The following is a 121103-nucleotide window of genomic DNA, read 5'->3' as shown; positions in this document are numbered from 1 at the left end:
AGTTAGAGTTTATAGTTAAATAAGTTTGCTATCCTGTGTTCATGTCAGGAACAGCCCCAATGAGCACATAAACTATAGACTCAATGCTATGGGTGACAACAGAATCTGTGTGACAAAATGTTTGATATCAAGATATTTCCATGCACACAGTCCATAAATCAAATGTATTTGATTCATGTACCTACAGTAGTTATCGAGCATGTTATTAGTGTCACTGCATGATGGAATCATTGATCCATTTTGACAAATTTTGTTTTGATCATAAATATTTCATCTACATTTTACAAGAAGAAAATAAATGAAATAAGAAACATAAAACAAGTAAAACTAACACATCGTGGAATGGTAAATAGGAACCAAGAAATGGAATATGACAGTTGATAGCAAGAAAACGAAGAATGATAATAAAATATAGTAAAAGCGAATTATATCTAATCATAAAGATTATGAGAGTCGTGATCATGACATCAGATTGAGTATCATCGTTGGACATTTTATCATTTAATCATCTATCTAGAGTTTCAAAAGCATATTAGTGTGTCAAGGAGATTCATCTTAAATAATTAGAGTAGCATGTTGTAAGAGTTTAGCTATATCAAACTGCATTGAGATGTTACAGTTACAGTATGAATGAAGTTGAAGATGAATTTCAAAGGCAAGACGAGCAATTTTCCCCCAAGTAAGTTGAGAGCAGCAATACCTAAAAAACTAAGAATGTATCAACTTTGATATGGTCAGGATCTTCATATTATAAAAAGAAAAACATAGATTACCTAAAAATTTGAGTGTCAGTATGCTACACGATCAAAGTGAATGCTCTAGTTTGATGAAGGTTGAGGAGGGAGATGGTATCCAAATGATGCTAAGGTACTTCTACTGTCAATTATTTCAAAATGATGTCACGTAATTTCTCTTTACTATTTTCAATACCAAGTCCAATCACCCAGAGGAGATCAAAGTCTATAATGGATAACATGTAGCCTGGCGAAGAAAGAACCATAATAATGAAGAGATGGTGTAAAGGGAGGTTACCATTGCCGATGACAGTGCTGGTTTGAGGGGGGTACTTTTAATTCATCTACAACATATTCCAAAACAAATGCGAAAGGGGGCAGCTTCTGTGACGCTAAAACTGCAATGAAAATAGAAATAAAAAAAAAATGATGGATTTAAAGATTAGAAAGATGAAAAGGAAAGTGAAAATAAGAGAAATAATAAGAAGAAGGGAAAAGGGGGAGGATGAAAGTAGTTGGGGGATTAGAGAGACGAAGGAGAGGTTACCATTAGTGATGTTGGTGCTGGTTTGAGGGGGTACTTTTAATTCATCTGCAGCCTATTTCAGGGTGCCCGCATCTACAGCCTATTTTAGAGCGGTCGTGAAAGGGGAAACGTATGGAACACCAAATATATGTCGCGCCCCCAACTCGGAAGCACGGAGGTGAAGATTGAGGGAGCCCCATTGGCTCTAGTATCGAAGAAGTCAGCGCCATACCGAGGGGGTAGTCAAAGATCCAAGATCTAGGGGAGGATGGTTGCCTATGAAGCACGGGTGCGGGTGCGGGGTGCGGGTGCGACACGACACGGGTACGTGGGTACGTGATTTTCCAAAAAACTTGGGTGCGGGTGCGTTCGGGTGCGTTGAATATAATAATATTTTTTATTAAATTTTTTTTTTTAAAATAGGAAAGCAATCAAATAACCATAACATCACCATTCACCAAAATGGAAAAAAGGGCTTTTATAATTTAACCCCCCCCCAAAAAAAATGTTATTGGCAGCCCTCCTCTTTTTTTCTTTTTTTTTTGGTTTTAAAACACTTAAAAACGTGTCGGGTGCGTCGGGGTGCGCACCCCAAGCGCACCCGACACGCACCCGACCGTCAAAATTTTTTAAAAAAGGGTTTTTGAATCGGGTGCGCACCCGACACGCACCCGGGACGCACCCGAGCGCACCCGTGTCGGATACGCACCCGATACGGGTACTCGGGCCATTTTGAAGCACCCGTGCTTCATAGATGGTTGCTATGACATGCCAGGATACACAACCCTCTATGGACACAATGTTTTTTTTCCTTCCTAAAGTACTCTAATGTCGTCAATATTAGCAGAAAACAATAACATCTGAAATCTTATTGATCACTTACCTTAACCTAGCTTTTTCAGCAACAACACTTTCTCGGCCCTCTCTCTTCTCCTCGCTCTACAATCTCCTCCACCACGTTTAGGGTTTCTGTAGCTTTGTGAAATAAAGAATATATAACTTAATTAATATTTATACCCCTAGATTAGGTTAAGTTAACCTAATATATAAAACTGACTGAATTACCCCTCGAATTAATAAAATTTACGACAGAGGGCCGAACCAAAATACCCCTATATTTTTTGGGGTATTTCACTAAATCTGCAGTATAAATTTTAAATTAAAAAAGAAATCGATAGTCACAGAGATCAGTCAAAGGAAAATGAACGATGAAATAAGAGAAAGTCCAAGAAAAAAAGAGGAAATATGGAGTCAGAAGAGTAAAACCTAAGGGGGGAAATGAAATAAGAGTTTTGGGGTATTTCACTGAGTCTGCAGTATAAAATTTAAATTAAAAAAAATCGATAGACACCCGAGATCGGTAAAAAGGAAAATGAAAGAGGAGATAAGAGAAACCCTAAAAAAAAGGAAAAAAAGGAGTCGGAAGAGTAAAACCTAAGGGGAAGATGAAACAGGAGAAGACCCCGACAAAAATAGAAGCTTGTGAGAGTCTATTTATGGAGGTGAGTGGGACTAGCCTACGGCGGATTGGTCGTCGGACGGGAGGCGCAAGATCTTGCTCTAGGGTTGTGATGAGGGAGGATACATCATTGTTGGGTTCAAAGGATCAATACAAAACATAAGCAAGACCGTCAATAGAAAGGAGAAGCTCTCTCATGAGCTTCAATCTCATTCTCAATTATTTTTTTTGGGTTTTGGGAATAAAAATTGATTGAAAAGGTAGTAAATAAAGAGATTCTGGGAAGACTATAGAGAGATTTTGGGGAGAAAGAATAATAAAAATGCGTATCATTTCATATTAAGAACGTTTATATTTATGGAAAGAAAATCGTATTGAGACGGGATTTTGTGACAAGAAGAGAGAAAAAAGGGGCAAAAATTAGAGAATTGGTAAATTTGATTTTGTATCGGGCGGCAAACTCAAAATATGAGCGGCAAATTAATTGTGGCAAATTCAATTTTGTAAAGGCGACAAACCCAAATTAGGAGGAAAACTCCCCCCCCCCCCCCCCCCAAAAAAAAAAAAATAAAAAATAATATATATATATATATATATATATATATTTTCCTTTGAAAAAAGATGAACGACAACGAAAATAAATACATTTTTTGTGTTTCTAGTTTTTTTCTATGTATTTTTGCTGACTAGTCCCTACATGGCAAAATAATTGCTTATTAGTCCCTAAGAAAAGCATATTAGCTGAACAATCCTACTTTTAAAAAATATTAGCTAAAAGGTCCCTAAAACTCACGAACTTCAATTTTCTCGGTTAAAAATTTTAAAATGGCAAATTTAACCCCTGACCCATTTAATCAGTTTTAGCGTTTTTTTTAATTTCCCTTCCAATATTTTAGGAAAAAACTACCAAATAAGCAACAATATTATCTCTTCCAATATTCTTGTCAAAAAACCTTCAACAAAAAAATCATTTTAGGAATTAAATAAATTGAAAATCCCTCTATAATAAATTTAACAGGGCCTGTTTGAGTTATCTTATCTTCGTAGATAAATAAAGTAAGAAATTTTAGGAATATTTTTCGTTTCTAGCTTTTCTAAGAAATTCCTATCTTGATTGGACTGCAATAAAATATCTTTGATGGAATATTATTTCTATGGAAATTCTTTTCATTGAGGAATTATGTTTGATTAATTTAGAGGGATAACACCATAAATCGAAGGTCCCTAACTGAAAAATTGAATAGGGTTGTTTTACCTTCTTTTTTTTTAATGTGTAAGATAAAAGAAATTTTAGATTTTTTTCCTTTCCGAACTTTTGTTTTGGGAATAAGAACAAGGGTTTGGCTTGTAATCTTAGGAGAAGAAGAAGGGAGAATGTCAAAGGAAAAGTCAATATTGGAAGAGATAATATTGTTGCTTATTTCCTAGTTTTTTGTCGAACATATTGGAAGGGAAATCAAAGAACGCTAAAACGGATTAAATGGGTTCGGGGTCAATTTGCAATTTTTAATTTTTTAACGGAGAAAAATGAAGTTCGTGAGTTTAGGGACCTTTTAGGAAATATTTTCTAAAAGTAGGATTGTTCAGCTAATATGCTTTTCTTAGGGACTAATTAGCAATTATGTTGCCATGTAGGGAGTAATCAGCACAAATCCCTTTTTTCTACTACATATTTTGAACCAATAATAAGAAGAAGGGAAAAATGGGGAGGGTGAAAGTAGTTGGGGGATTAGAGAGACGAAAGAGAGGTTACCATTGGTGATGTTGGTGCTGGTTTGAGGGGGTACTTTTAATTCATCCGCAGCCTATTTCAGAGCGCCCACAAAAGGGGAAACGTATGGAACACCAAATATATGTCGCGCCCCAACTCGGAAAAACGGAGGTGAAGATTGAGGGAGCCCCATTGGCTCTAGTATCGAAGAAGTCAGCGCCATACCGAGGGGGTAGTCAAAGATCCAGGATCTAGGGAGGATGTTTGCTATGACATGCTAGGACACACAACCCTCTATCGACACATTTTTTTTTCCTTCCTAAAGTACTATATTGTCGTCAATATTAGCAGAAAACAATAAAATCTAAAATCTTATTGATCACTTACATTAACCTAGCTTTTCCAGCAACAGAACTTTCTCGGCTCTCTCTCTTCTCCAGGCTCTACAATCTCCTCGACCACGTTTAGGGTTTTTGTAGCTTTGAGAAATAAAGAATATATAGCTTAATTAATATTTATACCCCTAGATTAGGTCAGGTTAACCTAATATCAAAAACTGACTGAATTACCCCTCAAATTAATAAAATTTACGACAGAGGGCAGGACCAAAATACCCCTATATTTTTTGGGGTATTTCAATAAATCTGCAGTATAAAATTTAAATTAAAAAAGAAATCGATAGTCACGAAGATCAGTCAAAGGAAAATGAAAGATGAAATAAAAGAAAAGTCCAAGAAAAAAGAGAAAAAATGGAGTGAGAAGAGTAAAACCTAAGGGGAAAAATGAAATAAGAGTTTTGGGGTGTTTCACTAAATATGCAGTATAAAATTTAAATTTAAAAAATCGATAGACACGGAGATCAGTTAAAGGAAAATGAAAGAGGAGATAAGAGAAACCCCAAGAAAAAAAGAGGAAAAAAGGAGTCGGAAGAGTAAATACCTAAGGGGAAGATGAAACAGGAGAAAGACCCCAACAAAAATAGAAGCTTGTGAGAGTCTATTTATGGAGGTGAGTGGGACTAGCTGACGGCGGATTGGTCGTCGGACGGGAGGCGCAAGATCTTGCTCTAGGGCTGTGATGAGGGAGGATACATCATCGTTGGGTTCAAAGGATCAACACAAAACATAAGCAAGACCGTCAATAGAAAGGAGAAGCTCTCTCATGAGCTTCAATCTCATTCTCAATTATTATTTTTTGGGTTTTGGGAATAAAAATTGATTGAAAAGGTAGTAAATAAAGAGATTCTGGGAAGACTATAGAGAGATTTTGGGGAGAGAGAATAACAAAAATGCGTATCATTTCATATTAAGAACGTTTATATTTATGGAAAGAAAATCATATTGAGACGGGATTTTGTGACAAGAAGAGAGAAAAAAGGGGCAAAAATCAGAGCATTGGTAAATTTGATTTTGTATCGGGCGGCAAACTCAAAATATGAGCGGCAAATTAATTGTGGCAAATTGAATTTTGTAAAGGCGGCAAACCCAAATTAGGGGAAAAACTTTTCCCAAAAAAAAAAAACATTTTCCTTTGAAAAAAGATGAACGTCAACGAAAAGAAATGCATTTTTGGTGTTTCTGGTTTTTTCTAGGGATTTTTGCTGATAGTCCCTACATGGCAAAATAATTGCTTATTAGTCCCTAAGAAAAGCATATTAGCTGAACAATCCTACTTCTATAAAATATTTGCTACAAGGTCCCTAAAACTCACGAACTTCAATTTTCTCGGTTAAAAATTTTAAAATGGCAAATTTAAACCCCTGACCCATTTAATCAGTTTTAACGTTTTTTTTATTTCCCTTCCAATATTTTTGGAAAAAGACTACGAAATAAGCAACAATATTATCTCTTCCAATATTCTCGTCAAAATACCTTCAACAAAAAAATCATTTTAGGAATTAAATAAATTAAAATCCCTCTATAATAAATTAAATAGGGTCGGTTTGAGTTATCTTTTCTTCATAGGTAAATAAAGTAAAAAATTTTAGGAATATTTTTCGTTTATAGCTTTTCTAAGAAATCCCTATCTTGGTTGGATTGCAAGAAAATATCTCTGATGGAAAATTATTTCTATGGAATTTTTTTTCATTGAGAAATTATGTCTGATTAATTTAGAGGGATAAAATCATAAACCGAAGGTCTCTAACTGAAAAATTGAATAGGGTTTGTTTACCTTATCTTTTTTTAATGTGTAAGAAAAAGTAAATTTTAGATTTTTTTCCTTTCCGAACTTTTATTTTGGGAATAAGAACTAGGGTTTGGCTTGTAATCTTAGAAGAAGAATAATGGAAAAAAAAACCCCTTTAGGGTTTTGTGTAGAGGCCTGAAGCATGCACCATGCACTATTTCAAGTCCCTTTAACATTGTTAAAACCTTAATCTAGGGTTTGTAACCTTGATTTTGTATTTTGATAACCCTAGATGTTGTCTTTATACGGGGGTTATCATAACTGCAAATGAGCAGTTAAAACCTAAAAAATGGGTCATATTTATAGTGTTGTTAACCCCCATTTTACATAGGTTAAAAATGGGTTATTAACCTCAGATGGAGTTGATCAAAATGGGCTGATAACACTAATTGGAGTTGATCACCCCCAATTTATAGTGTTGATAACCCACTTTCAGATAGGTGACCACCCCATGTTCATAGGTGATAACTAACCCTTCTCAGACCCAATAGAGAAGAACTTTCATACTTGGTAACCCCATGTTCATAGGTGATAATCCCATTTACATGGACCTGATAACCCTTTCCATGCCCAACAGAGTAGAAGTGGAAATTTTGCAGATGTGGTAATCCCATTTTCATACTTGGTAACCCCTTTTTTCATATGTGATAATCCCATTTCCATACTTGGTAACTCTATGTTCATAATTGATAACCCTTTTTTAGAGTCAACAACGAGGAAGTGAAAATTTTGCAGCCCAAGTAACCCCATTTTAATATATGATAACCCCATTTGCATATGTGATAAGCCGATTTTCCTTGACCTGATAACCCTTTCCAGAGTGAAGTTAAAATTTTGCAGGGTTGGTAACCACATTTTCATATGTGATATCCCCATTTTCATAAGTGATAACTCCATTTTCCAAATGTGATAACCCCAGATTCATATGTGATAACCCCAATTTCAGTTCCCTCTCTGTTCAGTCTGGAGAGGGTTATCAGATCCGAGAAAATGGGGTTATCACATAAGAAATTGGGGTTATAATGGACTTCCCTTTTGGATAGGATAGTTGGTAACCCCACTTAGAGTGATGATAAACCTTCTAACAGATAATGGAAACCCTCTATAAAGACTTGATAATCCTATATCGAGTTGAGCACCCGAATTTATAGTGTTGATTTTCAGATACAATTAATGCTCCATTATGTTTTCTCACAGTAACAAATATATATATATATATATATATATATATATATATATATATATATATATATAAAGTTAGATTGAGAAAATGGTAAAATTTTCAAAGAAGACGAAGGAAAAAATGACATAGAAGGTTTTAAGGAAGTCGGCAGTTGGTTTAAAGATGGGAAAGAAGGAGAAGGGGAAAAAGAAAGCGAGCAGGAAGCAACATGTAAGTGTATATGTCTTTTTCAAATATGGTAAGTTTATTTTCTACTTTTATAGTTTGATTACGTAATTTGTTTTGTAGGCTCCCTACGTTTCTGCACGATGTTCGTCGTCGTGCTTTACCAAGGCTATGGGTAGTTTGGTATTGCGGGAATGGCATTATGAAGCTCTAAAGAAGACTCCATTTAATAATTTGATCCGCATATACCTAAAGGAGATTGTGATGCACAAGCCTCTCATTAGAGTACTACAAGGGAAGTGAGATCCCGCCACTAAATCTTTCACACTAGGGAGAGTACGAGTTCCTTTTACTCCCAATAATGTTGCTTTAGCGATAAGAATCCCTCCCACAAGAGAGAAAATGAAGGTGGTGAGGGATATGGACAAGAAAAGGCGTCCCCCCAAAGTGGTCGGATGGCCATTTGATAAAGCCTCTGTGATGACACGTGTTCTTGAGGAGGAAATTAGTGGTTTAGTTGTGGAGGAGGACGAGCCAACCATAAAGAAGACTATAAAGTATATTCTTCTGCACCTATTTGGCACCGTCCTATTCACCCAGGTTGCCCATCGGGGCAACCAACTATTCTGGCCGTTTCTCGACAATTTGGAAAATGTTGGCAACTACAACTGGGGATTTGCCGTGTACGAATGGCTGGTAGAATATTTGAATAGATGGAGAAAAGATGGTGGGAAATACCTCGGCGGTTGTGAGATGGTATTGCAGGTATGATGGGCTCATGTGGTTCAATATTTTGGCATTGTTATCTTAGTCTTAACAAACTAATAACAAAGTCTGCCTCTTCCATGCAGGTTTGGTTATATGAGCATACCAAATTATGGACTCCTACTAGCCCAGATGCCCGTCCGCTTGTGCTCAAGTGGGACTGGACAGCGAAGGAGTCGAATAAGTATAAGCTGATTGAGGAGGGAAAGAAAGAGGATTCTAAGGTGAGACATAAAATCGCATATCCTATCATAAGTTATGCAATATCTCATGAACTACCAAACTTCTCAAATCATCAGGTGGTGGTCACATTGACGCCGGTAGGGGAGGAAGTTGAGTACTTCGACAAACATGTATTACAAAAGGGCACATCTATATTATTTAATTAGAATTCCTGATATAATCAAATTCATTATGTTTTCCTTTATCTTATATCAGGAAGAGGAAGAGACAGGAGCAGTTTTGGGGCTCCAGACTGTGTGCCAGACAGCTACAAGCACCCCATTGTCCACCTCTCATGCATTTGTAGAAAGGGACAGTGTAGATGGTGATGGTGGTGAGGAGGGAAGGATGGACAGAGAATGGGAGAAAATAAATGCAGCATAGGAGGGTGTCAGTAGAGAAAGGCTGTGGATTGAAGATGAGAAGGAGAAGTTAAGGAAAGATAAGGAGGGGATAGAAGATTAGAGGCAGAAGTTAAAAGAAGTGGTCTGTGTTAGGAAAAGAGAAGGATGAGAGGAGAAAAGGGAAGGGGGAGGGGGAATAGAAAGAGAAGACGGGGATGACCCTACCTCTACGAGGGAGTTGGAGGGATTTAGGGAAGGGGGGAAGAAAGAATGGATGAGGAGGCTGAGTATAGAGTGGGGAGTGAGTTGGAGGGAGTGAGGGCAGAGGGGGAAGATAGAGGAGATGTGGAGGAAAAAGGAAGAACGAGGAGGAGAGTGATTATAGAATGGGGAGTGAGGGCAGAGGGGGGGAGATAGAGGAGATGAGGAGCAAAAAGGAAGAATGGGGGAGGAGAGTGATTATAGAATGGGGAGTGAGTTGGAGGAAGTGAGGGCAGGTCATGGTTTGAGTAATATGTTTATGTAACTGGATGCTTATGTAACCCAATTTGTTGGATGCTAGGGGATGGTTATTGGATGCTTTATTAACAAGTCATGGTTTGAGTAACATGTTTATGTAACCCAATTTGTTGGATGCTAGGGGATGATTAGTGGATGCTTTATTAACAGGTCATGGTTTGAGTAACAGGTTTATGGTTTGGATGTACCAGGTTTATGGTTTGGGTGTAACAAATTTTGTAGCTTTATGTAACTGGATGCTTTATGTAACTCAATTTGGATGGATATGGTAAACCCATTTTCAGACCTGATAATCCCATTTTGATAGTTGATAACCCTTTCATGGACCTGATAACCCTTTCCCTACTTAACAGTAAAGGACTAGAAATTTCCAGACGTGGTAACCCCATTTTGGTAGTTGATAACCCCATTTCTATGGAATTGATAACCCTTTCCATGACTAACATTAAAGTTACTGAAATTTGCAGATGTGATAACCCCATTTTCATAGATGATAACCCCTTTTTCATAGGTGATACCCCCATTGCCTTCAACTTGGTAGCCCTTTCCAGATCCCAACAGGAAGAATCGAAAATTTTGCAGAGTTGATAACCCCATTTCATTTCTTGGTAACCCCATTTTCATATGTGATATCCCCATTCTCCTTGATCTGGCAACCCCTTTCAGGCCCAATAAAGAATAACAGAACATTTTGCAGGTGTGATAACCCCATTTTCATATGTGATAACCCGGCCCATTCTCCTTGAACTGGTAACCCCTTCCAGGCCCAACACAAAAGAACCGAAAATTTTGCAGATGTGATAACCCCATTTCATCCCTTGGTAAACCCCATTTTCATATGTGATAACCCCATTGCCTTCAACTTGGTAACCCAACAGGAAGAATCGAAAATTTTAAAGAGTTGATAACCCCATTTCATCTCTTAATAACCCCATTTTCATATGTGATAACCCCATTTTCATATGTGATAACCCCATTCTCATTGACCTGGTAACCCCTTCTAGGCCAAACAGATAAGAATCGAAAATTTTGCAGGTGTGATAACCCTAGTTTCAAAACCTTAACTTAATAACCCTTACAGGAGACCAACCAAAGAATAATGAAAGCAGCTGAAACAATAGGGTGACTTCTACTCTAAAAAAATTATAAGTGTATCTGAATATAGCCACTGTTTACAAAATAACAAAAAAAATCGTAAGAGTATCTAAGTACATAAAAAAATCATATACAACTTCTCCTAAAAAAAACCACACCCTTACGCAAAGAAGGGAGCTTGATGAGGTACGCCCGACCTAATGAGTATTGGTGCAGAAGATCCAATAGCAGTTTCGTCGAGGTTCGGTCCGACGGAGGTTCTTTGCAACTTCTTCTATTGTGACCAAGTTGTCGGCATCGGGTGCACTTGTAATGTAATCCACCTTTCAACTCGCGATCCGTTCTTCTCGTACGTGGCCTTCCAAGCGGTAGTAATATTGTCATCAACGGTTCGGGACTTTCATGCCATTGTGTCCGATCTAGTGTTGCGTGTACAACCTCAGCATATGTATCCCGATACCTCTCTGCATCTAAACATTCATCGCAGTAATCGTACGGATCGAATTCTGTGATGTTAATGACTACGATTGCATGTCCGCACAGAAGTCCATATGTTTGAAAGGCATGACAACTACACGTTCGAGTTATCAAATCTACGAAATCTGTAGTTTCAAGGGACCTTACTTTGAATTTATGAGTCTCTACTCGATAAGGTGTATATTGGCAGCTCTCCCTCAGTGATGACTCCATACGTTCTTCTGCGTAATGAGTCAACTTTGTGTGCCAACTACTCCCTAATTTCAGATGCTTCTGAATGAACTGGGTAGTCTGATGTCGAGTGTGCCCTACCAATGATGCAATCGACAATTTTCTGACATCCTTCAAGACAACGTTGAAACATTCCGATCTATTCGTAGTCAATACATCATACCTATCCTCCTTGAAATAAAAACTAGCCCAGTTTTCCTTCGAAATGTTACTTATCCACTTATGTGCGCGTTCATTCTTTGCCTTAATCTTCTCCATTGTTTCTTTGAAAACACTCTCCCTCAATGTCCTTACGGCTCTCCAGAACAATATCTCAAGTAGAAGATCTTTGAAGTCGAACCAGCAGTTGGCAGCGAGGTAACGCATGCAATAACTATGATGACAATTGGGAAATACTGTATGTATTGCCTGCAACAACCCCTTCTGCCGATCGAAGCATATAGTGAATACATTCATCTGCTCTGGCAATACGTGCCTTTTCAACAAGATAAAAATCCACTCCCAACTATCTTCATTCCCCGTCTCCACCACCCCAAATGCTAATGGATATACACTGTTGTTACCATCGACACCGATTGCAATCAATAAGATTCCTAGATATTTCCCTCACAGATGTGTTCCGTCCACCAAAACTATAGGTCTCAATGTTCGAAAAGAACGTAAGCATGGACCAAATGTCCAGAATAAGTAAGCAAATTTATCATCTCCCCTTGGACGTAAATCTCTATGTCAAAAAACATGCATGCAGCTTCCAGGATTTCTGCCCATTATCTCAACTGCAAATGCGGGCAATATGCATTACGAATCCTCGACATTCCCACACTTAATCTCAAGTATGATGTAATCGCATTGTACGCTTTCCAATAGCTAATAGTTATACCCCAATGCATCTTGATATATTATCTTATGATCCTTGTACTGACGTTCTCTGGGCGAGCGAATAAATGTAAACCTGCCTCAGCTCCCAAGCTGCTGTAACGAGAGGGTGATCATTGCCCCTTATTTTAGATGTACACGTATGGTTGGCAACAGACGACTTCACTACCACAAACATCATACGATCCACATCCGTTATATGCCATTTGCAACCATCTTCCTTGCATTGAACATAGTACTTTTTGCGTGATGACTTTGCCTTCTCAAAGATGAATCTCTGTCGAATAACATATTCTAGAACAATCTTCTTGAAGTGTTTCATGTCATAAAACATTGCGTCAACTGTTAACTGGTCAAATTTTAATGTATCAGCTTCTACCTCTTAAGCTCCAACAAACATGCCATCTACTTCCATTGGCCCACTACCGTCACTCCGAACCGATTGAGTACCACCTTTGATAGGAGTACCCCCTCTGATAGGAAAGCCTCCGTTGTAGCCTCTGTTGGTAGGCTGAGCGGTTGGACTAACAATGATGTTTACATGATGATCATCATCGTCCTCCACTTCTTCTTCCTCCTCCTCTTCAACCTCCTCCTCCTCTTAATCATCATCATCATCATTTCTTTCTTCTTCAGAATCTAAACCCCTTAGACAAAATTCATTTTCAAAAATATTATTAACGTCCACTTCATGATCTCCAACATTTTGTAACTCATATATACCTTCGATAACATGGTTAGCATGCAAACCACTTGCCAATGTTTCATTTAAGTCAAATCGAGACATGTATAGTTCGAAAATATATAATCAGCCTCAATCCATATGATTAATTCATAATTTGAATTATGAAAGTCTTGAAAGATTACCAAAGAACTAAAATACCTTACACTGCGTTCTCCTGGACCACCTCCTATACTGGTATCAAGGATCTCTTCACTTACAAATTCACTTTCATAGTCTTTTTGCAAGTCTACTTCAAAACGCGGGCGAAGATTGACATTTTTCCGTTCGCGTGCACGTTCTTGGAGCTGAATCGAAGTAGATGGAATGCTAGGATTAATAGAGGTTCTACTAATACAAACTGTAGACACCCCCATTTTGCTACACTTTAAAAAGTAAAAGATTTGGTAGTTTGTCAAGTTTCGAGTCCGTATTCCACCTAGGATTAAGCATCTATGCATTTTATGGTAGATTTCGCCTCGTTGAGGGAATTCTGAAGTTGATTCGCGATCCTAAAGGTTTTTAGGGTATTCCATTGGTATCTAGAAGATAAAAATTCAAGTTTCCAACCAACTAAAAAAACCTATTATTTTTAGAATTTTTGGGGTTTCCCTCATTTTTGCCCATTTTTACACTACAGGGGTATTTTGGTCATTCCCGATGTGTCTCGTCTGACCCCCTAGTTATATTTGAGAAATCTTGAGTGATTTTATAAATTTTGAAAAAACTGCTATTTTTAGAAATTCATGGGGCTTCCACATTTTCATCATCTTATGGATATTTCAATCATTTCTCATATATCTAAAACCATCTTGAGGGTACGGCTGATGGATTCGGAGTAATTTCGTAAGATTTGGAAAACCTGCTAAATTTAGATCTCTCAAGATTTTCTCTTAGTCTTGCACTTCGGGGGTATTTTAGACATTTCCAACATATCATATTTGGTCCCTAAGTTGTGTCTAAGAAATCTTGAGTTCGTTCATAAATTTTCGGAAATCTGCTATTTTTGGAATTTCTCAGGGTTTTCCCTATTCTCGCCAAATTCTAGCACCTCGGGGTAATTTGGTCTTTCCCTGTGTAATTATTTTGATCCCCGAAATATGTCTGAGAGATTATAAATGATTTCCTGAATTTTGAAAAACCTACTAAATTTAGAATTTCTTAAGGGTTTCGCTTAATTTGGAAATTCTGAGTGTTGATGGCATTTTGGGTATTTTCAGGGGATACCAAATGATCATGTTTAATATTGCTCACCGAAAGGACTCAATTTTAAAAGTTTCTATTTTTGAAGTTTGACCACAAAGACTTTCCATTTTTAATTTTTCCCTTTAGGGGTGAACAAATCTGAGGGTATTTTGGTCACATTTGGATGTCTAACAGTCAATAGGGGCATTTTGGTCCGAAAAGTTATTTTTCAAAAAAGATGGTCCAATCATATGTGAGGGATGCACCATAAATGTCGAATGGGTTGGGTCCATATATAGAATGTTGAATTTAAAAAGATTTTATTCAATTTTTACGGAAAAACCCGAAACCCGTGTGAAATGGCCCATTGGGCTTTAGCCCGCAAAGATGGAGCTCATGTGGGTCACCCATATGGGTCGCCACATGGCTGACCCACATGAGTTGAGCACCCAACCTTGATGATGTCACAATGGTGACATCATATTTGTTAAAAGAAAAAGAAAAAGAATAAAAAAAGAAAAGAATGAAAGAAGAAAAAGGGGAATGGTTGCCTAAAAAGGTTTTCTTCCAAAGAAGCAATGTGGAATGAGAATAGCATGTCTTGATTGACAAGAAATTAGGATTGGAATCAAATTCAATTTGGAAACAAGAAATAAAGAAAGCAAGAGGGAAAAATTGGAAACAAGCCAAAAAATGGGAGCTCTTACATTGGAAACTACTATTTCTCTCTTAACCCTAGCTTTTTTGTACAAAAATCAAAGCAAACAATCCTAGGAAGGAATAAAAAAAATCCAAATTCATGATTTTTCTCTCTCCTCCCAAGCAAAAAAGAAAAGAAAAAAACCTCTTCTCTCTTGAAGTGTGTTCATTTCTCTCTCAAGGGTTCTTCACAAAAGGGATTCTTGAATTTCATTTTCTTCTTCAACAAATCACACATCAAGGATCTTTGGGGTGTTCTTGGGGTCTTCTTCATCATACCAAAGGGTTGGACAAAGTGAATATCTCGGATTACCAACCCAAGACACACGGATAGCGATCGATGGTAAGAATTTCCCTTATTTGCGAATTAGAAAAGCATGCTAAGGTTTTATTTTTTTGAAACATTAAATCTATGAGTTTTTCTTTAAAATTCCAGTTATAACATAGATTATAGGCTTTTAAAATCTAAAATTTCGCCCGAAAATTAATTTTCCTCCACATAAATCTTGAATTTCTTTCTTTTATTTTCAATATGGATTTAAATGGAATTTTCAAAGCAAGTGTTTAAAAAATGATCTTTTTCAAAAAACAAATTTTTTTAGGGTTCTAAAAATTCTAAAACTACTGGAAATCATGATCATTGACCATGGTTTGACTGCCTCGGTTTCCGTTCTATTTTTCGAAAGTTAACCCAACAAAGGGTTATTTCTTGAAGAATAAAATGGAAAATGGGTCCAATCAAGTCCAAAATTCATAAAATTTTGTTTCCAACCCGATTTTTTGATTTCCAGTTTACCATAAAATTTTTGGAATTTTTTTATTTTTTTTAATCCGGTTTTAATTTACTTTAATTTTGGGTTATTTTTAATAAATATCAAACGATTTTAAAAATTGATGAAAATTTTCAGAACTCATGTTTAGTTATAAATTGAAGTTTTCATGGAATACAATTTGAAAAAATGTTTTCTTTACTGTTTTTAAATTAATTTTTCGGTTTACGTGCCGTAATTCTTTTTCGTATTAAATTAGTAAATTTTTGAAAATTTTCTTTACAAACCAGTAACTTAGCTTACTGGAATGTTAGAGACAAAAATTTAATTGGTTTCGCAAAGTTTTAATATGCTTTTGTAATTTATTTTAATAAATGGGTTTCAATTCCTAAGAAACAAATTCCCCTTTTCTATTTAAAATTTTATTTTATGGAGGAGATTTAATTTTTAAGTTTTAAAATTTTAATAAATTTTTTTATAATCTATTATATATCTACTGAAATTTTTTTATTTAATTCTAGGATACCATTAGGTTTACTTTTTAAGTAATTCTTTAGTTTCATTCGATTTTTGTGTGAATTTCAGTTGGCCTCAAATCGTAATAAAAATTCAGGAAAGTCATACAGTGGTCTAATTTCATGATCATCTTTATACTGTAAGAGTTTGAGTCAATTTGAAATTGATATGTTATAGGTTGCTTTGTTAATTTATAATCTGATTTGAATTTGGAAAAATCAAAAATTGATATCAAACCTTAATGATAATTCATGAAAAGTTTCCAGTAAGCTCTAATCATCTATATCTTTATTCTGTGAAAGTTTGGATTAATTAGAAATTGATATGCTATAGGTTACAGTGTTAATCTATAATCTGATTTGAATTTTGAAAAATCAAAAATTGATATCAAATCTTAATGATAATTCACGAAATATTTCCAGTAAACTACAATCATCCATATCTTGTTACTGGAAAAGTTTTAACTAATTTGGAGTTCGATTGTTTAGGGTTTCTGTGTAATCCTAGCAATCTGGTCTTAATGTTAATAAATCATAATTTAATAGCAAAACAACACAAAAGTCAATAAAAACCTCCAACAAATCTTAACTTTACATCATGAATTTAATCCCTAATTTTTTTGAAACAGAAACCTTAGAGTTCATAGATCTCCCATGTAAATTTGCTATACCGCGATAGTCTAACTGCCGAGATCGCAACCACAATCATATACTAATTGCGATTAATCCTGCATAATTGGAGTGCATAAATTATAGTATAATATTAGCTCCGAGGTCCACTATCCACAGAAATCCTGAGAAATATGCCAGGCAATAAGATACTATAACTTACGTGCTAAATTATACAAGGGTTGAGAGCACAATTCTCATCCATGGTTGCGATTCGATGCCGAAATTAGCAAACCATAGAACCTTTGGTATCCTTAGATATTTAGGAATAAAAAATTCTTGAAAATAAAAAATCAGTCAATCTAAAAATCATCAATATCAACAAATTGAATTAACTTAATCAAAGTCTTAGGAGCCGTTGGATTGCGGTCTCCTATCGTAGGAACATTTTAGGGCCCCTTAGGAACACTTACGTCACGTTGTGTCCTAGGTTTTAAGGAGTCTCAGAGTTAGGAGTCCAGCCTTATCACGGCCGTTTGCTATGGATAGCAACCGTGCCATAGATCTAGTTACACTTGTCACCCAATTTTCTCCTAGGACAAACTTAGTTACCTAGGATGTAGGTTAACCTGCATTAGTCTAAGGGACGTCTTGGACTTGGCTAGGATCATATAACATCTTAGATGAAGTCAAAGGATAATAAAATCTTCAACTTGAACTAAATAATTTCTCTTAAAACTGTTGAAACAGTCAATCCAGTCTAGATCGGTATCCTAGATGAGTTAGGCATAAGTAGCTTAGTTTAGGTGCACTGAACTACGATCGACTCTGATTCCAGTGAGGCTGGGATACGTAGGCAACTTGGATACTTGAGTGACATACCAAGCCCGAGTCGGCTCTACACATAAGTGATGGGGTTTTGTATATTAATCCTTAAATTAAAAATAATTAAATCATTTAGGACTTTCCATGAAATTAGAATTTTAGGAGAACTTTCACTTAAATTGAATTCAAACAAATGAAAAAAATCAAGATACACATTTAGGAATTACATTAAAATTAGATTTTAAGATGCATGTCACGTAATTCGCATATTAATATAGAGTTAAGTGAGCCATTTAAAAGAAATTCAAATGAGTTAACTTTTAAAATTGAAGACCGATTACTGGGCAGGAATGGTGCATGTGGTGGTAACTCCCCATACCTTCCATTCTCATAACCAGGTAACGAGTCTAGATTTCTAGTCAATTATGGGTCATAGATCCCTCATCTAGGTGGCGACTCTGTCACTTTCTTTTGCGTGGAATTCGGGTTACCTTAGTGATCCCAAGTTCACGGAAAAAATGAATTAAATCACACCTTGCTAGGCTCGGCGGCTTACCCATGCTCTTATGGGTACTGGGTTGCACTTTTGTTTGCACCCTATGGCTTGGTTGCTGCCTGCTTGGTTGGGTAATTAAAATCAATAATAAAAAGCACACGCCAACCGCATGTGTACAAGAGACCAAGAGAGAGTGTAGCGCCTCGCGCTCTCGCGGGATCGGGTCCTACACAAACATTGTTTGGGGGAAGCATTGACGAATTCAATGAATTAATACCGTTCTCACTTATGATTTTCGTTATGTATATCATCACAGAATTGAACATGTCTCTGTCAAACATCATCAACATTGTTTGAAGGACATCATTATCATCAACGTCGATTAAAGTGATTATACATGCATCAACAACATATCGACATTTTATCAATAGTAAAATATGTCTTTCTGTTATACCAATTCTTCTTTGGATTGCACTTTGAAATTCATCAAAATTAATTCGGCAGAAAACCATTAACAATGTCTTCCTCCCCCTGACATAGTCCCAAGAAACCTCATCCATCAAATGTCCATCATAATGTAAAAGAAGAGAAACCATTGATTCAGGCATTTTTCTATAATTTTACACAGGGGTTCTAAACTCTCTAACATAAACTTTGAGACTCTAAAATGGGCTATAAAGTTGTGGCTTAATGGAGTTTATCTAGGGTGTTTTCAATTTGACAGATTAGAATAAAATAGGGTTATGGACTAAAAGGGGGTTTTCAGTACCTAAATGGGGGGTTTTCTAAGGGATTATTAAAGCCAAAAGATAAGGGATTATTTTTTGGATAATCCCTTAGACAACCCTAATCACGGCAGTTATGAAATACCTGACAAGGGTTCAACTCAATGGTAACAACTCTATTAGCAAGGCCATCAAATATTAATAACACTTATGAACCCTTATAAACCCTTAATACACCCTTATACACCATCATAAAAAAAGCAGGGTTATCAAACACATTAAATGAGATATTAGGGATGACTAGCACAAATCCTAACAAGACAAAAAAATAAAAACTCACATTTTTTTCCTTTTTTTCGTTCCACGCGTTAATAGGGATTGGGTAAGGTAAAGGGCGGTAAATGAGGTTGGTAGAAAAAGCAGGGAGCACTTTTTTATGGCTTACCGTGTATTTTGAGGCTGAAGGGGTACTTCGGTCAAAAACGACAAGTTTGAAATTCAGGGGTGGTCTCACTATTTCAGACATTTTTAGGTACCGTTTGACCAAATTTCCAAAATTTTTTTGCCTTACAGAAATGTTCTTCCTAGGTGGGTCCCACCGGTAGAGCTTCTCTTCGTATCTCTCGACCAGGGGGGGCTTTTGAATTGGAATTCCATTTCACTGGAACCGATCCTTCATCTGAAGAATTTCATTCATGAAATGCATGCTCTCAAATTGTTACAGGGCTCTTGTACTTTTCTTTTTCTTTTTCTTGTATACCCTGTTTGATCTCAGGTCCCCCCATCAGAGAGCAGTTTGTACCAGTAGATCCACATTGAAAAATTCTTCTGGTATGTTTTGGTCATTTTTTTAAGGAGCCCTTTTCTTTTTGTCACTGTTGCAGACTGGGTTCTATCACTTAGTAAGACCTTTTACGTGTTTTTCCATACGAGTTTTGAATTTAACTTCTCAAATGGGAATTGGGTTTGCATTCGTTGATGGGATATTTTGATGAATGATTGCATTTTCATGGGATTGTTGGTGTTAGATAAGTTTTTTTGTTTGTGCAATGACATGCTTATCCTTATCTTTTTATCTTTTCCTGTTTTAGAGTCCATATCAAATTGGTTGCTGTTTTGTAGCGAGTCGTGAGTTGGTCCCTATTTTGTAACAGGTATTTAGATTGGCTTGATCTGTAGGAAAATTTAGCAGTAAATAACGAGACCTGCTGTTCTGTTTTGGCATTATTGAATAAAATCTCTACTTTCAGTGTAATTCACTTGCAGAGGGTTTCCCCCAAGATGTGGGAGTTTACTTTGAATTGGTAGTATTGTCTTCTTCTTCTCAAGAGGTACATATCATACTTACATAGTTCGTTTTTTTAAGTGTTGAGAAAATCTGCTGGGCAATTCCGATTGTGAACTAGTAAACCAGAAAAGTAAAAATAAACAAAAATCACAATATGAACATAGAGATTTTACTTGCTTCAGCCAAGATGCCTACATCCACTGACGAGAACATAATCTTTCACTATGAGAAAGCAAAATCACAAAGATCGCAATGGATTGATCTGAAACCCTCAAACCTGTAACCATTCCCCTTGCTTCTCAACCAAGACCGTACACAAGAGACCCTAAGAGAAACCCAATAGAGAAAACCAAAGAGGAACCTAAGAAAAACGCAAGGGCAAGGGAACTCTCTCTCCTTCTCTTTCTTTCCTCTCACCCATAAGCCTCCTTCTCTTGCTGCCACACCTGTCGTATAAAGAGGAGTCTTTTATATCTAGGTTTTGCAAAAACCTAAAAATTAACTTTCCCATTGTTGCTTCCTACTAAAAGAAACAGACTGGGAAACAAGACAACTTTCCCAATAATATATATTGGCTTGTTTCCCAGTCACCTAAAGATTTTTCGTTAATGTCACCACTGGTCGGTTGTCGCCACAAACCACCGGTCTGTTGTCGCCACAAACCACCATTGGCCTTCTAAAGTACCAATTACACACCATCGAATCATCAATCATCTTGATTCTGACCCCACCTGACTCGATCAACACGGCCAATGTCCATGCATAGCTGCTAATTCGCTGACTCATCCAGTCAACCATAGAGAGGGATCTCGACAAATCCTCTCATTGCAGGAACTATCACCTTCTCACCATCGTCTGCAACTTGGATACACCAACTGCGAAAGAGACCTTATGCGTGCTCTCGCTATTATGTTTCTAACTAGTCATCAAGGCCTTAGGAACACTAGTCACCGTGTCCCCGACCAGACCATATAATTCGCCACACGTATCTTCTTTCATCAGAACCATGTAGCCGCATGTGATTTTGATGGCTCCACTTACAACTGAATACCTGCAACCATTTTTTTGAATTTCTCACAATTTATGATTCAAAACAAATCTCATGGGTTACAGTTTGAATCTCTATGACTAAGTCTTAATTTGGATAAATCTTACGATTTGATCATAAATCATACGATTTAGACAATTAATGCGATTTATCGTAATTAAGTTTTATAGAAAAGAAAATGGGATTTTCTCTCGAAAGACTCACTTCCCTTTTGCATCAGAAGAAACCTTCAAAAACCATCCAATGACAATGAAGAAGATAAAAAAAGAGGAGTTAGAATGAATTGAACCAGTTTGACCTAGTCAAGCACAATGCATGTGCCTGAGGGTATTATATGAGGAGGGAGACGTCGAAAGACTCACTTTCCCTTTTGCATTAGAAGAAACCTTAAAAAACCATCCAATGACAATGAAGAAGATAAAAAAGAGGAGTTAGAATGAATTGAACCAGTTTGAACTAGTCAAACACAATGCATGTGCCTAAGGGTATTATATGAGGAGGGAGACGACTATAGCAAGGACAACAATGGTGACTTACCATTTTTTATGATTGATATTTGTCGTATGATGTTTGAGACTTTGAGAATTAATATGACCTTCTGTCCTTTTTTATTTTTAAGATTATTATCCAATATACATGCGTTTGAATGAGCAAGAGATGATTAGTATGTGACAACTTTGTTAGTAAACAATTCGAACTATGACATTGAATAACTAATTATGGTAGTACTAATTATGGTAGTTTATAATTAAATTAATGGATTTGAATGAAAAATGAATAATTGTCTGTTTTATTATTCTCTGATTTGTTATGATTTTTTAATATCTTTTGATATGTGTGTGTGTGTGTGTGTGAATTTGAATGAATTTTACAATTTACGATACGATTTACGATCCCATATGATTCGACCTGTAATACGATTTACGATTTGATCCAGATTTTCAAAACATTTCTTACAACCCTTGGAGTCACAAGTAGAGCTGTCAACCAAGGACACTACACCTGGCCTAATCTCCTTTAACGTATCAAACTATTCCCTCCTAAAGCATACATGAACAAAGCACCCAGAATCTAGAATCCACTCATCATGAGGAGAAGTTTGATTACCTATGGAGATTATGAGAACATCTATTATCGTTTTGCTATCTCATCCGTTACCCCGCCACCACCGTATTTTTTAGCATCATTGTAAGACTTCTCAGCTCGCTTTGGACAATCTTGCTTGATGTGGTTGTATTCCTTATGATTATAATATTGCACGCCCTTTCTGTTAACCATGGAACTTGATCTGCCTTTTTTTAATCCCTTGTTACATGACTTTCCTCTCTGATTTCCACCATGAACAGCCTGCCCATGCTCTTGATTCCCATAAAAAACAAGTTTCTTTTGTGTATTATTCGATAAGAGTGTCTCCGTGACTTCCTCTAACTTCACCATATCCTTAACATAGAATAAAGTCGTCACCATATTGTCATTCGAATTCAGAAGTGAAGTAAGAAACAACAGGGCATTGTTTTCTTCCTTCAACTTTTCATCAACCTTGTGTAGACGATCCACAAGCTTCTTGATACGCAAAGCTTCTCCAACTTCTTCCATAGTTTAGGCGCTAATACTTCTTCCATAACATTATCTGCCATAAATAGCCAAACTGTGCTGACCATTTTCGACTCAATGTCATCCCACTCAGCAGTTGCTCTCTTCTCTGGCTTCTCATTCCTACCCTTCAATGCGTTATGCATGCCCTATTGAACAAGGGTGTTCTTCATCCTCATCTGCCATAGGGTGTAACTGTTATTTTTATCAAACCTGTTATTGTTGAACTAGGTAGAACTCGACGGTGCATCCATCTTAGGTCACTTTGCACTTCTCGTTGCTGGGTTTCACCTCAAGTGAGAATCTCATGGATAATCCGACAACCACTGTAACTGTAACCGCGATCCAATCACAACACCCACGATCGCTTAACCCGGATCGTTCCAACCACAACTTTGATATCACTTGTTGAGAAAATCTGTCGGGTAAATCCAATCGGATCGTGCACAAGAAAACAAAAAAACAAAAATAAATACAAACCACCAGATGAACACCGAGATTTTACATGGTTCAGCCAAGATGCCTATATCCTTGGGCGAGACCACAATATTTCACTATGAGAAAGCAAAATTACAAGGATTACAATGGATTGATCTGAAACCCACAAACCCTTACTTCTCAACCAAGACCGTACACTAGAGAACCCAAGAGAAAACCCAGACGAGAAAACCCAAGAGGAACCAAAGAACAATCCAAGAGAACTCAAAAATTCAAAAAATAAAAAATAAAAAATCCTAGAAAACTCTCTCTCTCTCTCTCTCTCCCCCTTTCTCTTTTCTCACCCCAAGCCTCCTATTGCCACCACACTCTTGGTCGTGTAAAGAGGAGTCTTTTATATCTAGGTTTTGCAAAAAACCTAAAAAACAACTCTCCCATCTTTGTTTACCACTAAAAGAAACCGATCGTGGGAAACAAGGCAGCTTTTCCAACACCAACATATTATTGTTTTTTTCCCTGGTAGGACAGTGAAAGTAATTCTGTATTGATGTATATTGATGTAACATTCTGGTTAGCCAAACAAAGGCCCTATTTGGATTGCAGATTTTTTTTCCAACAAGTATTTTCTAAAATTTCTTACTTTTTTTACACATGAAAATAGATAACTTGAACCAGTCCTATTCAATTTTTACTTAGTGGGTCCTTCAATTTGTTATAATATCCCTCTAACTTAACCATAACCAATCCAAACAGGACCAAAGAGAACAAAAAATTATTCATTGCTGCCCGGTAGCAACTAGTCATGAGACTCGCAACAAACTTCCATGCATGAAAACGAAGCATATAACCATGTTAGAAAATCACCATTTATGCCTCTCATTGTAATGATAAAAATGTGCTTTGCCTATAATTTAAAGAGTGCATGGTCTTATGGCCTCATCTGATACCTCTAAAAATTCTTTGCCAATCTTATATACTCATGGTTTTGAAGTTTACCATGATTGTTTGTGAATTGTTTAAAATGGTTTTATATTGACATAGTCGCTTTGAAAGAGGCTCTAGTGTCCAATTTACAAATAAGATTAACTTAAAAATAATCTTATAGTGTCCATTTTACAATCATGAAAAGTTTCTAAAGTATTCTTTCAGTGTTTAAAAATGCGGATTTGACACAAACAGCGGCCAAGAAAAATCCTTGTCGACTCGGCATGGACGTGACCAAGAACGCGGTTGACACGGTTGACAAGGTCATAACTCGGGAGAGTTAAAGGAGTTTATTGACTCTGTAGGGCAAAATGCGGAACGCGGATGTGGTGCAACGCGAAACACGGCCGAGGTAAAAAGGAGTCAGCTTGGGCAAGTTCCTTGCCGAGTCAAGGAGTTTTTAAACACTTCATTCATTAGCCGACCCCAACTAGTTTGGGACAAAGGCTTAGTTGAGTTGAGTGTCCATTTTACAAATAAGATTTACTTAAAAATAGTCTTGTTAGCAAATAAGGACCAAACCTGTTTTGGTGGCATCCAAATAGGCTTCTTAGTCTCTAACTGTAGCATGATCGTAGGCAAAAAAATCTGTATACTGTGAACCTAATCCCACTTTAAGACTATTGGCAGTTGGAACAAGGTGCCGTATATGCATATATAGACAGGAAACTTCTGGAGGTTGTGAATTTCGCCACTTGCAAAGGGCAACTTTCAGGCTTATGATATACTCAGTAGTAAGAAAGTTCATGAAGCCCCTCCATATCCCAACTTTAGTACCAGGCTTCCAGCTCTTGTGCATTCACCGCCCATTGGGCATGTGACAAACGACCCCTTCTTGTATGTAGCTGTTATTTGCCCGACAGCTGCCAAAACTAAGGCCATCTCAAAATCAAGGGCCTTTCCTTGTATAAAATGATGTAGCACCTTGTGTGCTTTGTCATTGCCTGTAAAACAGGGTGATTCAATTCTGTTTGACTTTTGCTGTTGTGATAGATCCAATAACTAAGAACTTTCATATTCCACCATAATTCTTGGCTCACACTCAATCGTCCTTGTTGATAAGGCCTCTATAATTGTACTTGCTGCATCAGGAAATACATGCTGTGCCTTGGTTGAATCCATTCCCCAATAGTGAATTTCCATTTAGGTGGATCTCTTTTCAAATCCACATTCTTGTGAACCACGGTTTTTCTTGTGTGGTTCACCCCCCTCCCACATCAAGAAAATGAAAAAGAAAAAAAAGGAAGACTACTTTGAGCAACTTTAATGCAGATCCGTTCTCTTTAGAATGTGTGGGCCCATTTATGTTCTTGGTCGGCAGCATAATTATCTACTTTTTTTTATCATGTTTTATATTTCTACTCAGGTCTCGTAAATTAATCCAAATGGCAGAGTTAAAAAAATGTTAAATGACTGAATGGCTCTTGTCCTTGCGCACTAATGGACATTGTGTTTTTTGCATAATCTGTTCTCTTTCTTTGGAATGTGTTGGTTCCATGTGTGTTCAGGGTTGGCATCATACTTATTGATTTTCTTATTTTGTTTTATAATCCTATTTAGGATGTGTTGGTTCCATGTGTGTTCAGGGTTGGCATCATACTTATTGATTTTCTTATTTTGTTTTATAATCCTATTTAGGTCTCGTGAAGTACCCAAACAGCCAAAATGTTTGTTTCACAATTAAATAAGTAGATTTCATGATTTGTTAAGTGATTGAATGGCCGAATTTTTTAATAATATTTATTCTTACACATAGAGGAACCAATAGATGCTTTTTGTTCTATATTTCATCCCTTGAATTTTAGTGGCATCTTAATGCCCCAGTAGTGGCATAACCTTGACCTTTTTGGGTTTTCCTTACATGTTCCTAGAGATTCGAGTTGTTGCCTTCTTTTGGTAAACTATCTTTGCATTGTTTGTAGGACTTAATAAGGGAGGAACCCACATTATGTACTTGTATTGTGTTTATTTTAGTTATCATGTTCAAACATATCCCTATTTTAATCATCCACAATCATCGGGTAAGATTTTATTTCATTCCCCTTGCCACGTGGAATATTTTGGCCTATCTTACCAATTTGTGTGTCATCATACGTCACATAGTTATGGGGTGTTTTTAGTAATTTATTGCATATTTATGAGCATGAGTTAGTTATTTATTGAATTGCCACAAGCATGGTTCCATCATTTCAGCAGAGTGATACGTGACGACAGTAATGTCAATATGAGCATACTGTTTTCATTCACTAAAGCAAATATGGCTAAACTATCCTTCTGGTATATGTTGATGACATTATCCACACTAGAGATGATATCTCTTTCATTACCTACATGAAGAGCTTGGCCATATTTTGAGGTTAACGATTTGGGTAGATCTTGAGGTTGCTCAATCTAGGAAAGGGATCTCTCTTTCTCAGAGAAAGTATGCCCTTGAGCTCCTGAACGACTCTGTAATCTTGGATCCAAACCCTCTCATTTCACCATGGATTCGAATCGCGGCTTCCATACTAGTGACGGCATTCTTCTTTCTAATCCTCAGGAGTACCAACGTCCTGTGGGCCATCTGATCTAACTGACTATTACTCAACTAGATATCACCTTTGTTGTCAGCATGGTTAGCCACTTTATACATTCCCCTCGTTCTCCAAGTTTAGCTATCATTCATCGCATTCTTTGTGACATCAGGTCCAACCCCGGCTGTGGACTTGTGTATCGTCGACATGGTCACACTAATGCAGACTGGGATGGATCTATTGTAAATCGTCCCTCTGCTTTTGGATATTGTGCCTTCCTAGAGGGAGATCTGGTTTCATGAAAGAGCAAGAAACAATTTATTCTTTCTCTTCAGTGCTAAAGTGGAATATAGGGATGCATCCTTTGGCGCACGAGCTTTTGTGGCTTAGTTCTCTGATCTCTGACTTAGGATTTTCTACTGGTGGGCCTATTACCTGTTAATTGCGATAATAAAGTAGCTACCCTAATTGCCTCTAACTGTGTCATTCATGATAATTTTCTTGAGGAGGGGGGGAGGGCTACAATTAGTCTTTGTGATATTATAGTAGCTATTCTTTTCAAGGATAGAGTCTCTAGCTCAATGGTTAAGGCTTTGTTCTTCAACTGCGAGGTCGGAGGTTCAATCCCAGCTTATCTACCCCAAAAAATTAAAAAGAAACTATCCTATTTGCCTTAGGCTCCGTCCTTCATGAGCAAACAAAACATATTGAGGTTGATGTGCACCTTGTTAAGGAGAAACTCTGTGACGGGTCTCTGTTATTTTTTATGTTCCCTCATCACATCAACTTACTGACATTTTTTCTAAGGTCGTATGGCTTACTCTTCTTCGGGATACTTGTGTCAAGCTGGGGATGCTATTCTTTATTTGGTTCACTCTCATTAAGGGCATTATGGTTATTCAATATGTTGTCTATGTTAATATAAGGGGAATGAGCTCTTTTGTTGCCATTAAAAAAAAATAAAAAAATTTGAGGTATTTCGTCAGTTCATCTCCTTAAGCATTTCACATGTATTTCTCATCCCTTCTTCTTCTCCATGTCGTCTCTTTCTCTCCTTCATTTCTTTCCATCATCATTATTTATCTATCCAAGCATCATTTTATTATATTGTTGTTACGTTTAGTAATACTATATTTATCACTATTCTTGTCTTATCATGATTACCGTAAAGGGATAGATAAGCTATCTGATAGTCTCATAGTGGTCTAATTTAAGGAATTTCAAAATTCTAATGTTCCTCTCTTGTCATTTTAGAATTTTAGAGATATCATTTATTCTCTTTTTAAGCTTTTTTATAGGTTAATTTAATGGATATTCACAAGATAATAATTTTATGCAAGTTTTTGAAAGCAAAAATCCAAAACAAGAATGTAGAGGTAATATATAATCATCAATGGAAAATAACTATATTTATCTATAAAGCCATAGTAGACCAACTATTTAATTATTATTAAATATGAATGCACATCAGTTGCATTTGTTTTGAAAATCAAAAGTGCACATAATACAACATTCTAACATATTGTTGCCAGGTATCGTATATTTTAACATAACAGATGGGCTAAACTAAATGTGACTTGTTGCCAATTTATCAGCTGTTTTAGCTATGTATAGCCAATAAATCAATTTATAGTAATATAATGTGTTGTCGATAAATTTTGTTTCTATGGGTAGAGGTTGTTGTTGGCGTAGATTTTGACAACGATAGCTCAGGTTCAACTTTGCCAAAATGTGAGAGTATAGATGATACGGAGCTAGATCAAGAAAATTCAAACAATGCTTTTATGACAGCTATTAGAACTAGGTTAGTCATAATAGAACAATGAAAATTATTTCTTAGAGGACCTACAATAGCTTCAAAAGTTGAGTCAGATGGGTAGCCCATCTTGAGTCTTCCAGTGGCTAGGCTATCTCGGCTGCTGATGAAACATCAAGTAGTAATCTTTTGTCAAAGATAATCTGCTCATTGTTTCCCAAGCTTTCATGCTCCACTGGTCCAACCCAAAAGCTAGAGGAGACAAAATGAAAAGGAAGAAAATCTGAAAACAATTCTAATAAAGGAGTCCAGAATATTCATTTGCAAAAAGGCAATTGGCATATTTTGCACAGCCCTAGAATACAACGGGGTTAAGCCTCTAGCTCAATTGGTAAGAATTTTTGTTCTTCAACCAAGAGGTCAGGGTCTTCAACCAAGAGGTCAGGGGTTCAATCCCAGCTTACCTACCGAAAGAAATCTCTAGAATACAATAAAATGAATAAAGCTGTCATGACATTAGGGAATCAATTGGTATAATTTGCACAGCTCTCTAGCAATCTGATTTTGGGTTTTGTAAGGAATCTGATTCTATACACAAAGAATATTTAGACTTAATTATTTTAAAAAAGAAAAAGGAAAGATGCCACCAGCTATGCTGACGCTCTCTGACCCTTATTACACCAGCCATTTTAGTATGCCAGTTGCCAACAGAATCAGCACGTTGGGCTACATCCTCAGCAAAATGTTTGGACTTGGTCATAAACTATGAACTAATTCTGTTCATCACTTGAAGGTTCTCTTTTTGAATTTTCCCATGTATGAGTTCTTCTGGTTTCTTATGTTACTTATATCCATAATGTTTCCATTCATCTTTACTCACCCAAAACAACTTCCTTTTTTCTTCTCTGAGGTCAGAAGATACAGCTTGTTACCCTGTTTGGGGAAAAAAGCGTCCCTTGGTTTACGCAACTCGATCATGTTAGGATATGATCCATTTCAGACTTCGATGCCTATATGTCAATGCTATGATATGTATGAACTACATAATATTAGACAAAGAAGAACAATGGTTATCATGTTTGTTGGCGTTCTACTATCTATGTTCTTCATAGTGATTTGAGAACATTGTGAATTTCAAGTATTTTCATTTGGCATTAGCATCTCAACGTTATTAAATTTCCTGTTAGGTTTCTGTGGCACTTCAATTTTAGAAATTTCAGACCAAATGGAATTAAAAGAGTGCCGATAAGCTTGGCATGCTTCTTTACATTCATTACAGTTGGATGATCATTGATTATCTATAATATGGGGGTTATGGGATGCATAAAGTTCTGGATGTGTATCACATTTGGGTAGTTCTTATTTTCTTCTTATCGTGCTTGCTAATCCATCATTAACCATAGTATTTCTAACTGATGTGGGCATTATGTTCAATATGGAACTTTTCTTGCCTTTCTTTAGGTGGTTTTGATATGATCTAGATTTTTCTCCTGGTTGGTTGCATCTTACCTTTCAATTTTTAACTTTTAATTTATCCCTTATCTCAGTTCACCCATATTTTCCCAGATGATTACTTTCACAATGGTCCATCATACAGCTCCTCATATACCTTTCAAATCTTCAGAAGAGTGGAATGCAGCTCAGTCCTAGCTTGGGGGGACAGTTCATTGTAACTGTCCTTGTTGGTAATGAATTTATCCTAATTTGATGCTATTTGTCTTTTTGGCTATTAAAATAGGTGAGAAATTATACTCATCAGTTGCGTTCACGCTCTTGCCTCCCATATTATTATTGGGTATTTTCAAGACAAGCATGTACCTTTATGCACAAGATGCAGTTTTCAAATTTACACCTATGGATAATTTCTTGTTTCCATTAAAAACTTAAATTTGAGAATGTATTCTCAAATTCCTTGAATCCTAGGATATTGAAGGTCCGTGCGTTCTATAGGCTCCTTCCAGTATTATATTGCTGATATAGTGTTCTGCTAAACTTGTTACCTCAATTCAGATTGAAACTGAAGGACTTTATTACACAGGAAACTAGGTCACCTTTTTTTACCTGGCATGGGCTAGAAATAGCAGTAATTTTGCATATGCTTATTGGAGTCCAGGCCTGTGGAGACTTATGTGCATCATCGAAGAGATTAATGATATTTCTTGTGGATTAGACACTTCTTTATGCATGTTGTAAGAGGGACCAGTGGTAAATATACCTGTTTTATGTGTGTAGAAATTTCTGCCCCTGTTGTAGACTCTCTCTCTCTCTCTCTCTCTCTCTCTCCCCTTTACAAAAAATAGAGAAAAAGGCACTTCATGTACTACATTAAAGGTCATGTTTAATTTGATAGCTGTTGATCGGAAATTCACCTTGCTATCTAACCTGGCCTTCTGTTCATCAGCGGGTATCCCTTTGTCCATTTTATGCCTCATTCAGTTCAGTCTCCTGTCATGGATTTCCGAATTTTTTTTTGGTTCAGTTCTTTAGGCATAATGATGTACTGAAATAGCCTTCCGGGAAGTATAGTTCTGGCTGATAACAAAAGGTCAGTGAATTTATTACAAGAACCTCATACTAACTGAACTATGCGGTTCAAGTCTTCTCACAGAACCTATGTCCAATTTTTGCAACATATCTTACAAGTATTGATGCCTCTGGATTTGACCAAAGAACTCCATGTCTTAGGAATGGCAGTCTTCTAATATTATAGAAATAACTTTATAACCTTTATATTAAAATATTGGTCAAAATTTTATTAACTAAAGTTTTACTCTTTTGGGCAGGATAGAGATTCTCTATCGTGGTATCAATATGCACATCCCACACCATGTTTCTCCAAGGATCCCTAGCTACTACCTTGGGGCAGCACACCAATCACTCCAACAGAATTATGCCAAGGTAAATTTTCAGTGGCATAAGATATGAACACATGCACTAAATTCCTTCTGTAAGATTTGATTTTCCTTTGAAGTTGCTTTGGTGAACGAGTAATATTATTCACTTGCAATTATCTATCCTTTTGGACTTCATACTAACAGTATCTCAATGAAGCAACATGGAATTGGTGTTTAATGAAGACGATAATGACAATGCTCCAGAAGAATCCCAACCAATTACATTTTACTCTTCCATTTTTTTTACCAAGTACTGGTAGCTGTCCTATATGTTGGTTTTTCGCCTCGTAGTATGGCAATAAGTTTACTAGAATGGTGGGAAACTACTGGGGAGTTTCTTTAAGTTCATTACTTAACCTTTGCTTATAAACATAGCAGATACTAATTCTGAAAAATGTGCTGAAACCACAGAATTAATATCATGTATTGCTAGCTGATTTATACATGCAGAAAGTAGGCTATAAAGAATTTTTTTTTTCTGCATGCATAATGCAGCTAGCATTACTCTAACGTGTCGGATTCCAATACCTCTATAACATTCAATGCTACACTTATATAGATCTTTAATCTATTTTTTCCTAACTTTACAACAAATTTATAATCATCACGTGTTTTAATTTTATCTATCCTAATAGTAAATTCTTTTATATAAAAATACAATACTATATTACTAAACATACCAAAATTTCTAATATATAACCATATTATCATGTAAAAGTATTAAAATTAGCCGAATCCACATATCTTTTTCTTGAGGTTAGCCGAATCCGACACTCGATACCCTTGTCGGATTTCTACACTCGTATGGATAGGCATATGTGTGTGTGTCTTATGGCTTATAAAATAAGAATTCATAGATTGGGCCATTGCTTGAAGACGATGTGGAGTTAAAAAAAAAGTGGAAAAATTCAATGTACCCAACCACTTTTCATTAGAATAGGAATGATTAAAGTTATTAAGATAATAGTGATGAAAAGAGAAGTACTTTGGGCCAGCCAACTCATGTGACAGCTGCCCCAGATGAAGGTTCATCTCATAGCTAAGTACTATGTTGGGGTCCACACACTGATATGCATTGTTCGACATGGTTTATCAGGAATCTTCTCGAGAAAAATATTAGGGAAATGATAAATGCGCCCCTTTTCATCACATGGGACACCCAACTGCAGTGTACGTGGCAATCAAATCCGTCGAATGCTCCTGACATGAAGTACATCAGCCCCTCTGCAGTCATTGATGCACTGCTGCTGGGTGTCCCAAGTGATGAAAAGGGGCGCATTTATCATTTCCCAAACATTAATGATATTTGTGAAAGTGATAATCTTATTTGCACGGATAAGATTCCTTAATGGATAGGAACAAACTGTTAGCTGGTTGCTTATTTCAATTCTATGGCTTTCAAAATTAATGACAGGAAACAACATAGCTTTGAGTGTGGGTTTCTGCTTGCCCTTGGGTTCTATTGAATGGTTGATTTTTTTCATTAACGAAATAGCTTGGGCTGAACCTCCTACCCTATCCATTTCTTAAAATTCCAACTTCCTAGTGGTGAAAATCGCCGATTTTCTGAAGCGGGGCAGAGTCTCTTTGGCAAGCAGTTCTCCCAGGCTTGGTGATCATAGAGAGCCACATCTTTGATCTCCATGTCGTAGAGGGAGACCCCATCAATGTTATTAGGTGGTTGAAGGGGAGTTATTCATCTCCACCCGTGGAGATTCACGTACTGGTTTGATGAGATTCAGGAGCGAGTGGTGGTTTCGTCTGTTACTTATCAGCATGTTAGAAGATTGGCAAATGGCGAGACGGATAGGTTAGCTAGAGCTCAAGTTGCAGTGGAAGGTTTAGAGATATTTTATTTTCTCCTTCCCTGAGGGGCTTATGGTATGTTTTATTTTTCTCCGTCTTCTCTTCTTTTTCCTTGTATTGATCATCTCGGTCCTGTGTTTCTTCTCACTTTTTTCTTATTATAATTCTTCATCATTAAAAAAAGAAAAGGAAGTGATATATCCGCCCCTTTTGATTACTTAGGACACCCAGCAGCAGTGTACGTGGCAATCAGCCCCATTAAATCCTTCTGAAATGAAGTACATCAGCTCTTGTGCAGTCATTGATACACTGCTACTGGGTGTCCCAAGTAATCAAAGGGGGTGGATATATCACTGCCCTAAAAAAAGCAGTCTCTCTGGGCGATTCTGTTCCACCCGTTTCACCCCGCTTCTCAGAGGATGAGAATGGTTGAAGAAGAAGAACATAACCTTTATGTCTTAAGTTCCAGTCTGATTAGGGGCATGTTCTAATTAGGTAAAAAATATTTGCATTTGCAGGAGCAATATTCTAATGTTACAATTTATTATTTCAAAGCATTAATTAGGGGCATATTCTAATGGACTCAATTGTTTTTAATTATTATTATTATTTTATTTTTTTTGCATTTGCAGGACCATGAAGCCCTGCCTTTTGGTGTACGAATTGAATATCTGTGAACCCAGATGGCCTTTTGAAATTGAATGTGAAGAGTACACATAAAAATGAATGGATGTGGGTACGGTGGGAAGCAGTTTGGCCTCACATGCAAACTGTTTTAAAGCAACTTCACAGAACATTCAAATTACATGACATCATGGTCCATTCGAAAATACCTCAAATTAAAGCCAATCTATCAATTTTGAGGTATAGCTGTTTTGGAATCAAAGAGGAAACATGGTTTCCTAGACAAATGGAAAAGGAACCAGAGAGCAGATTGCATAAGGATTTGAATTCCAAGTTTAAAAGAACTAGGTGAAAAGAGCTTATCAACCCAAAAAAGTACCAGAAAAATGGAAATAGCTGACAACTTTTTTTTTTTTTCGAATGGCAGAAATAGATTACAACTTTCTTTATCAGAATCTTCAAAAACAGATAAAAGCAACTGTCAAAGAGAGTCTCCCAAACTTACATATGTGGTAATCAGTCCATCTTTTTTCACTACAAATATCATAATCCCTATTCAAACCCACTCATTCTACGCTCATGTAAGTTGACTTTGGAAGCTGGGTTCAATGCCTAATAAAAACGGCCGAAAAAAAAGAAAGAATAGAGTTTCGTTTCGAAAGGCAATGAAAAAAGCTATTGAATTAACTGAACAAGCTGATACAAAAGGAATTCAAGTGCAAATTGAAGGGCGTATCGACGGAAAAGAAATTGCACTTGTTGAATGAATTACACCTTTGTTTAAAAGCCAAGCATGATGCTCTTGGTGACCCAAATCATGAGATATTTGCATAAAGAAGAATGTTTGTTCTTGGTCTGAGCAATAAGATATAAGAGATTATAAATTTTAAGAAAATGATTTCAGCACAACTATGTTTTGATACATGCACTCATATATCTTGTCTTTTAGCATTTAATTGTCACAGTAAGTCCTTTTTGGGAACTGGAAAAACCCTTTTACAGCTCTTTAAATATAAAAGACGAGAAACAAGAGCATCATGTATCAAAACATGATTGTGTTGATATCATTTCCCTAAATATAGGGCGATGATAAATTCGCACCCCTAACACCAATTCACATTAAAGGGGTGCGAATGATCCTGGAGGAGCGAATTTATCGTCGCCCTGAATTTATGGAGCACTAATAGGAGAAAGATATACATGTCAAACACATTTGTCTCTCTGTGAAGAACAAATAACAGATAGTGCAATGGAAAAAGGGAAATGTTATCAGCACTACTGTATTTTGATGAGGGCACTCCTCACTTTATTAAAAGTACGGTATGGCTTGCACCATAGAATGATCCAAACCGTCTATTAGATGGGCCACAGCTTAAATAGGTTGTGCCCCAAAAATCATTTCCATAGGTTGATCCTAACCCTCCGATCTATGTGATTAGGATCATTACCATTGTGTTAAAAAATGTTAGGCATATTCCAATTCCCACTCCCCATAATGTCTTATCTCTTTCAAAAACCACTGTGTCAAAAAATATTAGGCATATTCCAATCCCCACACCCCATAATGTATGTCACTTTCAGTAGTTTTTATATGGTGCCTACAAGTAGGTGCACTGGTTTTTCTAATACGGTGGGGCCGCCTTATTAAAAAAAAAACAAAACATTCAATTGTTGGGCCCAACCTAAATAGGTTGGGCCTGAAAATGATCTGCATAGGATGATCCTAGTCATCCGATCTATAGCGCATTCTATGCGGTGCCATCCCCGTAGATATCGGAGGGTTAGGATCATCGTATGGTGATAATTTTCGGTTGGGACCTCACCAAATGAATGGTTCAGATTTTCAAAGATGGTGGGTCCATTGTAATTTTTCTTGTTTTTTTAAATGTTCACCTACATGCGAACACCATATACATCCCCTCCTTCAATGATCCGTGTGTCCAATAGACATATCTTAATTTTGATTTTATTTCTTAACTTTTCTAGCTATGCCTATGGTTCCCACAAGGAAAGGGACGTGTGGGGTGGAACTATCAACTTTGGTAGTGAGGAGGACCAAATTGGGATTCAATCCCAGCTTACCTACCTAAAAAAAAGGGGAAAATCCAATAGAACATGTAGCTGGAGCTAAAAATGTCGGGCATCTTTGCCAGTCATGAAAAATCATCATTTTATGAAAGGAAATGATATATTTGTCCCCTTTTCTTCCCTGGGTCACCCCTTGTTAGGTAAAAAAGTAATCATAAACATGGTTTTAAATTTTGGCCGAAATCCGAAGAGACCGAAACTGAAAATTTTGAAATCCAAAATTTCGGGTTTTACCATATTTCGGTAATTTCGGCTGAAATTTGTAATGAACAAAATATTATTTTTTATTGTGCATCGGATTTTGGCCGAAATTTTGGTTTCGGTGAGGGCCGAAATACATACTGAAACCGAAATTTAAAACCATGATCATTAATACACTAGGATAGTACAGGAAAGAAGAGGAGGCACACATATCACATCGGGCCGAATTTTACAATGGTAGCAGAGCACAATGGGAATGAGCGGGGAGAGCATGGATAGTGTTTGAGAAATCCAACAGTGAACAATAATTCCCTTCGTTAATTATTTTTCCCTATTTTTCATTGGCTTTTCATTCCCCCTCGCTGTCACACTCTCAAGTCTCTGCTTATCTTTGACGACCGGCCCCAAATGATATTCCATGGAATATTTTTACATGGTTGCCAAACATTTGCCTAAGGTATTTAATAGCTACAAAGAATGCAAAATGGCTTATGGGAAGTGATATATCCACAACTTTTGATTACTTGGGACACCCAGGCCCTTTGTACATGACAATCAGGCCCATTGAATCTTTCTGACGTGAAGTACATCAACCCCTCTCCAGTCATTGATAGCCATTGATACACTGCTGTTGGGTGTCCCTAGTAATGTGTCCCAGTATTCAAAAGGCAAAAGGGGTGGAATTATCATTTCCCTAAAGTATTTGATGGTTAAAAGGTAACTTCACATTTATAAGGTTTCAAATGGATGGGCCGCCCATGTTTTGCTACTTGTAAAATGAGGGGAATTTATATGTTGAGTGGGTGGACACGCTTGAGTTGGAGGTACCGCCCTTGATATTTGATCTAATAACTCAATTTTTAAGATGTTGTTTCATGAAAATGGATCACATTTTGGTACTTTTTCGCCGAATAAGATGTCTTCTCATCTTTAGAAGCCTGGCTAACTCGGCAGCCATAGCAGTTTGCCTCTTTCCTTCCTAGTTCATTTGCTTCATTTTCAATCTTGTATCCCTAGATCTTTCTTTAGTTTTTAATTCCGATAGTAAAGTCAGGAACCAAACATTTAAACTAACATAGGCCCCCCCCCCCCCCCCGTCTTTCGGTGATCAAGGCTCACTCAAAACAACCAATAAGCAACAAGCTACAAGAGGCTAGGCTTACCTTAGACAGATTCCCTAATCCCTACAGCGTAGGGTGCAACTAGGGTCGGGTTAGGTCAGGTTGAAACCAGGCCAAACCCGACCCAAGGAACCATTTACTCAACCTAAACCCAACCCTACCTGAGTTACAATCCGATGAGGTTCAACCTGACTTGACCTGAGGAACCATTTTCCCCAACCTGAACCCGACCCGAGTCATAAACAGACAAGAAGGGGCTGAGTCAGGAAGAAGAGGGGGCGAATATATCACTTTCTTTTATTAATGAAAAAAAATCATGCCCACTATTATTAGTCCCAAACTCACACATCCAAGCATCTCATTACACATTGCCATTTACCACACGACTTTCCTAGAAAGAATCCTGACCGTCAATAAAGTGCCAAAGGCATCAACAATCCAAGGGTCAGATATCATCCTAACTAGGGTTAGAACAAAACTCCAATTCTGGAAAGAAACCCTAGAAAACTAGGAGGAATGGTTGTGTAACAGAGTTCACCCCAAATTTCTATAAAACCTTTTAGAACTCAATTTCTAGGGTTTCATCTTCTTTGTATTCTTCTTTTTGTGGTGAGAGAGAGAGAGAGAGAGAGAGAGAGAGAGAGAGAGAGAGAGAGAGAATGTCTGATGAGGAACATCACTTCGAATCAAAGGCTGATGCAGGAGCATCAAAGACATATCCTCAACAGGCAGGGACAATTCGTAAAAATGGTTATATTGTCATAAAGGGTAGGCCTTGCAAGGTAATGATCTCTATTTGTTCTTCTATTCCATGTTTTAATGTGTACGTTTTTTTTTTTTTTTTTTAGGGTTTGGTAACTTTTTGAAATCTAAGAATGAATTGGGTTCTATTGTTTGATTGGTTTTTATGGGTTTGAGTTTTTTTGTTTCTGTTGGTAATTATTTCTATTTGTTCTTCTATTCCATGTTTTAATGTGTTTTTTTTTTTTTTTGGGTTTTTTCTTTTCAGGATTTGGTAGTTTTTTGAAATCTAAGGATGAATTGGGTTCTATTGTTTGATTGGTTTTTATGGGTTTGAGTTTTTTTTTTGTTTCTGTTGGTAATTATTTCTATTTGTTCTTCTATTCCATGTTTTAATGTGTTTTTTTTTTTTTTTTTCTTTTCAGGATTTGGTAGTTTTTTGAAATCTAAGGAAGAATTGGGTTCTATTGTTTGATTGGTTTTTATGGGTTTGAGTTTTTTTTTGTTTCTGTTGGTAATTATTTCTATTTGTTCTTCTATTCCATGTTTTAATGTGTTTTTTTTTTTTTTTTTGGTTTTTTCTTTTCAGGGTTTGGTAGTTTTTTGAAATCTAAGGATGAATTGGGCTCTATTGTTTGATTGGTTTTTATGGGTTTAAGTTTTTTTTTTTTTTTGTTTCTGTTGGTAATTATTTCTATTTGTTCTTCTATTCCATGTTTTAATGTGTTTTTTTTTTTTTTTTTTTTTTTTTTCTTTTTAGGGTTTGGTAGTTTTTTGAAATCTAAGGATGAATTGGGTTCTATTGTTTGATTGGTTTTTATGGGTTTGAGTTTTTTTTTGTTTCTGTTGGTAATTATTTCTATTTGTTCTTCTATTCCATGTGTTAATGTGTTTTGGTTGTGTTTTTTTTTTTGTTCTGTGTTGTTTTGTTTTTTTTCCTTTTAGGGTTTGGTAGTTGTTTGAGATCTAAGGATAGATTGGGTTTTGTTGTTTGTGATTCGTTTTTATGGGCTTGATGTGAACTATATGAGTTTTGTTGTTTCCATTTGGTAATGATTTCTATTTCTTATCCTATTCCATGTTTCTTTTGAGTGTTTTTTTTTTTTTTTGGGCTTCCTCTTTGTGTTTTTTTTTCTTTTTAGGGTTTGGTAGTTGTTTGAGATCTAAGGATGTATTGGGTTCTATCGTGCGTGATTGGTTTTTTATGGGCTTGATGCGAACTCTGAGTTTTGTTGTTTCTTTTCAAGATCTTAATGAATCTATTTATTTATTTTTTAGTATAGAAATCTGTTTTCTGCTATGATGTACTATTTTGGGTTCAGATTATTCTTTAATTAATATTTTTTTATCAACAATTTAGCTTTCTTTCTTGGATTTTTTCTTTTTTGTTGTTTTTCTCGCCTTTAACATACATCCGTTTTAACCATTAAAAAAACATATATCCGTTTTGCGTTGTTCTTTGTATCGTGGTGGAAATTATGTTTTCCAGGTTAATTAGGCCTTTCCTCGAGATTTTCTCTCTATCACTCTTTTTTTGTTTAGATTAGATTGTGTGAGGCTCTGTTTTTCGTTGTTTGATCTTGTTTTTTATTGCAATAGAGTCTTCCCTCTCCCTAAAATCTTCCTACAACCTCATTGTGTGAAGGAACGATTTTCACTAACTTGATTGTTTACATTAGCCATAACCAGTGCTTATATAAAGCACTGTTTAGGGTTAATTGTAATAAACCAAGGCTAGTGATAATCACTTCCTTTACATGGTATCAGAGTGAGTGGATCCCACCCCGTGCTTGCCACAACTATAGAAGCTCCGGCCATCCACCGGGCCTCTTGCTGCAACTCCAACCCCTATTTCCCTGCCTACCTGATCTCTTGTTAGTCGTTACGGCTCTCTCCTTATTGTTCCCTTACCTCATCTCCTAGCCTCCACGCACCACACGCTGCCTCCCATTCCCTCCACAAAGCAACCACTGCTCTCGCACTAACTGCCCGACCACCATTGATCCCGACCACCCCTGCAAAATTAACCCACATCTCCCTAACTTCCTTTGTCAGGCTGTATTTCCATATTTATTCCTTTTTTTCTACCACTCTCTTCTTAGATCCACCCTCTTAGATCCAGCTTTCCCATTCTTTCTTTTTACTTACCCACTCTCTCGACAACAGGATTGCCTTCTAAATCCGATCGCCATATCGTCTTTGACGCCCCTCCTCCCTCAGTAAATCCTGTCTGACGCTATCATCCCTTATCACTCATCCTATCCATGGCCAGTCCCAGTCTCATTTGTTTTTCTCTCCACAATACTCACCAGTCACCACCTACGGCAGCCGTATTGCATCCTCGCTGGTTCTACTTATCCAAGCCTCCACGGACAGATCCGCAGCGATTCTACTTCTAGCCCACATCACCTTCAGCTGCATCGCTGCCTATGGCACTCGTGCATGGCCGTTTGGAGACGCCATATCTGATGGAAACCCTCCAGCTCCATCACAACTCACTTTGACCTGTTGTCCCTATACATCACGGCCGGATCCCTTGATGTCTTGTCACCATCAGCCACCTCAAATTGCCGGCTATACTTCCCACTCATGATTCCCACTATTGTAACCAAAGACAATACTTGTGTTATGTTACTGTTTTCTTGGAGCAGTGTCAAGCTATCACGGCTGAGAAGTGCTTCCAAAACAGCCTTCAACAAGTTTCTTTAATGTCTTACATTGGGTTTTGGGATGCAGAGCGGGAATCAGGAAAGATAAAAGGAGTGCTATGCATCTTTCTATCAAGGAAGATAAAGAAAGCTGCCAAGACCATTAGATGTCATTCTCTGTAAAGCTTTTGTTTTTCTCTTCTCTAATTTGCGTGCCCTTAATTTTATCAAGGCACCCCCATCTTTTTCTTCAAAATAATAATCCGCTATTGAAATATCTCTAATTTGCTTTTCCATGGCCGTGTTCTTGTCCGAGTTTGCCTTTTGCTCTGCAAAGTCATTCAAACGCTACCGACTCTTGAATTATGACTGCGTAAATTGAGTACTCAGTCGTGCCAACCAAGTACTCGACCCCGTCGTGCCGAGCCGCCTAGGATTTGACTCGAGTTTGCGTTTTCAAACACCGATACCAACTATTGGCCAATGCTATATCGATGTATGAATATGCACTATTCTGTGATTTTAATGGATGCTGTTAAATTTTATGCTTTGTTCTATTTATGCCTTCATTCTTTGATAAAGTCTTGAGGATATTTTTGGTCATTTAGTAAAAGAAACGAAGGGTCTAAACGAATGGTATTTAACCATTTAATATGAAGATGAAATGATATTGTAGTCACATCAATTTGTTGTTTAGACTTATTGTCAACGTATAAGGCTTATTCTTTGTTTTTTTTGTGAATGGTAAGGCTTATTCTTTGTTACATATCTACTTCTCAATTTTATTTATAGACCAAAATATTTTGGTCATATAAACATACTATCTTGTAAAGCGAACTCCACCTCCTACTTTTTTGTAATATTCGGCCCCATCTTAGGCCGGTGATGCAGGCACATCTTAGACTATCGGGTGTTAGATGTTCCAATAGTAATTAGAGTGATCAGATCATCTAGATCAATCACTAGGAACTTAAGATTTGTGATGTGATCACTCAGGGCCTTCGGATTCGGATTGTTCAAATCAACGATAAAAAATCTCAGGTCCCTAACCGAACCATTAAAATTACTTAATCAAAGATGAGGACGTTTCAATTTTTTGATTGACGATCAAGACAAGATTATTGCGAAGGATTTTATTAGCTAACTGTTTGTCAAATAATTAATTGGCGATTAGATATTTCATGGTGTCCATCAAGATCGACAACTACGATCATCTTAAGTCCTCACTATCTTTATTCCCGCTGATGTCCTAATGATTTTGCAAGAGGCTATTTTGCTAATATTGAATAAGAGCTCACTAAGAAATTCATTTTCGTTTTGGGCTTCTATTTTGGACGTGAGGTAAGAGTTGTTTTTCTCATGGCTTGCTAAGTTAGCAATTGGTCCAGCACCTTTTGGTTGGAGTCCTAATAGTAGTAGTTGTTAGTTGAGTTGGAATTTTTCCTTTTTAGAAGTCTTTTTTTTTAAAAATAGTCTTTCTATTTTGGAAATTCTCTCTATATCTGGGATAACGAAGGTTGAATTTAATAGGATGAAATCAAGATTTGCTTAGCGAGAGAATTTGTAGTTGGTTTATAAAGAGGGGTTTAGGTTGTTGACTTTGAGGTGGAGTTTTTCTAGGAATTTCCTTGGTTCTGTAAAATTCGACTTGGATTAGATAGAATTTTGGATATATATGTTGAAGATTTGTTGAGTAGGATTCCTAGTCTAATAAGGGAGTTGGTTTTGGATTAGGTTATTTGAACGGTTGGGATTAGGGTCACGTGGTTAAGATTGGTTGTTATTGAGAGTTTTTAGGAGTTAGGTAGAATTCCTAGATTTTCTCTATGGCCATGTTTGGTTTGCAAAAAAACGTGGAAGACGGCTGGGCATTTCCTGGAATATGGAAAGCCGGATGTTGTTTGGTTGCCAAATTTGAGTTCAAATTCCATTTGACTACAAGACATGGAGGGGACATCATTATTAGCTTTTTTCCTAGGTGGCGCCTATGTGGTGGAATTGTCCCCCCTACTAATCTTCCAACCAAAAACAACCTCCATTTTCGTGGATCTTAAAAGGGAGAAGAGTGGAATATGTCTTGTCTTGTGTAATAATTACATTTTTCTCTCTTTCTCTCTCTTCTACTATCTATTTTGGTAATGACACCCCTATATTTTCCACACCTCTTTTAAAGGTTTGGCGCCCAACCAAACACACTACCGCTCTTCCCCTATTCTCCTCTAGACAACTCTACAAATCTCCCATCCTTGTCACCTCCCTATTGACTATTACTTCCACTACTCTCTCAACGAACCAAACAGGGCCTAGGTGTTTGTGTAGTAGAGTGCATTTAGGAATTTTCTTTATTTGTGTGTTTTATGGACTAAGTAGGTAGGCAATCTTTTCTTTTTTTGGTCTTTCCTAATTGCAATAGGAATCACCACCTATGAATATAAGTAAGCCATAGAGGAGAGCTCCTACCCATTGAACGGGAATAATACTCTTTTGGACGTGAAAGGTATTGAAAAGGGAGGATCTCTTGGTTCTAGGAATAAACTAAGAGGGTACTTCCTCTAGAAAGGAGTTAAAAAGGGCTTTTGGGATGATTAAGAGAGGGTTCTCCTTTTCTCTCGAGAGGATGGCCTTTCTTTAAAATCAGTCCCATTCAAAGAAGGAAAGGGGACTTTTGAGAAACATCGAACAAACATAGTGAGGGGTGCTATGACGTTTAGGTTTTCTAGATAAGAAAATACATTTCCCTTGTAAGTCCTTTTACAACCTTTATTGAAATCTTGATCTTAATACTTGTTTTCCTAGCACCATCAAGAGAATACCCATTCTTGAAGCCCAAGAGGATCCCTTTTCTTGTAACCGAATCCCATTTTCTCTTCTTGATTTCTTGAAACCTATCAACAACCTGAAGCAACAACCTAACAACCTTTTAACACATTTTTTTGAGTTCTTGGATTTTCAAGAATTTCAACCAATTCGATTCAACTTATCGTCTCCCTCCCTAGGTCGACGGAAGCCCTAGGGAGGGAGGCGGGTTCCTTTCTCTCTCTCTCTCTCTCGCCCTTTCTTTCTATCTCTCCCTCCCCCTCTCTTTCTCTCAGTTTCTCGAGTATCTCCCTCCCTCCCTCTCGTCTTGCCACTTTTGCTGGAAAAAGTTGAGCCGTGGAGGCCGGATATGAAATTGTGGAGGCCAGATTTGGATTGTGGCTCTTCCGTGGAGGGATCTGGGGCCGTAGAAGCAGTATGGAGCCGTGGAGGCCGTGAAGCCGGATCTGGAGCTGTGGAAAACTGTGGAGGTTGCTGGATCTGGAGCCGTGGAAGGCCGGCTATTGGCGGTGCGAGGCCGTGGAGGGCGTGGGTTATCGGATCTGGAGGCCGTGGAGGGCGTGGGAGGCTGTGGGTTGTCGGATTTAGCAATTGGGTTTCGAGTCTGGTCGTAGGAGGCCGTGGTCTTCGGAATCAAGATCGTGTGTGGTGGCCAGTGACAATGGAGGTTGCTGGATTTTTGATGACGGTGGTGGTGACTGAGATTCCTCCGGCGGAGATGGTTTTTAGTGGAAGAGATGTATGAGGGACTGGACATGGTGACTGTGGAGATGGAGGTGGTCGTCGGCGGGGAGGCTTGCCGGATAAGACCACCGACCCAATCTTTCTCTGTGATACTGCACCAGAAAATAATTGCCTAGCATACAATATTGCTATCATGCACGGTTAGGGGCGTACAATACACCGGCCCAATCTTTCTCTTTGATACTGCACCAGAAAATGATGGTCTACATACGATATGGCTATCGTGCACGGTTAGGGGGCGCACAATAGCTCTATGTCCTCAAGCGGGATTTTTGAAAATCGAATTTGCCAGCTAGAATGTGGTGGAGAAGTCTATATGGCATGGCAGATATGCATCTTGACTTGGTGGGGCCCCACAAATATGGCACTTTTGTTGGATTCGATACAAGTTAGGCTATTGGGTATTGTAATGGTGAATAGAATGGGTAGAGCATACAATAGATATTTCTACTGTATGTAGAGGGTGGTACTGTTCTAGCCTGAGGGGACAACTTGTCCCTTATTTGGCACTCTTTGGAATAATAAATGTCAATTTTCCAATAAAAAAAAAAGAATTTCAACCAATCCCATTATCGACTGCCCATCTTCATTCTCCTTAATGAACTTTGGTTCTTTAGGTGCCCCTTATAAATTCCTCTACAACCAACTTTCCTTCCACCTCATTTTCAAGAAAGGTTTTCCTTATTTCCTACCATCTAAGGCCTTTTCGAAAGAAACCAATTGCCCTTTTAGGAAAATCAAGGTGCCCTTTCCCAATTTCCAAGGCCGTTCCAAGCACCAATCTAGGTGACCTTTTCTAACAACCCTTCTCCGACGCAGCCTCTACATCACTTGAATTTAGCAAAAACAGGTTGGTGATGTTGCCATATTTTTCGATTGTCATTTTCACACGTTCACATATGTAAAATAGAGTGATTTTCAATTTCTTCCTAGATGATGCATGATGTTCTCTGATCTAATTACAGGTTATGTTAATTGTATGTTTTGATTTGATATATGGTTTGTAGAAATTGTGTTTGAGGTTTGAGAAAATTAATGTAATGTGAATAACAGAAAATTTAGAGTTTTTTTTATTGTTGCGTCCTAAAAAACAGAGGTCTTTTGATTAGAGTAATGTTCTGATTTTCTTTGGGTGAGATCTTAAAGGCCTCTTTTCAACGGCGATTATTTTATAATATTTGGAGATTGGATGAATATTTTTCTGCAATGTGTCTATATTCTGTCCGAATTTTGAAATTTAGAAAACCAGGGTTTTTGGGCCCTGTTGTGGCCCAAAAACAGAGGCATTTTGATTTAACTCACGATTTGATCTCCTGGGGTCTTGAAGCCCTCTAAGATACTTTTCAAATTGTTCTGGTTTGGCCCCACAAACAGACGCATCTCTCTCTCTTGGCTAATATTTGGCAGTGTTGGGATTTATGTTCATTGTGAAAACTTAAGTTTTGCAATATAGGAACACTTTTGACAAATTAGGGCCTTGTGGGCATGGTTTCAAATTTCGGTTTCGGAATGCATTTCGCTCCTCACTGAAACCTTTCAGGAAAATATTAAATAATTATTAAAAATTGAGATTTTTTTCTTGACTTTCCTTAAATTTCAGAAAAAGTGAAATTTCAAAATTTCGGTCGAAATAATGTAACGTTTCGGGTACCCCCAATTTCGGTTTCGGGGTTGACCGAAACCCGAAATTTAAAACCATGCTTGTGGGTCCTAATTATGGTACTGCAAGCAATGGATGTGTATCTTAGTAGGGGTTGAAGTTAATGTGCAAGCACTATAAGTAAGAAAGGTGGAATTTGACGTATATTTATATGCACCATTTGTGTAATTTATTGAGGCGCCGCATGTAATGATCAAGCACGATTGTTGTGAATCCAAGGTTCACTGACTTAATTTCTCACCGAAGGGACCTAGCTGCGGTGGTATCCCATAGGAGAGAGAGAAAACTAGAGTGAGAGAAAGGAGGGACTGATCTCATTCAATGAAGAGAAAGAAAGGTAGTGAGGAGGAATTATTGATGCTCCCTTAAAGAGTGGGGGACTCTTTTTTCATGGACTTCCATTGAAACAAAATTATTAACACGGGAAGAACTCCTATTTTCTACTGATAGTAACATGACTATTGTGGATCAAATTCCATCAAATCTTATTACACATAATCTAGGACTCTTCAAACCCATCATAGAAACTAACCCACTTCAAGTCCCCAAATCCAAGGACTCCCTTATGTTACAATGTGGATCCTTGTGGTGTCTTAACAACTTGAGATTAATTTTAAATTACTTAAATGCCTTGTTGTACCTCTGTTTTTTCTTGTAATGAAACTTGTAACTTTCAAAAAAAAAAAAAAAAAAAAATTTGCCGTGGCTTAATATTTTCCTAAAAAAATATGAGCCCCATTTTAAGCAAATACAACTTAAAGAAACCAAGGCTCGGTTTGGTTGCATTTGTTTATCTCGTAGAGTAGAGTAAGTAGTCAACAACAAGGAGACAAGTGTTGGATTTACTTGGAACTTACCTTGTAGAATAGTGGTAAGTAGTGTTTGGTTGTCAACCTCGTAGAGTAGTGGTAGGGAGTGTCAATAATTCTCTGTGTGTGTGTGTGTGTACATACATACCTACATATCTATGATTTGTGGACGCAGGCACACACGAGGAGTGTCGGACACGGCAAACCCCCAAAATTTAGAAACAAGGACACGGCTAAATAGAAAATATGTATGATGCAGCAACACATATTATTAGTTAATGAAGAACTGAAAAAAGTTTATAATAAAAGAAGAATTAATAATAAAAGAGGTAAACACAATATGCAATTATAAAACAGAATGTCACAGTTGACACGGCACAAGTAGTGTCCACACACGCATATTAAGTTTAACACTTATAGCAGGTACATTTAAAAGTGTCCGAAGGAGTGTCAAGTCGTGTCGGATACGGCAGGACACGTGTGTCAGCAATAAATTCAAAGTGTCTGCTAAATCATATATATATATATATATATATATATATATATATATATATATATGTATGTACGTATGAGAAAAGTGTTCCTACACGATCGAGTAGATACGTTATCTACTCCCTCGGTTAAAAATACAGTGGGGGCCCACATTGTTTGGGTGTGTGTGAGTGTGGGTGTGGGATATATATGGGATTTGCTAAGCTCCATCGCAAAAGGCTTTTCGCGGCTGGTCTGTCGCAATTCAGACTTGCCACCTTGTGAATGGAGACAACAGCTTTTGTCTCCATTAATGAGGTGGCTGGTCTGAATTGTGACAGACCAGCCACGAAAAGCCTTTTGCGATGGACGCTAGCAATTCCCTATATATATATATATATATATATATATATATAGAGAGAGAGAGAGAGAGAGAGAGAGAGAGAGAGAGAGAGAGAGAGAGAGAGAAGTGTTGCTTCTCGGTCTTGTAGCTAAGCTTATCTACTCGGTTGGGTTAAATACAGTGGAGGGAAAAATGGGCAGATTTGTGGACAAACTGTGTCTGTCCATTTTTTCCCTCCACTGTTGGATGAGTTAGGATCATCCTATGGGTCTGATTTTTTGTGTACACCATATCTAGGAATGGTTTGGATCACCCAAACAATGTGGGCCCCCACTGTATTTAACCCGACCGAGTAGATAAACTTAGCTACAAGACCGAGTAGCAACACTTTTCCGATATATATATATATAGAGAGAGAGAGAGAGAGAGAGAGAGAGAGAGAGAGAGAGAGAGAGAGAGAGAGAGAGAGAGAGAGAGAGAGAGAGAGAGAGAGAGAACGGTTTCTACACACTAGTGTAGATAAGTTATCTACACACTGGCTTAAAATACAGTGGGGGCCCACATTGTTTGGGTGATCCAAAGCATTTATTTGATGGGCCCTCAGATAGATAGGGTGTGCCCAAAAAATCAGCTTCATAGGATCATCCTAACCCTTCGAACTGTGGAGGCAAAAAATGGACAGATTTGTGAAGGTTTATTCACGTCCATTTTACCTCCACAAATCGTAGGGTTGGGATGATCCTATGGAGCTGATTTTTTGTGGACACCCTATCTATGTGAGGGCCAATCAAATGAATGGTTTGGATCACCCAAACAATATGCCCTCCACTGTATTTTAAGCTAGTGTGTAGATAACTTATCTACACTTGTGTGTAGAAACCGTTTTCTCATATATATATATATATATATATATATATATAGAGGAAAGTGAAGCTACACCGCCGGCTTAAAATACAATGGGCCCACATTGTTTTGGTGATCCAAAACATTCATTTGATTGGCCCTCACATAGATAGGGTGTCCACCAAAAATCAGCTCCATAGGATCATCCCAACCCTTCAAACTGTGGAGGCAAAAATGGACAAATTTGTGAAGGTTTTTACACGTTCATTTTTGCCTCCACAAATCGTAGGGTTGGGATGATCCTATGGAGCTGATTTTTGGTGGACACCCTATCTATGAGGGCCAATCAAATGAATTCTTTGGATCACCAAAACAATGTGGGCCCATTGTATTTTAAGCCGGCGGTGTAGCTTCACTTTCCTTATATATATATATATATATATATATATATATATATAGAGAGAGAGAGAGAAAACGGTTCCTACACATATGTGTAGATAAGTTATCTACACACTAGCTTAAAATACAATGGAGGCCACATTATTTGGGTGATCCAAACCATTCATTTTTAAGGCCCTCACATAGATAGGGTGTCCACAAAAAATCAGATCCATAGGATCATCCTAACCATTCGAACTGTGGAGGCAAAAAATGGACTAATTTGTGAAGGTTTAAAGACATCCATTTTACCTCCACAAATCGTAGGGTTGGGATGATCCTATGGATCTGATTTTTTGTAGACACCCTATCTATGCAAAGGCCTTTAAAATGGATGGCTTGGATCACCCAAACAATGTGGGCCCCCACTGTATTTTAAGCTAGTGTGTAGAGAACTCTCTACACATATGTGTAGGAACCGTTTTCTCATATATATATATATATATATATATATATATATATATATATATATATATATATAAGGAGATGGTTTGTGTGCAGTTGCACAGATAAGCTATCTGTGCATGGCTGCAAAACCATAGTAGGGGCCAAATTTTTGGAGGGATTCAAAGCATTCATTTGGAAGGCCCAACCATGGATAGGGTGTGTACCAAAAATCAGCCCTATAGGATCATCCTATCCCAATCAAAGTTCGAGGGGAAAATGCACAAACACTGTTTTTGCGCATTTTCCCCTCCACAAATGGCAGGGTTGGGATGATCCTAAAGGGCTGATTTTTGGTAGACCCTATCCATGGAAGGGCCTTCCAAATGAATGCTTTGGATCCCCCAAAAAATGTGGCCCCCCCCCCTTGGTTTGTGCAGCCATGCACAAATAGCTTATCTGTGCAGCTGCACACAAACCATAGGATCATTTGATGGGCCCTAACATAGATAGGGTGTGCCAAAAAAATCAGCTTCATAGGATCATCCTAACCCTTCGAACCGTGGAGGAAAAAAATGGACAGATTTGTGAAGGTTTATACACGTCCATTTTACCTCCACAAATCGTACGGTTGGGATGATTCTATGGAGCTGATTTTTTGTGGACACCCTATCTATGTGAGGGCCAATCAAATGAATGGTTTGGATCACCCAAACAATATGCCCTCCACTGTATTTTAAGCTAGTGTGTAGATAACTTATCTACACTTGTGTGTAGAAACCGTTTTCTCATATATATATATATATGAGGAGATGGTTTGTGTGCAGCTGCACAGATAACATAGTGGGGGCCACATTTTTTGGGGGATGCAAAGCATTCATTTGGGAGGGCCAACCATGGATAGGGTGTGTACCAAAAATCAGCCCTATAGGATCATCCTAACCCAATCAAAGTTGGAGGGGAAAATGGACAAACACTATTTCTGCGCATTTTTCTCTCCACAAATGGCAGGGTTGGGATGATCCTAAAGGGCTGATTTTTGGTACACACCCTATCCATGGAAGGGCCTTCCAAATGAATGCTTTGGATCCCCAAAAAATGTGCCCCCCCCCCCCCCCCCCCCAACACACACACTAGTAAGAACCCCATGCAATGCATGGAACGATAAAGAGAAGGTAAATGAATAATTTAAAGATTGTTTAAGGGACCAAAGAGGAACAATTATTGGAGAAAAATAAGTGTAATTTTCAATTAACATTTACCCATTTACTCACAACATTGTAAGGCCCCAATTTGGCAAAGTAAGGCCCTAATCAAAATCATCCGCGGTAAGAGCCAAAGAATCCAATCAACTCCTGTTGCTATATAGGATTTAAATCCCCAATGCTCTCAGATCCAAGGCCGTCTCACCGGGCAAAAGGGAAAACCCACAAACCCAATGCCTATCATTCATCTTTGAAATCTTCCATCTCTTTAGACCTGGCTCATACTTTTGCTTTTTCTTCGGTTCTGCTTAGAGAGAGACGGAGCAGGAAAGAGTGAAAATGGACAAACACTATTTCTGCGCATTTTTCTCTCCACAAATGGCAGGGTTGGGATGATCCTAAAGGGCTGATTTTTGGTACACACCCTATCCATGGAAGGGCCTTCCAAATGAATGCTTTGGATCCCCAAAAAATGTGCCCCCCCCCCCCCCCCCCCCCAAACACACACACACTAGTAAGAACCCCATGCAATGCATGGAACGATAAAGAGAAGGTAAATGAATAATTTAAAGATTGTTTAAGGGACCAAAGAGGAACAATTATTGGAGAAAAATAAGTGTAATTTTCAATTAACATTTACCCATTTACTCACAACATTGTAAGGCCCCAATTTGGCAAAGTAAGGCCCTAATCAAAATCATCCGCGGTAAGAGCCAAAGAATCCAATCAACTCCTGTTGCTATATAGGATTTAAATCCCCAATGCTCTCAGATCCAAGGCCGTCTCACCGGGCAAAAGGGAAAACCCACAAACCCAATGCCTATCATTCATCTTTGAAATCTTCCATCTCTTTAGACCTGGCTCATACTTTTGCTTTTTCTTCGGTTCTGCTTAGAGAGAGACGGAGCAGGAAAGAGTGAGACAACTTGTTCAATGCACAAAATTAAAACTTAAATATAAATTTTAGAAGGAAATGAAATGAAAAAAAAACAATCGAATAAAAATAATTATGAACAGCCAACGTAGCAGTATAGCACGAAAATATTGACATAAACATAGAATATTTGTGCACAATAGTGCAAGAAGTCTAAAAATTCATTACGCTCAAAACTAATCAAAAATTGCAGAAACCTAACCATGTCTCCGCCATCATTGAAAGTCTTCAACTTAAAACCAGTGCGAAAATAAAAATACCTTTACTGGTGATGGTGCTTGAATATTGCTACCTAAAAATACCCCCTAATTTTTTGGATATTGAATCGTATATGGGAAAATCCAAAAGCAACAAGCCCCTGATATTTTGGGTGGCTTGCCTGGGATGCATCCTCGATCTTCTCCGACTAACGATGACTCAACCCGAGCTCTGGTTAACCAGGAGACATTTGTGGTAGTCTGGGGATTTCAATGCTATATTGGCAACCAAACAAAGTTTTGCTGACGTGGGGCCCAAATACCTAGCAAAACCCCCATAGCCATCCCGGCTTTTGTGGAACCAAACAGACCCTGAGTGGCGAGTGATATTGGTGGGAAAAGTTCATATTAACCCTCTTATAACTGAATGCGCTTGAAAGACACCTAAAAGACACTTGAAAATTAGAATCTGGGCCCGAGGATGGTCCCCATCACACTCCCCTTTTGAAAAGATTTTACCCCATCGAATATAATGATCGTCATGACGGCGGGAGTTCTTCAACTGATATTTTTGTATGCGTCGCAGACGCCTGTCCTTTCCAACAGATAAAGTACTTCTAAGTTCTAACGCTCAAGTAGCTTTGGGCAATCATGTCGTTAATTTGAAGTAAGGTGATCACCTGTTGTGCTTTTTAATGCATTTCCTTATAACATGTCAGATTTGGCAAAAACTTGGGTTATCTACTTCATTAGGTTTGTTGACGTCCGCTCACCTCTTCATGATTAGATAGTAACAATTTTCTATGGGTTCAAATACGATGATCAGTGAATTTGTTGATCATATATCGACATAAGTATCATATTGGACCTGCCTTTCTTGTTTTAGTTGCCGTGTAAGCTCTTTTTGTTGAGTATTTGGAAAGTTGAAGTGTTGCAGAATGCAGGCCATGATAAAAACTGCTTCCCTAGTACACACTTCATGGTGAACAATAGATCTCATCACCTTTGTTATTGGAAGTGGTCAGGAAAAGGAAGAAGTGTTCCTTTTCTTGTGCTACTCAAAGTGGCAAAGATGCCATTTATCATGGCAGACAGTCTTACAGTCTTAACATGGCCCAAAAGAAGGCACGTCTTTTCTTTCCTCTTCTATTGTGTAATTTATATCATGCTTCTAGCATTTGATTACTGGTGTTCATCAAGATTGTGGAAGGGATTTTTTAGCCCTTATGTAATGGCTATATTTGTAGAGTTGCTGGTTATGATTACTAAAATAATGATCAGAATGAGGACTCTCTTTTGTCCTAGTTGTTTTCATTGCTTATCTAATAATATCATTGAGTATGTTATTTTGTTTATCCAGTATTTTTTAATCCACTGCTTGGTGTTTTCATTAATTTTCAAATAATATCATTGAATATGTTAGTGTTTATGCACTTATTTTTTTATCCACCCAGGTCTCTATAGAGAAGTTTTCAGCTCCTCCCTTAATGCACCATTACTATGAAGGATGATATGTTTCTTGTTTCTTTGATTTGAAATTTAAAGCATTATAGCTCATATCTTTGAAACGACGGGTATTTTTTTTGGAAACAGGTTGTTGAGGTTTCCACTTCTAAAACTGGAAAGCATGGTCATGCCAAATGTCACTTTGTTGCGATTGATATTTTCAACGGCAAGAAGCTTGAAGATATTGTGCCTTCTTCTCATAACTGTGATGTAAGCTTCGTTTGTGTTTTCTGTCCTGATATAGTGAAGTATGTAAACCTCCTGTTGACAGAGCTAGGGCAATCAACTAATTAATTGTGACTACTATTTTTATATATATTTTTTTCCATTACAGGTGCCCCATGTTAATCGTACTGACTATCAGTTGATTGATATATCCGAGGATGGTTTTGTAAGTCCTTATTTTTGTTCTTTTAAACAATTTTGAAATACTCATCGGGTCTAGGGTTTTATGGAGCTAACAAACTTGTTATGGGGTTATTGCAGGTGAGTCTTCTCACTGAAAATGGGAACACCAAGGATGATCTGAGGCTTCCCACTGATGACAGCCTTCTTACTCAGGTCTGTGCCTGATCGTCTTCATAACTATTTGGATTTAATTTGTAATGGAACCCTTTGGCATAAGTCATAACAGTGCTTTTGATTCTAATTCTGTAGATTAAAGATGGATTTGGCGAAGGAAAAGATATGGTGGTGACTGTCATGAATGCAATGGGAGAAGAGCAGATCTGTGCTCTGAAGGACATCGGCCCCAAATAAATTACCTACATCACCATCTGTCCACACTTCATATGGTAATCCTTCTTTTGATAGATTAGCCAGGACTTTTTTTGATTATTACCTCATCGGTTAGTACTAATAAGATGATTTGGCAGTTGCGCGTGCTTAGGATCTTCCTACTTTCTAATATGGAGGGGAAAAGGGAGCCAGTAACTTGTTGAACAGCAAGGGATTGGTGGTTTATATATATTCCAGGTCTCTTTGAATAGACTAAATGGAAAACATGATACATAAAAGTATTCTTTTTAATGTTCTGACAGCCAAATGCTATGCATTGCTTTGCGGATTGGTTCTATTTTACCTTATATTGTGTTGTAACAATCAGTTTAAAGACTATTTTCAGTTTGATGTTATTAGTATTATCCTGTCAATTTCTTTGGTTGGTATTGGTAATAGCTGGATTTTGTCTCTTTTCTCTTGTAGCCTGAGTTGAAAAGCAGGTGGGAAAACTGGCCTTCATATGGAACATGACCCTTTTGGATAAATGGGATGAATGGTATTCAGTCAAATAATGCCTACTGAACAGATTTAGATTGGCTAGTGATTAGAACCTCGTTTGCCTGGTGGACCCAATGGTTAAATCAAAGCTTGGATGAAAAAAAGTAGAGTTTTAGCTGAAGCCAATAGGTTTTTGCAGGTTGGATACCCTTGGCGTGGCAGTTTTGGATGTGTTGTGGGGTATGGTTTGCAGATGAGCCTTGCCCGTATCTGCTTAAGATCGTAGTTGTGGAACCCATGTTGGTGGTAGCTTTTTTGTTTTCTCCCCTGTGGGATGGAGATTGGGTCTATGTCAATTTTTTCTCAGAAATTGAGAGAAAGATGTCTTATCTCCAAATCTAAAAGCCTCTCCAAATCTTATTGGCAACGGGCATTTACACCATAGCTTTTTAGTGTTTGGTTGCACAAAAGCTGGCCACTTCATGAAATTTTTTCTAAAGGATTCATTAGCCGAAAGGCTGGGTTGGGTTGGGTTGCACTAAAACTGGGATTGCTAAGTGCTTTTGCTTGGCATTTAGGTGCTAAGCACCCACATACAAAATGATATCCAAGTAAAATTCCACTTTGGAAATGATGTTTTTTTATCTCTAGTTTGCTCTCTGTCTCTATATTGCTAATGATACCCCCTGCTACTATTTGACAACCAAACACTACTAACCCAAAGCCTGTCTCCTCTCTGTTTGCTACTTATTGTACTATCTGAGTCTGCCCTCAGCCAAACAGACCAGTCACACAGCTATTAATAGTGTTTCCTCAGGTCGTCTGCTGCCCAAATGCCATTTGGTCATCAGCTTTGGATTGAGAGACTCTCCACAATTTAGGAGGGTATGTTATAATTATGACTAATTTAGCGGGATATCAACATTAGCCATTAAAAAAATGAAGGTCCTGCTGATTAAAATTGAATAGGGTTAGCAACAGAGAAATTTTTTTCCTGAATTTTTTAGGGGTTTGCTAGGCAATTTCGCAGAAAGCCATTTCACAGCTCGCTTTTGCATGTGAGAACACCCACCTCACATGAATTAAATCAATAATACAAAATCTGCTAAAAAGTTAACTGTGTGGCTGTTCTCACATGCAAAATCCTGCCGCTGTGAAATTGCCTAGCAAGTCCCATTTTTTTTATTTGCAAGATGGCTTTTTTCAAGGTTTACGAACCCTTTTTAGGTAAAAATAAAATTCAGGTAAACCTTTCTAAGGTTTTTTGTTGGAGGAGAGATATCTTTTTCCTAGAAAGGCATTATCAAACCATGGAAAAATTTGTTGCCCAAGGACAATTCTTTTCTGGGGCTGCTTTTGCTTTCTTTGAAAGTTTTAAAATGGGAAGTGATAAATCGACCCCCTAAAATCTTAAATCGACCCCCATATAGGGCAGTGCTGAGAGAGAGAGAGAGAGGGAGAGAGAGAGAGAGAGAGAGAGGTCTTAAAGTCGCTGTAGTTGAAAACAATAAACATGGGAAAAGTTTGGTAGGGATGATCTCCTTTTGTAGTTGTCTTTATGTCTATGATATCCCTAGGCGGATTAGGATTATCTGTGAAAAAAAAACTTAGATTTTGCTGTGAATTCCATTGGACCCAGAAATTAGGGTTATCTGTGAAAAAAAAACTTAAATTTTGCTGTGAATTCCATTGGACCCAGAAATGATACATTGGAAGAATCTCTCGTCTTCCGATATCAATAGGTTCATTGTTTCGCTCATGTATCTTCCAAAAGGGAAAAAGAACTTTGAGAGTTGTTTCATGGATCCGAAAGGGAGTACTTGGGTTCTCCCAATAAGAACTAAATAGTGCCTCCCCCTTGCACAATGAAAAGTGAGAAAGCCAGCAAGCGAGTGCACATAATCAATTCTCTCCAATAATCTACAAAGCAAAAGATGCATAAATCTTTCATAACATTTTTATACAGAACCCTCCTTTCACCGCATGAAAGAGTAGCCGAATAGCATCATACATGGACGATCCAATCTGAGCCCAACCGCTCACCCAGACCCACCAAAACCTTCTTCTTCTTCTTTAAGAATCACTGTGTGATGGTCAACTTATCCACAGCTCTTTCTAATTCCAAGCTCCCCATATCTTCCATCTTCTCTTCGACCTTGACTTTAGCCGCTTCCTCTTCAGTTTCTGCGGCAATGCACTCATTGAATCTGTAGCAACTTATGAGATGGTCATTGGTCATTCCAGCAGTCTGCATGAAAGAATAGATGACCGTTGGCCCTACACACCTAAACCCTCTCCTCACCAAGTCTTTGCTTATCACATCCGCCTTTGGAGTCTTTACTGGTACCTGTCGTGGGTATCGGAATCTGCTGACGATGGGCTTGTGGTTCACAAAGCTCCAGCAGTATTTTTCGAATGATCCAAACTCCTCTATGATCTGCACAGTAATGGAATAGTTAAGGTCTTGTTTGTTTTGGATTTTGAGAATCGATTGTGAGTCAAAAACTGATTATTGGACTCAAAATTAAAATAATCTTGCTGCAGATTACAGCTATTAGATATATGTGAATGATTTTTAGTGGCATCCACAAATCCCTAAAGCTCAACTTTGACCGATGTTCTCTTGAGAACAAGGGACCATTGGGAGAGGAAGGAGCATTTAGAGATGGAAGAGGAAGTTGATTTTGGCCTATTTGGATCAGATTTGGGATAACACATTCAAATGAAGTGGAGGCTAGTGCACTTCTCACAGGATTACAGCTCTGTAAAAAGGAGTTAAGTGGAAGTTTATGGGTTGAAGGAGAATCTAAGAATATAATTAGATAGGCATTTGAAAGAGTGTGGGTCCATGGAGAGTGGTCAACATTATTTAATGAAATTGTGGAAGGGTTTCGAGTCTCCTTTTTCCATGTTTTTGGAATGGCATTCTTATTTAATAAAATACCATTACTGTTTGGGAAGTGGAAAAAAGACAAATGTTCTCTAATCATCTTAAAGGGAAGCTTCAGTTCATTTGAAAATCCCCCAAAATTAGGTATGCTGATAAATCTCCAGTTCCTCCTTTTGGTGTCCAGATTACAGCTATTTACTTTCCCAATTTCTTCTGGAACCGCTATATACACAATGTACGCCCCAGTTCAATAACCACATTAAGCATGGAATCTAACAGAGACATAACATGATGAATCATTGAGATAAGTAAAAAAGCACATACACGCCATTTCTTATCTATATAGAACGAAATGAAAGGCCAAAATCAAGGAAGAAAATGAATCTAATAGAAAAATGATGTAAGAATCTACCTTCAACATTTGACGTGCATTTTCAATGACGGACCGCAGCTTTGGCTCTGATAATAGGGAGCCGGCAGTGCTTCCTGGTGCTATGATCTTCTTCTCATTCAATTTAGCTACTGAGGCAGGGTCATAATCCACAAAGACCTCCCTGTTTAAAAGTTGAGTCAGGAGGGAATACAAGAAATTACCGGCAATCATTTCATTAGGCTGTAAACACAGTACCTGAATATATGCCTTTTGCTGAGAATAGTCGGCCATGTTAGTTCAGCCAATGCACCTGAAAGAACAAGCAACTCAAACAGTTTCCTGCATGATATCAAGCATATCAGAGATCCTAAAAAACTCATGGTTGGAGTTTATATCATGAAATTTAAAAAGGGCGATATTTTTTCACGCCCCGAACCTCCTAGGAGGGATGCACCCCCCCTTTTAACGTGATTTGACGTCAAAAAGCGTTGAAGTTGCTCACAATTCACTTTTTTTTTTTTGGCGGGGGGGGGGGGGGGGGGAATCATCTCCCTTTAAAAATTCCACTTTTTGAAGGAAGCAATGTAGACACGGTTGAGGTCACATACTTATCATCATGTACTGGGACTCCCCATTCTTCATCATGAAAGGCAGCATAGCTTGGATCTGTGGGAACAGATAAGTCTGATTAGGATACAAGCACAAACAAACTGCAAGCTATGTTGCATCAGTACGGATACGAGTGTCGGATTTGGCAAACCTCAAAAAGAACGATTCGTGGATTCACCAAAATATTTTAATCAAATTTCAAATTTTATTTTCTTACATAATAATATGGTTTATAACAAGAAATATAATGAAAAATTTAATCCGTTACGTAGATATATTATGAAACTTACTAGTAGGATGGGTAAAACTCAAAACATGTAGTAATTGTAAAGTTGTGACAGTGGTATGCAGAAAAAAAAACAGATAACAGGGATCTAGAAGTGTATCTATAAGTGTTTCAGAGAATCCTAAAGTAGTGGAATCCGAGACGTGTCCGCCATGGATTCTTCGCCCATGTCCAGAAGAATCCATGTAACATGGACTGCAAGTAAACATTGAGAACAGAAGTCTTAATAGAGAATGAGAATATAGGACAAGATTGACAATGACATGCCTGATTAGCATGGTTTTAAATTCCGACCGAGATCCGAATTTCGGATTTCGGTGAGGACCAAAATCGAAACCGAAACCGACGAAATTTGAAATTTCGGTTGAAAATTGGGGAATTTCGGCGAAATTTGCTATAAAATATTAATTTTTTATTCTGTTACAGAATTTCGTACAGCATTGCCGAAATTTCATACAAAAAAAATGGTATTTCGATAGCTAGAACGGAATTTCGGCTGAAATTTCGGTTTTAGATAAGTCCGAAATTTTAGCCGAAACAGAAATTTTAAACCATGCTGACTACTTGATAATAGTCAATGATATGAAACCAATGGTAAATAAAAATATATACAAAATATTTCTTCAATTATAAATCCCTTTCCTAGTGCTCATCCCTTTTTCCGCTAGCCATGGAAATCAAAGCCAGTTGTTACCCATGCCAGAGGCAATTTTCATCTTACAAGGCAGTCATGGTTTCAATTCTTAGGGCAAAGGTTACGATAAAAGTCATTGGCAGCTATCAGTTTATGTCTGTACATGCATCATCTCTGGGCAACATGCATGGTACAAGCCTGCTGTGGTGTCAATATGACAATATTTTGGACAAAGGTTGTGACTTGTGAGTCAATTTTTTCAGTGACCATGTATTTATGCATGTGCACACTTCAGCTTTGGTCTAAAAAATGCACTTAGTGGTCATGTAATTTTTCTCAACTAAGAGAATTTACTTGAGTCAAGAACAGTCGAGTAAAATCTTGTCCTGGCACTTTTTGTAGGGCATCCTTCCAAACAACTCTGAAGTTTCAGCCAATTACTAACATCTAACTACAACTTGGGAGATATCCTTGGAAAGTAGCTAACAGTAATGATTGAAAAGGAATTAAGAACAAAGTTGCACCAAGATGGCGGCCTCCACCAACTGGATGGGATGGATAAAACTAAATTTCGATGGGAGCTCCAAAGGCAATCTGGGATGTGTGGGCATTGGTGGCATCTTTCGGGATTCTAGTCGCAGTTCATTGTTGATGTCGAGCGCCAAGCAACTTCACTAACAATGAGAAAAAAAAACTCGCACAAGGAAAAGCTAAATTTTTTGTGGAGGTTGAAAACCGTTCATGGCTTTGGAGCAAACTCTGAATAGCTATACGTGAGAACACAATTTCTTCATGAACACCTTCTTTGATTTCAAAAACTCTCCCCAAAAAAGCCAATTGTCCCTCCCTCTTAAAAATGTATATGGTAATATGATTTTATTCTATCCAAGTATCAAACACACAAGAATCATTTACAATGTTTAAAGACAAAATAATAAAGAAACTAGCCTATAACAACTAGAGCTCTTCACATGCATTTTTTTTTCTAAATTTAGCCTTTGTCAACTTTAGTATAATAGTAACTTGAACAGGGGGCCTCTTAATACAATCCTTTAATGTCAATTGAGTTGTATATCTGACATAACTTGCCATCCACACAATAACTATTCTTCTATGAAATCCCAAACTCGGCAAGTGCAATTCGGTAGTAGCTACTTCAGATAATGATAATTCCTAATTTAAAGAGAAATAATGACAGTGTTGTAAAAGCATTCTAATAATACGAAAGGAGGTATGGGATTATTAAAATGGAATTGATTGTCGACCCTCTTTAGGTGATCCATCCATGCCAAAGTGAGCATGAATGAGAAGCTCATAGGTTCCTGCATCAGACCCCCTTTTTTGAAAAAAATTGGATCACGAGTTCCAAACCAGATGTTTTCCAATGTGTGGAGTAAGGATCTCATTTGCCATACAGGAGGTACTTTTTGTGCCTACCTCGAATTGAAGACCTTTCCAACGAATTAGATACTTCCATTGTGCTATTAATTTGGTAGCTTTTGGTGGGCGATGGAAGTTGACTCGGATGGAAAATGTGCTCTCGATATGCTCGAAGAATCAGGATAATAGAGGCAAAAAGAAGCCTACACTACTCTCAATCTTAAGGACGGGACAATCAATTTTTTCATCAATTTAGATTGATCCATTTTTATTAGATCCTAAATTGAAGCTTATAGTGGATATTCATGACTTCAAGCATGTTCAAGATCGTGATAGATTACTGCTTCATCTTGGAGATGATGGAGCAAGGTTTGATCCTCGAGAGTTTCAATTGATGACGGTTCTTCGGTACTTCAAAACTTGAGGATGAGTTTTTTTTTGAACCATGGGAGAATGATGCGGACGAAAGAGAACAAGAACGTACGCCGTGAAACAAGTCCCTTATTCTTCAACTTTTATTTTCTTTATCCTATTTGGAGCATAGATTTTAGGCGTCAAATCTTGTATATTTGACTTAATTTTGGTATCATTAGAAAGGTTTTTCGATTACCTATCTAACGAGGCCAAGATCACGCGATTTGGATGTGAATTAAGGAAGTTATGGCCGATTTACGGGCATGGTACGTGTCTATTACGGAATTTCTATTTGGTGGTTATTTAGTCCTGTTTTTAGCTTTTATTTAAGTTACTTTAGATGGACAACTGAGATTAGTTGCTTAGGTCTTAAGTTAGCTTATAGGATTTCTTATTCTTATAAATGGATGTTAGCAAAGTATCGTAAGGACTTCCTTGAATTATTGAATGAAATTTGACTTTAGGCTTTTGAGTTCTTTGAGAACTTTTGGGTCACTAAGATTAGCCCTTGACAGAGTATTTTCCAGTTTCACTCCGCAAAACTTGACTTTGACGGGATCCAAGTAAATCGCATCTCCTTCGACGATGATCGAAGTACTTTATTCCCTGCGACGGTGGTCGAAAGGTCCCTTTTAATACTCCTATACCTCTTTCGTATTATTAGAATGCTTTTACAACACTGTCCTTATTTGTCTTTAAATTAGGAATCTTTATTGTCTGATATAGCTGAAACACCTTACTGGTTGCTACGGGAACATGGTTTTAAATTTCGGCCGAAACGAAACCGAAATATTTCGGTTTCGGCACAAACTGAAATGAAATTCACATGAAGTCGTTTATTTACAAGATCTCGTGAGTCGAAATTTCATTTTTGGACCTTTTTTACAAAATTTCCACCGAAATTTTAAAAAGTGTACACTGAAATGTTATAATTTTCACCGAAATTTATGAAATTTCCCCCGAAATAGCCGAAATTTCAACCAAAATTGCAAAAAAATTGACACCGAAATTTCAGACATTTCGGTTGAAATTAAAAAAAAATAAACGAAATCATAACCATATTTTACATGATTTCAGTTGAAATTTCGGCCCGAAACCGAAATTGAAATTTAAAACCTTGTACTGGATTGCACTTGCTCTGAACTTGTTGCGTTTGGGATTTTAGAGAATAATAGCTATTGCGTGGATGGCAAGCTTATAGAAACTCATTGACACCAAAGGATTGCATTAAGAGGCATGCTGTTCAAGTTAGTATTATACAAAAGTTGACAAAGGCAACATTTGGAAAAGAGCACGTGAAGAGCCTTAGTCGTTATAGGCTAGTTTTTTTATTGTTTTATTGTTTCTTATTGTAAAGGATTCTTGCTTGTTTCATACTTGGCTAGAATAGAATCCTATTACCATATACAATGTAAAGAGAAATGCGTGACTGGCTTTTTTTTTTTGTGAGTTTATGAAGTCAAAGCAGGAGTTCGTGAAAAAGTTGTGTTATCACGTATAGCTATTTGGAGTTTGCTCCAAGACCGGAGATGATTTTCAACCTCCACAATAATTTTAGCTTTTCCTTGTGCGAGTTTTTTTCTTCTTCTCATTGTTAGTGAAGTTGCTTGGCATTCGACGTCAGTTGTTATCAGAGCTAAGGATGCTGTAGTTGCGCCATAATGCCTTACACGACGTGTTGAGGAGATCGTCACCCCTGTAGACTCCCAATCTGATCTTGCTAACGACATGTAGAAGAAATGACAGAAAGGATTATGCAACTCCAAGCTCGCATCCATGAGGACGATACCTTTAAATCCGAGGGTGTCTTCGAGAATCCACTTCATGGCCAAGTGGCTCGAAGAGGACCCCCTTTTCTTCTTTATTTTATCTAATTTGCCCTCGCTGCTTAACGAGGAACCTCCGGGCTATTGGACTGCATCAATTGCTATCTTTTTTATGTTTAGTTGGAGTATGTGATTCTAATGAGGATGAAGCAAGAGCACTATTGTGGGGCTAAAGATAGTATGCAAATGCTAGAATCGGTCCCTTAATTATTGAAGGTGATTTAGCAAACGTGTTATCATGTGCTAGCAATAAAGCAAATGGACCATGGAAGCTAGTTAAATGTCATTTCAGAAATAAAGAACCTTGTTCGGGAAAGTGAGCCTCAATTACAACAAGTGAAGAGATCAAATGAGCAAGCCAATAAATTGGCAAAGATAGGGTAGAAGAGGAAGGTGTGGAGAATGTTAATTCAGTCTTTAGAGGAAGCAAGGATGGAGATGGAAGACTAGATGGATGGATTGTTAATGTTTTTGCTTTTTGTTTGTTTACTGTTGTAAATACTCCAAGGACGTCTTGTCCCTATATTCTGGACTACTAGGAACCCATTTTTCTAACCCGAACCCTGCCGACCCGATTTCCAACCCGACGAGGTTCAACCTGACCCAGATTTTTAAGCTTATAAAATAAAAAATTCATAAAAAATATTGGGTTTCAATTGGGTCGGGTCGGGTCGCCCAAACCCGACCCAAACTCAACCCGGGTTGGGAAAACTCAACTTGAACCCGACCCGACTTTTTTTCGGGTTCAAGCTGGCCTTTTGAGAGAGAGAGAGAGAGAGAGAGAGAGAGAGAGAGAGAGAGAGAGAGAGAGAGAGAGAGAGAGGCTTCCTCTGATGAAGGGATGACCATTTTCGCTAAATATTCCTCTATATAGAAGGAGGACCCTGTCACTTCTTCCTAAGCAAGGGAATCTGTGATATTGGTCACCTCTCAATGCATACGTTGGGAAGAAGCCTTCATCATGAGGTGAATCTTATGCATCACATCTTATAATATCCATGGGCACAACCCCCACTTCTCACCCCCCTGGTTGTGTTAAGTGTTAATGAAATCACCTTTGGCAGTTAAATGACAGACAAAAGAAGCAAAAGAACAAGCAGAGACCCATTGACAAGCCTTGAAATGTGACTTCATCAGGTTGTTTGAAGGTATTTTGGGATTGAGAGAACCCAGAGATTTAAGATGGAAATGCTGAGAGTTGGCTTATATGGCCTGATTTCTAAGAAAATTGTTAGCTAGAGAGATTGTTCATGTTGGGACATATGGAATTCACGATTGGTGCGTGGTGAAGAACACTTTTGGTCAGATCTCAAGGAAGTACTGAGAATCATAAGACATAAATTGGAGAAAGGGCACTGTATCTCTCTTCTGCACTATTGATTTTCTGTCCTACTTGGAACTAAAGCTGCTACGAGTTGTTTCTTTTGTCTTTTATTGTGGATCCATATGATGCTTTTTAAGTAATTTGGCTTGAGATTTTATAGGTGCCCTGGTTGTTGGCAGTGGCACAATCAAGGCACCTAGAGGAGTAGAGTGTGCGTGAAGACAGTTAGGGCCAACTACGTGAATTGACAACTTTAGGTCCACCAATCACAGAATACTAAAAAATTTAAGGTCCCTAGAAATACTAGTTGTTCTCCACCAATAGTCGGCCACATCCTCCATTATACAAAAAGTCTCTCAGGGAAGATCTTGGAAACCCCGGTGTGGTATCTCATGGTTCCACGTTGCCGCAGCGTGGAGGGGCGAGATTTTCCATGTTGCTTCTGCGTGGAGGGGGAGATTGTTGGGGTTCCACGCAAAAGCAAATTGTCCCACATTGGAAAAAACGGGTGGATGTGGATGCGTTATAAGGGAATGGGCACCCCCCCTCTAATGGCTAGCTTTTAGGGGTGAGTTCTACCCGGTTAAATTCCCAACAAACGGTATCAGAGCTCAGGAAAGCTCCCATAGAGCAATTTCGTGGGTATGTGTGTACACTATAAGTCTGATGACGTTGCCACTGTAGACCAAATGAAAATGTGGCATTCAACAATTTTATCATACCTAGAATACTAATACATTTGCCTAAACCATCCATAATTTCAATGTCCTCAGTCATGGTTATACATTTCATGATGAACTAGCATCACTATAGTGGCTCAAACAAAATACCCACGTTGAATTAAAAGCACAAGCTACGCAACAATATCACATGAACATTACATGTATCTTTCTGGTATTAAAATAGACTCCACTGTCAGGCACAATCAATTAGATTACTGGTATCGAAATAGACTCCATAGTCAGGCACAAGCAATTAGAACTGATGCTTTCAGAAGTTCTATGGAGGCAGATAATTTCCAAACCTAAGGAGAAATTCATAGAGTTTATAACTGGGATTTGTGAAACTGGTGTTTCTTGACCTATGTGTATATTGAGGTTTGCCGTAGATGAAAAACCAAGCACAATCTGGTTTTAGAGAAACTCCTAGGGGAAACCACAGGAATGAAAGCATTAAGTGTTGTTTCACTTGCCTAAATGATCTGATGGCTTGTGTTCATTTCCACATAGAAAAAAAAATTTGATTTAATGACTTTTAGCCCTTGACATGGCTAGAATACTCATATTATGTAACTAAAAAAGACAATTTACAAATGCAGTATCACTTCAATATGTAGCTACATCTCTAAAAAAAAATGAACGTTGATATAAACAAAATTGCACAAGCTTAGATAGACTGAATCAGAATAATAAAAACTCACCAGTATTTGGGGTCACCCAAGCACACCTCTTTTTGCCAGGTAAACTTTCCGACGACGACACTGAGATGTTATCTGGAACAACCTTTTCAGGCTTCGAAACAGATTGCTTTCGTCGGCGTGCAGGATTCGTTCGAGCAATCCTACCCGTCGAAGCTCTACTACGTAATGAGTCAGTAGATGCATCTGATGAGCAAGAAGCATTTAGCGAAAAATTAGAGTACAAAAGCTGCTCCTGCCTCCGTAAAACTGAAGGAAAACTGTGATTACGCATTGGAGGAGGGGATGGAGTAACAGTAGGAGGTGTGGTTTTTTGCTCTTCCGCCACGAGTTCGGGTGCACTCTCGACCTTTCTCGAAGGCTTTGAAGCAGGTTTTCGTGCAACTAACGATCCCGTCTTGTTTCCAGCAGGCCCGAGGACTGGACGCACTTCTGAATCTGAAACATTCATCGACCTAACTTTTGGAGCACCGGACATGGGAAGAACTCCTCGATTATCCTCAGATCTCACCTTCCCTTTCCAAAAACAACCGATTTTCCCCAAATTTAGGTCGATGAAAAATCCTTTAAGAACTCCTCGATTATCCTCAGATTTCACCTTTCCTTTCCAAAAAGGACTGATTTCCCCCACATTTATCAGAACTAGGGTCAAATTCACAAGCTACGAGCTACATTTACCATCTACACCTTAAATCCACCAAAAACCCTCTAAAAACACAAATTTCGAAAAACCCCAGATTCCTCGATTATCCTCAGATCTCAACTTTACAACTAAAAACTCTTCTTATCCTCAGATTTCACCTTTCCTTTCCAAAAACGACTGGTTTTCCCCAAATTTACCAGAACTAGGTCAAATTCAAAATCTACGAGCTACATTTACTATCTACACCTCAAATCCACCAAAAACCCTCTAAAAACACACATTTTCCAAAAACCTCCAGATTCCTCCCTCTTTAACCAAACCTAGCAAAAATTAAACAGTTCCATTCACCAAAAAAAAAAAAAAAACCTAGAGAAACATATATTCCACAAAGTACGAAATCCTTCAGCCTTTTACCAGAACCTAGGGCTAATCCAATCCACCTGCCATCCAACTCTCATAAAACCTAAAACAACAGAGATTCCATACCGCATTTCCAAAATCAGAGTCCTGAACTCCAAAATCATCCATTAAAACCTCTTTTCTCAGTACTCCACGTGAAAAGGCTGCACTGACTCTGCAAATCCATCACATTAGCAGAACGAGGAATCAATCCTTAGAAATCGGAGAAAAATCCTTCAGATCTAACCTATGTAAGAAAAGTTTCTGCAAACAGAGCTCAAAACGAAGATCTAGGGCTCAAAACGAAGATCTAGGGTTCTCCCTCCCTCTCTCTCTCTCTCTCTAAAGGCAAACAAGACGGCTAAAAATGAGGGTCAGGTGTTTTATAGTCGGTGACTGGGAATAGCCGGTCGACCAGGGTTTCAACCGGGTATAGACGGTCGAGCCGGCTGGAAAACGATGTTGGGAATCTTTTAGCGGTTTTGAGTTGTTTTAAAATTTTAATTTGATTAAAAAATTGGGATATGGTAGATTTCATTACTAAAATACCCTCTGGGTGGTTTGTTAATTACTAGGATAGTACTTGAATAGCTAGCCGTTGTTGTTTTTGAAAGTAAAACCTAAAACCCTAGAGCATGGCTTTTCTTTCATTGGATACTCTGCGGAGTTTGGAAGGCAAAGTCTTTTTTTTTTTGGCCGGTGATATTTTCACTCCCTCTCCATTACGCATTCGCTCCCCTTGTAACGTCAACAGGGGCAACTTTAACGCTTTTTGACGTCAAATCACGATACAAGAGGACGAATGCGTACTGCCGGGGGGCTGAAAATATTATTGCTTTTTTTTTTCACCAGAGAAAGGTATCTTCTCGGCTGTATCTCGGCATGTGGGCCAACTCGCGAGAAACTAACCCCAAAGTTCCAAGTAGATCTCGGCCATGGGGAAGGCTAAGCGGGTCCCACGTCATGAAAAGTAAAAATGGGGTGGGCCAATGAAATATAAACGGTTGATCTTCTTGGATAGATTATAATTGGATTGTATCAAAATGGTCATTGAAGGGAAAATGGAAAGTTCATCGAAAATTGTGTTATTCTGGAGAAATGACTTTAGAATGGCACCATCTCGGCATTTCTCGCCAAAATAGAGCCCTATAATGAAGTATAATAAAAAAAAAGGGAAATGATATCTGCGCCAAGTGTTTCAATAAATATGCGCTCCACTTGTTTGTCGTGTAGTATTTAATAGGGGTGGACATGGTTCTGGTTCGAACCGAGGAACCGAACCGGTTCGGTTCCAAATCTATATTGTTCGGTTCCGGTTCTGATATCCTGGAACCGGTGGAAATTCGGTTCGGTTCTGGGTTTGGGATCCAGGAACTGAAAACTGAACGAGAACCGACCCTCACCTTAAAACCCAATGCCTCCTCATTTGATAAAATCTCCCCACCCCCTTTTAATTCACCCCTCTTTAGCGTGTTGCTTTGTCTTTAAAATTTTAATTCACCCCCCAAATCTGTGCCTGTTTGTAGTTCATATATAATTTTTGCATTGCCCAAATTTGTGCCTGATTATCCCAAATTTGTGCATGTTAGTGTTTATAGTTCATATATAAACAGGACAGGACCGAACTGAATCGATTATAAACATGATTAGGCAAAATATCTACATTTGGTGAAGGTTGGGTAAACCCAGAACCGAACCGAACTGATTATATATGGTTCTCGTTCGGTTCGGTTCCAAACATATATGGTTCGGTTCTGGTTCCAATTTCAGGGAACCGATTATATATGGTTCATTTCTGGGTATACCCCAAAACCGAAACAAACCGAACCATGTCCACCCCTAGTATTTAAAGGGTTTAAAGAGCTTTTTGAGAACTGTAATGTCCTCTGAAATCCCTTTTAAGAATACATGACAAACAATTTGAGAACCGTAATATCCTCTGAAATCCCTTTAAATACTACACGACAAACAAGTGGAGTGCTTGTTTATCGAAACACCTTGGCGCATATATCATTTCCCTAAAAAAGACCAAAATGTCATCTCCTTTAATTTTTGTTTTCTATCCTCCACCACTTTCGTGGCCATCTCTAGAACTCAGAAGAGGAGGAAGGAGAAGAAACAAGAAGAGGACGAAAATAGGAGGAAGAAGGAAAGGAGTTGACGTCGGAAAAAAAAAGAAGAATGAAAAATAAGATGAAGAAAAAGAAGGAAAAAAGAAGAATTGATGTTGGAAAAAATGAAAGATGCCGAAAAAAATGAAAAAAAGAGGAGGAAGAAGAAAGGGGGATCTGAGTTCAACTGGGTGAGATTTGAGTTCAATTGGGTCAATTTGAGTTTGACTGGGTCAATTTGGGTTCAACCAATCTGGGTTAGACTGGGTGAATTTGGGATTGACTCAATCAATTTCGAAATTGACCTAGTCGAACCCAAATTCTCACCGAATAGAACCTAAATCTCACCCGGTCAAACGCAGACCTCTCTTCTTCTTATTATTCCACTTTTTTTTTTTTTTTTTTTTTCATTTTCTCTTGTGTGTTCCATTTTTTGGCGTCGATTCTTTTTTTTTTTGCCTTCGTCATGTGCCTCTTCTTTTTCTTCCACTTCCTCCTAATCTTTCAAGTTGAAGGGATGGTTAGAAGAAAAGCGCATTTTGGTCATTTTCATCATACAGTGACATTTTAATGAGAAGTGTCAAAATGGTACCATTCCAAAGTCATTTCTCCAATATAACACATTTTTTGAGGAGCTTTCTGATGCCCGTTCAAGAGTTGGAGAGAACAGCGAGATCAAACCGCCTGGGTTGATCATAAAGCTTAAAGAGTATAATATAATTAGGAGTTTCTTTTTCCCAAAATTGTAGTTTTTTTAGCATTTTTTTTTAGCAATGATAGATACAAGGGAGCCCTTACATAAAGAGCCGCATAAGGGCTCTTCATTGGATCCACGTCATTTTCAGTTACATTTTAAAATAGGTTGAAAAAGTAAAATCAACTGCAATTGATGATCCGGATCCAATCAAGAGCCCTTTTTCGGCTCTTTATATGTAAGGGCTCCCTTGTATCTATCATTCCTCTTTTTTCTTAGACGAACTTTATTAGAAAGTTGAATTGTGTCGCTGGTACGAAGTCATAAAAGCTAGGAATTCGAGTTTTTAAGAGTTGTTTTAGGATAGTTTGGATTTGATATATATTAGAGATATTATAGGAATTTGATTTTATCTTGTTTCCTAATTTTAGTAAAAGTAGGATATTTTATTCAAGTAGGAAACCTCCACTAAAGTGTACGTATAAAAAGACCACCTATTGTAATCGTATTTGGTGCTTTGAATAATGAAAATTTGATATGGAGTTTGGGTGGAGAAGATCCTCCTTGTTTATCTCTTATTTTTAGAAGAAGAAGTGTAAAGTTTTCTTAACAAAAACTTCAATTTTTCCTTTAATTTTCTAACTGTTTTATGTGGGTATATTCTTGTTTTTATGCAGGATTTTATTAGCTTTGAAGCAGCCCTTCTGCTTCTTTGATTTCCACAGATAACGCAGCCACTTACCTGCTTGTTTTCTCCTCACCAAAGCCATCCCATCAGTCCCATAAACCTCCTACAATTCAGCCAACAAACCACCCGAATCCCATTATTATAAGCCCTCCTACTGGTCATCTAACCCTGTGAAAACCGCTCATCAGTTCCCTTGCAAAATTCAGCCCATGCAACTCCCTGGAACCCTCATCTTTTAGCTTCCCTTAAACTCCATATCACTTCCCAAAGGAAACCTCCTAAAATCCCTTTTTATTCTCACCAACAGCAACCTATTGACATTTATGCATGTTCGCTTACTTACATCTGTAATCAAAATTCATGAAACTATCACCTTTGGTTCCAATAGACCACCACTGATTAATCAAACAATTGTTGATTCTCTTACCCCATAACCAACCTCCCATCTTTGTTAACAGTAGGCCCATATTTATTTAACAGCCCCATAAGTTCTTGAATTAACTCAAAACCCTCTCAACACCACCTCCTAACCAGCCCAAGAATTATAACCAGTTACCCATAACTTTAGACGTAATTTTGAGTCCAATAATGGGTTTTCGACCCACAGTCGGTTGGCATAATCTTAAACGAACAGGGCCTTAACCGAAACCCCATACAAGCCTTCCCTCATACATAAGCTTCCGCATTGTCACTTCTTCACATTATTCGTAATAGAGCTTCTGCTATCCGCCATCTCGTCACTATCCCAAAGGAAAAATATTAAAAAGAAAGTCACTTTTTTATATTCTTTTCAAAGAGATTTTACATGTTTTATGGTTGTATGGTCCAATATTTTTCAAAAAGTATTGTACGGCCCACTTCATAGGATGATCCAAACCGTTGCTTTGTCGGGCCACACTGTAAACATGTTGTGCCCCGAAAATCATTTCCATAGGATGATACTAACTTTCTGATCTATAGAGGTATTGCACTTAGTCTGGGTGCAAATGGGTGCAAATTTTTCCTGGATCTTTTGCTTTCATTTTGGCTGGACAGATGCCAATTTCATGGCACATGATCCTGAACTATTCTGCTGAGAAACCTGTCATTGTAACTTCTACCATTAAAAACTGAGAGAAACAAAATATGTATTACAAACATTATTTATGAAGCAACACTATCTATGTGCTTTTGATTGTGGGACCACTTACTGCTGTATAGTTAAACTTTAGTTCTTTGACAGGATCAAAATTCTGAATGCAAAAAAGAAACTATTGTCAACATTTTTTTGATTATTTTCCTAACTTGTTCCCTTTGGATACCTTTGATTATCTGTATCACTTCCTTTTATTGATTACATATTCTTCATTTAATTTTTGAATGACAACTACAAATTCTCCATTCCCAGATGTTGTATTGCTGCTTACTACCACATGGGAAGTGTTTGATTCATTTGTTCCTGATTCTAATGTCCTTAGTGTCATTCCTTGTTTTTCCTGTTATTTTTTTATATTTATTTTTGGATATTTTGAACTTGATTTACATTATTTTTCATTACTTAAACTTTGGTTGATTCCAAATAAGGATGGCATTTAGTGAATGTGGAGCTTGCTTATTCACCTTTTTGGGCATTCCAATTTATGAAAAACTCGTCACTAACATTGTCATATAACCTTGGCACCTTTTTTTTAAAGATTATTTCACTTTCAAATTAATCCTGCTTGAACATGAAATATAAACTGCTGCATGTGACCCTTAAGTTTTCAACCTTTCCATATTGAAATCACACAAGGAATCTTGTGTTCTTTATTATGTGATTTTAAACTCAAGGTTTGCTGCACTTCCAAATTTCAGCAGTTCTTTCAATTAAGCAGATTATACTATTAAAAGAAGTCCATGGAAAATAAAGGGGTTGAGAGAGACATACAGGGTACAAGGGGAAAAAAGCCTAAAGTGTGACACAAAAAACACTCCGCTCCACTCCTCCACAACCACCATCATCACCACAAGGAGCTACCATTTAATAAAGGGATTTTGGTATGTACTAAATTACAAGGCAAACGCGACAATGCATTTCACTAAATGTTCAAGTTTTTTAAACCATTATAGATGATTGTCTTGCTTAATTGATGGTTTCTAAGTACGCATTTGTGCTTACTCTAGCATTTTTTGAAGTTTCCTCTTTAAATTCTATCATTTACATATGTTTCCATACATCTATGTGATTTTATAGGATTGCCACCGAAATTTCCAACTAAAACCTGTTAGTGATTTTGGATTTTCAAAATAATGTGTTTTGCATGTTTTAGTGTTTTGGAAAATATTTTATCAAAAGCGTTTGGGAAAAAGAAAATATTTTCTTGGAAAGATTTGCTTTTACAAAAGGATGTAGAAGTGTAGTTGAAAAGATAGTCCCGTACCGGATGAGAGAAAAGAAAGAGAAGGGCTTATAAAGCACTACACTTTTCTATTACTTGTTTGATTGCACATTGGGTTGAACCCATGGTTGGACCCGCGGGACGGTGCAACGCACCATTCGCACGCGCGCGCGGCGTGGGCAATGGGCTATAGGGTGCATAGTGGCGCTTTATTGGCGCTTTTTTAGGAGCACTTTGCACTTGGAGCCTTTAATTTTTTCAGATTTGATCTGCACCGTTGGATCAAGATGAAGGTGGACCGGTCGGATGGATGGGTCAAATGGTTCGTAGGCCCATCAAGCCGAATGGGTTGGGTGGTTGGGTTGGGCTTCGGTTCGGGCCTAATGGTCGGCCCAACGGGCCCATAACTCCAACGGTCAAAGAGTGTGATCAAATGGGTTGTGTCCCTTCCCCCAACGGTCATGTGCCAAGGGGGTGCGATCCACACCATAGATGGTTGATCTAACGATGGCTGAGTTGGAGAGAGGTTTTACTCAAACCAACAGTCACATTTAGGATCGATCATGACCGTTCAATATCAATGGGTGCGATCTAACGGTCAGATTTCAAACATTCTGGAATGGAAAGGTGCCCTGTAGAGGTGTTTTTCACACTGAAAAGACACCAGGTGGTCTACAAAATGTGCAGAATTCAGTCATTTCAATATAGAAAACGAATTGGCAATTCTGACAGACTTTACACTCTCTTCTACACTCCTACAAAAATCCCCAAGTATTTCTACATACTGTTTTTCTTTTGTTTACTGTTTTTCTGCAGAAACAGAATCTAGAGATTTCTCTAAGGCTTGAAATTTCGGAAGGGCATTTCGGGTTTGATTCCGCTAGTGCTACGCGTCATCAAATATTAGTAGGGCTTCCCTACTAGGTTTCATTGTATCTTGGAGGCAATTTGCCGATCCCCTTTGCACACTACTAGTGGGGGCGAATCTTGTCTTAAGGAAAGTGATATCACGCCTTGAAGCAACAAGTTTCTGTTTTCTATCATCAACAGTACCCTCAACATATTTTCCAACAAAACCAAAATGTTTCCATTTCCATGGCTACTGAAACCATAACTGAAATTAAAAACCATGATTGTAACAAACCCTTTGTTCACACAGGAGTTTTCACATCAAGTGACGACCTAGCGAAAGAGATCTGTGCAGCTTCGGAGATCACTGGCTATAATTTCTGGAGGATGCCATTAGAGGAAAGCTATTGGGTGTCGATGAAATCAGTAGTAGCTGATATGGTTAACACTGGAAGCTATCACTGCTGCTCTGTTCTTGAAACAGGTTTGAACTTGTGTCTTCTTTTCATTCTTTCTCTTCTTTGAATGTGAATGAAGACTTGAACCACAACAGCTACACACTTCCCCAAGTACCTGTGGTACATTCTCCTCCATCCTCACTTCAGTTCCTACCCATCAAAATAATAGTTAAAAGACCACAACTTAATTGTACTAGCAATTTGCCAATAAGAGTAGTAGTGTTGTTTTGTGGCCCTTAGTTTCAGTGTCCCAAACAAATATTTCTCCAACTCAAACTTAGGCTTGAACTTGTTAGCAATTTGAAAGTGAAAACTGAACTCTGTACTTTTGCAGTTTGTTGATGAGAAGGTTCAGTGGCTACATATAGACATAGGTGGCCCTGTATGGAACAAAGAGAAACGATCCGTGACAGGATCTGGGGTTTCCACTTTGGTGGAATGGCTTCTAAAAACTGATCTTAGCTTGGGCCGAAATTCTCTGATGGGACTGCAGTATCCTCTGTAAGGAATAAGAAGTGAACCAATATGCTTTGGATTTTCCATCAAATCCAGTTGGGTAACCATAAGATATGATCAAGAGGAAAGTGACAAAGTTTGGTAAGAAGTGATCATTCTAAAAAATGTTATTGATCATAACAGTTTGGCAGTAATGTGTCTGTTGTTTTGACTACAGAAATGCTGGAAAGATTAGGATTGATGATCGAATGATCTTTCTGGTGACAATGATCCATGTTTATATTTGGAAATGGACGTATCCATGTGCTTGGTAGTTTCTTGTATTGCTCCTCCTGTTTGGATGTATGGGAAAAACATTCCAAGAAATTTTTGAATTTTCCAGCATTTGGGAAATATTTTTCCATGGAAAATGAATTTTCCAGCATTTGGGAAACTTTTTTCCATGGAAAATTTTCCTTGTTTCAAAGAAAATTGTAAGCATACTAGGCCCTGGAAAATTTTCCCTGTTTTCAAGAATCAAATTCTATGGTTGGGGAAAGCTGTACATAAATCCTTCAAGAAGACAAATATAAGAAAGTGAGAGCTTGGAAAATGACTTTCTTATCTTTCTTTGGTAGGTAAGTTGGAAAATGACTTGTTACGTGTATCTCACTCTCTTCTGTATGATTTGTCTATTTTTTTTATTAACATGAAAATTCTGAAATTTTCTGTGAGTGGTACCGAAAATCGAGCTTATTGAAAAGTGGCGTGCAAATAGAGTGGAGAGTGTCATTATCAACATATGGGGGGTGCAGATCTCATGTCCTTTAAATCAAACAAGAAAAGGGCACGCACCATGCATGGACCTCTTTTTTGCTGCATAAACTATTTAATATATAGACCACTTTACATCTATAAGGTTTTAAATTACCTACGGTGTGCATGACAGCCCAACTTTTCCCTTTATTAGGTTTCTTTTTCTATTTCCATTCGTATTCTAGTTATACACATCCAGGCTATGTTAGAATTGCCAGAATCAGGAATCAGAATGAAAAATTTAAATAAATTTTTTTTAAAAAAATAAAAATTCCATTCCGACCAAGGCGGAATTAAATTACCACCTCTTGGGGTAGGAAACAGATTACAACATTTCCACCCCTTTATTTTCACCCTGGTGCTATTCCTGCCCTCTTGATTCGGTTCATATTTTTGAACCATGGTTTTAAATTTCAAGGTCCGAAATTTTGAAATTTCAAGGTCCGAAACCGGTTCCGAAACCGAAATTTTAAACCTTGTTTTGAACCAAAGGTCGAAATTTGACAGGATCGAAATAAATGCTGATTCCAAAAGGTAAATCCTTTTATAACTAAATTTTTATGAGATAAAAATATACATTATTTAATGGTTAAACTTTTATAACTACAAAGAGATTTACACTTATATAATGTATTGGACCAATTACCAATGGGGGACAAACATTAGGGAGAATTATCAACTGGACCCAGGCTTTTCAGAAATTACCAATGGGGGACAAAATCTGTCTTTTCAGTAAAAGCTGGACGAAAATACCCTTTGGCATATAAAATACGTTTTGACTTTGGAAGGGGGTTTTCAAGTCTCTACGATTGGGGTTATTAGGTATCAAAATGGGGTTACCAATTTCAGAATGGGCTTATCAAGTCCCTGAAAATTGACCGAGAGTTCTGGAGTTTTGGAAGAGGATTTTCAAGTTTTTAGGAATGGGGTTATCTAGTATAAAAAATGGGGTTACCAATTTCTGAATGGGCTTATCAAGTCCTTGAAAATTGGCCGAGGGTATTGGATTTTTGGAATGGGGTTTTCAAATCTCTAGGATTGGGGTTATCAAGTATCAAAATGGGGTTACCAATAACCCAATCGTAGAGACTTGAAAACCCCATTCTGAAATTGGTAACCCCATTTTGATACCTAATAACCCCAATCGTAGAGACTTGAAAACCCCCTTCCAAAGTCAAAACATGTTTTATATGCCAAAGGGTATTTTCGTCCAGCTTTTATTGAAAAGACAGATTTTGTCCCCCATTGGTAATTTCTGAAAAGCCTGGGTCCAGTTGATAATTCTGCCTAATGTTTGTCCCCCATTGGTAATTTTCCCTAATGTATTTAATAGTTGAAAGACGCTTTTCATCTATAGGGTTTTAAATAACCTTGGGGCCACCCATGTTTTGTCATTATATATATATATATATATATGAGAGAACATTTCCTACACACTTGTGTAGGTAAGTTACCTACACACTACCTTAAAATACAGTGGGGGCCCACATTGTTTGGGTGATCCAAACAATTCATTTGAATGGTCCTCACATAGATAGGGTGTCCACAAAAAATCAGATCCATAGGATCATCCCAACCCTACGATTTGTGGAGGTAAAATGGACGTGTATAAACCTTCACAAATTAGTCCATTTTTTGCCTCCATAGTTTGAATGGTTAGGATGATCCTATGGATCTGATTTTTTGTGGACACCCTATCTATGTGAGGATCATTCAAATGAATGGTTTGGATCACCCAAACAATGTAGGCCCCTACTGTATTTTAAGGTAGTGTGTAGGTAACTTACCTACACAAGTGTGTAGGAAATGTTCTCTATATATATATATATATATATAATAGATTATTTATATCCATAAGGTATGTAATATAATTAAAACTTTATTTTTATAAGGTTTTAAATAAAAATGGGGTCACCCACGTTTTCTTGTATAGAATATAGATGTTGATAGATAAAGTATTTAATAGTTAAATAAAACTTTAGATTTATTATAAGATTTTAATAAATCTTATAATAAAGATTTCCCATGTTATATTGAAGGGATTTGCTAGGCAATTTCACGGAGAACAATTTGCAGCTCACTTTTGCAGGAGAGAACAACCACCAAGATGAATTAAATGAATGAGACAAATTCTTCAAAAAAGTGAGCCGACGTGGCTGTTCTCTCCTGCAAAAGTGAGTTGTGAAATGGCTTTCTGCGAAACTGCCTACTGAAATCCTCACACAGAAATAGATGGATATAATTTTTTTTCTGGGGACTGATAAATCGACTCCCTAATATCTTAAATCGACTCCCCATGTGTCTTTCTCTCTCACTGCCCTTGATTTTTTCAGGGTTCTGTTTGTAGTCTACTGGGTGTTCAGGATCATCTTATTGATGCAACTCTACAATGGGACCCATTCACATTAGCCCTCTTCAACCGTACAACTTTTGATCACATTATGCCACGTGGATAGTGGAGATTTGAGTTGATCAAAAATTCCAATTGCCAGTATCGTCCCTTAATTTGCTCTAGGATCAACCCATTGATCTGACGGTTAAGATCACTCGATTAATTAAATTTTAAGACCATGGCCCACCATAGTTTTAGAGTAGGACTACCAAAGTTGGTAGTTCCTATGGCTACCAAAGAAGGCTGCTTTCGCTGATAAATTCACCCCTTCTATTACAATATTCACCCCCTGTTTTTTTCAAAATGGACTGTACACAGTACATCCTACACTATAGGATGATCCACACCATCCAAACCGTCTATTTCATGGGTCACAATGTAAATAGGTTGTGCCCCAAAAATCATTTCCATAGGATGATCCTAGCCGTCCGATCTATAGAGGTTTGATTATATGGACTTTCTATTTGGATCGGAGGGCTAGGATCATCCTATGGAAATGATTTTTGGGGCACAACCTATTTACATTGTGGTCCATCAAATGGACGGTTTGGATCATCCTATGGTGCAGTACATTTTGAAAAATAGAGGGTGAATATTGTAATAGAAGGGGGTGAATTTATGAGGCCAGATTCACGTTCCAATTTACTAATTTAGAGCAACGGGATTCGGGTTTCTGACTCATTTCTTCTTGGTTTCTTACCAGCTGGGGAAAAGACTTTACTCGTTTCCTTCAACTTTCAAACTCCCCAAAATCCAGCTTTCCAGCTCATTAGAATATAAGAAGAAGAAAAAAAAAGGGTCTTTGTATGTTTTTGTTAGAGATATGATCATGTAAATATACAGAGATTATTGTGAAAATGAGCGTTTCTTTAAGTCTCATGACCCTTAATCTCCACGAAGATCAGTCAAAAGATAGTCCAAATTCATGGGAGAAAAGGAGAGATTTGTGTCTAAGTGTTATCACCAGCTATTCCCCAATCATTCTCTGTACCCAACAAGGTATTTATAGTATTAATTCATTTTCCTTTTTCTCTTTAACTTTTTGATCTGACTCTTCTTTAGTTTATGTTTGGGAGATGGGGTTTTAGCAATTTTGACTTGGGTTTTGCTTTAACTGATGTTTTACACGATTTTTTTTTTTGGAAGATTGGTGATCTGGGTCTACTTGGGTTGATTTTTGAGTAGTGGGTTTCGGTGAGGATTTTCTTGAAATGGGTGATGTGGGTTTTGCTTTAATTGATATTTGGATTAAAGGGTTTGCTTTAGTTTTTAATACTTTGGGTTCAGTAATTCAATATTCTTTAAATGGTAGATCTGGGTCTCTTTGTGTTGATTTTTTGACTGGTGGGTGCTTTTGGGGTCCATTGAGTTTTCATAGAATGGTTGATCTTGGTTTTGTTTTGGTGATGGTTTTTCTTGTTTTAGGGGTAAAGTTGCAATTGGAGTTCCTTCAACAGGCTTTGCCGGGTAATTATTTAATGATCTAGTATCTGGATTAATGAATTTGATAAATTTATCCTTGATCTTCTCTGTAAATTTGAACTGATTGGGTTGGCTTCTTTTGGATTAACTAGCTAGCTCAACATTTAGAAGAGATTTTGTTTATAACATAGTTTCAAAACTCACTCCTGCCTCATTGTGGACCCCCCCCCCCCCCCCCCCCCCCCAGTCGACTCCCATTTACCTTGGCCATGTTCTTGTCTGAGTTTGCATTTTGCCCTACAAAGTCAATCAAAACTCCTTTCACTCTCCTGCGCGTTATGACTGCATCAACTAAATACTCAGCCGCGTCAACCAAGTACTCGACCGTGTCACGCCAAGTCGACTAGGATTTGCTTTGGCAGCATTTTGATCCGCATCCGTGTGTTTAAACACTAGTTTATTATCTGTTTGCTTGAGATCTTACAGCTTCTGGCTGTATTGCTTGTTTGATAGTGATTCTGCCTACCTGCTATATCCATTTTGTTAGTGAGATTATGCTTCCTTCACATGCTCTTTCATTGTTGGATGCGAAAATATTCATATGTGAATGATAATTGTGCACATTCAAAATAGGTCTTAATTAACGTGAAATGACTATTTTTTTTCAATTGGAATTTTTTTTAACGAGGAAATCAAGTTGCTTGTAGTTGTACCATTGTTTTGAAAATCTTACGATTTACTATTCAAATCAAATCTTATGGATTTCGATTTGAATCCTATGATTGAATCTTGCGATTTTTTATTGGATCTTACAATTCGATCGTAAATCGTACAATTCAAATGATTTACAGTGTACGTGCTTGAGGGCATTACTTACATCGAGGAGAGAGAAAACTATAATGAGGACAACATCGACGACTTATCAATTTTTTCATATTTGATATTTGTTGGTTGATATTTGAGACTTTGAGACTTGATATGCTCTTAATTCTTTTATTATTTTTAAGATTACTATCCAATATGCATGGTTTTGGATTGAAATAGATGATTAGTATGTGACAAGTTTGTTAGCAAACAATTCGTATTATGATATAGAATAACTAATCATGGTAGTTTCTATTTTGAATTAATGGATTTAGATGAAAAATGAATAATGAGCTATTTTATTATTCTCTGATACACATCTGAATGAATCTTACGATTTATGTTTCGATACGATTTGACCCCTATTACAATTTCTGATTTGCTTCTGATTTTCAAAACATTGGTTTGTACTTTGTATTGTGCATTTATCACCTACCAGCAGGTGAGAATTGTGAGCTTGGGACCTAGTGTGGAACGATAGTCTATCATCTTGTATCTATATGGTTCAGTCTATCATCTTGTATCTATATGGTTCTCCCAAATTCTGGGAATATTGGATTTTTTATGGTTTAGCTGCTAGCATGCTATACTAACTTGTTCTAAACTCACTTTAAAATAATTCTAATTAAAAAAGAAAAAAAGAAATGATTAAGCAGTGCTCCTGTAATTCCATGCCCTTTTTCATAGGGAAAATTTAGGTTGAGAAAAACACGCGATTCTTTCTCAAATTAATTCTAACCAGGAAAAAAGGAAACATTTTAACATTCTTAAAATTTTTTGTAAATCAGTGCCCTTGTAATATTCTGCCATCTTTCATATGAATTTGGGGTACTTAATCATTTGTCTGGGTGCCAGTCAAGCACAACTCGAGCTAGGTAGTGATAATTTATGAGCTTTTCATCATTCTCCCAGTAACTTCATTCTTAATTTCTTATGTTGGAATCTTTGGTTTCCGGTTGCATTAATCTTTACATGAACAACAATTGTGAATTTGCCTACCTCTACTTTTACCTTTAATTTTCCTTATCCTAAAATTTGGGGTAAATACAAATTATGAAACCATGTAGCTCAATCTTGAAACTTTATGGGAAAGGAAACCCAAACCAGAAAACTTACGATATATTTTTAAATTCCCAGCGCGTGCTCGAAAGCCATGTTACAAAACGGAAAGTAATAAAAAAATCAACTTGGAATAGTGAAAATGGATAAAGAGAAATAACAAAAACATGATGCAGACTTGTCAACTTTTCCTCTAGCGTGCCTATAAATGTGTATAAAAAAATTATTATTAATTTAGCTTCTCACATGCCAAAAAGGTCATACACAACCATATCGTCCACATTTCTGAAACACAGGGCAATGCAAGATAGAAATTGACACTTGGAATGACTATCCTTATTCTAAGCCACTTTAACTATTTTCGTAATTAGCCTAAATGACACGATGCACGGGTTACCGACTATACATATTTTATCCTGCGTAGGTTACTAGGTCATTTTACATTATTTAAAAATTGTTGTGGTTTTCATCTTCATGGAATCAAATTCATCAAATGGTTAAACTTGAGGCTTCTATTAGAACCAGGTTATAGCTTTCAGTCTAATTCTTTGTTGTTTGTTCCATGTCTTGATTGTATTGCTGCATGGTGTGATTTTTTTTCCTCCAGGGAAATTGATTTTTATATCTTCTCTTGATCACAGATTTTTTTTTTTTTTTTTGAAAAGATAATATATTAAAAGGGGCCGAGATGGACCACACGAGATAAACAGAGATACAAGAAATAATAAAACAGAACAGCAAAAATACATCAAACAAATCGCCCACTTCTCACGGAGGAAGGAAATCGAACCACTCCAACCCTTCCTTAAAAACTCCAGATCGAGCGAGGGAGTCCGCTTCCCCATTTGCTACGCGACGAATATGCTTACAGACGATGGAAGATTGCTCAATAAGATCATTAATTTCCTCAAAGTAGTTTAAAAATCGCCACGGAGGAGCCACTTGCCCCGATAACCATCCGATGACATTTGAAGAGTCTCCTTCCACAATTGTTCGATCATAAGAATCCAAACTGAGACGCTTAATCCCTTGATATGCTGCCCTTACTTCCGCTTCAGATGAATCAGATATTCCAATTGGTCCTGCGAAAGCCCACGACACTACCCCTCGGGAGTCCCTACAAAGCCCTCCGACCCCAGCTGAACCCGGATTCCCAAGACAGGACCCATCAAAATTCAATTTAATATGACCATCAGGAGGGGCTTCCCACTTTAGGCTTATCTTCTCTCTGTGCAGACCTTCACAGCACACAATGTGCCACCCCTCCCAAAGCTCGAAGGCTGAGACAAACTTAAACAAAGGGATACTTTGGACCCAAAAAATGACTAACGCTATAATTTTAGTATATAACCAATAAGCTGACTTTGCCACCCCTTCGAATACTCTCGAGTTTCGTTCCTTCCAAATAACCCACCACAATGCTATCAAACATAACCTCCAGAGCACCTTACCTTTTTTCCTCCATGGCACAAAATCCCAACTCAATAGTAAATCTGCAAGCGACTTGGGGAAAACCCAACAGATACCAAATCTGACCAGAATGAGGGCCCAAATCGCCCTTAAAAACTTACAGTGAATAAAAAGGTGATCAATCGATTCCCCATTCTCCATACAGAGCGAACAATGATCCACCAGGCACATGCCCCGTTTTCTAAGAAAATCAATGGTCTGAATCCTCCCATTGCACACTGCCCAACTGAAAAATGAGACCGATGGGGGGCCCAGAAACTTCCAAATACCAGCACAGCTAGGGGACCCAGACGCAGGGAGAAGATGATGATAAAAAGATTTCACTGAAAACATTCCAGAAGCAGTCCAACTCCAGATCCGTTTGTCCACCCCATTCCTTTTTATATAACACCCCTCAATAAGAGTTAGCAGTTGAGAGATTTCCGGTAATTCTCGGTCAAAAAAGTTCCGTCGGAAGCAAGGAGTCCAAACCACCTGATTGTGAATTCTCTGGAAGCAATCAGAAACCGACACTTCTTTGACCAAGGCCACTGAAAACAGCCCCGGAAAAAGCTCCGCCAAAGTTTCAGCGGCGCACCAAGGGTCCAACCAAAATTTGATACGATCTCCTATGTAAACTCTAAACCGAATGCCCGCCTCAAAATTTTGCTTAAGTCTCAAAATATTACGCCAAATTGATCCTCCTTTTTTACCATACTTATCATCCGAACACCACTTACCTTGTAAGAACCCATACTTGCTCCTTATAACTTTGACCCATAGCGAGGATTGTTCCACACCAAAACGCCATAACCATTTTCCCAACAGAGCACGGTTGAAAGTTTTCAACCTCCTTATCCCCAGCCCTCCGTTTGTTAGAGGAACACAAACCTTTTCCCATTTTACTAAAGGAATTCCGCCTTTCGAATTTGACCCACCCCACAGGAATCTTCTTTGAATCCTTTCAATTTTCAAAATGACACTCACCGGACAGGTAAATAGGGATAGATAATATACCGGAATGTTAGCCAAAACTGCCTTGACTAACATCGCATGGAAGTAAGCCGAATTTTTGTCGCCTTCCTTCAGCCATTTCACCCTAGATTTTTGTCTCCAAGAAATTTCTTCCCGCAGCAGCAGCCCTTTGTGTTCCTCCTTGACTTTTCCCAACTCTTCCCATTCGACCTCTGAACTGAGTCCACAGTCCTCCAGAGCTGACAGTTCTTTGAGACGGTTTTCCAACCAAAACTTCCTAGCTTGGTTCAGATGATTTTGATTCTTAGACCAAGCTTTCAGATTTTGCTTAACAAATCTAAGTTTTTTTCCAATCACCACATCTGCAGGACCCTCCACATGACACGAGGACCACCAATTCCCCAACAGATCCTCCATGTTTGGGAATTTAAGCCAAGCCATTTCAAACCTGAAGGGAGGATAACCCCAAGACTCTAGACGAGGGTCGAGAAGAAGAGGGCAATGATCCGAGACCGAATGCACCAATGCTCGAGAGAAACTCTCAGGGACCAAAGCCAGCCACTCAGCACTGACAAGGAATCGATCCAGCCTACTTTTTCGGGGACCCCTGGACCACGTAAAAGAGGCTCCCAACATAGATATGCCAATAAGCTCAAATTTTGCAATGAACTCAACAAAAGCTTTTATATTGATGGTAGACCTCTTAAAACCCAATCTTTCACCCACTTCTTTCACCTCATTGAAGTCCCCCCCAATACACCAAGGAATGGACCAAAACTCCCTGACCTTTTCCAATTCCCCCCAAAATTGACTTTTTTCTTCTCTACGCACCGGACCATAAACCCCTGAAAACAACCACAGTGAATTGTCCTCCTTCTTTAAAACCACCGACAGAGAGAACCTGCCCCTCCATACATCCTGGAGTCGCCAGACATTTTCATTCCACGTTACTAGAATCCCACCCGAGGCGCCAGAAGAGCCCACAAAAGAAAAATCCCAGCCCTCTGGTACTCCTAATCCCAGCACGACACTTCTATTTACAACCTCCATTTTAGTTTCTTGTATGCAAATTAGATCTGGTTTTATCTTTCGAACCAACGCCTTCACGTGAAGTCGCTTCTCCTGATGATTCAGGCCATTAACATTCCATGAAAGGATTTTCATCACCCACTGAATAGTTCTGCGCGCTTTCCCCTCCTACCACTAGGAGTTCTTCTCGACTTGACCACCGAGTCTCCCGTCAATGCCGCTTCTCTCGCAAAATTTAAGTCGATCCTTAACTTCTGTAATTCTCTATCTTTCCTACTTGAAAGTTCTCCGGTACCCTTACGCAAAGATTCCTTAATCACAGAATCTCTCTGCTCGGCAGATTGAATTTCAGAAATATAATCTTCCGCAGACCCGGCATAAACCACACCCAGCTCCTTGCTGACCCCAGCACATGACCAACAAAAACATCAATGGCCTCAAGATCGGTGCCTCCTACCGGAGCACTTGGAGGATCGATAGCTAGCTCCAGAGGGGGTCTATTAAGTCTTGACCCCTCCCTAACTGCAGCGGACTAATAAAGAATTTAGATTTTTTCTTAATTCCTTTGTCGACACTCTGCAACTTTGACCCACCCTTAATACAAGGCAATCGGCAGATCGAATCATAGGCCACGGAAGTAAAGGAAAACCTCCGGAATTTCTCCAGCGCCAAATTGCCAAGACTATCCAATCGGATGACCACATCGGGTTTCCCTTTATTCTGGAGATCCCAAAAACCCACACATCCCTCAATCTCTAAGCTCAAGGATCGGCAACCTGCACACATGCTCGCTCCCTCCTGTGAAAAGTTCTCACCTACTTTTTGAAATACGGCCCCATACGCTCCTCTATCCCCCTGGGATCTTCTCTCGAAAGGCCACGATGCTACCTCCAATATGCTATCTTCCTCGAGATCTGAATCGAAGTTAATATGCGAAACATCTTCAGCTGGAGGAATTCTAGGAGCAGCAACTTCCGATCTTCTAATTTCCGATAGAAGCTCCTCTCGCAGAGGCCTGTCTTCCATAGAGAGCGAAAGACATGAATCATTCCCTCCTTCAGTCTCCCTTCGATCCCTACAGCAATTGATATCGTCTGAACGAACTTTCTCCATACGTAAGTAACAGATAGGATAGAAGGAATCCGACCATTCGTTGCTTAAAACTCCAGGCCCATTACGAATGGACCCACCAATCCTTTCATCGCAAGTAAGGGCCTCCGACCATTGACCATGTTCTGCTACAGGTGGCAACCAATCTTCATCCCAGTCCTTCCTGACATAGACATCAAGAGCCGGATCTCGCTGAGAAGTCGAATCCGTCTTTTTCGAATGCCTGGGAGAGAGAGCTGCAATTATATCAGAGAAGCTGTTCACGTGACAGGGAGGGCCCACCCCGTCTGAACAAACAGTAGACCCTCCACAAATGCTTCGCCACCTGTAGCCTACAGGGGATAGACTATTTTGATTTTCAAAAATTCCGCCAAGTGTCTCTGCACTACCGTGCACCGCATGCAGCGCATGATAGCCCAGTTCACTATCATGTGCCTCCTCGTCCACCGGGACTGGTTCAGAACCAAAAACCACTTCTCCGATCACAGGCTCCTCCTCCTCCTCCGCCCCCAATGATGCATCCGCTGAAAAATCCCGCACGGAATCCTCCTCCTCACCTTCACCTTCGACCTGAAATCTAATCTTAGTAAGATCCAACCTCTCAGTTGCCTCCTCCTTCCAAACTCGAACCCAGCGGACGGCTCCATCCAGTGAAACTGGGATGGACAACTCCTTACCAATACTTCCTTCAACAGAAATTTTTAACCGAGCAGTGGAATAACCCTGCCCAGATTGACAAGATTGATCCATTTCCACCACCTTGCCGATTTTCTCACCAATCCGTCGGAAATTTTCCTCACACCACGCCTGAGGCGGGACTCCTTCTATGCTCCACCAGATGAGATGACCCTCGGGACAGAACTTCTGATCCCATAATGAAAGCTCCATAAATGGTGAATTTATTGCATTAGACCAGACATTCATTAGTTTAGTTCTATCCATCCCCATCTGAACACAGATCAGTATCTCCAGTTCTGCAAGTCTGTAAACAATAACTTCAGAATTGATTCCCTTCCTACTTCTCAACCACCGTTCCATACCTTTTAAGTCCCCTAACCATCTTGGAGAAACCCTACCCCATATTCCCAATGCAGCATTGCTGATAGACTGTAATGGAACTACTTCCAGAGAGAAGCTCACACCCTCAGAAATCTAGGGTTCAAATGTTTGCTTTCTGGGTATTAAAGGGATCTTAGCTGTCGCCCCCTTAGATCTCCCCAGCTTCCGGCCATCTGCCATAGCAACCCGACTCCGAAAAGGAGGAAAATTGTAATCCAGGTTGGACCAAATTTTATTGCACTCCCAACAAGACTTCCTTTTTTTAAAATTCCTAAACCCACATCTACAGCACCTCCAATCTCCCAAACCACCCACCGACCGGAGACGGGATATCCTAGCCAGTCTATTGGACCACTTATTCTTCACATCAACCCAAGAAGTTTCGGAACAATCCTCTCCTAAGGGAATCCGATTAGAGCCTGTCGCTACACCAGCGCCGGACACAAAATCGATCACCCTGCCCTCGATCATCCTTCTTATTATAATAATACTATCCTCCCACACCCAAACCTAGAGAATGTGCAGGCCACTCCTTCGGGAAAACCCACCAGATTTCGGCACCGAAACCAGTGAGGAGTCAGAGACCGAGATCGAATCTGAAGAGAGTCATCACAGATTTCTTTTATATGCTGTTCTTCTGTACTATTATCTTTCAACCGGCGGGCAAGAACCATGAAGTTTATTATTGGTTAATTTTTCAGCATGTAAGGCAATATTCGCCTTAAAAACTAAAAAAATCAACTAACTATAGAATTTGTTCTCTTGTTTCCTTTAGGTTATGATCAATTTGGGATTTCAAGGAAAGGATCCCAGGACACTTCAGATGAACATTGCACAATCTTCTACGATAAGGAGAAGGTATTGGTGGACCCTTCTTTTTCTAATTCTATGACAGATGGAGGAGTTCTTTAATCGAGGGATTTTTGTTTTCGACATAATCTTTTGTTCATGATATTTACATAACAATTTATTGAAGGTGGAACTTCTAGAAGGTGGAACCTTTTGGTTGTCAGAGTCACCATCAGTTCCTGGAAGCACATCATGGGGATCCGAAGTTCCATGTATTGCAACATGGGCGATATCCTTTGTTCTATTGAACCTAAATATATTATCTCTTTCTTGATATCCTTTCTTTATTATATGTGACAATATTTGTAGTTTGATTCTTTGACATGATTTCCACACATTTCAACTCAAGGGAGTTGAGCCGCCGGGCTTCACATTCCAGATTGTTAACACAAACATGGATGAATTTAGTCCTCGTGCACGTAGGCGGAGTGCTCTGCTCACATGGCAGCACATAGCATCGTTGCCTCCGAACCTACCCGTGGTATATTGTGGAGGATTCAATACACAAAAAGAATCAACAACAGGAAGATTTCTGCTTGGGAGATCAAGGTATTGGTTACAAAAATTTACTCCCCTGTATTCATATTTTGATATTGGAATACTAGTCAGTCTACCCTAGTTTGATGATGGTAAACAAGCTGGTATTATTGCATTCTCTTATCTTCAAACATGGCTTGTTTATTAATACTTTCCATTGCTACAGTGGATTGTCTATGATTTTTTTAGGCTACTGATATTTGCACTACTATGTTTTAATAACTGCACAAACTCAGCTTTATCTTTTCTTTTCTAAATCGCTTCTGACAGCTTTTTGGGTACTATTATAAGCTTTGACAGCTGTTTAAATAATAAACGACAAGATCAGTTAGTGCAATTATAAAAACAAGGTAGTGCCGATATCATTAGCCTTTTTTATCCATAACCATTGGTCAAACAGCTACTTATAGGCACATGCATTCTTTAACATCAGCAGCAGAATCGCAAGTAAATTCCTAAGGATTTTATGAGAATTTTAAAGTCAAAGCAAATGAAACATTCTTTTATATTTATGTCAGTAGAATTTTTATAGATAAGATGTATTTTGACTATTTCCATTCTATTAGATATTGGAAATTCAAGGAGAATGTCAGAAAATGCTTTAAGATAATGCAATTTGGGAACTAATAAATGTGAACTTTCCTTCTATTTTTGCAAAATAATGTAGGAGTTCCAACGAGGCTAAAAGGTAATAGTGGAAGACATGGAAGAAGAAAGGTCCTTATATAAACACCTAATATAGACTGTTTGCCTCAACCACGAAAAAATGTAGTTGGATGCTTGTTGGGTCATAATATCACATGCATGTACAGTTGAAGATTATTTTTTCTTTAAATGGTAACTGTAAATTCATTAAAATAAAGCAGGCCAATGGCTGGGGACCATGGTGGTCAATACAGAGAGGCAAGCACAAGTAGTAAGAAATAAAATGCAATTTTTTTTACAATATTGATCAAGGGGACGGAAGTCGAACGATTTCAAAGCAGGTCTATTACATCTCAACCAGGCCAACTGACCGACTTCAATATCAGCGGATCATGATACTGAAATTTGATTGCATGACCCTCAACTCTGTTGAGGACTTTTTCTCTGTAATTTGCACATCTCCAGGGGTAATCCATTCTATTATTCAACCAATTAATGATGTTCTTAGCGTCTCCTTCCACCATGCCATGGTCCAACTCACTTGCCTCCAACAAGTGAATGCATTCTAGAAGGGCTTGAACCTCCGCCATGGTTGCGTTAGTTTGCCCCAATGGTCCTGAGTAGGCCCATCTCGTAATCCTGTATGCTCGCGAAGGAGCCTCCGACACCTACCGACCCAGGATTAGGAAGCCTGGAGGTGGTGGTGTCCATATGGGGTCACCCTGCTCTGAGATATTCTTCTTAATCGAACATCATCCCACAATCTTCTCATAGAATATTCTGCAATTCCCCTGAGTTCCGGTAAAGGCACTAGCCCACTGCACTAGCATAGAAAAAAATGGGAATTTGACAACTCCGGATTCCTTTGGAAACTCCTTTAAATGCGCGATTTTTCTTTTCCTTCCACAAGCACTATAGCAGCGCCAGCAGGATTAGGCTCCAAAGTATGCTGTCCTTTCTAGGCCAAAGGCCAAAGGACTAATTCCCAAAAAAATCCTTGATGTTGGCAGGAAGAGTCCAACGATGTCGAACAACTAGAACATATTGGACCAAATCGCCCAGGCATACATACCTGCAATGGATAAACAAATAATCTACTAATTTTCTTGCCACTAAGCAGAGAGCACAATGATCGACGATGGTCATCCTCTGACTTCTCAGTTGGTCCACCATAACAATTTTGTTGAGGCACCTACTCCAAGCAAAATCACACACTAGGGGGGAGCATGGGATCTCCACGCTCTGCATGCTAGTGAGGCAGTCAAAGTTGGCTTCAGGTATTGGTAGAAGGATCAAACCAAAAAATCACCCCCTGAAATCCAGACCCTCATGTCCTCTCCATTCCTCTTGATGTAGATCGAGTCTAGAATTTCCATGAATCTATCCATCCTATCAATCTCTATCAAAAAAATTCCCGCGGAGATGAACTCTCCAATTGATGCCGCAATCCCGCCTTTTGGAGCACATCTATGTCCAATCACCCTGGATCTGATAACACCCGAAAAAGATGAAAAAGACCTGGAACCTTAACTTTGAGAGGCACTTCTCCACACCACAAGTCATGCCAAAATCTAATCTTATTGCCTTTACCCACTCTGAAACAGATCCCTCTTTGGGAGAGGAGTAATCTTGAAATGCTGTCTTTCCAGTACATGCACACATCCAATGAGATCCATCCCCCAGAGTCTTCGCTGTTTTTCTCCTCTATCACAGAGATGATTGTGATCTTTCCCAAATCACCACACCCATTTTCCGAGAAGGGCCCTGTTCATCATCTTTAAGCTTCTAATTGCCTCACCTGGAGTATTTAGGTTTGCAAACCTCTTTCGAGTCCACCGGATAAAACCTTTTTTTGGATTTCGAGTCGTCCCATAAGAAGTTTTGCTTGAACTATTCAGTGTGCTTGATAACGCTGATTGGGCATTTTAACAAAGACAAATAATGTAGAGACATGTTAATTTTCTTTTTCTTTTTGGTGTGACTGAACTTGTTATTTTGATTTATCGATATAATGTTATACTTTTTATTGTTTCATATGGAATTGTTGAACCCTGTTGCAAGGTTAAGGCCAAGAATCATAACGGTTCTCTCCTTTTGTTTTAGAAGCAAAGATAACCATCACTAACAACTAACAATTGGATTCTGGGGTGTTCATTGAATTCTGGGGTGTTCATTGAATTCTCTGCCTGCTTCTTATCTTGGCCTTCCTTTGGGGGTGGGAAGACCGAATAAACTATTTTGGAATCCAATCATTCATAGAGTTGAGAGGCGTCTAGACTCCTGGAAACGTAATTTGGTATCTAAAGGAGGGCGGTTGGTTCTCATCAAAGCAGTTTTATCAAACATTCCGATTTATTTTCTTTCCTTGTTCAAATGCCCTGTGAGTGTAGTGATTAGAATTGAACAGATTCAAAGGAGGTTTTTGTGGGGTGGCTCTCATTCCTCTGGTGGAATTCCCTTGGTTAAATCGAGTTCTGTGTGTCTCCCTTTGAAAAATGGAGGTTTAGGAATAAGGAAAATCAAAGGCTTTAGCACGGCTTTGTTGGGAAAGTGGCTGTGGCGGTTTGGGTCAGAGCCCTCTGCCTTTTGGGTAAAAGTAATAGGGAGCAAATATGGGTTGAGGGAGGGGAATTGGTGTACTGCGGATAATTTTATGTTCAAGGGTCTAACTGTTTGCCGGGATATTTTGGAGGTTGAGGTTTTATTTTCCAAAGATATTCGCTTTAAGGTTTATGTTGGGGATAGAATCCGTTTCTGGTCAGATCCGTGGTGCTCGGCTGTTCCTCTTAGGGCATTATTTCCTGATCTGTTTCTGGTGTCTTCTCAAAAGGTGGGATGGGTGGCGGATTGCTTCGAGAGGGTGAACTCGGTAGTGGTTTGGAAGCCGAAGTTCAGAAGAAACTTTTTTTATAGAGAGCTGAATTCAGTCCTTGAGTTGATGTCCTTGATTGAAGGGTGTTATATTAAGAGGAGGGGGGTTGATTCCCGTGTATGGTTTTGGTGCTCATCCGGATTTTTCTCTGTTAAATCTTTCTATCAACATTTGGTGTGTAGCGAAGTTGAGTCTCCTACTGCTTCGATCTGGAAGTTTTCTTGCCCGCCGAGGGTTTCTTTTTTTGCGTGGGCAGTATGTTGTGGTCGTATCCAGACAATTGATTTTTTGAGGAAGAGAGGGATGATTTTGGTCAACCATTGCCCTTTATGTTTATCGGATGACGAATCCATTGATCATCTATTCATTCACTATAAGTTTGCTAGAGATTTATGGGGTTTTATCCTATCTCGCTTTGGGGTATCTTGGGCTCTCCCTAATACCATATCAGATTTTATTAAAAGTTGGGAATGGTGCCCCCGGAAAAGAAAGGGTAAGTCGCTGTGGAAGATGTGTATGGTGGCTTCATGGTGGTTCATTTGGAAGGAAAGAAACTCCCGAGTATTTGACGGTGTGGCAAAATCGTCTTACTGGATATTTATCAAGACCATTTCAGCGGTTATTTCTTGGGCTAGAAGCCTTCCTCGGTTTCATTTCGTCTCAGCGTATGATCTTTGGGAAGGCTGGCAGACTATTTGCAAGGAGGGGATTAGCAAAGTCAAAATTAATCAACCCTGGCTCCCTTCTCCAGAGGGAATGGTAAAGCTGAATTTCGATGGTTCATCTCTTGGCAATCCTGGTGATGCAGGGATTGGGGGTTTATGCAGAGATTCCAAGGGGGATGTTCTCTGGGTTTTCTCGGGTCCCATTGGAGTGGCGGACTCTAATGAAGCGGAAGTGAGAGCAGTTCATTGTGGGATCAAGTTTTTGGATCATTCTGTGTTAGATAAGGTGATAGTGGAAGGGGACTCCTCTAATGTTATTCTCTGGCTTCTGGGTGCGGCTTCTCCTCCGTGGCGTTTTTTATCTTTCTTTGAGGAACTTGATGATTTAGTTCTTGACTCGTCCATATCGTTTAGGCATGTGAGGAGATCAGCTAATTTAGAGGCTGACTCCCTAGCAAGGGGGGTGTTTTTAGGTCTAGCATGGAGCGGTTTGATTATCTCCCTCCTTGATTTTGTATTTTCTTTCTCTCTCTTTCTGTAATTTGTTTTGAACCAGCTCGGTTCGCCTTTTAATATATTATCATTTTACCGTCTCAAAAAAAAAACAACTAACAACTGGAAACTGCCTCTCCAACCATATGGATCGGGGTGATTGCATATAGAAACTGAAAACACTAATTACTTCTAGAAGCAAGCCCTAAGAACTTATTGCTTTCCTAGGTTCTGGTAAAGAAGGTTATGAGAAAAGTTGCATAGTTTGCTCCTTTTTAGCGACAAAGGGAATTATGGGTATCTTTTTCCAGCTCGAGGATTAGTGTCATTTTCTTTTCTTTTCGTGCTTTACAAGGATATCTGTAAAGCATTGTTCTTTATTCCTCAGTTTCTGGTTCTTTTCTTTTTGTTTGTTGTATTTTTGGGACTGCCGGTCTCGTTTTTATTTAATGATATCCTTTCACCATTCAAAAAAAAAAAAAAAAACATATCTGCAATTCCAGCTTGATGATTAAGTGTTTCAATCTAGAAGAAATGAATAAGAAACTAAAAGCTAATGAAAGAGTTGTTTGTTGAGTTTAATGATTGGGCTTTATGGCCTTGCAAACATTATATATCAATATTTTAAAAACCGGACCGCATATGCCATACAATCCTGATAGGAATAGCAGATATGAAATGAGGTACAACCCCAATGTTTTTTTTTTTTGAATGGTAACTGAATATATTAAAAAGAGATAGACCGAAAAAAGGCCTCCCACACCCCCCACTAGGCCAGAATTACACACAGAAAGAAAGGAAAAAATACAAAAAAAATTAAGGGAGGAGAAAGTCGAAAAGCTCCAGAGACTGCTTGACCACACCCGCTTTAGCCAAACTATCAGCGATTTCATTGGCTGATCGCCTAACATAAAGGAAATCTACCGAGCATCCGACCGATATATCCTTAATTTCATCGAATAAACGAAGAAATCTCCAAGGAGGATTCACCGAACCCTTAAGCCACCTAATGACATTTACAGAGTCTCCTTCCACGATAGTGTTCGCTACCCTCTCGCTTCCTAACATCAGGAATCCTTGATAAGCGGCTCTGACTTCAGCTTCGGTAGAATCTGCGACACCTAAAGGCCCGGAAAAAGCCTGCACAACATCCCCCTCTGAATTTCTTAAGACACCCCCGATCCCAGCTGGACCAGGGTTACCCAAGCTTGATCCGTCAAAATTCAGCTTAGAAAAACCTACTGGAGGATTGACCCATTGCTGAGAGATTGTAGGAGTGGGTACTTGACTGTTGCATACCACTTTCCATCCCGCCCACAGGTCGAAAGCTGAAACAAATTTGAACATGGGCAGTGCCCTTGCCCATGAAATCGATAAGGCTACTGCCTACTACCTTGATATACATGTAATAGGGAGAGTTTGAACGCCCAGCGAAAATCCTATTGTTTCTTTCCGACCACAAAACCCACAGCGTAGCCATTAATGAAATCGACCACAATACTTTACCTTTTGACCTCCATGGATTAAACGCCCACCCCTCAAATAGATCCTTCACTTGGGAAGGGAATACCCACTCGATGCCGAATCTCGCCAGAACCCTTCCCCATACCTCTCGAGCGACTTTGCAATGGATAAATAAATGCTCCACTGATTCTCCAGCTTCGATACACGAAAATAATGAAAATAATACAAGAACATAGAAGTTAGTTGCAATGCTCCCTTTCAACCTGAGAAGGGAGGCCCTAAGCATCAGAAGCTTGATGTGCAAACTTGGTTATGTAGCACACGTTCTCTTGATGAAACCTTTGCAAGAAATCAATTATTTGATCTTTTAGGCCCTGTTCGTTTCAGATTTTGACAACTGAGTGTCAGCCATAAACCTATTATTGGACTCAAAGTTAAATGTAATTTTGAGTCCAATAATAGATTGTGGGCTTACAATCGGTTGTCATAATCTGAAACGAACAAGGCCTTAGCAAGGCAAAAGGAACAAAATACACAGGTTTGGTGTGCAAACTCGTGTAGGTAGCATATGTTCTCTTGATAAGACATTGCAGGAAACCGATTATTCAATCTTTTAGCTAGGCAAAAGGAACAAAATATTTTCTTTAGCAATTACTCCATCACAAGTAAAATAATAGTCTCTCTCTCTCTCTCTCTCTCTCTCTCTCTTGCCTTATTTAAAAAATATTTTTAAATTTAAAGGTAAGAAATACAAATATCCTTTTACAAGTACTAATAGAGTAATATACTAATAAATAAATTTAGTTGAATAAGTCTACCTTATAATTATATAACAATAAATTAATAAGTAAATATATTTAATCTCTCTCTTCCCGTTTTCATATCTGTTATTGCTATCAGGATTTTATGGTTAACAAAAGCTGGTTTTTACTATCTGCCTTCATTCTCCCCTTAATTTTTTTAGTTTTAGTATCTGCATTAATTCTTTTTGTGATTCTAGGAAGCAATAATATCCTTACAATACCGCTCTGTATATTGTTAAATTTACCCCATCATGTCTCTAAATCTTTGATTGTGAATATTAATGTAAGAACTAAGTGTTTATCTAGGGAAAAGTTGCCATGAGACACCTTGGTGCTACAGTTAAAAAAAAAGAAAAAAGACACCTTGGCACTAATGCAATGATGAATCTATGTGAACCTCTCTAATCTTGTGTGAATCGGATTGGTATTATTATCCCCTTAAGTAATGTAAGCATTAAGTGTTTTCGTTTGCCTGATCCAAATCTATAATTATTGAAAGATGCGGTTATTTCTTAGAACCCAGAAGAGTATAAAAAGTTGTCAGAAACAACTATCTCTTAGAACCCAGAAGAGTATAAAAAGTTGTCAGAAACAACTATCGTGGGTACTCTTATCAATTTTGTTTGTGGTTCTCAAAGGAGCTCTGTAAGCAGGCTATGCATCAGAACTCCAAAAAGAAAAGCAGTATTGCATCTAACTTTTATGTTTAGTAATTAGAGAGGAGCTGAAGATAATCAGATCAGTTATCATTTATTCTTTACTTTTCTAAAGATCATTCCTTCTTCACATGCTTGCACCATGGAAATTTTCTTTATAAGAGACACCAAACTCTTCTCAGGTAAAGGTGGTTTTTCCCCCCCTTTCTTGTTAGGTGTTAGGAAGTGTGGAAGAAATTTGCTCCCATAGATGTATATATTATTTTAGGCAGGTACTGACTTGATGGCTGCTGGCTGTGCCCATGATTTGACCACAGAGAGCATGGTGTTGTAGGCGATATGCGTGATGCATGGCCAAGTGCTAGGGTGAGGAAAAACGTCTCTCTGATACGCACATATCATGGATTTAAAGGTAGATATTATGTTTCCCTTTCTCTTACCACATAATAGATATCCATCATCAAAGCAAACATACCTATGATTGTGGACAGGGATTCGTGTGTCGAGTGTTGACACATATACGGGGTGTCTGACATGACAAACGCTACAAATCTAGAAATGTGGACACATTCATATACGTACATACATATAAAATTATTGATTAATATCATAATTTGCAACAATATAAGCATGACATTCATTTAACAAACTGATAAATCTTAGAATTAAACAAGCGTAATCTAAAACAAACTTGAGATAAATAACAACACATTCATCAATCTAATATAGTTCTCTTCGTTCTCCAATACAAAGTGAGAAATACTATGAATATAATACTAGAATACATATTTGTTTTGGGGTTTAGGTTTAGGAGAGGGGAGACGGGAGAGCGGACAGGGGAGATAGTTCTCTTCATTCTCCAATATACAGTGAGAAATACAATGAATATAATATTAGAATACGACTTTGTTTAGGGTTTTTGGTTTATGAGAGGGGAGATAACAACAGATATTACTTAAAGAAGAGCTAAAAGAAGAGTTTATAATAAAATAAGAGTTAATAATAAAAGATGAGGCAAACAAAATTTCAATGATAAAACAGAATGTCACGCTTGACACGGTACAAAAACGTCTTGACATGACATGGCACGCGTGTCAATATTAATTTCAAAGTGTCGACCAAATCATTGAAACATATTGCTGACTGAAGTTGTTTGGGAGTGCAGGAGACAACCAGGGAGCTCTTGAATTCATGAAATTGATATTTAGAGCTCTATGCCTTTGCTGGGATCGCCAAACTCAGGATTTACATGTTGACTGGATTCTTTTCAGAGGACGTTCTTTGATCCCCGTATCCTGCGAAGTGATAAATGATAATATCGATGGGCTTTACCCCTCGTCTCATTATCCGATATTTGCCGAGTTTATGCTCCCTCGTACAGTGAGGTTACTTGAAGCATCTGTTTGAAATTGGCTATGGCAAGGTCTGTTTGTTTTCTTTTTGGCCCAAGCACATTATAGGAGATTTGTTTCATGTTGGGGATGCAACTATTAGTTTCATGTACATTTGTTTGGTACTATAATCTATATCCCTTCAGCTTCAAGGTTTGCAAAGGAAATAAATTGTATTCCTCCACTTGGACTACTCTATCAACAGAAGAACACATAGTTGATGGGGTTGTTTATTAAAGTTTATTTTCCATCTCTGCTGTAAATGTGGCAACATGAACATTCATTTGGCTGCCCTCCCAGTTGATGGGGCTCTTTGATTTATAGTTTTTTCTCATTCTCTGCAAGGCAAAAATGAGAGAAGCCCCGTAGAGAATGATTGCCAAATGGGTTGAAAAGGTGGCTGTCTAAATGGTGGCTTGTAAATGGTGGACAAATGGGTTGAAACAAAAATGGGCAATGGTTCACATTCAATAGGTAGACATCCATTAATTAGATGATTGGGATTGTTTGATCAGTGTGATCTTGGCTCATGGGCCATACATTCTGCAATATAGGTCTTACCTTTGATTAATCCAAACAGTTTTTCTCAAGCCTTGCTTTGCATCTCTTATGCCTAAAAATCACACCAATGATGTAATCCTAACATCCAATAATGTGTAGTTTTTTGTCGACAAAAAAATATCAAGTGGTCGGTTCAGATCAATCAAGGGTAGGATCCACAATTTCATAGTGGGCACCTTACTGGTGCATTCATCCCAAAGAAAGTGCTCTTAATCACTCTGATTATGAAGGTGCCATATTCCAAAAATCACTTGGTTACATCAACTGGATGGTTTAAACAAAGAGAAATACTGAAAAATCTAGGCTCCTTCCTAGTAGACACTTTCTGGGCCAGCTTGTACAATGTCTATATGATTGGATCCGTTGATCTGATCAGTAACCAGAATACTGGCGAAATTTCATTTAGCACACTCATTGGATGATCCTAGGTTCTTGATCTATCAACACTCTTTTAGGATAGGGTTCCGCTGAGGTATGCTGAACCCAGGGGCGCCCTTGCAAAAATTAGGTGAAAGGGCGCCCAGCCCCTCCATTTTTTACAAACAAAAAATAGTTCTATTTTGGTCTTGGAGAAAGGGAAATGATATTTCCACCACCTCTTCTAGCATTTCCACCACCTTTTGTTTGTCTTTCCCAAAAAATACTACACTACCACCCTTTTAATTTGTCTTATCCTGAAGATGACTTTATTTTGTACAGTAGACAAACAAAAAGGGATGGGAATGATGAGAAAGGGGGGTAGAAATATCATTATCCATTGAGAAAAATCCAAACCAGGTGTATTTGGACTTTCTGTGGGAAATAAGGGCCAGGAATGAGAGAAGCTACTTTATCCAACTTTCTTCCACACATTCAAAATCCAACGTCTACTTGCATTCCCAATAACAAACATCAAAACCAAAAACTCAAGAAAATAAGACAACCCCAAATCCTTCCATGGCTGCAACTCCTCTTCTACCCAAATCATCCTCTCCTTTTCTCTCATCCCACCTTTACCTCATCCCCCAACCTTCAATTCCTTCAACCCATTTCACAAAACTCTTCTTAAACCCATCAGAAAAATCTCTTTGTTACAGTAGACCAACTGTAACAACAAATGTCAAGAAAAAGAACCAATGGCTTGACCCTTTCGACTACGGGGACGATCCCGAAATGGAATATGGGTCCCTTTTTTCAGAAGGAAAGCAAGACGAAGATCCGAGGCCGCCCGATAATCCGAATAATCCATATGGATTCCTTAAGTTTCCAATGGGATATACTGTGGAAATTGCTTCATTGGGACTGAAAGTGCGAGGGGATGTTCGACGATGTTGCTGTGTCGTTTCGGGTGGTGTCTATGAAAATTTGCTATTTTTTCCTGCAATTCAATTGATCAAAGACAGGTATCCTGGAGTTCAGGTGGATGTGCTTGCTTCTGAGAGGGGAAAACAAACATATGAACTGAATAAGAATGTAAGGTGGGCAGATGTGTATGACCTAGATGATCAATTTCCAGAACCAGCTGAATATACTGACATGATTGGAGTTCTGAAGGTTGGTTTTTCTTCCTCTATTTGGATATACAGTACTTTGGCTCTGTTTCTTTTTGTGTAAAATGGGTGTAAAACAAATTTTATGCCCATTTTTTCACTCATAAAATTTGTTGTACGCCCATTTTATGTCGAAAGAAACAGAGCCCTAATGAAATATCAAAATGTTGTGAACCCTTGTGAGGAACAAGGAAATGAAGAAGAAACTATCCACAATTTAGCAGCTGGAACATAGTTGCCAGAGTGGGAAGCGAGTGTGAGAAGCGAAAGCAGGAAATCAGAGATTTAAAAAAGAAAAAATATGGGAACCAAAAAGTTTTAAAGAAAATAAAGAGAAGACATGTTGGAAGCGTCATTGAAAGTCAGCGTAAAGCATGTGCTAAACCTCATTGGTAGCAAACAAGAGTACATAAAAAGAGCAAGACTGTAATAGGTTAGGAAGGAAAGGTTAATATAGGTAAGGATTACAAATAAAAAAGCAGACTTCTTGATTAATTAGAATTACAATTTTTAGGAATTTATAATTTCACATGTTTTATTTATGTATATTTAATGTTAAGTTTTTGGGAAAAGATCCAGATAATTTTTCATTTAAAACGTAAGACGAGCTTTGAAGTTTTAAATGCACTCTTTTTAAAAAAAAAAAATGATCCCCTTCAGCATTATAAAAAGGAGAAAATGAATTCTTTTAGGAAGAAATAATTACCTAAATAGGCAGCATGTTCTTAATTAAGAGGAAACATATAAGAAGCGTTTGTTAAGCATGCTTCCCCTAACTTTGGTAAGCGAGAAGAACTTAGCTTCTGAGGCGAGTTTCCAAGGAAGTGAACTTCCCATCCAACTGCTGGAAAGTTTCCAGTAACTATGAGCTGGAATTCATGGACTTTGTGGTTTTTGGCAGGGTAGGTACTATGATATGATCTTATCAACCAAACTAGCAGGACTTGGGCACGCTTCTTTTTTATTTATGACGACAGCCCGCGATAGAGTTAGCTATGTCTACCCAAATGTAAATGCAGCAGGTGCAGGACTACTGTTATCTGAAACATTTACACCCCCAGGAACGAATCTCTCAGAAGGTGGATATAACATGTAAGAACTGTTCATCCAAAACTTATGATCTGGTTTCTAGTCTCTTTCTTTCTCTACCTTTGTATAACTATGGTGATGGAACCAGATTTCAGATTCCATGGCTTAATTCTGTGTAATTTTCTGTGGTAGGTACCATCAAATGGTTGATTGGCTAGGCCGACCAGCCCGTAAAGTTCCAAGGCAGCCTCTGCAACCGCTTAGAGTGTCAATCTCGAGGAAGCTGAAGGATTTTGTAGAGGCGAAATACAAGCAGTCTGGTGCAGAGAAAGGGAAATTTATTGTTATTCATGGGATAAAGTCTGATTCCGCGGCTTCGATGCAGTCCAAGGGGGATACTGATAGTTTGTTACCAATACAAATATGGGCTGAAATAGCAAAGGCACTAAGGTATGAAAACAGAACCTAAAATAAGAAGTTAGTGAGAAAAATCAATGGTAGCAATGACCAGTTTTGTTGAGTACATCATGAAATAGTTTGATACATCAGAGTCATCCAAAACTGATGAGATCAAATTCAAATTAATTTTGACATATGATTCAATCTCATCAACCAAAATCCATATCTTTTTTTTTTTTTTTTGAAAAATGGTAACTTTATTGATATAGATAATCCATACAATATTTTCAAAATAAATAAATAAATAATCCATACACTAGGATAATGGGGGACAAGGTGTCCCCCCATCACTAGATGAAATAAAAAAACCCATATCATTTACATTGTATTTAAAAGCCAACTCACACATATAATTATCAAAATGCTGAAAAGTTTATCAACATTAATTAGGGGTGTTCAATTGGTTATAACCTAAATTTGATAACCGAAATTAATCAAAACCGAACCGATTAAAAATTCGGCTATTCTGTTATAACCGAATAGTGATAGAAAAAGACAAAAAAAATCTATTTGGATGGTTTGATCGGAGGGCTATGATCAATCTATCGAAACGGTGTTTTAGGCACAACCTATTGAAGTTGTGATCAATCAAATGGACGGTTTGGATCATCCTACGGAGTGCCCATACACAATTTTTTGAAAAAATAATGTTTATTTTTGGTTAATTTCAGTTATTCGGTTAACCAAAATTTTTTCCCGAGATAACCGAAACCGAATAACCGAATTAACCAAAAATAAAAACCGAAACCGAACCGAATTAGCAAAAAATCAAACCGAACTGACCGAATCAATTATTCGGTTAAAACCGAATAATGAACACCCCTAACATTAATGCACTTATCAAACTATGTTGAAAACTTGAAATAGAGTAGAGCTTTCCTTAATAAAAAAGACATGCTGGAGCTAGAATGATAGTGATATTATTATAATCTGTCTTGTATGTCCATACTCCATACTACTAAGACAAAGAAGATACAGTCTGTAAATCTGATCAGAATTCATGCAGTCATGTTTTGTCTCAGTGTCCTCGAATGCTTTTTTCTGCAAGTTTTATCCTGATTTTTTGGTAGATAAGCTGGGGTTGAATCTACAACCTCAAGGTTGAGGCACTAAGCCTCTTTTACCAGTTGAGCTACAGGCCCAGCCCTAAGTTATATGTTGATTGAAGTCAACAAGAGGTTGCATTTCATATATGATGGATTCGTTTTGTTAATGGAAACAGGGGTGCAAAGCCTGTCTTTGTCATTCCACATGAGAAAGAGAGGGAAGATGTGGAGGAAGTAGTTGGAGAAGATTCCAGTGTTGTGTTCATCACCACTCCTGGCCAGGTTATTCTTCTTTTAGAAAAACTGAACTTGCCCCTGTATATCATCCAGAACTCGTTTCTAATATGTATCACTAAGTCACTGTTGAGCAAAAACAAGCTTTGCCTCTGAGCTCTGATACTGAACATTGGTTCTTCCTTGCTTCAGCTTGCAGCTCTTATCAACGACTCACTCGGAGTCATAGCCACAAACACAGCGGCGATACAACTTGCAAATGCACGTGATAAACCAAGGTCACAGTTTAATCTCTAACAACAGTTTTTTTTATTTAGGAATAGCAGTCTCTAACAACACTTGTTCTATCTGTTCTTACCCACATCCTTTCTTTATGATAGAATTTTTGTAGAACATGTTTAGAGGAATTAAATCTGAATTTTCATAACTTTTTTTTACTAAACGATCAAATACTGAGGAAGTGGAATTGATGTTTATGCTGTTGTTTCTGCAGCATTGCATTGTTTTGTTCTAAAGAGAAGGGGAGACTATTTGTTCCCGATGCAGAAGAAAAGAGATGTGTAATTGTGTCATCCAAGACAGGAAAGTTGATAGATATCGACATTGAAACTGTCAACAATGCAGCACGTATTTTCGAGGTGTCTGCAGTTCTTGCTTAGAGGGGGAAGAAGTACTTCGATTATTATTTTATTTTTAAAACTATACTGGGCTGATTATATTGTAAATTCCATTAAAAATAAACAACAAAATTCCAAATCCATTGCTCTGGATTGTAATTTGCAGTTCAGATAACTTTGAAGATTGTAATGAACAGGAGTCAAATTGTTGCAAAAAACTCTAAAATCAGTAGCATCATTGTTCTAACATTTGGAATCAATACCCAACTAGCCAGGAGCCTAAATCTGCTCCAGCTTGACATACTCAGAGGTTACTTACAACATATATAATGGGCCATTTTTGTCGCAGAGGAAAATTTGGCTTTGAAGTGAGATCAGCTGTCCAAGTAGCTGACAAATCCAGCCCACTTGTGAAAAAAACTATTCTAAAAGGGATTTTTTCTCATTTTTAGCCCCATCTCATGCCCTCCTTACTCATCCCACATTCTAACCTCTCAAATCTCTCTCTCTTACCAGCCCTCTATGTCCCTCTTTCACACTGATTAAAGAAATATTCCACGGATTTTTTTTCATGGTTTGCCAAACATGAACTAATGGGTAATACATTCAAGTAAATGACCAACCATTCTAAGTTGAAATTCTAAACTCAACTTGATATCAAAATTAAAATTAAGAGAAATCATTAAATCACAAAGATGGATGTCAAGAAAAAGCAGCAAGTAAACAATAAAAAGAAACAGCAGCCCATGATGAACTGGGCTAACTTCAAAAAGAAGTTCTAATTCTAAAAAGAACCTTGGTCGATATCAGATATATTCATCTCTTTGGAGCAGCAAATTCAGCACAATGGCTTAGCACGAGTAGCCGGATTTTCATTGGACTCTATCAGCATCATGAATAAATAGCCAAGCACCCATAGGAATACATATCCAAAGGAAACCCAACATAAGCAGGCAACAACGCTCATTATGCTTCCGACATACTGGGGATCCTTTATGTACCCAAAAGGGAATTCTGTTACCCAAGGAATATCCTTTCCAAAGCGTACGCCATAGTAAGTACCCGACTCACCGAGCAACTGATACACCCTGGAGTTTGGACTATTTTTAGTATCTGTCATGCAAAACGCTAAAAAAATGTAGCTTAATAACCAGAAATAACAGGAACGGGCATGTAAACCTCAATGGATTTCATCAGTGCAATAGTTAGAATGCAGCAAGGCATGACAAAAAATTCCTCACTGCAAGAATCAGTTGTTTCCAACTTGCAAGGAATACCTTAATTTTGATGTAGTAAGGTCGGATATACAACAATTAAGAAGCCATAATATGTGAAAAATCATTCAGAAGCAAAAAAGAGACATCCATAGTTCCACTTCAGTATCTAGAAACTTTTCTCCAAAAAAAGAAAAAAACCTTCACTGACTAGCAAGCCTTTAGACTGACCAAGCTTTATACAAGAGAGATAAATAGCTTAGTGGATTGTTTTTCCTAAAATTTAGAAAGTGAAAGGTTCAAATTGCCAGTGTGTGAAGTCATCAAGTGAAGATTGGGTGTTATCATTTAGAAGACAGCACACATTTTTACAAAATGAAGAATCTGGTGATTCTTTTGGTCTACAGTCTCCCTATATAGGGCCCTCGGCAAAGATTTCTTCTTGAATTGGTTCTTCACCTCTTCCCCCAAAGGGTAATTGGTGGTTTCTCTCGTGTGTTGTTAATTCTCCTGCTTCATTGACCACTCCTCACGCCCGACCAATGTCACCATGGAAATGTTTATTCTCCGCTCATCTGATACACAATATTGCTCCATTGCATCTATCTAGTCAATACATTCTTATTCACCATTACTTCCATACAAATATGGCAATAATCTAATACTTTTTGTGGCACATCTAAAACGATCCGTTGGCTCAGATCTTCCCTTGAAAATCCTGCTACTTCAAGTAGCCATCTGAACCTTGGCTTTGCACTAAATTGATTCGGGATGGAAAGGAAGACAACTAGCTAGATAGGTCTGATACAAACTGATGTAGGATAGTCAAGGAAAGGGCTATCTTTAGGTCTTGGTTTCATATTTAGGTGAATTAGACTATGGAATAGGTAAGGGTTATGGAAGCAAGCTTAGGTAGTTTACGAATGGGAAATTAGGAACAGCTGTGACAAATTTAATAAGGAAAATGATATAGTAACAGAGAGTAAGACCAATCGGAGAGACCAACAATGAGAGTGTGCCATGTATGCAAAAAAATCTACTTTTTATTGATTTTCCTAAACCAAAGGGCTGGCTTACGCCACTTATGATGTTGTGGCAAGAACCCATTTGTTTGGTTCCCTGTTCGGTCATACTCTTGGTTTCACTGCCATTACTCATTTAATAAGGAGGACAGATTTGAGAAAATAGGTGAAATATGACAGTTCTATGATAAATAATACATCTGGATTTATTTGAAGGCTGGGAGGTTGGGAAATGATTTAGGTAGCTGGTAGGAAAACAGTGCAGGCCTTTTATGTGGATTGTAATAGGTTTACAGTTGACTGTAATGAGTATTTGGACGTTACAACTGGGTAATAGTTGGTTTAGGGAAGGTATAGGACTGGTTAAAAGGGTGTAGAGCAGGGATATAGGACGGATTAAAGAATTAGAGGTTGCGTGGTCCAAGAAGGTGGACTGTAATTGCACGGTCTGATGGTAGGGTAATAACATGCTGTGGGAGTTATTGTGGTTGAGAGAAAGGATGTTTCAAGTAAAGGTTTTAAGACTAGACTGGGGTAATATGTAGCAGGTTTGGATCGGATGATTTGATTGAGTGTAGCAGGTGCTTTGGAAGGCCAATGGGGGGTTGCGGCGACAACAGACCGTTGGCAACATAAACGAAAAATCTTCAGGTGCATTGGAAACAAGCCAAGGTGGAGATTGTTGGAAGTTGTATTGTTTTCCCATGACTCTTACATAGTCGAATTAGACTAGGTTATCAGTATTTCTGGGAAACAAAAATTATTTAGGTTTTAGTAAAACCTAGGTATAAAACCCATTTTTCTTTGATGAGAAAGGGTGTGGTGGCTGCATAGAGGTGCGTGGGGCTTGAGAGAGAGAGAGAGAGAGAGAGAGAGAGAGAGAGAGAGAGAGAGAGAGAGAGAGAGAGATCTTGGGTTTTTTTTTTGGGGTTCCTCTTGGGTTTTTCTCGGGTTACTTCATGTACAATCTTGGTTGAGAGGACAAGGGAAGGGTTGTGGTTTGTGCGTTTGCAGGTTAATCAGCATGTAATCCATGTTATTTGTTTTCTCATGGTTGAAGATCGTGTTCTCGCCCGCAGTTGTAGGCATCTAGGACGAACGATGAACCATTTAAAATCTCGGTGTTCAACTTGTGGTTTGCTTTTATTTAAACCTTTTTGTTTGCTTGTACACCATCAGATCAGATTTTGCCTGCGGATTTCTCAACAATATTTTCTCTTGGGACCCAGATGAAAGAACCCACCTCATAATATAAGCCAACAATAAAATAAGAAGTCCAACAATAAAACAAAAAAAAATCGATTATCAATTACCAGCGTTCAAATGCCCTATGAGTAGGGGTGCAACTTGGGTTGGGTTCAGCCCGAAAAAATCACGGGTTGGGTTGGGTTGGGTTGTGTTTGAGTCGCGTTGACCCAACCCGCGTCAAAACCCGACATTAAATTATTATTTTTTACGATTTTTCTGTTTTGTTTTTTTAGAACATAAAAACCTAAAGGGGAAAGATATCCACAATAACCCGATTCAACCAGACCCGAATTGGGAAATCTGGTACGGGTGAAGATATTAATTTGTCGGGTTGGGTCGAGTTAGCCTTCATCAGGTTAAGAGTGGGTCGGGTTCGGGTTCACAGTTTAGATGGGTTGGGTTCAGGTTGGCTTCAACCCAACCCAAGTTGCACCCCTACCTAAAAGTGTCATCAAAAGAATATAGCAAATTGAGAGAAGAATCTTATGAGGAGGAACTGATGAGAAATGTTAATTCCATCTGGTCAATTGGGAGGAGGTCTGCAGGCCTATTAGGGCCAGAGGAGTCAGAATTTAAAGGCTAAAAAGGCATTAACCAGGCATTACTCGGAAAATAGCTATGGAGATAGGAGGAAGTCATCACTTATGGGCAAGGGTTATAGAAAGCAAGTATGGGAGTGCTTCGAGTAAATGGCTATCTGAGACATGTTCATATTTAGTGGAGTGACAGTTTGGAGAGATAATTTGCAGCAAAAGCAGAAGTTGATGGAGGGGATAAGATATAGGGGACATATGGGTGAAAAATTATTTTTTGGCATGACAAGTGGTGTCAAGAGACTCAAGACGATCTGTTTAAGGATATGCTTCCATACTTACTCTCGGTGGTGGTGATAAGAAGGTGTTGGTGCAGGAATGCTTACAGTGGGTGTAAGGCAAGGTATTGGAAGTTAAATTTCTGGAGGAACTTTTTCAACAGGGAACTGGAGGGTATGGCAAAATTAGTTCAACAGGGAACTGGAGGGTATGGCAAAATTAGTGGTGATATGAGAGGCTTGCTACATCAAAAAGACTAGCAAAGATAAAAGGGTTTGGACCTAGGCTCATCTGGGGAGTTCAACGTCAAGTCATTCTATCATCATCTAATCCCCTCCCTTGGACCACTGTTTCTCTCCAGAGCGTGGGGCATCCAGCACCTCTTAGAGTTTGTGCTTTTGGATGGACAACTTTCTTTGATAGAATCTTGACAATGGACTACTTGCGGATCAAAAACTGCCAAAAGTAGACCATTATGCACTCTATGTGGAGTCAAGCGAGTCAGTGGACCATATGTTTCTCCACTGTAGGCTGGTAAGAGAAATTTGAAGCAGAATCTTGTTTAGATTTGGTGTGGCATGGGTCTTCCCAGCTAGACTGATCGAATTACTAAACCGTCGGTTTAAGGTTCCTTGGCGAGCCAAGGGTAAGACCCTTTACAATGTGATCCTTTTGGGCACTTTATGGGTCCTCTAGAAGGAGGGAAATACTAGAGTATTTGAGGACATGATTAAGTCTCCGCGGTTTATTTGTACTAAGGTGATCCTCCCTCTCTAAGGGTTCTTTTGTATTCTTCTCTTTTATCTTCTTTCATTCTCAACCATCTAGGTTGTTGGGGCTAATGTCCCTTTTCTCTTCTTAGTAAGATTTTTCACCATTCAAAAAAAAAAAGAAAAAAGAAAGAAAAAACAAGAAAATAGATACCACAACATAAAAATAAAACATTCAATAGCATAACATGAAGAAAACCCAATAAGATAAATCCAATACCAAGGTAAAAATGAAAGTAGACAGAGAGAGAAATCAAAACCCAATAAAGAAAAAAACTCACTTGAAGTTGAGGAACTGGCCAAAGATGAAAAGAACCCAGCAATACCAAGGGGGCCAACAAAAGTGCGAGACTGAGAACAGAGCCAAAAGCTGCAAAATCTTCATGAGATGGGAGATTTGAGCCATCAAATGAGATGGGTCTCTTCCCTTTCCACAAAAATCTACCCATGATTGAGGAAATGTCCATAGTAAGTAGTAGAAGGGGAAGGGAAGCAGCAGAGCAATGCATACAAGAGCACTCATTCTCTATCTTTTCCAAACCGTTTCAAAGGGAAAGTTGCCACTTACCAAATAGAATCAGGAAAACAAAGGAGGATATGGGTTTATCGAGAACCGTTTTTGTAATCAGGAATCAGGAATCAGAATTGGTATCCTATTTGACAAATTATTCGATGGGTGGCCGTATAAACCTGTATTTTTCAAAAATTATGGTACGGCCCACTCCATAGGATGATCCAACCGGTCCAATTGTTCGGCCACAATAAATAGGTTGTGCCCAAAAATCATACCCATAGGATGATCCTATCCCTCGGATCTAAAGAATGATCAGAGCCGTGCAGTCCCTATACAGATCATAAGGTTAGGATCATCCTATGGATATGATTTTTTTGGGGTGCAACCTGTTTACAGCCGAACAAATGGACGGTTCGGATCATACTATGGATTGGGCCGTGCTGTACTTTTTTGAAAAACATGGGTTTATACGGCCACCCATAGTAACTTCTCCCTATTTATTCCTCCGGAAACGGAATAGAAAAAAAAAACACTAAAAAAAATCTAATAAAAATTTCATTCAGTTAATTTTTCCTTAAATCGAGACAGAATCAGAATAGAATACAACCTCCCGAGGGAAACAGATTCCAACATTTTTCTATCTTAAATTCTATTAACTTTCAGTCTGCTATAGGTCTGTTGAAATGGAGAGTAATTGCTTGGATCTACAAGATTCTCCTAATTGATTGATTTTTCTTGAAAGAGTTAGTGTGGTTGGGAGTTCCACGCGAAAGCAAAGATCGCACATAAAAAAAATTGAATGAATGTGGAAGGGCTTATAAGGACTTGAGCACCCTTCTGCTTAACGGCTAGCTTTTAAGGGTGAGTTCAACCCGGATACCAACAAGTGGTATCATAGCCAGGGCGGGTAACTCCAGTTTGCTCTCGAAGAGGGAGAAAAATCATGGGTGGAAGCTCTTAGTTCCCACATTGCTCCCACAAGGAGGGTGAGATTGTTGGGAGTTCCAAGCGAAAGCAAAGATCCCACATCGGAAAAGTGACTTTTAAGGGTGAGTTCTATCCGGGTCCCAACATTTGGTCCATCTATTTTTGGCCAAACGAATTCTCTGTGGGCGCTGATATCCCCATCCCCCCCCCCCCCCCCAACGGATAAAATCCCCCCTTTAACAGTTTCTGTGAGAGTGGTTCACTGCTTTAGAATAAATTCACCCCTTTAACGTTTTTCTTTTGCCTTCAAAACCTAACGAAAAACGTTATGGGGGGATTTTATCCATCAGGGGGGGGGGGGTGGGTATATCATTTCCCTTCTTTGTATTTTCTTACTATAAACATCAACAATATGAGTTTCCAAAGAGACATGCAATAATAGTACAGGAGATGATCAACCACCCCCCGGTAGGATAATACACCCCTCTTTTAAAGTGATTTGATGTCAAAAACCGTTAAAGTCCGCCCACAATTCACATTAAAAGGGGGGTGTATCATCCTACAGAGGGGAGTTATCTTCCTAAATCCTAATAGTACTTGTAGATAATCTTATATTAAAAGGGCACCCAAAGAGACATACATAGTGTTAATAACTCAATAAGCAAATAATTAATAACATTAAAACCATATGCATATAAGGTGGAAATAATTTTTAGTGGTATCCAAAGAGACCCCAATGCAAAGTACACAAGGGATGATGCTTTAAAAATCCAACAACCAAGAATAGCATCAATACCCATGTACTTGGATAATATGAGTCCACATGAGAGCACATGATTTGTATATTGTGCACTTCTACGAACTGTGATCATCATGTTACTATTTTTCATTTTTATATTAGAGTGCAACGCGGACTCTTAACCTGAGATTTTTGACTAATCAACCCACTTCACATGTTCCTCACTGACATAAGACTCAGCTCCTTCACATGCTGAAATAGTATCTACCTAAAAAGGGTTTACAAACCTTGAAAAATGCGTTTTTTGTGAATGTTTGGAAAACCATGAAGAAAAATTCCTGAACCATGAGAGGAAGAAATGAAAGGCCTGGTTGCCTAAATCTAAATGGAATTTCACAAGAAAAATATATATATCTAAAGTGGAACTAGATTGATCATGGTACACCAGCATTACATACATCATCATCATCACCCTTCATCTTCTTTGGCTCTCCTAATTACAACCTACTCTGCAGGAACCTTTAGATACTTTCACAGTTACATCTACCCATCACCTGAACAAAAAATTCCCATTTTTACACTTCAGTACACCCTTTACATCCCAAATTTTTTCTATGAAATGGAATGCCTCCTGTGCCTTAAAGAAGAACCAGAAGACTTTTCTTCCCCTGGATTCATAGAAGTAGGACTTTGACAACCCTCAGAGGTTTCAGAACTCCTGTTCTCTCCTTGCCCCTTGCCAAGCCACAACTTATCGAAAATTCTCCTCGACCGAGATGGCAGCAAAAACCCACCTCTGCTTCTACCCTTCTTTTCCTTCTCTCCATTTCTCCGGCAATCATCACCGCCAATTTTCATATGAATTATCTGTTTTTTCAGTGATTTGTTTTCCTCCCAATCGCCTGTATTTGTTATTGACTGTGAACTCCCACGCGAATCGTTATTTGCAGCGATTACTCTCAACTGCTCAAAAAAGAGGAGTTGAACTACAACGCGAAGTGGTAGTCTCTCATTTTGGGCTGCATGCATGGATGCGTCCAACGAGAGTTTCTTGACGTCCATCAGACTGCTTATCTTCTTCCTTTCTGCTTTTGTCAAACCTGGATGCTCCTGAATAATAATAATAACAATAATAATAATACCATTCAACCCATAACAAACTAAAAGAATAGAAAATCGTGTTTGCGTTCCTGAGAGACTACTTAAAGGATCACTAACCATATTCAAGGTTATGCTATAGAAAGTTACCAAACGATGATGCAAGGCGTGCAAAAAAAACAGGTTTTAGGACATGGAATCACTCGTATCACAGGAATGCTAGTAAAATAACAAAATAAGAGTATTGAAAGTATTAATTTAAATACCTATACATTTGAAAAATTTTGTTAGTTACACAGCACAGTGGCATAATGATATCCTTGAAATCCCTCAGTTATAGAAAAGTATGTTAAGAACCAGTACTCCTAATAAGGATCCGAACACGTAACATCTTTGAATGGGATATAGATTGCTCGACCGCAATAGCTTCAATTCCTCGATCTATTGAATTTCCCCACCAATGGATTGGTAAGTGAAACTACTGAAATACCTCCAGTTTTGAAAAGGGAATTTCCCAAAACCAACAAACTAATAGAAATATTAATCCATGTATTATCATATCAACAGATGAAGATCTATGTTCTTTAGAAAAATGAATTTAAAAAAAATAACAAGATGGTATTGGGCATGAGAAAATTCTTAACATGGAAATACAGCTAAACATGGGAATAATTGTTTCAAGATGCATGCAATAATTTAAGTAAAATAATACCCAAAAATCTTACCTTCAAGTAGATATCGATGGCCTTGTATAACCCATCATGAATAGGCCGTGCTGACTCAGGAATCAATTCTGACAGTTTGTTGAAGTCGGACAAGGGAAGATTTGGGTCTCGGGCAATTTCAGCAAGATAACCATCCACCAGTTTGCCCACATTAATCGAAGAACAGTGCCCTAAAATGAAATTCTCTGCACTCTTTTCAATTCTTTCAACATAATCAGAATCTTTAGGATTCCGATCTTGCATCATAAACCGACTGACAATGCTTTGCACTATATTCACATCATAAATAGTTTTGTCCGGAGCCTGTGCAGGAATCAGTAGATAGTTTACCGATGCTTCATCCAGCTGAAAACTAATCCTCTTCACCAGCTCTTCCCTTGGAACATTACCCACTCCTATCGTTATGGAAAATTTCAATAATTTCAGTAAAAAACTACATGAATTAGCACCCTTTTCCGATGGGAGTAGCCAAATGATTGTTTCGACTAAAGCCCGATTTCTCCGGGTGTAGTCATCAGAAACCAGGGAATCGACGGAATTTGGCAACCATCGAATAGCATAAGCATGGAGGGCCTCCCCAATCACTTCACCAGACATTCTTCCCCTGGATTTCAAAGCAACCATCACTCTTTTATAGATATCTATTTCCAGCTCACATATATCCTCTACCCACCAATCCTTGGGAATTACAGACTGCAATTTATGTTGGCACTTTGCCCCATTCTCAACTGTCTGGTCTGCCGGCGCTAATTTCCTGTTATAGGTATAAGACCAATTGACGTTTGAAGGGTCAACAGATGTTTTTGAAGCAATGGACTCGATGCATCTACCAACCACCTTAAGATCCTCAGACCAGGGTAACAGTGACTTTGCCGTCTGAAGAACTATGATGGAATCTTTCCAGCTGCGGAACACGCCGGAGTTTAAAAACACCTCGATTTTAAAAATTAAATTTCCTCTATCAACGTCCTCAGTCATCTCAAGATATTCAGCCGCACATCGAGCAGCAACAACGTTATAGGCATTGAGGGTGACGGTCATACTATAGCAGAATTTGGCACAGATCTCGAAGGATTTTGGTCCACCCGGAAAATCAAACATGTGTACTTCATCGGTGTTTTCCTCATTGGCTTTTAGAACCAACTTCTGCAAGAGGTTACTCTTGGATAACAGAGGGAACTGCACACACAGATCATGTTTCCACAGCTTTGTTACACAGGTCTTTTACACTAGAGGGAGCTGTCCCAAGTGAAAAAAAGGGTGTGTGTGTGTGTGCGGGGGGGGGGGGGGGGGGGGGAGGGGTGGGGAGTCGAATATATCATTTTCCTTTCTTTATGATCTTTAATACTGCTGACTTGTTCATTACTTATTACGTCATAATTATTTCCTTTAGCCAATTTCTAATCTGTTCAAATTTTGTATTCAGTCAAGCACTAACTGGTCTGGTTTTTTTAAAACATACTAAAGTGTCTGACAACACCATAGAGAACCTTTGACATTGGAACATCGGTCACAAAACCATGAGGCACCAAGATGGTCGCAGAAAATCAGGGAACATAATGGTGTCATATAAATTTGTGAGTTGCATGGATAAACAAATTAAAACAAGTAACGAAGACGAGATAAACCAAACAAAACCTACTTACTCCAAGGTTTTTCTAACTCGACAGTGGAATGCATCCTCAAGGTGGCCACATGAAATCAAGACTTGAAAAGATTAATGAATCAAACAAGTAACAAGGAAAAGCACTGTCAATAGAACTTTAGTTTTTTTTTTAAATCAAACTTTAGTTATTCCATGACTAGCCACCATTTTTTTGTCCTCTGGGTTGGGCTGGGGTGTGGGTGTGGGTGGGTGTGTGTGTGTGTATGTGGGGGGAGAGGTCATATGTAAATTTGGAAAGAGGTTGACAAAATGGGTAGACTTCCTTATTGAACCAGTTTAGAAATCTGCCCACAACTTGGATATAGTAACTTACAAAACCTTAAAAGTATGTAAACATTAGAAAAATACATGAAAAATAAGAATATATCTGGCATAACGGGCAGCGGTTAAAACATGTTGATAATCTAGATGTGACCAGATATGTCCTTGTTCAGTTAAATTTCCCATTTCCCACAACTACGGATAAAAAAGAACTCTTTATGATAAAGTTGACTGGTTAACCTCTAGTATCCTACACTTGTACTGATAGATAAACTACTATAGCACCCTATCTCAAATAAAAAGAAGGATTTATTGGTAAAAAAATTATTAAGAAGCGTACGTTGTCTGTTCTAAACTTCTAAGAAAAGGTACAGAAATTGATCAAAGAGATATTGTGAACAGCCTTGCAATAATCCTCCTAAAAATGATCAATCGATTGTATGCCGATAAATGCAGATAAAATACCTTGTGTAGATAAAATTTAACTTCTCCAACATTTATAATGATATCCGTAGCCAGGTCAGAAGCCTCATACCTGCATTATGAGTAAGTAAATGTTGAGCCTTAGTACAATTAAAAATTTAGTATGATGGATAGCCTGACCTACAACTTAAATTATTAGATGGAAAAAATATCAGCCACTGGCCATTGTGTAGAAGTAATTTCTATCATCTGAGAAACAAAACAACTATCATTGCAAAAGTAATGGTATTTTGAAAATGTAATTCACATCATCTTAAAATTAAATTACAGTTCATCATTCCAGTAAAAAAAATCAAATAGACAACCCAATCATGCATTTAAGAGGCAAATAAAATATATTCAGCCACTGCATGGGCATATGCCCCAAAAAATTAAGGCAGACCCCAATACTCAATTCATATCTTGATTAGCAGAGGAGATCCAAAGACAGCAAAACAAAGAAAGAGATAAAGATGGAAGGGATCTGAACAGATCCAAAACATAACTTCATTTTCTGTACAAGAATGCCCAAAAACCATTGAAAATCGCACTTCAACAAATATACCAAAGAAAATGAAGTGAAAGGAAGATACAATCTTCACTTACCAGCCATAAACTGACAACCACAGCAATACAAACAAAATTAAGAGAAAGAAAACCCAAAACAATAGGACAGAAAATAAAAAATGCCAACCATAATTTTTTCATTTTTAACTATATTCCAACAAGAGCTCAGAACAAAGACAAATTACTATTAGGGAAAAACAAAAAATGAGGGAAAAAAGTACACAAGTAAAAAAAAAAAAAAAAAAAAATCCCAAAGGAAACAAATTGAAAGAAGAGGAAGTATCATAGCATCCAAACCCAAAAAACTCCAAACAGAAAAGAAAAGAATGAGTAAAAGAAAACGAGACTGATACTGGCACTACCATGTTTTGATAAGTGCACGAACTCAGTTTGTCTTTTGAGAGCTTTTTGGGAACCATAAAATCCTTTGAGTGAGTACAATTATCAAAACATGGTAGTGCCAATATCAGTAGCCAAAGAAAATTAAGCGCTCACCTGATATTATTCCCATCAGCTTCAAACATATCTGGCTTTGATCCCAGCTTCATAAACTTCATCTCAAAAAACAATAAAAAAAAAAAAAACCAAACCCTAGATTGCAAAAACTCTCTCTCTCTCTCTCAACCCTAGAAAGAAGAATGTCCAACTGAACCACTTTTCTCACTCCTGAAATGGGTTTAGGCTTTTGAGTCTTTTTATTTTTTCCCTCACTTTCTCGAAAAAAATAGGGCACTGAAGTAGGTAAATTTTTCTCCCTTTTTTTCCCTGAAATTTCTATTTAATCTCAGCTTAGAGAGAGAAAGAAGAGTTCTCTCTTTCTCTCTCTTCTGCAAGTTTCAGAACAGAGTGTAGGGGGGAAGGAGAGGACTGTTGAGAGAGTGGGGCCCAGGGACTTTAAGGCATTTTTTCTTATTATAGCACGTTGAACTTGGAAATGGACGAGAATACCCTCGTTCAATCTTTTAATCTACGGTAATACCCTTGTCTGAAAATGGGTTTCGTAACTTCGTCAGTTTATCTTGGGGGATAAGTCAACAGTACTCAGCAAGGCTATTTTAGGAAATTGTTGTCCGCCTGTGAAATTACATGGACACCCTTATAATCATGGTTTTAAATTTCGACCGAAATTTGATATTTCGCGAAATACCAAATTTCGGAATTTCGGTCCGAAATTTCAGTAATTTCGGAAATTTCGAGAAAATGGCATTAAAAAAAAAAAAAAAAAATGTTCCAAAATTTCGGCAGAAATTTCGGAATTTCAGTCCCAAATTTCGAAGCTTAATACCAAAATTTCGGATTTCGGTGGGGTCCGAAATAGGTACCGAAACTGAAATTTAAAACCTTGCTTATAATAAGATGAATTTTTTTTATAGAGCAATGATAAATTCGCACCCCGTGTAGGATAATTTGCGACGCCTTAAACGTTAAAAAGCGCTAAAGTCTGCTGCACACCGTCCTTTACAGGGGTGTGAATTATCTAGAAGGCGTGCGAATTTATCATTATAGTAGGGTGTTTTTTTTTCTTTTGACAAAGTACTGTACGAAGAACCAGACTATAGGATGATCCAAACAGTTCATGTGATGGGCCATAACGTAAATAGCTTGTGCCCAAATAATCATTTCTACAGGATGATCCCAGCCCTCTGATCTATAGAGGAAATGCATATTATGGAAATCTCTGGAGATTGGAGGGATGTAGCTGATGGGAAACACAAAAAAGCGCATTTAATATTAGGGATTTGCTAGCGTCCATCGCAGAAGGCATTTCGCGGATGGTCTGTTGCATCTGACAGCAGCCACAGAGGCTCACTTTTAGCAGATTTTGTCTTCATTCATTCTGTGGTTGTTGTCAAATGCAACAGATCATCCGCGAAAAGCCTTCTGCGATGGACGCTAGCAAATCCCTTAATATTATACGAGCTTCTAAATTTCAATTAAGGATCTATTTCTTTCCTATTATGTGGTAGACGACGACGCCTCCAACATGTTACCACCTCTGGCATGTTGTTCCGTTCTGAGGAGTCTTGGATGATTGCTTGTTCCACCTTAAGCAGCATCCATCTCACTTATCCGTGAAGACAATTCCCAATCCAGGAGGAGTCCTCAAATAACAGATCATGGAATTAGTGAAAAGGAGTCGGATCGAGATGAAACACTGTTCGAAGCAAAAATGTATATCAAGAAGCTCCTTCTCGTACTGCTCACGCATCCTCGAAAGGCCTAAATCAAGCATTCGGCCAATCACGTACTCGTGATTGTCCCCCTTTTCTAACAGGAAGTGCATAGAATGGGTTCTTATTGAATGCGTACGTAGAATGCTTTTGCCGTTCGATAGTAATAGGATATTCTATGATTGTAGAGGTAAAAAATTCGAGTTTAATACGGTATTAGTTTTAAAAAAATGTAGTAAAAATTTGTTCAAATACAGGGAAACACAAAAAATCACATTTAATACGTTTAAAATTTTGTCATTTAGAAAAATACAGTGGAGGAAAAGTTGGCCAAAAAATTCATTTAATAAGTTTAAACTTTTAAAGGTTTTTCTAATAAAACCTCATTTTCCTAACTATGGTCTGGTGAGCCAGTCTCTAGTTCCTCACTTGGGTGCGTTTGGGGCCATACTTTCCTACCAAAATAAGTGACAGTTTAATGCCTAATCAATGTCTTGCAACCCAGTTCCCTCTTGCCTGTAACTACACAATTTGCATAGTAATGTCTCTCTCAGTAGAGATTATCCTCTGCAACTTTCTCAAACTAAAGTATGGGATGGGATATTTTCAGTGCTATCTTATATAAATTGATATTGCCCAATGTAGAGCCCACCTTTTAATAATTGATCAAGACCTTGCAACTATCTTGTCATCAGAAGTCAATCACCGACTCGCCCGAGTCAACTCGGTTTTACATTGGTCGAGTTCTTTTCTATGAGTTTCAACCTATCAAGTCATTCAGAATCTCATTAGCCCAAGTTAACTAAAAATTGAGTCAATCATGGACATGCCACTCTTCTTCTTCTTCTTCTTCTTCTTTTTTTTAACTTGACCGGGCAGTCCGAGTTTTTAAACACTGGTTTTGTGTCTATTCAAAGATCAAATGGTGATTTAAAAATAAGAGAGGAGGGGGGGCGGGGGGGTGAACCATGTTAAAAAACTCGCATTGAACATTTCTCAAGTTGCAATTTTCACATTGGATCATTAAGCAGTAGCATAATGATGAAAACGCGTGAGGTATGTATAGTAAATAAATAGATAAACACTGTTATTACCTTTGTTATGATGGTTAGTTGATTAGACTTTTTATTAGGGGACCGCATGCACTTTCATAGGCCTTACTTATAAGAAGCTTAGGAGCAGACCGAGATTCTATCTAGGTTCTATGTTCTCAAGTTTCAAACATGAATAGAGCTTAATGATATCAGTCACTGCCTACAATTACGGGGAGTGGTGTTGCACTTACCTATTATATTTCACTATAATATATATAATAAAATGAGATTTTATACCGCGTAAGCTCTTATAGTCCCTTATTTTTCAAAAAGTACTGTACAGACCACACTATAGGATGGTCCAAACCGTCCATGTGATGGGCCATAATGTAAATAGGTTGTGCCCAAAAAATCATTTCCATAGGATAATCCTAGCCCCCTCCCCCAATATAAAATCTCAAATAAATAAAGGGCAGTGATAAATCAACCCCCATATAGGTGGAGTGGAGAGAGAGAGGGAGAGAGAGAGAGATTAGGGGGTCGATTTATCAGTGCCCTAAATAAAAGGTAGGGTATTGTCCAGGCAATTTCGCAGCTCACTTTTGCAGGAGAGAACAGCCACTTAGGAGCAGGTTTTGTCTTACTAATTTAATTCATCTGAGGTGGATGTTCTGGCCTGCTAAAGTGAGTGGAAATTGCCTTACACAATCACCCAAATCTCAGTTTCTTTCAACATAAAATTGGCGTAAAACAAATTTTAAGCCCATTTTCACCCTAAAGCTCTGTTTCTTTTTTATGTAAAATGGACGTAAAACAAAATTTACACCCATTTTTAATAAAACAAAAGATATGTCACAATGATAATCTAATTTTAAAATATACTTGTGGATGGATTATTAAAACCTTAACATGATTTCATGCACTTTTTCACGGGTGGTTGAGCATTACTGCGACTAAACATTCTAGTGGATTGTTGTATTTCTCTCGTAGCAGTTCTATCATTGTGTGAAGGTTGTAGTACCCTTTCGCGACTTGATGTTTATCCTTCTGGATTGTTGTACATTTGTGAGTAAGGTTTTAAATTTTGGTTTTGGTTTCCATTGAAAATTTTAGTGGAAATCCTGTAAAATCAAGAAAATATATGGAAACACATGCAAATGATGGAATTTATAAATGAAACTCCGTGATGCGAGAATAAGCACAAATACACACTTGGAAACCATCACATAAGCAAGCCAACCATCTGTAATGGTTTAAAGACATCAAACACTTACTGACATGCATTGTCATGACATGTCTTAGTACATTCCAAATTTCACATGTAATTTATAATAATTATTTATACATAATACATACGCCACATTTAGCATGCAATTCATATAAATATAATTATGTAATACATACTAATATAGTATATTAGTATTAAACTTACAATTTTGGTTGATCCATATCAGTTGTTTCGGTTTCAGTTTCGGTGGGGATGGGAGCGGGAACATTCCGGTCGTTTCATGCTGGTTTCGATGGAAATTTAAAACCATGATTGTGAGGACTGCTTGTTGTCATGAGCATTGTATTGTCTTTCTTGATATGTGTGTTATTTTGCAATCCTAATTAGTGAATGTGTTGAATTCATGCAGAGTAGCTAGTGTGTTTGAGCTTGTGTGAACTAGCTAGTGTGCTACCTTAACCTAAGATTGTGCTGGACCCATTTGTTTGGATTGGATAGTTGCATTGTCCCATTAGAACATTGTGAACTGCCTTGGACTATTGTGTATCCTTTTTGTGAGCTATTGTGTAGCCTTAGTATAGCTTTTGCGTAGGTTTTTTCTCAAAATATGCAGAGTGTGTAGAGAGTGAAATTCGTCTACCCCTCTCTAGCTTTTATATACCCAAGTGGAGTGTTGTGGGCTTTTGTTGCTTTAGTGAAGACTATTGAGCCTTTGTGCGAACCGTTGTCTAACATTCTTGTTGATTGTTATGTGCTATACAGTCTTTGTGTCGACCATGGTGGATTTTGATACAATCTTACGGGTACCTGCATCCTGAGGATTTTTGTGCAATTTTGATGTAGATTGCTACCTACTTTTGCTTCTGTGTGAATTATCGCTCCAAGTGGACTGTCTTGAACTGTGGTGCAGTCCTCGTGCTGACTACAAACTTGATGTGAACTGCTGAGCAGGCTAGAGTGAGCTGAGCTGAGCTGATGGTTTGTGTAGATTACTAAGGCCCTGCTTGTTTATATTATGACAATCGATTGTGAGTGCTAAACCCGATTATTGGACTCAAATTTAAATGTGATTTTGAGTCCAATAATCGGTATGGTGCTCACAATTGGTTGTCATAATCTTAAACAAACAGGGCCCAAGCAATGTTGTCCTGTATTGATAAAGGGTTCAAAGTTGTGTGAACCAACTGCGGCTCTCTATGTGAATCTCATAAATGAAAAGAACATAAACTATATTTCTTCTTCAGATAACGTTATTTTTTATTTTTTATCAAGGTCTTCAAATAACGTTTATTCAAAGAAAGGTTGCTAAATTTCTTTCTGGACTTATAGAATGTCATTTGGTTAGTGAGCAGAGGTGACTCTAGCTGAGGACATGGTGTCTTAGCAATAGACTTGGTCATGAGTAAGGGGAAGAAGCCCCGTGAGTGGTAGAAAAGAATTATGTACAAGTTTAGATATCCTGTGATGATTCATAATTAGTTGAAGTGGTAGAAAACTATTATGGAAGAGATGGATTTTTATAGTTGGCATGTAAATTGAAATGGATCACCATTTTGTTCATGAAAAAGCCACAGCACACAAGGAAGATATCATCTATCCAATGTGTGATGTCAGAAGATCAGCTAATGAACGTTAAGAACCTTGCTCGAAGCTAGTTTGGTAAGTATGTATTCCAAGATGGGCATGAATGATATCTATGCTCAACATTAGGAAGAGGGCATAATAATTCTTAATGACATTTTATATAACTAGTGAAACTTTTCACTCGTATAAAGATTGCCTGTGGGGTTGGAGTTACAACTCAATAATCTCCCACAAATTCTCTCCTCTCTCTTTCTTCCTTCTTCCAATTGAATTGCTTGCGGATAGACTGTTAAAAGCTTAACACTAGTTATATATGAGTTGCTTGTGAATATTAAAAGTTTAAGCATACTCTTACTAACCACCGATGATTATTCACTTGTCATTTTATTTTTTAAAATTGACATTTTTATTGATACTATGAAAATTACATTGGGGACCAGGAGTCCCACCTGGCATTACATAGCATCAAATAAAGCTGGCCAGGGCATACTTTGAGCCAGAAAGACTGAAGAAAAACAACAAAAATCTGGGCCCTTTCTTCTTGAACCATGCCATGGGCGAGCCTTACACTACAATCAATTCAAAAAAAGCTTTCCCCGACCATGCCCAGCCAATTGCCCTGGACTACAATCATTCCAACCTACATCCATCATCTTCCTCAAACAGCCTCCAAACTACCAACTTTGCAACTTCTCATTCTCATTTGTCATTTTCCTACAACCACTTGTCATTTGTCACTTGTCATTTTCCTACAACCACCTTTGCAACTTCTCCTTCTCCAACTACCAACTTGACAGGAGAGTGATCTGAAGTGGATCTCCATGGATGACTTTCATAAAGGTTAAAGGTTTGAATTTGTCTTCAAAAGGAAACTTGGAATCAGTTGGGGAAGCTGGGTT

At 38.2% G+C, this 121103-nt stretch overlaps 6 protein-coding genes and 1 long non-coding RNA gene across 12 annotated transcripts; 4 read left to right on the top strand and 3 right to left on the bottom strand.

Annotated features, from left to right (window-relative positions):
• The first annotated feature begins 19572 nt into the window (after window positions 1-19572).
• Window positions 19573-34432, top strand: LOC143856783 (uncharacterized). 6 transcript variants are annotated; one of them, XR_013238353.1, is made up of 7 exons: window positions 19573-19627; window positions 19815-19870; window positions 30226-30344; window positions 31139-31204; window positions 31443-31557; window positions 32968-33434; window positions 33992-34432. It is a non-coding gene; the product is annotated as an uncharacterized LOC143856783 (long non-coding RNA). The 6 variants fall into 6 exon arrangements; XR_013238356.1 differs by having other exon boundaries at window positions 19606-19627; window positions 30207-30344; XR_013238354.1 differs by having other exon boundaries at window positions 19591-19870; window positions 30207-30344.
• A 3455-nt stretch (window positions 34433-37887) lies between these two features.
• Window positions 37888-54284, top strand: LOC143856232 (eukaryotic translation initiation factor 5A-2-like). The gene is made up of 6 exons (XM_077366383.1): window positions 37888-38175; window positions 53221-53343; window positions 53468-53524; window positions 53620-53694; window positions 53791-53927; window positions 54009-54284. Exons 1-5 carry the CDS (start codon window positions 38053-38055, stop codon window positions 53890-53892), a joined length of 480 nt encoding a protein of 159 aa, XP_077222498.1. The 5' UTR covers window positions 37888-38052; the 3' UTR covers window positions 53893-53927; window positions 54009-54284.
• Window positions 54285-56244: 1960 nt separating this feature from the next.
• On the bottom strand, window positions 56245-66907 carry LOC143856556 (uncharacterized). The gene is made up of 5 exons (XM_077366807.1): window positions 65508-66907; window positions 58223-58280; window positions 57870-57953; window positions 57654-57795; window positions 56245-56788 (listed from the first exon to the last, which is right to left on the bottom strand). The coding sequence occupies exons 1-5, from the start codon at window positions 65980-65982 to the stop codon at window positions 56432-56434; spliced, it is 1116 nt and encodes a 371-aa protein (XP_077222922.1). The 5' UTR covers window positions 65983-66907; the 3' UTR covers window positions 56245-56431.
• Window positions 66908-78025: 11118 nt separating this feature from the next.
• On the top strand, window positions 78026-96937 carry LOC143856131 (DNAse I-like superfamily protein). The gene is made up of 7 exons (XM_077366216.1): window positions 78026-78345; window positions 78772-78813; window positions 87089-87171; window positions 87290-87392; window positions 87498-87711; window positions 95614-95708; window positions 96462-96937. The coding sequence occupies exons 1-7, from the start codon at window positions 78204-78206 to the stop codon at window positions 96701-96703; spliced, it is 921 nt and encodes a 306-aa protein (XP_077222331.1). The 5' UTR covers window positions 78026-78203; the 3' UTR covers window positions 96704-96937.
• A 1173-nt stretch (window positions 96938-98110) lies between these two features.
• PNSB1 (NDH-dependent cyclic electron flow 1) lies at window positions 98111-102391 on the top strand. The gene is made up of 6 exons (XM_077366224.1): window positions 98111-98781; window positions 99679-99869; window positions 99999-100256; window positions 101488-101593; window positions 101738-101823; window positions 102039-102391. Exons 1-6 carry the CDS (start codon window positions 98185-98187, stop codon window positions 102202-102204), a joined length of 1404 nt encoding a protein of 467 aa, XP_077222339.1. The 5' UTR covers window positions 98111-98184; the 3' UTR covers window positions 102205-102391.
• Window positions 102392-102777: 386 nt separating this feature from the next.
• PLMT (phospholipid N-methyltransferase) lies at window positions 102778-107857 on the bottom strand. The gene is made up of 2 exons (XM_077366225.1): window positions 107510-107857; window positions 102778-103250 (listed from the first exon to the last, which is right to left on the bottom strand). The coding sequence occupies exons 1-2, from the start codon at window positions 107749-107751 to the stop codon at window positions 103001-103003; spliced, it is 492 nt and encodes a 163-aa protein (XP_077222340.1). The 5' UTR covers window positions 107752-107857; the 3' UTR covers window positions 102778-103000.
• Window positions 107858-109799: 1942 nt separating this feature from the next.
• ENP (Phototropic-responsive NPH3 family protein) lies at window positions 109800-114814 on the bottom strand. The gene is made up of 4 exons (XM_077366889.1): window positions 114683-114814; window positions 113624-113693; window positions 111232-112410; window positions 109800-110518 (listed from the first exon to the last, which is right to left on the bottom strand). The coding sequence occupies exons 1-4, from the start codon at window positions 114742-114744 to the stop codon at window positions 110021-110023; spliced, it is 1809 nt and encodes a 602-aa protein (XP_077223004.1). The 5' UTR covers window positions 114745-114814; the 3' UTR covers window positions 109800-110020.
• Between the last annotated feature and the right edge of the window lie 6289 nt (window positions 114815-121103).

Source organism: Tasmannia lanceolata, unplaced genomic scaffold (assembly GCF_043159265.1).
Source record: "Tasmannia lanceolata isolate RefF3 unplaced genomic scaffold, GAP_Taslan_0.1 ptg000023l, whole genome shotgun sequence".
NCBI classification, from domain to species: domain Eukaryota; kingdom Viridiplantae; phylum Streptophyta; class Magnoliopsida; order Canellales; family Winteraceae; genus Tasmannia; species Tasmannia lanceolata.
This window is presented reverse-complemented; position numbering and strand designations above follow the sequence as displayed.

What these genes read in the sequence shown, in the direction of transcription:
- PLMT (XM_077366225.1), bottom strand. Translation starts at nt 107,751, where the DNA reads ATGAGTGCTCTTGTATGCATTGCTCTGCTGCTTCCCTTCCCCTTCTAC. An exon ending in GGCCAGTTCCTCAACTTCAA is followed by an intron (nt 103,251 to 107,509) that starts GTGAGTTTTTTT and finishes TCCAAACTCCAG; the next exon opens with GGTGTATCAGTTGCTCGGTG.
- PNSB1 (XM_077366224.1), top strand. Translation starts at nt 98,185, where the DNA reads ATGGCTGCAACTCCTCTTCTACCCAAATCATCCTCTCCTTTTCTCTCA. An exon ending in TCAGAAGGTGGATATAACAT is followed by an intron (nt 99,870 to 99,998) that starts GTAAGAACTGTT and finishes TTTCTGTGGTAG; the next exon opens with GTACCATCAAATGGTTGATT. An exon ending in TCATCACCACTCCTGGCCAG is followed by an intron (nt 101,594 to 101,737) that starts GTTATTCTTCTT and finishes TCCTTGCTTCAG; the next exon opens with CTTGCAGCTCTTATCAACGA.
- LOC143856131 (XM_077366216.1), top strand. Translation starts at nt 78,204, where the DNA reads ATGAGCGTTTCTTTAAGTCTCATGACCCTTAATCTCCACGAAGATCAG. An exon ending in CATTCTCTGTACCCAACAAG is followed by an intron (nt 78,346 to 78,771) that starts GTATTTATAGTA and finishes TTCTTGTTTTAG; the next exon opens with GGGTAAAGTTGCAATTGGAG. An exon ending in CCTTCAACAGGCTTTGCCGG is followed by an intron (nt 78,814 to 87,088) that starts GTAATTATTTAA and finishes TGTTTCCTTTAG; the next exon opens with GTTATGATCAATTTGGGATT.
- LOC143856556 (XM_077366807.1), bottom strand. Translation starts at nt 65,982, where the DNA reads ATGTCCGGTGCTCCAAAAGTTAGGTCGATGAATGTTTCAGATTCAGAA. An exon ending in AGCAAAAGGCATATATTCAG is followed by an intron (nt 57,796 to 57,869) that starts GTACTGTGTTTA and finishes ACTTTTAAACAG; the next exon opens with GGAGGTCTTTGTGGATTATG. An exon ending in ATGCACGTCAAATGTTGAAG is followed by an intron (nt 56,789 to 57,653) that starts GTAGATTCTTAC and finishes ATTACTGTGCAG; the next exon opens with ATCATAGAGGAGTTTGGATC.
- LOC143856232 (XM_077366383.1), top strand. Translation starts at nt 38,053, where the DNA reads ATGTCTGATGAGGAACATCACTTCGAATCAAAGGCTGATGCAGGAGCA. An exon ending in TAAAGGGTAGGCCTTGCAAG is followed by an intron (nt 38,176 to 53,220) that starts GTAATGATCTCT and finishes TTTTGGAAACAG; the next exon opens with GTTGTTGAGGTTTCCACTTC. An exon ending in CTTCTTCTCATAACTGTGAT is followed by an intron (nt 53,344 to 53,467) that starts GTAAGCTTCGTT and finishes TTTCCATTACAG; the next exon opens with GTGCCCCATGTTAATCGTAC.
- ENP (XM_077366889.1), bottom strand. Translation starts at nt 114,744, where the DNA reads ATGAAGTTTATGAAGCTGGGATCAAAGCCAGATATGTTTGAAGCTGAT. An exon ending in TTAAATTTTATCTACACAAG is followed by an intron (nt 112,411 to 113,623) that starts GTATTTTATCTG and finishes CTGTGTGTGCAG; the next exon opens with TTCCCTCTGTTATCCAAGAG. An exon ending in CCATCGATATCTACTTGAAG is followed by an intron (nt 110,519 to 111,231) that starts GTAAGATTTTTG and finishes ATTATTATTCAG; the next exon opens with GAGCATCCAGGTTTGACAAA.